The sequence below is a fragment of the Oncorhynchus gorbuscha genome, linkage group LG24 (assembly GCF_021184085.1).
Source record: "Oncorhynchus gorbuscha isolate QuinsamMale2020 ecotype Even-year linkage group LG24, OgorEven_v1.0, whole genome shotgun sequence".
Classification (NCBI taxonomy): domain Eukaryota; kingdom Metazoa; phylum Chordata; class Actinopteri; order Salmoniformes; family Salmonidae; genus Oncorhynchus; species Oncorhynchus gorbuscha.
In genome coordinates, this window is record NC_060196.1 from 20,850,093 (window position 1) to 20,988,031 (window position 137,939).

At 43.5% G+C, this 137,939-nt stretch overlaps 4 protein-coding genes and 1 pseudogene across 8 annotated transcripts; 1 reads left to right on the plus strand and 4 right to left on the minus strand.

The window, feature by feature from the left end:
* Positions 1-2,128: 2,128 nt before the first annotated feature.
* cgnb (cingulin b) lies at positions 2,129-55,561 on the minus strand. 4 transcript variants are annotated; one of them, XM_046326407.1, is made up of 21 exons: positions 55,376-55,561; positions 52,493-52,534; positions 26,449-27,586; positions 26,273-26,367; positions 25,678-25,747; positions 16,251-16,375; positions 15,768-15,906; positions 15,159-15,371; positions 12,824-12,972; positions 9,739-9,859; positions 7,709-7,921; positions 7,521-7,607; positions 7,032-7,280; positions 6,700-6,870; positions 6,090-6,251; positions 5,751-5,840; positions 5,557-5,640; positions 5,325-5,443; positions 5,038-5,146; positions 3,174-3,334; positions 2,129-2,577 (listed from the first exon to the last, which is right to left on the minus strand). In XM_046326407.1, exons 3-21 carry the CDS (start codon positions 27,556-27,558, stop codon positions 2,445-2,447), a joined length of 3,600 nt encoding a protein of 1,199 aa, XP_046182363.1. In that variant the 5' UTR covers positions 27,559-27,586; positions 52,493-52,534; positions 55,376-55,561; the 3' UTR covers positions 2,129-2,444. The 4 variants fall into 4 exon arrangements, with proteins under 4 accessions (XP_046182363.1, XP_046182364.1, XP_046182362.1 ...); XM_046326408.1 differs by lacking the exon at positions 52,493-52,534 and having other exon boundaries at positions 26,449-27,576; XM_046326406.1 differs by lacking the exon at positions 52,493-52,534.
* Positions 55,562-58,447: 2,886 nt separating this feature from the next.
* On the minus strand, positions 58,448-63,901 carry LOC124013079 (annotated as a pseudogene). Its single transcript, XR_006834809.1, has 4 exons — positions 63,693-63,901; positions 63,010-63,084; positions 62,101-62,150; positions 58,448-61,764 (listed from the first exon to the last, which is right to left on the minus strand). The product of XR_006834809.1 is annotated as a pygopus homolog 2-like (transcript).
* A 2,256-nt stretch (positions 63,902-66,157) lies between these two features.
* On the plus strand, positions 66,158-78,002 carry LOC124013296 (SH2 domain-containing adapter protein E-like). The gene is made up of 6 exons (XM_046327564.1): positions 66,158-67,313; positions 72,421-72,544; positions 73,974-74,222; positions 74,505-74,745; positions 76,703-76,822; positions 77,048-78,002. Exons 1-6 carry the CDS (start codon positions 66,825-66,827, stop codon positions 77,229-77,231), a joined length of 1,407 nt encoding a protein of 468 aa, XP_046183520.1. The 5' UTR covers positions 66,158-66,824; the 3' UTR covers positions 77,232-78,002.
* A 25,342-nt stretch (positions 78,003-103,344) lies between these two features.
* LOC124013033 (protein S100-A1-like) lies at positions 103,345-106,385 on the minus strand. The gene is made up of 4 exons (XM_046327150.1): positions 106,321-106,385; positions 105,171-105,219; positions 104,677-104,830; positions 103,345-104,584 (listed from the first exon to the last, which is right to left on the minus strand). Exons 2-4 carry the CDS (start codon positions 105,182-105,184, stop codon positions 104,381-104,383), a joined length of 372 nt encoding a protein of 123 aa, XP_046183106.1. The 5' UTR covers positions 105,185-105,219; positions 106,321-106,385; the 3' UTR covers positions 103,345-104,380.
* Positions 106,386-120,426: 14,041 nt separating this feature from the next.
* Positions 120,427-136,790, minus strand: LOC124011961 (protein S100-A16-like). Its single transcript, XM_046325248.1, has 3 exons — positions 136,643-136,790; positions 124,956-125,086; positions 120,427-122,586 (listed from the first exon to the last, which is right to left on the minus strand). The coding sequence occupies exons 2-3, from the start codon at positions 125,073-125,075 to the stop codon at positions 122,236-122,238; spliced, it is 471 nt and encodes a 156-aa protein (XP_046181204.1). The 5' UTR covers positions 125,076-125,086; positions 136,643-136,790; the 3' UTR covers positions 120,427-122,235.
* Between the last annotated feature and the right edge of the window lie 1,149 nt (positions 136,791-137,939).

Here is a 137,939-nt window from a genome sequence, read left to right on the forward strand (position 1 = left end):
GGAGGCTTCTGATGTTGACATGCATGAAACCAAGGCTTTTTTGATCACAGAAGTCAACAAATGATGGTGCCTGGGGACTAAACTAAAACAATGATAACTATCCTAAACGAGAATATACAAGACATATTGACATTAGAGACAAAGCGAGGCATAAAGCAATCACAGGTGTTGATTGGGAGAGCTAGCTAAGACAACAGCTAAGACAACAGATAATGACGATGAATGGGCAGAGAGGGTCAGTTAACTACACACAGGGACCCGAGTTCGAGGCTGGGGCCAACAGATAAACAAAGAATTAACAAAATAGAGTACTGTGATCAATGAACAGTCCAGCAGGCATCAGCTATGTAGCAAAGTGATCATAGGGTCCAGAGAACAGCAATAGATGAAACAGGGAAGCCGCTGGGTATTCGTTACTACTTAGCAAGCTGGAGACGCAGCGTTTAAAAGTTAGCAGGCTGAGGCTAGTAGAAGCGCCTGCTCCGATGTCCGGCAATGACCGGTTGGAGGCACAGCGGATGTCGTTACGTCTGCAGACCAGTCATGGTGGAACAGCGGAGCCTCGTGTTGAAAAAAAGGGTCCAGGCCATTTGACGAAAGAGGTATTGCGGTTGTAGTAATTTTCGTTTGCTAGCCGGGAGATGTGCCTGGCTCGCGGCTATATCTTGGTGTAGCAGTGCAGCCATCTCTATTAAATTAATTACACTTTATGGACAAATAACTTATGGTCACATCCACACAAAGTCCAACATTTATTTGAAATACCAAAGTGTCAAAATACTGGTAAAACTCAAGCAGATTTCTACCACATCAAATGTTACAATAAACAGTAAAAACTTCATAACCTGGGCAAAGTTGCCCCAGAAAGACAACTGAGAACTACCACATTCAAAGTAAAAATCTCAGCAAATGTACTTAAGGGAGAAAAGTTCATTGTACATTCATTAAAAGAAGAAATGTACTATTGCACTTCCAATCATATGATTACTTTGTTGGTAGGAAAGCAGATTCAAGCACTGACAAGTTACTCTTGAAATAACTTGTAGCTGTATCTGAAGGAAACATACAAACGGTACAAACGACAATAGTAGCAACTACAGCATCAGTATTAATAAATAACCACTACAATTACAGAAATAATTTTAAGGCATTCGAGTGAAAACATTTGCACAGACCAACGAGATAAATACTTGAAACATAAAATAAGGAACAGGATAGAGAAAGGCTATTAAGAAGGGTGAGAGGTAATGGAAAGAATAGAGATGGAGTGGGATTCACCCACGATTCAAACCATTGTGTATGTAGCGGATTGTCATAAATATCTGATGTATACAGCAGGAAGAGTAGGAAAGTGTAAGCCCCAGAAAAGTACACAGCCCTCACAGTACAGTCAAAAGTCAAAATAACCACAAAGAATACCAAAACCAAAGGAAGGTGAATGTGAGCACCTGCATCGACCACTTGAAGCCAGCTGTACAATAAAGTACAGCTTAACATGCCCATGTAAATACAACAACATTGTACCGAAAATAACTCAACTGTCATAAGTGACCAATATGTTTGCCACCTTTTGGTTTGAGAGTAGCATGTATCTCTTTGGTCGCTCTGTGTTGTCTCTATTCATGCGCGTTTTGTCCTAGATTTTTTATTTTCAATCCCAACCCCCCGACTCCACAGGAGGCCTTTTGCCATTTGGTAGGCCGTCATTGTAAGTAAGACTTTGTTCTTAACGCACTTTCCTAGTTAAATAAAATAAAAAAGTATCAGAAGAGAGATTGCGTGTGAACACGCATGTGCATGTGAAAAGGCTTGCCAAGAATTTAAACTACGTACTGCATTGAAACACTTTTTCTGCTGTGTTAATATCCCACCACAAGTCAGTGTAAAGGTGCTGTAAAACACTCAAGCAAGTATTCTTATAAAACATCAAAGTCAAGTTGAGGCACAGCAAAACCCTGTGATTCCAAGTTCATGTGTGTCCCAAATGGCACCCTATTCCCTATACAGTGCACTACTTTTGACCAGAGTTCTTTGGGCCCTTGGCTTAGTCAATCTACAAAATATCTCATATTTTAACTGACAAAATAAAAGGAAATTATGGTGCCAGGATGACAGTTGATTGTGTGTGTCCCAAATGGCACCCTATTCCCTATACAGTGCACTACTTTTGACCAGAGTTCTTTGGGCCCTTGGCTTAGTCAATCTACAAAATATCTCATATTTTAACTGACAAAATAAAAGGAAATTATGGTGCCAGGATGACAGTTGATTGTACTGGCAACCAACCTCTGACACAGCAATCTAGTTCTCATAAAACCAGAAAAATAACTGCAAGTCAATTTCGTAGTGCTTGGCATGTTAGCTACTTCATGTAGAGTCCTGAGTACCTCCCTCTAACCAGTTATATTTTAATCTATTAATTTAATATATGAAAAAATCTCTCCCTAGCAGTTGGTGGTATGTAATTGTCCCTCAGTGAGGATGGAGGCGATGCTGTTGTCGTAAAAACCCTCCTCGTCCTCAGAACTGAGGTTGGAGGCTCCCAGGACAGGTCGACGCGTCTGATACACCTTCCGCCTGAAAGAATGAACAAGACACGGTTGTCATTGACTGTAGTTGTTACTAAAAAGGGACACAGTTCCTACTGAATGTACTGGGATTTGAGTATTTTTCGTTGTTCCCTGAACCATTCCAATGTCTAATGCATTTCAAAAGAGGACTAAAACCAGAAATAGGTATTTCTCAATTTGAGCAGCGGGCTGAGTGATATTGAAGCACCACCTGCTGGCCCCCGAGGGGTTTGACAACACTGGTGAAGGTGTCTGTACAGGAGTGTGGATTATAAAACAATCATATCTGGCATAACTGGTATAATAACTGGTATGACAAGATGCAACGCTGTACAGAACAGTCATATAGAGGGTATGGGATACTAGAGAATACATTTGGTGTATACTGCTAGTATGTACTGTAGATAGATATGTCAGAGAGGGAACTCACTTTAGCTCACTCTCCAGTGCTGTGGCTTTTGCCTGCAGATACTAAGGAATTTGTTTGTGTATATATATATATATATATATACATACACACACACACACAAATTCCTTAGTATCTGCAGCACACACACACACACACACACACACACATGTATATATCTCTATCAGGGAACTCACTTCTCAGACTCCAGTGCTGTGACTTTGGCCTGCAGTGCTTCCTGCAGCTCCTGCTGCTCCTCCAGGTCCCTAAGAGCCTTCCTGCGGACCCCCTCTAGTCGTTCCACCTCGCCTTCGCTCTCGTCCAGCTGACGCTTCAGGGCCTTCACACGCAGGGACAGCTGGGGACAGAGGTGGACAGGTGGTTAGGATACTGTAGCACCTAGAGTTTAGGATACGGTCACACAGCACAAGGGACCAAGGATAGGTGCACGGTCAGCAGGACACAGCAAGTCCGCTATTAAATGCATAGAAAAGACAACGTCCTGAAGAAAATGTGTGCTTGCTTGACTTGAAGTATTTATGGTATGTAGTTGTAGAGTGAGGAGACAATAGGAATCTCCACCAAAAACCACCTAGTTCTCTGTCATTACATTCATTTTCATGTTATAGTATACATACTGTATGTACATAGACGTGAATGTACTAAGTGATAATCAATGAGGGGCTATGCGTTCCCTGGAAATCAATGAACATGGAAGGTGTGCTCCATGACGCGCTAGCTTTCAAAAGCAACTCAAACATACAGTAGAACATGTAAGAACTATAGCCATTGAATTCTACCGTGTGTTATAGGGAAATAATGAACGTTCAAGAATGCCCTTCAAGCCAAGCAAAAACTAGTATTCAACAATGTATGAAATAATAATACAAATAAATGCCATTTAGCAGACACTTTTATCCAAAGCGACTTAGTCATGGGTGTATACATGTTACATAATGGTGGTCCTGGGAATCGAACCCAATATCCCGGCATTGCAACCGCCATACTCTGCCAACTGAGCTACAGAGGACCAACAGTATCCATTAACATGTACCTGTTCTAGTTGCTCAGCATGCTGGTTCCCCTCAAACCGGTGTGAATGAAGCAGATTGTCACAAATATCTGATGTATACAGCAGGAAGAGTAGGAAAGTGTAAGCCCCAGAAAAGTATAACCCTTTGTTTACTTTTTTCAGTTAAAAGTAAAAATAACCACAAAGAATACCAAAACCAAAGGAAGGTGAATGTGAGCACCTGCATCTACCACCTGAAGCCACTGTACGATAAAGTACAGCTTAACATGCCCAAGTAGATACAACATTGCACAGAAAATTACTAAACCGTTAAACATAAGTGACCAATACGTTTGTCACTTTTTGGTTTGAGAGTAGCATGTATCAGAAGGAAGAGTGCATGTGTGTGAACACATACAGTACCAGTCAAAAGTTTTGAATGTGTAGGTGTGTCTAGAGTTTTTATTTGTACTATTTTCTACATTGTAAAATAATAATGAAGACATCAAAACTATGAAATTACACATGGAATCATGTAGTGACCAAAAAAAAGCCCTGTTAAATCAGAATATATTTTTATATTTGAGATTCTTCAAAGTAGCCACCCGCCTTGATGACAGCTTTGCACATTCTTGGCATTCTCTGAATCAGCTTCATGAGGTAGTCTCCTGGAATGCATTTCAATTAACAGGTGTGCCTTGTTAAAAGTTCATTTGTGGAATTTCTTTCCTTCTTAGTGTGTTTGAGCCAATCAGTTGTGTTGTGACAAGGTAGGGGTGGTATACAGAAGATATCCCTATTTGATAAAATACCAAGAACAGCTCAAATAAGTAACGAGAAACAGTCCATCATTACTTTAAGACATGAAGGTCAATCAATATGATAATATGCCATTTATCAGACTATTTTCTCCAAAGCAACTTACAGTTATGCGTGTAAACACTTCACATACTGGTGGTCCCGGGAATTGAACCCACAATTCTGCCGTTGCAAGTGCCATGCTCTCCCAACTGAGCTACAGAGGACCACCAGTATCCATTAACATGTACCTGGTCTCGTTGCTCAGCGTGCTGGTTCCTCTCCTGGTCCAGAGTGACGATTATTTCCTTCAGCTTTCTCTCTACTCTCCTCTGGGAGGCCTGGATACTCAGCTTCTCTCTGAACACAGAAACATATCATTACACACAATATTCATTCTATTCAGATCAACTATAGTATCCACAAAGCCAAGAAGACTGCTGGTTACAATGATGGTACGTGTCATGTTAGTACTTCAATGTAGTATCCATAGTACTTGAGCAGTTACACATCATGGCTAAGTATAGCATGTACACACCTCTCTTCACTGTGTAGCCTCTCCTCCAGCTCCTGCACTTTACCCTCTAACAAAGTCATTCCAGTGGAGGGACGGAACTGTGTCTCCATGTCTGCCACACGGGACCTCAACTCCTTCACCTGAGGATGGCATATCAAGATGTGTTTGAGCAAAAATGTTTGAGGGTGATGAAACTTAGAATTAGGCATGTTCTGTTACATAAAATGTTGGATATGAAAAGTGAAATCTATACCTGTCTCTCTAGGACACTCTTGTCCATCTCCAGGTCGTGTACGGTTGAGCGCTCCTTCATCAGGTCTCCACGCAGCTGGTCAATCTGAGAGAATGGAAGAAAGAGAATAAGCAAACATTCTGAGTGACTTAGTCTGTATGGAAATCAGTACCTGCTTGTGTGTATTCAAGTGTGTGTGTATTGAAGTACAGTACCTGTTCTCGACTGCGTGCAATACGATCATTGAGAAGCTCCACGCTGCTCTTCTCCTCATCCAATTCAATTTCCATCGTCTTCACTTTGTCCTGACACACATCCATCCACGTTGTAAACAAATTAGTTTGACCATGTCTTTTCAAGCTCTCCTCCCCTTCCCAACATCATATACTACATGCTGATAGTCCAAGGCTAGAAGTCTTTCACATACAATTCCCAAAGCTCTCAGAAGAACCCTTGACCTCTAACCTCCATTTCTCAGACATACAGTATTTCCACACCTATAATACACCCCAAAATCTGACATTTAAAGGTAATAACCACCTTTGACCCCTCACCTCCAGGCCTCTGAGTTCCCTGTTGCGGTCCGTCTGAGAGCTCCTCTCAGAGTCCAGTTCGCTTTCCAGATGTTTGAGGCGGCTGCTGAGCAGGTCTCTCTCCAGCTGGGCGCTGTCCCTCTCCTCCCCACACACCAGCAGCTCTTTCTTCAAACGAGAAACCTGGACCACGGAACGGGGATGGAGTCAGTGGTTCAACATTTGGAAAGGGGACATAATATTCCCAATAGATTGATAAGCCACGTAAGGATCACCTCAGGTTTGTCTCATCAACTAACTCCCTTTATACCGTATCTTTATATTTTCTTTCTTCTCTCCCCTCAAATCCTTTTATTCTCCTTTCTGCTTTCTCTATAAAATATACCTGCAAACTCTCCACTGTTTACTCCTTTCTCTGTACCTGAACACCATCTTCCTGTCCTTTCCTTTGCTCTCCCTCATCCTGAAGTGTCTTTAGGTTGGCCTGGGGCCTCTGTAGCTCAGCCAGTCTGTCTTTGCCCTCCTCCCATTCACCTCCTATTGCAGTGTCTTCAGGTTGGCCTGGGCCCTCTGCAGTTCAGCCAATCTGTCCTTTCCCTCTCCCTACTCTCCCCCTCTCTCTCTCTCTCACCTCTTCCTGCAGTGTTTTCAAGTTGGCCTGGGCCCTCTGCAGTTCAGCCAGTCGGTCTTTGCCCTGCCGCTGGGCATCCTGTAGGTCTCTCCTGGAGCGCTCCCTGTATTCATCCATCTGGCTCTGCAGGGCCTGCACCGACTGACGGGAGTCCCCCAGCATCACCTCCATCTGACGGGTAGAGAAAGGGTGGGTGGAAAGGGCATGGATGGGGAAGAAGGATAGGGTGATCTTTGTCAATTCAGTTTTAAAGCAACCCAAAATCCATACCAGGGCAATAGAAAATAAATGCATAAAAAAGCAGATGCGCGCACACACATGCAATGCCGCACCTCCTTGCTAATCTTCTCCAGGGCCCGGTCTAACAGTCTCTTCTGCTCCTCCAGGTCACTCTTGCCCTTGCGCAGCGCATCTCTCTCCAGATCTCTCTCCTCCAGCCGTTGGCCCAGCTCATCCCTGTCCTTGCCCAGACGGGAGGCTCCTCGCCTGGCTTCCTCCAGTTGGGACCTCAGGGAGCGGTTCTCATCTTCCAGTGCCTGCTCAGCCTCCGAGCTCTGGGGCACGCTGGAGTGAAGCCTCGTCTGTGGAACAGAAAAATACTCCTAAATAAATGGGTATGTGTATTTAGGTATACCTTAACGTAATAACAGATCAGAGAGTTTATGAATCCATGCCTTACTGTGTAGTAATTATGTGTCCTTTTCTAAGATATAAAAGTCTCACACTTGCATTTGTGCCTAGCTTATGTTTGCCGAGTGTTACTCCTGTGTGTTTTTCCATAGCTATATACGCATGCTGCGGTTTTGGTAAGTGTATTTTACCATGAGAGTCAGTCTCTCTCTCAGTCTTGTGTTGGCTTCCTGAAGCTCCAGACTCCCCTGATCCAATGGTGAGGACCCACCTGATGACTAGAGACCGTGAGAGAGAGGTAAAAAGAGTTCAACCTCACATCCATGATCCATCCCACACTCAGTCAAAGTTTAGTTGTATCAAGTTGACGTCACCTCACCTGCTTTGCCTTCTCAAGTGCCATCTCGAGCTCATCTTTCCCCTGCCGTAATTGGTCCTTCAGTCGGTCATTCTCTGACCTCAATTCAGACTCCCGTACTTGGCTAGCCCTCCTCAGGGCTTGAAGCTCCGCCTCCTTCTCATTTAGCTCAACCTTTTGTCTGTCAACCTCCGTGCGAGCCTGCTTGATATCATCATTACAACGCTGAAGATCCTTGGAAAAAGCATATCATGACCAAGATGAATAAAGAGGATGAGGAACAGGATGTGTGAAACTGCCTTGTGTGTGAGTGTGTGGGAGAGAATGAGTTAGAATGTGGGTGTATTAATTGTGTAAAGTGCCTTCAGAAAGTATTCATACCCCTAGACTTAATCCACATTTTGTTGTGTTAAAGCCTGAATTCAAATTGGATTAAATATATATATAATCCATTTAATCCATGTTTCTCACCCATCTACACACAATACCACATAATGACAAAATTAAAACATGTTAAACATTTCAGCAAATGTATGGAAACTGAAATACAGAAATGTATTTTACATATGTATTCACACCCGAGAGTAAATACTTTTTATTAGCACCTTTGGTAGCAATTTCTGGGTAAGTCTCGAAGAGCTTTACACACCTGGATTGTGCAACATTTGCCTATTATTCCTTTCAAAAGTCTTCAAGCTCTGTCAAATTCGATGTTGATCATTGCTAGACAACCATTAAGTCACATTTTTTAACTTGCCCACTCAGGAACATTCACTGTGTTCTTGGTAAGCAACTCCAGTGTAGATTTGTCCTTGTGTTTCAGGTTATTGTCCTGCTGAAAGGTGAATTAATCTCCCAATGTCTTATGGGAAGCAGACTGAACCAGGTTTTCCTCTAGGATTTTGCCTGTGCTTAGCTCCATTCAGTAAATGTTTAATCCTGAAACTCCAGTCCATTACGATTACAAGCATATCCATAACATAATACAGCCACCACTATGCTTGAAAATATGGAGAGTGGTACTCAGTAATGGGTTGTAATTTGCACCAAACATAACACTTTGTATTTAGGACAAAAATGTATTTGCATTGCAACTGTAGTGCCTTGTTGCAAACCGGATGCATGTTTTGTCATTTAAAAAAATTAAAAATGAAAAAATATTTTCACTGTCAATTAGGTTATTATAGTGGAGTAACTACAATGTTCTTGATCCATCCTCAAATTTCCTCCTATCACAGCCATTAAACTCTGTAACTTTTAATATCACCATTGGCCTCATGGTGAAATCCCTGAGTGGTTTCCTTCCTCTACGGCAACGGAGTTAGGAAGGACACCTGTATCTTTGTAGTGCCTGGGTGTATTCATACACCATTCAAAGTGTAATTAATAACTTCCCCATGGTCAAAGTTGTATTCAATGCCTGCTGTTTTTAGTTTTACTCATCTACCAATAGGTCTCTGACTTCCCTTCTTTGTGAGGCATTGGAAAACCTCCCGTCTTTAGGCAGCGTAGCCTAGTGGTTAGAGTGTTGGACTAGTAACCGGAAGGTTGCGAGTTCAAACCCCCGAGCTGACAAGGTACAAATCTGTCGTTCTGCCCCTGAACAGGCAGTTAACCCACTGTTCCCAGGCCGTCATTGAAAATAAGAATATGTTCTTAACTGACTTGCCTGGTTAAATAAAGGTAAAAAAATAAATAAATAAAAACTGAGGGACCTTACAGATAATTGCATGTGTTGGGTACAGAGATGAGGTAGTCATTCAAAAATCATGTTAAATACTATTATTGCACACAGATTGCATGCAAGTCATTATGTGCCTTAAGCCATTTTTTACTCCTGAACTTATTTAGGCATTCTACTTTGACATTATGGGGTAGGGTGTGTCGGCCAATAACAAACAAAAAAATGTAAATTGAATCCATTTTAAATTCCAGTAGCAACACAACAAAACGTGGAAAAAGTAAAGCGGTGTGAATACTTTCGGGAAGGCACTGTGTGTAAGAATGTGTGTATGCTTGATCTGTGACATTGTGATCATGAAGAAGCTTACCTCTGCATAAGAGTCTGCCTCGTCAAAGCCAGGCATCTGCTTCTTCATGGACATCAGTGAATCCTGAAGCTCCTTCAGCTCCCCCTCAAACTCTTCCTTCTCCAAACGTGCTCTCATGAGCCTACACAAACACAGAGCATGTACGATAACCATGTGAACACAACAGCAAATGCACAACAAACAATGAACACTGAATCTTCACACCGTCACAAACCTGTTGCCTTCTAGGAATCTGAACAAATCTCAATACATTGAAAATTGTATCATCGTTCACTTCAATAGTTTAGATCATATGTCTGTTTCTAACATAGTTGATATGATTTGTCAAGATGGCTTGATTAATAAAAATAGCTTGAGATTCATTTGAGTCTATTACAGGTGTTTTGGAGCAGGTACAGCAGACTAGCGCTAGCTGAAAAGATACTTTCAAATCAAATTTTATTTGTCACATGCACCGAATACAAAAAGGTATTCACCTTACAGTGAAATGTTTACAAGGCCTTAACCAGCAATGCAATTAAGAAAAACAAATCATTAAAGAGCAGCAGTAAAATAACAATAGCGAGGCTATATACAGGGGGTACTGGTACAGAGTCAATGTGCGGGGGCACCGGTTAGTCGAGGTAATATATACGTGGGTAGAGTTACTAAGGGGGGGAGGGGGCAATATGCAAGTAGTCTGGGTAGCCATTTACATTTACATTTACATTTAAGTAATTTAGCAGACGCTCTTATCCAGAGCGACTTACAAATTGGTGCATTCACCTTATGACATCCAGTGGAACAACCACTTTACAATAGTGCATCTAAATATTTTAAGGGGGGAGGGGGTGAGAAGGATTACTTTATCCTATCCTAGGTATTCCTTAAAGAGGTGGGGTTTCAGGTGTCTCCGGAAGGTGGTGATTGACTCCGCTGTCCTGGCGTCGTGAGGGAGTTTGTTCCACCATTGGGGAGCCAGAGCAGCGAACAGTTTTGACTGAGCTGAGCGGGAACTGTACTTCCTCAGTGGTAGGGAGGCGAGCAGGCCAGCGGTGGATGAACGCAGTGCCCTTATTTGGGTGTAGGGCCTGATCAGAGCCTGGAGGTACTGAGGTGCCGTTCCCCTCACAGCTCCGTAGGCAAGCACCATGGTCTTGTAGCGGATGCGAGCTTCAACTGGAAGCCAGTGGAGAGAGCGGAGGAGCGGGGTGACGTGAGAGAACTTGGGAAGGTTGAACACTAGACGGGCTGCGGCGTTCTGGATGAGTTGTAGGGGTTTAATGGCACAGGCAGGGAGCCCAGCCAACAGCGAGTTGCAGTAATCCAGACGGGAGATGACAAGTGCCTGGATTAGGACCTGCGCCGCTTCCTGTGTGAGGCAGGGTCGTACTCTGCGGATGTTGTAGAGCATGAACCTACAGGAACGGGCCACCGCCTTGATGTTAGTTGAGAACGACAGTTTGATTAGCCATTTGATTAGATGTTCAGTAGTCTTATGGCTTGGGGGTAGAAGCTGTTTAGAAGCGTCTTGGACCTGGACTTGCCCTCTGGTACCACTTGCAGTGCGGTAGCGGAGAGAAAAGTCTATGACTAGGGTGGCTGGAGTCTGACAATTTTTAGGGCCTTCCTCTGACACCGCCTGGCATAGAGGTCCTGGATGGCAGGAAGCTTGGCCCCAGTGATGTACTGGGCTGTATGCACTACCCTCTGTTGTGCCTTGCGGTCGGAGGCAGAGCATTTGCCATACCAGGCAGTGATGCAATCCGTCAGGATGCTCTCGATGGTGCAGCTGTAGAACCTTTTGAGGATCTGAGGACCCATGCCAAATCTTTTTAGTCTCCTGAGGGGGAACAGGTGTTGTCGTGCCCTCTTCACCTTGGTGCCTTGGTGTGCTCGGTTTCAGTTCTGCCCACAACTAACCATGTTAGTTTGTTGGGGATGTGGACACCAAGGAACTTGAAGCTCTTAACCTGCTCCAACTGCAGCCCCGTCGATGAGAATGGGGCGTGCTCGCTCCCTTTTTTCCCTGTAGTCCACAATCCTCTCCTTTGTATTAATCACGTTGAGGGAGAGGTTGTTGTCCTGGCACTACACGGCCAGGTCTCTGACTTCCTCCTTATATGCGGTCTCATCGTTGTAGGTGATCAAACCTACCACTGTTGTGTCATCGGCAAACTTAATGATGGTGTTAGAGTCGTGCCTGGCCGTGCAGTCATGAGTGAACAGGGAGTAGAGGAGGGGGCTGAGCACGCACCCGAGGAGCCCCCGTGATAAGGATCTGTGTGGCGGATGTGTTGTTACGTACACTTACCACCTGGGGGCAGCCTGTCTGGAAGTCCAGGATCCAGTAGCAGGTGTTTAGTCCCAGGGTCCTTAGCTTAGTGATGAGCTTTGAGGGCACAATGGTGTTGACCGCTGAGCTGTAGTCAATGAATTGCATTCTCACATAGGTGTTCCTTTTGTCCAGGTGTGAAAGTGCAGTGTGGAGTGCAATAGAGATTGTATCATCTGTGGCTCTTTTGGGACGGTATGCAAATTGGAGTGGGTCTAGGGTTTCTGGAATAATGGTGTTGATGTGAGCCATGACCAGCCTTTCTAAGCACTTCCTGGCTACAGACATGGTAGTCATTTAGGGAGGGCAGGGCAGGCACCACCAAAAGCAGTACTCTTTAGCAATCATATGTGTAAGTTTGCCTTAGAACAGTGTTTCCCAACCCTAGTCCTCAAGTACCCCCAACATTACACATTTGTATTGTAACTCTGGACAAGCACATGTGATTCAACTTCTCAACTAATCATGAAGTTCTCAATGAGTTCAATGAGGTGTATTTGTCAAGGGCTACAATGAAACTATGTAATGTTGGGGGTATTTGAGGACCAGGGTTGGTAAACACTGCCTTAGAATACCAGGTAAGGGGCTGCCACTGATAAGGTGCCACAATCTATCTGGTATTTTGGATCATAGGTCAAGACAATAGAAAACTGACCTGACAAAGACTACTAGTTTAAAGCTAATATGAAGACTACTTCGTAGGTGTAGAGACGTGTATGACGCACCATTGATATACTACAGCCAATGAAATAAATATATTGAGGCACTCACTCCTGCTTGTTGCTGTGAAGCTCCTCTGTGGTGGTTTCCAGCTGCTTCCTCCACTGGCCACCCTGGTCCCTGCAGCTCTCTAGCTCCTCCTCCAGGCAGAGCATGGCATCATTCACCCTCTGCCTCTCCTCCTCAATCTGCTGCTGGGACTAACGCATAGCAGGGAGAGATCAGACATATGGTACACATACATGCAGCTGAAGTCAGAAGTTTACATACACCTTATCCAAATACATTTAAACTCAGTTTCCCACAATCTCTGACATTTAATCCTAGTCAAAATTCCCGTTCTTTGGTCAGTTACAATCACCACTTTATTTTAAGAATGTGAAATGTCAGAATAATAGTAGAGAGAATTACTTATTTCAGCTTTTATTTATTTCATCACATTCCCAGTGGGTCAGAATTTTACATACACTCAATTAGTATTTGGTAGCATTGCCTATAAATTGTTTAACTTGGGTCAAATGTTTTGGGTAGACTTCCACAAGCTTCCCACAATAAGTTGGATGAATTTTGGCCCATTCCTCCTGACAGAGCTGGTGTAACTGAATTAGGTTTGTAGGCCTTGTTCGCACACGCTTTCCTGTTCTGCCCACATATTTTCTATTGGATTGAAGTCAGGGCTTTGTGATGGCCACTCCAATACCTTTAATTTGTTGTCTTTAAGCCATTTTGCCACAACTTTGGAAGTATGCTTGGGGTCATTGTACATTTGGAAAGACCCATTTGATGTCTTGAGATGTTGCTTCAATATATCCACAATTTTCCTCCCTCAAGATGCTATCCATTTTGTGAAGTGCACCAGTCCCTCCTGCAGCAAAGCAACCCCTCAACATGATGCTGCCACCCCCATGCTTCACGGTTGGGATGGTGTTCTTCGGCTTGCAAGCCTCATCCTTCTGACTTCCACTGTACATACAGTGCATTCGGAAAGCATACAGACCCCTTGACCTTTTCCACATGTTTTTACGTTACAGCCTAAAATGGATTAAACTGTTTTAAATACTCTCCACGAACAATTTCTTCGACCTCATGGCTTGGTTTTTGCTCTGACAGTCACTTTCCAAATCATGTCCAAGCAATTGAATTAACCACAGGTGAACTCCAAGTTGAATAAACACCTCAAGGATTGTCAATGGAATCAGGATGCGCCTGAGCTCAATTTAAGTTTCATAGCAAAAGGTCTGAATACTTATGCAAGTAAGGTTTCGTTTTTTTATTTGTAATACATTTGAAAAATGTCATTATGGGTCATTCTGTGTAGATTTATGAGGATTTAAAAAAAATTAAATTCAGTTTCAGTTTGTTTGGGAAAAAGGTCAAGGGGTCCGACTACTTTCCGAATGCACTGCACATACCACAAGATGTTGGTGGCACCTTCATCGGGGAGGACGGGCTCGTGGGAATGTCTGGAGCAGCCAATGGAATAGTATAAAATAGATCAAACATGGTTTCATGTGTTTGATGCCATTCCATTTGCTCCGTTCCAGCAATTATTATGAGCCTTCCTACCCTGATACATACAGACGGACATAAATAAACCAGTCCCCATTTCTCAGGGACCTCCAACCAGTGCATATACTGTGTTGTTCCATTTCAGCACTACCATACCGGATTTAACTAATGAAGGGGTAAATTAGGATTGGATGGCGAAACACTGAACATTTGACATATGAAGAGTTAATTTCCAAAACGCTATATCCACCAATTTCTCATGTGTTTTTTCATCAGAAATGATTTCTTATGGGTACCTTCATGTGTGTGTAAATTATTACTGTTCAGTTTTTTTTAATCCATAAGTTTTTTTGGGCAAAACGTTATATATCCGTTGTTTAGCTGGAATGTGATGTTTGTATCCTGTATATTCACAGTGATATGTGGTTGTCTCAACTAGCCATCTTAAGATGAATGCACTTCATGTTTATTGCTCTGGATAAGAACATCTGCTAATGACTAACATTTCAAATGTAAATGTTTTACATACAGATCTCATATTACTGTATTGAATATTTATTATTTTTATTATTTTTTATAAATAGTGATGTCACAAATATACTTTGTACAGTTCATTAATTTCCTTGTTATATTTGACCGTGTAAAAACGAGCGTACTACTTATTTCTCTGAGAGCGAGGCGGATATGTCAAGTGATAGATTTTAAACAAATACATGTCTGTCATTGAACAACCCCATGCTATGCTTAGATAGTTTTTTTCACTCACTAATCTCTCAACAGCTTTAAACAATAAAAGCTAATTTACCAAGATTTCTGAAAATGGATATATAGCATTTTGGAATGAAATTTCCACACAAACACAAACCAACGTATCCACCTGTGACACCTGTTCCATGGTGCTTCTCAGGGTTTCCATGTCCTGGCTGTACTGCTCCCTGAGGGCTTCCATCTCCTGGTCGTGGCTCCCCACCTCTTCCTTCAGCGCCCCCTTCAGGGCCGTCAGCGCTCTCTCCCTCTGACGCAGTACCTCCTCCTGACGCTGCCGCAACATTGCCGCCTCCGCCAGGTCCGCCTGCAACGATATCACATCCTGCAAGGGAGAGAGAGAGAGTGTGTAAATAGTACTGAATGGCTGCAGTTAATCAACTTGGAGTTCATAAAATGCCCCCAAACAATGTAAAGCACTTTGAAGAGTGCAACATAAATGCAAGACATCATCATCATTGGGGCGGCAGGTAGCCTAATGGTTAGTAACCGAAAGGGCCAGTAACCGAAAGGTTGCTAGATCGAATCCCCGAGCTGACAAGGTACAAATCTGTCGTTCTGCCCCTGAACAAGGCAGTTAACCCACTGTTTCTAGGCCATCATTGTAAATAAGAATGTTGTTAACTGGCTAGTTAAATAAAGGTAATATATATATATATAGATATATAGATATATAGATAGATATATATTTTTTAAATGTTTTTAATCATCCTTGCCGTACCGTCTGCAGTGACATGGAGTCGGTTTGTGGTGTGTTCTCTGGCATTCCCCTCAGCTCCTCCTGAAGCTCAGCCAGCTGGTCTTCCTGTTGACGCACCCGAGACTCTGCCCCCTCCCTGGCCATCCGCAGCTGGGTCAACCTGATAGGGAAGACAGAAATCGATACAGAAATCGATACCCCAATCAATATACTCATTAACATGTCAGTCAATTAGGCAATCAATCCATCAACCGAACAATTAAAGAAGCAGGAGATTAATGGGCTGCTTAAAGGTGCAATCCATAAGTTGTCTATATTCTGACAACAAAATGTAGAATAAATACGTACGGTGACTTTTGGGGGTCTTAACACACGTGCACTGCAAATGCACACAGATTCCAGACACAGATTAAACCTAGTCTATTTAAAAGTGCATTTTAGTCCAGGGCTAGGCCTAATCTGTGACAAGCAAAACCGGCCATAGGTGTGTGAAGCCTAGCTTACTCTTCTTGGGCCATCTGTAGTTCGGTTTTGTTGCGGTCCAGTTGTTCCTGAAGCTGGTGGTTCTCATTCAGACGCTGCTCCAACTCCTTCTTCAGATTCTCATGAGACCCTTGTTTAGGAGGAACCTGTGAGGAGACAAGTCAATGTACATACAACTGCACCTACTATATATGTACAGCATTCAGCGGTGTACTCGGGTAGCCTAGTGGTTAGCGCATTAGGCCAGTATCCGTTGTTGGATCAAATCCCCTGAGCTGACAAGGTAAAAATCTGTCGTTCTGTCTCTGAGCAAGGCAGTTAACCCACTGTTCCCGCCGAAGAAGTGGATGTCGATTAAGGCAGCCCTCTGTACCTCTGATTCAGAGACTGACTAGGTATCCCCCTTTCAATCTACAATTCACTACCCCATCAGAAATGCATAGAAACCTGCATTCAACACTACATTGTTGGCAACAAATAAATTATTACAGATTGGCATCAATGTTACCGCCAAAGTGCAGTATCTACACCATCAAATAGTGCTAGGGGGTGTCATTCACAGGTTGGTGGCACCTTAATTGGTGAGCCCGTGCTTGTGGTAATGGCTGGAGCGGAATAAGTGGAATGGTATCAAACATGGTTTCTATGCATTTCATGCATGGCACAGTCACGTGAAACTGTATAATGGCTCTGCGTCCCAAATAGCACCCTATATGCACTACTCTTGACCAGGGCCCACAGTAGGGTACCATGTAGGGAATAGGTTGGCATTTGGAACACAGACTGGATGTTGCTCAGTGACAATATGGATGAGGGTAAAGTTTTGCCCTGCGGAACTAACATTCCTCTGACAATTTCCTCTCACATATTATCAGTGATCGATTATGGTCTGTGCTGCAGAGATTATGCTCTCCTCAAGGCAACTGGCAAATCACTTTGTTTTGGTTTTATCTGTTTGTAAAGAGGGGTAATGTAGAGTTGCATTGACTATGAACTGAACAGTAGAAATAATATAATTTAGCCAATGGACAGGCCAGTTAGCTGCTAGCTATATCCTTGAAGGAAATCTATAAATAAATAGTACATTCAATACTGCATATCATACAAATTAGATAACAGGTGTTCCTTCTGGCCGTGGGAGGCACGCACGCACACCACCTGCTTCAAGTAACCCAACACACCAGCTTGTGTTCCACCACACAGGTAGCAGAGAAACTCTATACATGTCTGCTATTTCACTGATACCAGTATACCATTTAACACTGCCCTAGAGCCAGCCAAAACAATCTACTGATGTTCAGAGAGCACTTAAACACAGTGTTGAACCAACAATCATATCTAGTAGAGTGAAGAGAACACGTTATACTATATTTGTACTAGGATTGTCAAATCTCTGGCTGCCTATACTGTATGCTTAAGCAGAATTAAACTATTACTAATGGTATCCAAGCTATTAAGAAATGTTGATACACTACTTGATCAAAAGTATGTGGAGACCTGCTCCATCGAACATCTCATTCCAAAATTATGGGCATTACTATGGAGTTGGTCCCCCCCTTTGCTGCTAGAAAGCCTCCACTCTTCTGGGAAGACTTCCACTAGTTGTTGGAACAATCCTGTGGGGGTAAGGGGGGGGGGGGGGGGAGACTTGCTTCCATTCAGCCACAAGAGCATTAGTGAGGTTGTGCACCAATGTTGGGCAATTAGCCCTGGCTCGCAGTCGGCGTTCCAAATCATCCCAAAGGTGTTCAATGGAGTTGAGGTCAGGAATCTGTGCAGGCCAGTCAAGTTCTTCTACACCGATCTCAACAAACATTTTTGTATGGACCTTGCTTTGTGCACGGGGCATTGTCATGCTGAAACAGGAAAGGGCCTTCCACAAACTATTGCCAAGGTTGGAAGCACAGAATCGTCTAGAATGTTATTGTATGCTGTAGGATTAAGATTTCCCCTCACTGGAATTTAGGGGCCTAGCCCAAACCATGAAGAAACAACCCCAGACTATTATTCATCCTCCAAACTTTGCAGTGGGGCAGGTAGCATTCTCCTGTCATCCGCCAAACCCAGGTTAGTCCGTCGGACTGCCAGATGGTGAAACTTGATTCACCACTCCACAGAACGCGTTTCCACTGCTCCAGAGTCCAATGCCAGCAAGCTTTACACCACTCCAGCCGACACTTGGCATTCAGATGTTGATCTTAGACTTGTGTGTGTGCGGCTGCTCGGCCATGGATACCCATTTAACGAGGCTCCTAACAAACAGTTCTTCTGCTGACTTTGCTTCCGGAGGCAGTTTGGAACTCGATAGTGAGTGATTGTTCTATTTGAGGACAGACGATTTTACGCGCTTCAACACCCTGCGGTCCCGTTCTATGAGCTTGGCTGAGCCTAGACATTTCCCCTTCACAATAACAACACTTGCAGTTGACCGGGGCAGCTCTAACAGGGCAGAAATTTGACAAACTGATTTGTTGGAAAGGTGGCATCCTATGAAGGTACCAAGCCACTGAGCTCTTCAGTAAGGCCATTCTACTGACAATGTTTGTCAAATGAGATTGTGCGATGGTGTGCTTGATTTTATACACCTGTCAACAAGGGGTATGGCTTAAATAGCAAAGTCCACTAATTTGAAGTGGTGTCCATATACTTTGTATATACATTTACATTTACATTTAAGTCATTTAGCAGATAGTATTTAGCCCTAAACTGTGTTCGAAAACTCATACTAACCGCATTATTTAAGACATAAATTGTGTAGTATGCTTATTGGTCATAGTATGGATATAAAAGGGAAAGGGGGATACCTAGTCAGGTACACTCAGTTGAATGCATTGTGCGTCTTCCGCATTTAACCCAACCCTTCTGAATCAGAGAGGTGCAGGAGGCTGCCTTAAATCTAAATCATCGGCATTTGGGTAACAGTGGGTTAACTGCCTTGCTTAAGGGCAGAACAAAAGATTTTTACCTTGTCAGTCCGGGGATTCGATCCAGCAACCTTTCGGTTACTTGCCCAACACTCCTACCAGGCTACCTGCCACCCCAATATAGTTAGTATGCCAAAAGTTCACGGATGTCGTACTACATTCACCAAAATACAATGTATACAAGCAGTAGACAGCATGGAAATACTATCTATCAAGGGAATTCTCTTCGATTATAATCACAGCCGTATATATTCCCCCCCAAGCAGACACATCAATGGCTGTGAACAATCTTTATTTGACTCTTTGCAAACTGGAATCCATACATCCTGAGGCTGCATTCATTGTAGCTGGGGATTTTAACAAGGCTAATCTGAAAACAAGACTCCCTAAATTGTATCAGCATATCGATTGCGCAACCAGGGCTGGCAAAACCTTGGATCACTGCTATTCTAACTTCCGCGACGCATATAAGGCCCTGCCCCGCCCTCCTTTCGGAAAAGCTGACCACGACGCCATTTTGTTGATCCCTGCCTACAGACGGAAACTAAAACAAGAAGCTCCCACGCTGAGGTCTGTTCAACGCTGGTCCGACCAATCTGATTCCACACTCCAAGACTGCTTCCATCACGTGGACTGGGATATGTTTCGTATTGCGTCAGACAACAACATTGACGAATACGCTGATTCGGTGTGCGAGTTCATTAGAACATGCTTTGAAGATGTCGTTCCCATAGCAACGATCAAAACATTCCCAAATCAGAAACTGTGGATTGATGGCAGCATTTGCGTGAAACTGAAAGCTCAAACCACTGCTTTTAAATCAGGGGAAGGTGACCGGAAACATGACCGAATACAAACAGTGTAGCTATTCCCTCCGCAAGGCAATCAAACAAGCTAAGCGTCAGTATAGAGACAAAGTATAATCTCAATTCAACGGCTCACAGTCAGTCTACAGTCAATCACGGATTACAAAAAGAAAACCAGCCCCGTCACGGACCAGGATGTCTTGCAACCAAAACATGCGGCCTCTCCTTCACTGCAGCAGAGGTGAGTAAAACATTTAAACGTGTGAACCCTCGCAAGGCTGCAGGCCGCGCCCTCAGAGCATGCGCAGACCAGCTGGCTGGTGTGTTTACGGACATATTCAATCAATCCCTATCCCAGTCTGCTGTTCCCACATGCTTCAAGAGGGCCACCATTGTTCCTGTTCCCAAGGAAGCTAAGGTAACTGAGCTAAACGACTACTGCCGCCCTGTAGCACTCACTTCCGTCATCATGAAGTGCTTTGAGAGAGACTAGTCAAGGACCATATCACCTCCACCCTACCTGACACCCTAGACCCACTCCAATTTGCTTACCGCCCAAATAGGTCCACAGACGATGCAATCTCAACCACTCTGCACACTGCCCTAACCCATCTGGACAAGAGGAATACTTATGTGAGAATGCTGTTCATTGACTACAGCTCGGCATTTAACACCATAGTACCCTCCAAGCTCATCATCAAGCTCGAGACCCTGGGTCTCGACCCCGCCCTGTGCAACTGGGTACTGGACTTCCTGACGGGCCACCCCCAGGTGGTGAGGGTAGGCAACAACATCTCCACCCCGCTGATCATCAACACTGGGGCCCCACAAGGGTGTGTTCTGAGCCCTCTCCTGTACTCCCTGTTCACCCACGACTCCGTGGCCACGCACGCCTCCAACACAATCATCAAGTTTGCGGACGACACAACAGTGGTAGGCTTGATTACCAACAACGACGAGACGGCCTACAGGGAGGAGGTGAGGGCCCTCGGAGTGTGGTGTCAGGAAAATAACCTCACACTCAACGTTAACAAAACTAAGGAGATGATTGTGAACTTCAGGAAACAGCAGAGGGAACACCCCCCTATCCACATCGATGGAACAGTAGTGGAGAGGGTAGCAAGTTTTAAGTTCCTCGGCATACACATCACAGACAAACTGAATTGGTCCACCCACACAGACAGCATCGTGAAGAAGGCGCAGCAGCGCCTCTTCAACCTCAGGAGGCTGAAGAAATTCAGCTTGTCACCAAAAGCACACAAACTTCTACAGATGCACAATCGAGAGCATCCTGGCGGGCTGTACGGCAACTGCTCCGCCCTCAACCGTAAGGCTCTCCAGAGGGTAGTGAGGTCTGCACAACGCATCACCGGGGGCAAACTACCTGCCCTCCAGGACACCTACACCACCCGATGTCACAGGAAGGCCATAAAGATCATCAAGGACAACAACCACCCGAGCCACTGCCTGTTCACCCCGCTATCATCCAGAAGGAGAGGTCAGTACAGGTGCATCAAAGCTGGGACCGAGAGACTGATAAACAGCTTCTACCTCAAGGCCATCAGACTATTAAACAGCCACCACTAACATTTAGTGGCTGCTGCCAACACACTGACTCAACTCCAGCCACTTTAATAATGGGAATTGATGGGAAATGTAAAATATATCACTAGCCACTTTAAACAATGCTACCTAATGTAATGTTTACATACCCTACATTATTCATCTCATATGTATACGTATATACTGTACTCTATATCATCTACTGCATCTATGTAATACATGTATCACTAGCCACTTTAACTATGCCACTTTGTTTACATACTCATCTCATATGTATATACTGTACTCGATACCATCTACTGTATCTTCTATCTGTACCATCACTCATTCATATATCTTTATGTACATATTCTTTATCCCCTTACACTTGTGTGTATAAATAAGACCGTAGTTTTGGAATTGTTAGTTTGATTACTTGTTGGTTATTACTGCATTGTCGGAACTAGAAGCACAAGCATTTCGCTACACTCGCATTAACATCTGCTAACCATGTGTATGTGACAAATAAAATTTGATTGCTTGATTGGTGGTTTAGGGCCCATATTGAAATTCTTCAGAAAATGGGCAGGCTTAATAAGATTTTCAGATTTGAAGAACATTTTGGAAAATATGCAGCCTAAATCTGACAAGAGCGGCTACAAATTCTTACTTTAACTAATTATGACAAATGTTTAGCTATGTAATAAAGTAATGACTTTTCAATAAGTTGTTGGCTAACAATTTGTAGGCTAAGCTAGCCTTACGAACCGCATATCATAACAGTACAACTGCTGTAATGTTAACGATCTACCTAACTACCAAACGTTTATTAACTTGATTATTCATGTCATTCTTAGCTAAGCTAAGTGGTATAGTTGTGCTTTCTCAATGGACATTGTTAATGAAGTCGTAAGATGTCTAGCTAGTATTTGTTATGGTAACAAGCTTGGAAGAAGTTGCATAGCAACAGCATCAACTTCCGGTAGACAGGCGAAGCGCTAGTACACTCAACTGAAAGGATACCGTTCGTTTACATTATACTAAAATGAACTAATGAGAGATATATATATATATAAAGTGTTATACCGTATGTTAGTATAGGTATTCAAACAAAGCGCAAGTCTTGAACCAGAACTAGCCTTAGGGAAAAGTGGTGTTAGAAAATGGCATCTCATTATTAGAGCAGTCCTATAACAGTGCCAGTCCATTTACCACCCCCCTCAGGCCAAAATGTCTCAAGAGCCACCACTTGTGGTGATGAGTTAAGACTGCCACCCTTCACAGCATCACCATGGATACCACCATAACACTGGGCCCCACACAATTATTGATAGATCCCAATGACAGACCTCTTAAAACACTGACTGGGCCCATCCTAATCAGCTTTTCTCTTCAGATGCTCTTGTCAAGATACCCCACAGATTATTTACATGGTTAGTAGCTACAATCACACAAAAGGCTATATAATGAGATAAAATGACAGCTCATATACATACACAAGTGGTCATACCTGGAGGTTGCCATGTGTACACATAAAATGAATGTCTGCATAGAATTAATACTAGGCCTAGGCTGTGGATCTGTAGGTAACCGCCCTGTCCTGCACGCCTGTATCCCTTTCCCCTACAGCTAAATTCCAAATCAAGTTCTGTGCATGTTTCTTTACCTCTAATTTAACACAAAACATGTTGGTCACCCTCCCTTCACATTTCTCACTGTCAATCATGAACGATAAGTTTTACAGGTGAAATATCCATGCAGCATCTGCATACCAACCACTTGATCTCAATCAGTTTCATGGGGATATGATTTTAGACCTTGAGTTATGCAGTGTTGTTTCAAAGTAGTGTTGTTTTGAATTATGTACAGTGTGCAAAGTTTAGAGCAGATGGTGTTAAAGGCCCAGTGCAGCCAAAAACGTGATTTGTCTGTGTTTTATATACATTTCCACCCTACGTGGTTGGAATAATACTATGAAATTGTGAAAAGTATGGTAATATTATTTTCATATGAGAGCATATGAAATTTCAGCCTGTGGGATGGAGTTTGGTCTGCCTGGTGACATCACTAGAAGGTGCATTTGTTAATAGACCAATAAGAGAGTTCCAAACCTCTCTGCCAATAACAGCTATTTTTCAGTTTTCCCCTCGGACCACTTCCACAATTCTAACTCTTCACTAAGAAGCCATTTATTTATTTATTATATATATATATATATAAACAGTTTTAATTGAAAACAATCACAGTAAGCTACTTAATTGTTCCCTGAAAATTTCATATTGAGATCAAAATGGCTGCATTGGACCTTAAACTGTAGAAATACCTGTGTTGAGTTTCAAATCAAAGAACAGACTAAACAAAACTATAAACACAACATGTAAAGTCCCATGTTTCATGAGCTGAACTAAAAGATCCCAGCAATGCTCCATATGCACAAAAAGCTTATTGCACCCAAATTTGTTTACATCACTGTTAGTGAGCATTTGTTCTTTTCAGTTGTCACACAACATATTGCCACATATCTCTCAAGTTGAGTTGAGCGTGCAATTGGCATGCTGACTGCAGGAATGTCCATCAGAGATGTTACCAGATAATTGAATGTTAATTTCTCTACCATATTCTGCCTTAAACTTTGTTTGGCAGTACGTCCAACCGGCCTCTCAACCACAGACCACGTGTATGGCGTTGTTTTTTGCTAGCGTTTGCTGATGTCAACATTGTGAACAAGAGTGCCCCATGGTGGCGGTGGGGTTATGGTATGGGCAGGTATAAGCCACAGACAACGAACACAACTGCATTTTATCGACGTGCAATTTGAATGCACAGAGATACCGTGGACGAGATCCTGAGGCCTACTAAGGTATCTGACCAACAGACGCATATCTGTATTCCCAGTCTTGTGAAATCCATTGATTAGGGCCTAATGCATTTATTTCAATTGACTGATTTCCTTATCTGAACCATAACTCAGTAAAATTGTTGAAATTGTTGCTTTCTTTTCAGCATCTTTTTTTTCTAGTGGTGCGCGCTGCAAAGTTTTGGCAACATGTGAGAAATTTTACCATTTGCACAATCATCCTAAAAATGTCATCACAAATGAAGTGATGTTCTGTCTTACAGTAACGTTATACTATTATATTCAGATATGTAGAATACCAGCTTCGTGATCTTGCAGACATTGATTCAGCTTTGATCTAACTTTATTAAAACGAGCACCATTTGCCAGACTAGCCTGTTCTCTACGAGTAGAACAGAAACTGTGCATGAAGTAGAAAATAGACTTTTAGCTGTCAGGAAGAGGGGTTCAGAAAAACTTGGATCCACAGCCACTCTGTAAATATCATATGCATAAAGAAAATAAGACTGCTGTACACAAATATAGGCTACTGACAAAAGGAACAAACTGTACAGAGGAGAATACAATTTTGACAGTGCAAAAATGCTGACTGTTGCCAAAACTGACCGTATCATTTTAAATACCCTGCGAGCCGCTTGATCTAATCTCCACATTTTTGGGGTGTCAAAACAGAGCTCTTGGAGACACAGAATATTACTATAAAGGTTATACAAACTCCCTCTTATATGTACAGAGAACACACACATCCTCAAGCTGTTACTCTTACATACAAAGCTCAAACATTTATTAACAAAAACACCTTTTCTTTGACCCATTTTAGGGTGCTCATATCAATCTCGGCTGAATAAGCACACAGCAGTACAAACACTTTCCCCCCTTTTTCGTGATTATCTAATTGGTAGGTAAAGTCCCATCTCTGCAACTCCCTTATGGTCTTGGGAGAGGCGAAGGTCGAGAGCCAATGCGTCCCCCGAAACACGACCCTGCCAAGCTGCACTGCTTCTTGACACACTGCTCGCTTAACCTGGAAGCCAGCTGTACCAATGTGTCGGAGGAAAAAACGACCAACTGGCGACCGAAGTCAGCTTGTAGGCGCCAAGCCCGCCACAAGGAGTCGCTAGAGCGTAATGGGACAAGGAAATCCCCGGCCAGCCAAACCCTCATGACATTGGGCCCAATTGTGCAGCGCCTTATGGTCTCCCAGTCACAGCCAGCTGTGACACAACCTGGGATCGAACCCAGGTCTGTAGTAATGCCTTAAGACTGTTGCACAACTCGGGAGGCCATAATTTCCTTTAAAAAAACACTTTCATTCTTACCTTAGCACCACTGGTCGTCTCGTAGACTAGGTTGCCTTTACGTTTGATGGATAAATCACTCTCACTGGTCCTAATGCAGAGGGCAGAAAATTACATGAAGTTGAGCTTTAGTAAGATAAGGATACCTATGAATGCAAGTGGTAAACATTATAATTAAGCAATAAGGCCCGAGGGGGTATGGCCAACATACCACGGCTAAGGGCTGTTCTTAGGCATGACGCAAAGGTATATTAGCCTTATTGCTACTATAAACTGTTTACCAACATAATTGGAGCAGGAAAAACAAATGGTTTTGTCATACCGTGGTATACGGTCTGATGTACCACGGCTGTCAGCCAATCAGCTTTCAAACCACCCACACACACACACATTACATTATACATTACTGATATGAGCAATTGTTTTGAGAGTACAGGACATTTTTGGTACAGGAATAACAAAATAAATTATAATTTACAGTGAAACATTGCCCAATTCAAGCTTGAGTGTAGGATCTCTTGGTTTTTACCACTACCACGATAATGTCTATCACAATGTAACAGCAGAGACTCGGAAGCAACAGCGTTCCAGGTCACATGTTTGTAAATTTCTTTACCCCTCTTTCAGGATGGTGTAGACAGCTTGTTTGGTTTGTGGTTCCTCTCCACTGATGACCTCTACACTCTGATTCCTCCGAGGGGCCGGCATCCCCTTCAATGGTAAAAGACATTGAGGGTCAGAACAGATACATTATACTGCTCAAACACAAAAAAAACTAAACTTGTTACTTACAGTCTTCTTTGGTGGGATGGCAGGAGGTGTATCCTTGACTAACTTCCCAGGTGACTTTCTGAAGCTCATTTTGGGGCCAGGGAGGGCTGTCGCCTTGGCAACTGAGACAGGGCTCATTCCTAGGCTACTGTACGGAGGTGTGGATGACGTGGATGAGGAGGTGGAGAAGAGCAAGGAGGTAGTGTTGGGAGTTGGTGAAGGAGGGGAGACCTCACGATGAACATCTTTGCAAGCATCCAGACTTCTGGAGCGTCTGCGTTCATCGAACTTGAGCCGCAGCCTTGTTCCGGAGCGCCCCCTACTCTGTCCAGTAGGAGTGCCAATGTTGAACTTGCTGATCAGCTTGTTGATAGGCGCCAGGGAGGTCTTGTCGATGGCAGGAACAATCGCCTCATTGAACGACGCTGGAGGAGGGGGTTCTGGGATGGACGAATCAAGTCCATTTCTGCCCAGCAAACCACCGAGCCCCACCCCATTCTGTCTGGCCCCTCTGGGACTAACCGGTTTGAGCCCTGCCTCATTAAATTCCTCCCCATTGACCCAACCTCTCTCCTTCATATCCACTCTGTAGGGTTCTGCTGCTGTGGGACTGGGTTCTTCCTTGACCTTTACCTTCATCTGTCCTTCCCTCCGGGGCCCACCCTCACCCTCTCTCTGGCTCCCAGCCTGGCCATCCCCAGGAGGTCTCTTGAAAGGACTCCCAAAGTCCTCCCTGCCCTCGCCCTCTGGTGTGGACTTTGGAGAGACCGGAAAGCTGAGTGTTTGTCCAGTAGGGGCGTAAGGGTTCTGGATCTCCCCCCCTTCCTTCCTCTGGGGCAGACTGTTGTAGGGCGAGGAGAGGCCTAAGTTGGGGTTCTGTGACTGGGCCTGCTGAGTCTTCAGCTGCACCCCATACGAGTCGCCCTTCTCCCCATCCTTCAGCACCACGTAGGGCTGGCCGGAGATGCCCTGTACCCGGACGGCCACCCCATACTTGTTGGAGAGGGGCATGGCGCCGCTGCCCCCTCTGGTCTTCTCGGGGTAGCCCCCGCCAGTATCATGGAGGTCCTTGATGAAGCGGATCTGGACGCCGTAGTCAAGTGGAGGCTTCCTGTCTGTGGAGAGGGCCATTTTGACTTCCTGGTTGGGCTAGAGGATACTTGGGCAGAGGGTGAAATTCTAATCAGTGCACACACACACTGCAGTTGACAGCCAGCTTCACAAGTAATTTTTTAAAGAACAGTTGTACAGAAGTCAAAATAATATTTGTTCTCTTCATCCTAACAAGTCTCTCCATTTCTATCAAAGCTATTGTGTTTCAGGTTCTACACCTGACAATGAGCAGGTTACTGGCACAATGCATTCACTGAAACTGACTCGCATCACACAGTTAATCATCCACTTAGTGCACCGCTTTCATTCTCACAAAGACATACTGTCCACAAGAAATACACATCTCAGTCTGGTGTCTCACTGTTTCTCTACTAGTCTTGAATTTGCCTGGGGCTGTTTAGTTTCCTCTTAGTCACTGCTGCCTGCCACCACAGTATGGCCATTGATGGGGTTTGCATATGACCTCCATGATACGGATTAACATCCGCTTGGATCTTCTTCATATTTCTCCTACTTCAATTCCCAGACCTTTCTTTATACTTGCATAGTGTATGACCCACTGTTGCATAAGGACAAAAAGTACGATGCAACTGGTATAGTATGAGATATGGCATAGCTTCATGATACTCTATTCTTTACAATAGCTTTTCTAACAGGATGTAAAGTATTCATTGAGACAATTATGCCAGGGGGCCAATGAGCATTTCTTTGTGCTGGTGTGGTCCTTTCTGTGTGGGTGTAATGCGTGAGAGAGGAGGAGAAAGAGAATGACTGAAGAGAGTGGGTTTTGAGGGCCTGCGGGTCTGATAGCGATCATTGTGACGTGGTCGGAATTTTTCATGCTGTCCGCTCCTAAAAAGATAAGCTATATCCTATATGCAAAACGTAGCTCAAGAGAATGTGCAAGTGTCCACGCTCATCATTCTTGGTGCTTCAAGTTAAATAGCCATAGCCTACCTCTGCGTCCGAGATCAGGTGTGCATGTAGTCTCCATTAAATAGAATAATAGGCTATAGCCTATGCATTGGCGGAGAAGCACACAGTTATCTTTCTAAATAGGTTAACTACATTGCCTAGAAATAAATGTTGATCACCCATATTTGTCTCCATCTGAAAATCCCTCTCCTAAAAAGGTAGGCTATATGCAAAACGTAGTTCAAGAGAAAGTGTCCGCTTTCTCTCCAACTTTGTTTTGTCCATGATCCCATTTTGATATCTGAAATTTCACAACAATGTGAAGAAAAAAAACGACCTAATTTAACAGCCAACGTTAACTTTTTTTATTTGAGTCTATGGCAGTCACTGTTAGAATGTTTTTCTAAAATTTCTGATAGTCTCCTCCACTCACCATCAAATACTTTTCAAATGTGGGGCTATGACAGTCAATTGCAAATTAGTCTGACATAAGGTCTCATCTCACCATCACGTCGCTTGAGATTCTCAAAGTCAAGGGGCGTGGTCGACACAGAGCACTGAATCCACATAAGCTACCATGTGGTGCTTTGAAATCAACTGGGAAATTGGGAAAAATACACAGCGTCAAATCATGAAGTCAGTGAACTTTTGGTCGGAAAGTCAGAGCTCTATATAGAAGCCAGAGTTCTGAGTTGCATCACATATGTCTGAAATAACATTGCAGGACTGAGGTTGGTTTCGGGACCAGTTCCTGCATACAGAAAAATAAAGGCAGTCAGATAGCTATGAAAAGCTGCAGGTGTGAGTGAGATGAAGAAATCAGTGCCGCGCAGACCTCTAAGTGGGTACTTGATTGTGCGTAGCATAAATTACTGCTAGATATACGACTTCAGGTGTGTTAATATACTGGCAAATCCGATGTATTTGTAGCCAACTAACGTTAGGTAGCTAGCTAACATACCGGTACATACTGCTGTAATAATATGCTATGCGTTTTGTAAATAGCTAACAAATTGTCAGCCAACATCATGTGAAACGTAACCTATTTGAAAAGTCATCACATTGCTTTAATTAATTATGACAAATGTTGAGCAATACATTTTCATCCAACCTCAATCGGACTTCGGCTGCATATTTTCTGCCATTTACTTAAAATCTGAAAATGTTGTGATGCCATGCCCATTCTCTGAAGAATTGCATTATGGGCCTTAAAAGAACGGAAATAGTGTTCACTACTTGTATACTTCATATTTTTGCGAATTTAGTACGACATCTGGGAACCTTTGGCATACTAACTATTAGAGGTCGACCGATTATGATTTTTCAACACCGATACCTAGAGGACCAAAAAAGTCCGATACCGATTAAAAAAAAAATTATAATAAAAAAATAAATAATAATAAGTCCATTTTTATATATTTGTAATAATGACAATTACAATACTGAATGAACTTTTATTTTAACTTAATATAATAATACATAATAAAAAAATCAATTTAGTCTCAAATAAAATGAATGTTCAATATGTTCAATTTATGCAAAATCAAAAAGTGTTAAAGAAAGTAAAAGTGGCATGTAAAAAAGCTAACATTTAAGTTCCTTGCTCAGAACATATGAAAGCTGGTGGTTCCTTTTAACATGAGTCTTCAATATTCCCAGTTAAGAAGTTTTAGGTTGCAGTTATTATAGGACCATTTCTCTCTATACCAGTTGTATTTCATATACCTTCGACTATTGGATGTTCTTATAGGCACTATAGTATTTCCAGCCTAATCTCGGGAGTTGATAGGCTTGAAGTCATAAACAGCGCAATGTTTGAAGCACAGTGAAGAGCTGCTGGTGTAACCGATGTGAAATGGCTAGCTAGTTAGCGGTGGTGCGCGCTAATAGCGTTTCAATCGGCGACGTCACTCGCTGAGACCTTGAAGTAGTTGTTCCCCTTGCTCTGCAAGGGCCGCGGCTTTTGTGGTGCGATGGGTAACGATGCTTCGAGGGTGGCTGTTGTCGATGTGTGCAGAGGGTTTCTGGTTCGAGCCCAGGTAGGGGCGAGGAGACGGACGGAAGCTATACTGTTACACTGGCAAATGCATGAAAGTGCTGTTTGAATGAATGGTTACAAGCCTGCTGCTGCCTACCACCACTCAGTCAAACTGCTCTATCAAATCAGACTTAGTTATAATTTAATGATACAGAAATACAAGCATTAGGCTATTAATATGCTCAAATCCAGAAACGATCATTTCGAAAACAAATGTTTATTCTTTCAGTGAAATATGGAATCGTTACACTTTTTATCTAATGGGTGGCATCCATAAGTCTAAATATTACTGTTACATTGCACAACCTTCAATGTTGGGTCATAATGATGTAAAATTCAGGCAAATTAATTACGGTCTGTTAGGAAGAAATGGTTCACACAGCTTGCAAAGAGCCAGGCGGACTAAACTGCTGCATATACCCTGACTCTGCTTGCACAGAACGCAAGAAAAGTGACAATTTCCCTACTTAAAAGAAATTCATGTTAGCAGGCAATATTAACTAAATATGCAGGTTTAAAAATATATACTTGTGTATTGATTTTAAGAAAAACATTGATGTTTATGGTTAGGTACACTTTGGTGCAACGACAGTGCTTTTTTCGTGAATGCGCTTGTTAAATCACCCGTTTGGCGAAGTAGGTTGTGATTCAATGACAAATTAACAGGCACCGCATCGATTATATGCAACGCAGGACAGGCTAGATAAACTAATAATATCGTCAACTATGTGTAGTTAACTAATGATCATGTTAAGATTGGTTGTTTTAGGCCTCCTGGGTGCCACCAGAGACTCTGGGTTCGAGCCCAGGAGGTCCACTCTGCGACCGGGTGGTCCATGGGGCTGACACACAATTGTCCGGGTTAGGGAGGGTTTGGCCAGTCGGGATATCCGTGTCTCATCGTGCACTAGCGACTCCTGTGGCGGGCCGGGCGCAGTGCACGCTGACTAGGTCGCTAGGTGTACGGTGTTTCCTAATATAATAATAAATGCCATTTAGCAGACGCTTTTATCCAAAGCGACTTACAGTCATGTGTGCATACATTCTACGTATGGGTGGTCCTGGGGATCGAACCCACTACCCTGGCGTTACAAGCGCCATGCTCTACCAACTGAGCTACAGAAGGACCATCTGACCCATTGGTGCGGCTGGCTTCCAGGTTGAATGCGCTCTGTGTTAAGAAGCAGTGCAAGCTTGGTTGGGTTTTGGAGGACGCATGGCCCTCGACCTTAGTCTCTCCCGAGCCCGTACGGGAGTTGTAGCGATGAGACAAGATTGTTAGTAGTTACTATTGGATACCACGAAATTGGGGAGAAAAAGGGGGTAAAAGAAAAAGATTGATTGTTTTTTATTCAATAAGTTTAATGCTAGCTAGCACCTTACCTCCTTGCTGCACTCATAACAGGCAGTCAGCCTGCCACGCAGTCTCGTGGAGTGCAATGTCATCGGCCATAATCGGTGTCCAAAAATGCAGATTACCGATTGTTTTAAAACTTGAAATCGGCCCCCAAAAAAAAAAAAATATATATATATATATATATATATATATATATATATATATATATATATATATATATATATATATATATATATATATATATATATATATATATAAAAAAAAATAAAATAAAAATCGGCCATTCCGATTAATCGGTCGACCTCTAACTAAAAGCATACTACATACTCAATTTACATCAGATAGTACAGTTAGTATTACTATTCAAACACAGCTACATTGTTCCTTCTCAGTATCTATACACCATCTTGTTATTATTGACCATAACCTGCCGAGTGGCACAGTGGTTTAAGGCACTGCATCTCGGTGCTAGAGGCGTCACTACAGGCCCTGGTTTGATTCCAAGCTGTACCTCACGGCATAACGCCTCTCCCCTATTTGACCTCGATAGTTTGTGTGTTTGTGTTGGTATAGATATATAGGCTACATGTGCCTTGAGTTGTTGTCTATTAATGTTCTGTATTATGTAATGTTTCAAGTTGTGTGGATCCCAGGAAGAGTAGCTGCTGCTTTTGCTACAGCTAATGGGGAACCTAATAAACATACCATTATTCCACCTCACCTGGAAAGTGAAAATCAGTATGAACATGACTTATACTGAACAAAAATATAAAAACACAACATGTAGTGTTCGTCCCATGTTTTATGAGCTGAAATAAAAGATCCCAGAAATGTTCCATATCCACAAAAAGCCAATCTCTCAAATATCCAGCAACTTCGCATAGCCAATGAATAGGAGTGAGACAACAGTCCACAGGCCACAATCAACAGCTTGATTAACTCTATTCGAAGGAGATGTGTTGCGCTGCATGAGGCAAATGGTGGTTACACCAGATACCGACTGGTTTTTCTGATCCATGCCCCTAACTTTTTTTAAAGCCATCTCTATTCCCAGTCATGTGAAATCCATAGATTAGGGCCTAATGAATTTATGTAAATGGATTTTTCTTGGATTTTCTAACTCAGTAAAAATCATAGAAATTGTTGCTTTTATATTTTTTTTCAGTGTATATAATACATACACAATGCACACTTACAATAACCCCTAATGACAATTAATTGATGTCAATGTATCAATCATGTAATGATTTGGATTAGTAGTAGATTGTTTCAGATAGCACATTGGACTGGAGTATGCATTGGCTGTTATAAACTGTTGTGAATGCTTATTGCCTACGACAGGTATCATGCAATGGTTAAATTGCCGTTGTACAAGCTTTATGACACAGATTCAGTTACATGTGGCCCATCAACCATGTAGCCTTCAGTATAACCTACCAATACAGGGGTTAAATGTCAACCTCTCACCCAAAAACGCTGGGAGCGGGCAGGATACTCCCATTGTCCCAACTCCTTGGAGCATGAGCCACCAGTGGCTATGCTAGGAATGGGCCTTTCTCCTCTCAGCTACCACAGAGCCATCTCCCACAGACTTCATAGACCCATCAGTCTGTGTGTTTGCAATGGGCACACCTGCAGTGTGCACACCCCCCACCCATCGGTCAACACAGAAGCTGCCTCACTCCTCTTTCCTTAAATTTTCTTGCTAGTTTCGGGTTACAGATGCTGCCAAACTGCTCGAGTTTATCCCACAGCAGTTGAGTGAGGGCCGATTAATTGGTAACCTGAGGGTAATGAATCAATAACCAGAGATTGGTTTACACGGTAACAGCCCATGCCTTGACCATTAGGCATTAGGTGAGAGTAACAAGTCAAAGTCAGCCTTTTTCAAAACATTCTCAGGATTCCAGACATTCTCTCTATAATAAATGTTCTGCGTAAGTTTCCATTGGTTTAAGAAGTGGATTATGAGGAAGCTGTACAATTGGAGAATTGGGGCATCTAATGTATGAGTAGGGAGGTTTTAGTTTGAGGGTTTAAATAGAGTTGATCGAAGGGGTTAGTAAGGCTAACTGCCATCTCATTCCAAAATCATGAGTAGCAATATGGAGTTGGTCCCCCTTTGCTTCTATAAAACAGCCTCAGTAGTGAGTGTTGCAAACGAGGACAGATGATTTTTGCACGCTAAGCGCTTCAGCACTCCCATTCCGTGAGCTTGTGTGGCCTACCACTTTGCGGCTGAGCCGTTGTTGCTCCTAGACGTTTCCACTTAACAATAACAGTACTTACAGTTGACTGGGGTAGCTCTTGCAGGGCAGAAATTTGATGAACTGACTTGTTGGAAAGGTGGCATCCTATGACAGTGCCATGTTGAAAGTTACAGATCTCTTCAGTAAGGCTATTTTACTGACAATGTTATACTATGGAGATTGCATGGCTTTGTGCTCAATTTTATACACCTGTCAGCAACAGGTGTGTCTGAAATAGCCAAATCCACTAATTTGAAGGGGTGTCCACATACTTTTGTACATGGTGTACAATAGGACAGAAAGTAAACATATCTATATTAAGTTAACTGGCAAATATTATTACAAGGGAGACTCCTTGTCAAAACATGGATGAATCAACTGTGTTGTGGTACTTTGCCATTAGAGAAACTACAGGATTTTCAATGGGAGACATAAGCCCTGATGGTAATGTTTGGTGAACGTATTGGGAGGCTACGCAGTTACAACCCAGTGGCAGGCCAGGGTTTTGCGCCATTGGTTTCACTCTATCCCACACTCTCAGACAAGGCCACGTCACAATGCATTACTATGTCAACAGAGAGTGGAATGTCACCGAACAGGACTATTTGCCAGCCAGCCAGCCATCGTCCTTCCCTCTCCCCACACCCCTCCCACTTGCCCTCTCTGCCCCACTTTCTCACCCATGCCGTTTGCCATATATGTGACACACACACACACACACAAAGGGTGAGAAAGCACCACCACTGGAGTCAAAATACAGTATGAATGGATTTTTTTTTAAGTATGGGGGTTTGAATGACTAAATTACATTTTTTTATATCACAACTAAAGCCACCCTTGCAACACAAGGGAGTACTGTAAACTAATTCAAATCTACACAACCCTAAAGCCACCCTTGCAACACAAGGGAGTACTGTAAACTAATTCAAATCTACACAACCCTAAAGCCACCCTTGCAACACAAGGGAGTACTGTAAACTAATTCAAATCTACACAACCCTAAAGCCTAAAAAAGGTGACAAATTGATTTTTTTTATTCAAAGAACACCAGGATTGGACAATATTTGCACAAGCTCTCAAGTTCGTTGCTATTCATTACTAGACAGCCATTTTTAAGTGTTGACAGATTTTCAAGACGATTTAGGTCCAAACTGTAACTAGGCCACTCAGGAACATTCAATGTCATCTTTGTAATCAACTCGAGTACATTTGGCCTTGTGTTTTAGGTCATCGTCCTGCTGAAAAGGTGAATTTGTTACCCAGTATCTATTGAAAAACAGAACCAGGCTTTTCTTTAGGATTTTGCCTGTGTTTCGCTGTATTGTTACTTTTTATCATTTAAAAAAAAAAAATTTAACTCCCGGAGTCCTTGCCGATGACAAGCATTCCCATAGCCATGATGCAGTCACCACCATGCTTGAAAATATGAAAGCGGTACTCAGTAATGTGTTGGATTTGCCTCAAACATAACACTTTGTATTCAGAACATAAAGTTCATTTCTTTGCCACATTTCTTGCAGTTTTACTTTAGTGCAACAGGACACGTTTTGGAATAAAACATTCTGTAGAGGCCTCCTTATTTTCACTCCATTGTTAACGACAATGTTGATCCATCCTCAGTTTAATTGCTATAATAAAGAAAAAAAACTGTTTACATTTAACATTTACATTTAAGTCATTTAGCAGACGCTCTTATCCAGAGCGACTTACAAATTGTTTAAAAGTCAGTATTAGCCTCATGGTGAAATTCTTGAGCACTTTCTTTCCTCTCTGGCAACAGTTTGAAAGGACCCCTGTATATTTGTAGTGACATCTACCGATAGGTGCCCTTCTTTGCGAGGCATTGGAAAACCTCCCTGGTTTTGTGGTTGATTCTGTGTTACTCGAACAGTGTATTTCAGAGGGACCTTGCAGCTTGATGTGCACCCACACTGCCCGTTCATTTCACAATCAATAGGAAATGGCATAGCACTGGGAGTCATTACTTGAATGTGTCACCCCTGTATGGGATTGTCACTTGTTGCCCGTTTCCACCTAAGTGGAAAGCCTGAGTCTCATTGCTCAACTTGCACACATAATTATCTGAGAAGTTAATGTGGAGGACCATCTAATTGTGCTTAATATTCTCTTTGATTTATCTGAAATGACCTGGTGAATCCAGTTGTTGTGTTGACTGCCATTCTCCTCCAGCTCTCTGTTGAACTCTTTAAATCAACTCCCCTATGATTCCTATTTGTTCTTTACACAGTTTTTATAGTTATCACCAACTGCGACATATTCTCTCTGCCAGTGCTCCCATGTGGCCTTTCCATTAGGGTTGTGATCAGCAAACTGTACTTCATCGAAGCAACATTCAGTGCATTCACGGCGCATGCATCTTTTGTCCTCCTTTACTACATGTTATACTTGACAGGAGTGGGGACAGACTTTTAGTAGGAACCATGTCTCCATTTGCCAAACTGTCAATGAGAAGATTCTGGTACTTATGTGAATGGCATGCACATGTATTGCGGTCACTATGCTTAGTCTCGAACATAGAATGTCCTGTATCTTCTGAACTGTTTGTAGGACAAGCAGTGCTGCTTGTCCTTGTGCAGTATTCTTCTATCTTCTTTCCTTTCAACAGTGTCTCTTCCCTGGGAGCAGAATGTTTTTTTGCTTTTCACTGGTAGATTTATTTTTCTGTTGCATGATGGGCAATGGTATTCCTCACTGACCGTTGACATTAGGACAACAGAACAAAAACTTCTGTACTTCAGCCTTTCATCTCTCATCTTTAATTAATCTAATCAGCATCTTAATTTTGCTCTAAGGTTTTTCCATCTCCCCTTTGAGTTTCACTCACTCTGCCAGGGCCTAGTGTTGATCTTTGTCTGTTCCTTGGTAGGATAGGTGAATGCTCTGGTGTGCTGCATTGTACAAGGGCTGGGTCTCCCTGGATTTCCTGCTCTTAGATTAATTAGTTCATGAAGGTTCTCTTTTCACTACACCTCTTCTTTGAGTTTCTCCATTCATCCCGAAGCTTCCCTTTACATTTTTCAACTCGATTTCTGCTCTGTATTAAAAACCTTTTGGGGGGGGGGGGTTATCCAATTTCAAAAGTAAGCCTAATATTAAATTAGGACAACAATTTAGATTTGCATAATCACTTCCTCTCTCCTCTCAGGATCAGCATTTTGTCTCTCCCTGTATCTCAGTGTTCTCACATCCTCAAGCTGACATGAATAAAAATTAAATTAGTCTATAGCCAACCCTTTCCCCCCCCCCAGTACAACAGCGCCCCTTCAACCTCAGGAGGCTGAAGATATGTAGCTTCCTGCCGGGCTGTATCACCGCCTGGTACTGCAACTGCACCAACCGCAGGGCTCTCCCAGAGGGTGGTGCGGTCTGCCCAACAACAAACTACCTGCCCTCCAGGACACCTACAGCATCCAATGTCACAGGAAGGTCAAAAAGATCATCAAGGACAACAACCACCTGAGCCACTGCCTCTTCACCCCGCTATTATCCAGAAAATGAGGTCAGTACAGGTGCATCAAAGCTGGGACCGAGAGACTGAAAAACAGCTTCTATCAAGGCCATTAGAACGTTAAACAGCCATTACTAGGCAGCTTCCACCCGGTTACATAACCCTGCAGCTTAGAGGCTGCTGCACTACATACATAGACTTGAAATCACTGGCCACTCTAATTTTTACATTACATTTAAGTCATTTAGCAGACGCTCTTATCCAGAGCGACTTACAAATTGGTGCATTCACCTTATGACATCCAGTGGAACAGTCACTTTACAATAGTGCATCTAAATCTTAAAAAGGGGGGGGGGGGGGGGGATACTTATCCTATCCTAGGTATTCCTTAAAGAGGTGGGTTTCAGGTGTCTCCGGAAGGTGGTGATTGACTCCGCTGTCCTGGCGTCGTGAGGGAGTTTGTTCCACCATTGGGGGGGCCAGCGCAGCGAACAGTTTTGACTGGGCTGAGCGGGAGCTGTACTTCCTCAGTGGTAGGGAGGCGAGCAGGCCAGAGGTGGATGAACGCAGTGCCCTTGTTTGGGTGTAGGGCCTGATCAGAGCCTGGAGGTACTGAGGTGCCGTTCCCCTCACAGCTCCGTAGGCAAGCACCATGGTCTTGTAGCGGATGCGAGCTTCAACTGGAAGCCAGTGGAGAGAACGGAGGAGCGGGGTGACGTGAGAGAACTTGGGAAGGTTGAACACCAGACGGGCTGCGGCGTTCTGGATGAGTTGAAGGGGTTTAATGGCACAGGCAGGGAGCCCAGCCAACAGCGAGTTGCAGTAATCCAGACGGGAGATGACAAGTGCCTGGATTAGGACCTGCGCCGCTTCCTGTGTGAGGCAGGGTCGTACTCTGCGGATGTTGTAGAGCATGAACCTACAGGAACGGGCCACCGCCTTGATGTTGGTTGAGAACGACAGGGTGTTGTCCAGGATCACGCCAAGGTTCTTGGCGCTCTGGGAGGAGGACACAATGGAGTTGTCAACCGTGATGGCGAGATCATGGAACGGGCAGTCCTTCCCCGGGAGGAAGAGCAGCTCCGTCTTGCCGAGGTTCAGCAATAAATAATAAAGGAATAATAATAAAGGATAATAATAATAAAGGAACACTAGTCACTTTAATAATGCTGACATATTTTTGCCTTACTCATATGTATATATACATACACTATTCTACTGTACTTTAGTCTATGCCACTGACATTGCTAATCCTAATATTTATATATTGTTTAATTCCATTATTTTACTTAGGTTTGTGTGCATTGTTAGATATTACTGCACTGTTGGAGCTAGAAACACAAGCGTTTTACTACACCCGCAATAACATATGCTAAACACGTGTATGTGACCAATAAAATGTTATTTGATTTATAACTATACTGAGCAAAAATATATAAATGCAACGTGCAACGATTTCAAATATTTTACTGAGTTACAGTTCATAAGGAAATCAGTCAAATTTAATAAATGCATGTGGCAGTAATCTATGGATTTCACATGACTGGGAATACAGACATGCATAATTTGGTCAAAGATACCTTAAAAAAGGAAGGGGCGTGGATAATTTTTTATTTATTTTATAAAGTCAATACCTGGTGTGACCACCATTTGCCTCATGCAGCATGACACATCTCCTTTGCATTGAGATGATCAAGCTGTTGATTGTGGCCTGTGGGAGAGATGTCCCACTCCTTTTCAATGGCTGTGTGAAGTTGCTGGATATTGGCGGAAACTGGAACATGCCGTTGTACACCTTGATCCAGAGCATCCCAAACAGGCTCAACGGGTGACATGTCTGGTGAGTATACAGGCCATGGAAGAACTGGGACATTTTCAGTTTCCAGGAATTGTGTACAGATCTTTGCGACATTGGTTTGTGCATTATCGTGCTGAAACACGAGGTCAAATCAAATTTATTTATATAGCCCTTCGTACATCAGCTGATATCTCAAAGTGCTGTATAGAAACCTAGCCTAAAACCCCAAACAGCAAGCAATGCAGGTGTAGAAGCACGGTGGCTAGGAAAAACTCCCTAGAAAGGCCAAAACCTAGGAAGAAACCTAGAGAGGAACCAGGCTATGTGGGGTGGCCAGTCCTCTTCTGGCTGTGCCGGGTGGAGATTATAACAGAACATGGCCAAGATGTTCATAAATGACCAGCATGGTCGAATAGGTGACAGCGGCAGACGAATGGCACGACAATGGGCCTCAGGATCTCATCACGGTATCCCTGTGCATTCAAATTGCCATCGATAAAATGCAATTGTGTTTGTTGTCTGTAGCTTATGTCTGTCCATACCATAACCCCACCATGGGGCACTGCTGATGTCAACTTTGTGAACAAACTGCTCGCCCACACGACGCCATACACGTACGTGGTCTGCGGTTGATCATGATTGGACATGATTTGGAAAGGCACACACCCGTCTATATAAGGTCCCACAGTTGACAGTGCAAAAACCATGCAATGAGGTCGAAGGAATTGTCCATAGAGCTTGTCCAATTTTCCACAAAGGATTGTATCGAGGCACAGATCTGGGAAAGGGCACCAAAAATGTCTGCAACATTGGTCCAAGAACACAGTGGCTTCGATCATTCATAAATGGAAGAAGTTTGGACTACTCAATTTTAAAATAAGGCTGTAATGTTAGGAAAAAGTCAAGGGGTCTGAATATTTTTTTAATGCACCATATGGCCACTATATCTAATAAAACCAAAGTCCCAAAGGCTGGGCCTAGTGTATAACAGGTCATACAAGACATTTTGTAGTGATTCCTATGCTGTTGATGTAAAGAATAGTTGTTAGTCCATGGTGTGTAATCAAGAGCAAACAGACGTCACAGTTGACATGAAATTACTTTCCCCAGTTACTAATAAGCATGCACACATTAAGGAAATGGATAAACTTGAATCTCAGTGGATTGATGAGGAATTAAAAAACAATGGTTGAAAGGAATGAGGCAAAAGGAATGGCAAATAGGTCTGGCTAAACAATCAATTGGCAAACGTACTGCAAATTGAGAAATCATTTGACTAAACTGAATAAGTAACTACACTATGAAACAAAGATAAAGGACATCTAGAACGATATTAAAAAGCGTTGGAGCACCTTCAATATAATTTTGGGAAAAAAAGCAGACTCCGCTCTATCATTCATTGAATCAGAAGGCTCATTCGTCACAAAACCGACTGATATTGCTACTTTAATTACATTTTCATTGGCAAGATCAGCATAATGAAGCATGACATGGCAGCAACAACTGCTGACACTACACATCCAAGTATATCTGACATAATTTTGAATTCCGTAAAGTGAGTGTGGAAGAGGTGAAACAATTGTGTATCAACTGACAACTTGGATGGAAAATAACAGACGATATTGCCAGTCTTATTTGCCATATCTACAATTTAAGCCCCCTCTCAGGCCTGGAGGAAAGCAAAAGTAATTCAATTATCCAAGAATAGTAAAGCCCCCTTTACTGGCGCAAATAGCTGACCAATCAGCCTGTTACCAACCCTTTGCAAACTTTTGAAAAAAATTGTGTTTGACCAGATGCAATGCTATTTTACAGCAAAGAAAAATTGACAAACGTTCAGCATGCTTATAGGTGAAGGACATTCAACAAGCACAGCACACAAATAACTGATGTTTGCCTGAGAGAAAATAATTATAAAAAGATTGCGGGGGCTGTTTTGTTAGACTTCAGTGCGGCTTTCGACGATATTGATCAGTCTGCTGCTGGAAAAATGTACAGTTGAAGTCAACATACACTTAGGTTGGAGTCATTAAAACTAGTTTTTCAACCACTCCACAAATTTCTTCTTAAATTAACAAACTGTAGTTTTGGCAAGTCAGTTTGGACTTCTACTTTGTGCATGACAAGTAATTTTTCCAACAATTGTTGACAGATTTTTCACTTATAATTCACCCTATCACAATTCCAGTGGGTCAGAAATTCACATACACTAAATTGACTGTGTCTTTAAACAGCTTGGAAAATTCCAACAAATGAAGTCATGGCTTTAGAAGCTTCTGATAGGCTAAATGACATAATTTGAGTCAATTGGAGGTGTACCTGTAGATGTATTTCAAGGCCTGCCTTCAAACTCAGTGCCCCTTTCCTTGACATCATGGGAAAATCAAAAGAAATCAGCCAATAACTCAGAAAATAACTCAGAAAATAATTGTAGACCTCCACAAGTCTGGTTCATCCTCGGGAGGAATTTCCAAACACCTGAAGGTACCATGGTCATCTGTACAAACAATAGTAAGCAAGTATAAACACCATTGGACCACGCAGCCATCATACCACTCAGGCAGGAGACGCGTTCTGTCTCCTATAGATTAACGCATTTTGGTGCAAAAAGTGCAAATCAATCCCAGAACACCAGCAAAGGACCTTGTGAAGATGCTGGAGGAAACCGTTACAAAAGTATTTATATCCACAGTAAAAAGAATGAAAGGAAGAAGCCACTGCTCCAAAACCGCCATAAAGCCAGACTACGGTTTGCAACTGCACATGGGGACAAAGATGGTACGTTTCGGTGCTCTGGTATGATGAAACAAAAATAGAACTGTTTGGCTGTAATGACCATCGTTATGTTTGGAGGAAAAAGGGTGAAGCTTGCAAGCCAAAGAACACCATCCCAACCACAGGGGTGGCAGCATCCTGTTGTAGAGGTGCTTTGCTGCAGGGCGGACTGGTGCACTTCACAAAGTGAAGTATGTGGATATATTGAAGCAGCATCTCAAGACATCAGTCGGGAAGTTTAAGCTTGATCGCACATGAGTCTTCCAAATGGACAATGACCCCAAGCATACTTCCAAAGTTGTGGCAAAATGGCTTAAGGACAACAAAGTCAAGGTATTGGAGTGGCCATCACAAAGCCCTGACCTCAATCCTGTAGAATATTTGTGGGCAGAACAGAAAAAGCATGTGCGAGCAAGGAGGCCTACAAAGCTGACTCAGTTACACCAGCTCTGTCAGGAGGATTGGGCCAAAATTCAACCACCTTATTGTGGGAAGCTTGTGGAAGGCTACCCAAAATGTTTGACCCAAGTTAAACAATTTAAAGGCAATGCTGCCAAATACTAATTGAGTGTATTAAACTTCTGGCCCACTGGGAATGTGATGAAAGAAATAAACGCAGAAATAAATCACTATTATTCTGACATTTCACATTCTTAAAATAAAAGTGGTGATCAGTTATTTAGGCTTTTATTTCTTAACATCCCAACAGGGAATTTTTAGTAGGATTAAATTACAGGCATTGTGAAAAACTGAGTTTAAATGTATTCGGCTAAATTCCACCTTCAACTGTATGTATTATGGCTTTACATCCCCTGCTATATTGTGGATAAAGAGTTACCCATCTAACAGAACACAGTGTTCTTTAATGGAAGCCTCGCCAACATAATCCAGGTAGAATCAGGAATTCCCCATGGCAGCAGTTTAGGCCCCTTACTTTTTACTAACTACATGCCACTGCCTTTGAGTAAAGCCAGTGTGTATGTATACGGCTGACTCAACACTATACACGTCAGCTACTACAGTGAGTGTAATGACTGCAACGGTTAACAAAGAGCTGTAGTTAGCTTCAGAATGAGTGGCAAGGAATAATTTATTCTTCAATATTTCAAAACTCAACGCATTGTATTTTGGACAAATCATTCACTAAACCTCAACTAAATCTAAATGTGGAAATTGAGCAAGTTGAGGTAACTAAACTGCTTGGAGTAACCCTGGATTGTAAACGATCATGGTCAAAACATTGATACAGTAGCTAAAATGGGGAGAAGTCTGTCCATAAAGCGCTACTCTGTCTTCTTAACAGCACTATAAACGAGGCAGTTCCACCAGGCTTTTGTCGCACCTGGACTGCTGTTCAGTCGTGTGGTCAGCTGCCACAAAAAGGGACATAGGAAAATTGCTATTGGCTCAGAACAGGGCAGTACAGCCGGCCCTTGGATGTACACACAGCGCAAATAATAATATGCATGTCAATCTCAAAGTGGAGGAGAAATTGACTTCATCACTAATTGTATTTGTGAGAGGTATTGACATGAAAGCACTGGAGCTGTCTGTTTAAACAGCTCTACATAGAGCCATGACTACATGGAACTCTATTCCACATCAGGTAACTGATGCAAGCAGTAGAAAACAGACAAAAAAACAGATAAATACACACCTTATGGAACAGCGGGGACTGTGAAGCAACACAAAACACATGCACACACGATAACATACAAACTATACAGATGTCAACATGAATTTTGTGTTGTAGATATGTGGTAGTGGAGTAGGGCCTGAGGGAACACAGTGTGCTGTGAAATGTTATGAATGTAATGTTTTTTTAAATTGTATAACTGCCTTAATTTTTCTGTACCCTGTCTCGGTAGCAGCTAATGGGGATCCATTATAAATACAACCGGAGTGACTGGACATCACTGGCTACAACACAATGGTTCCAGTCTGGCTAGCTACATTGTCAGATTACATTTCTAATTTTGTCAGATATTTTCATTGCAAATTCAAGTGCACTGACTGTTAGCTAGCAAAAGTCAGCTTGCTGACTAGCTACTTGTATGATCTGTGTAGTAATAATTATTCAAATCAGAAACCATTTGCATGGCTAGTTACAGCCTAATGTTAGCTGGCTAACATTGAACCTAGTTGGTTAGCCCTTTAGCTACCTGCACATGCATACAACAGCTATGACAATGTTTGCATTGGTAGTAGTACGAGTTGGGATATGCCGGTTCATTATAGCTATCTAGAAGAACCGACACACAAGTTTCTACTTTAATCAAAGGTTAAAAAAAAGACAAATTAAAATGTAAGACCAGATTGAGATGGTCGTTCACATGAGATGGGGAGACAGGCAAATGGGAGAAACAGTGGTTGGAAGTAGGGATTGTTCCCGGTCCTCAGGTGGAAAGTTGTATGTGACATGTGCCGGAGATTGTTAGCACTACACCAAGGCTCTGCACAGGAAACTATAATATTAAATGGTTGATGGCAGTGGGTAACCAAATCACAGATTGCATTCGTCTTGGTCAAACATTTTGGGAACGCTGATCTACGTTTCCCAAGTGCTGGGTGTTTGAAAGCATTCTTGTTACCACAATTTCTCCCAACAAAAAAACAATAAAATCTCCCATCCTTCAAGAAAAATCTAATGAATTTCAATATTCATACAGTTTGTGCCTACTAGTTGAAAATCGTTGCCATTTTCTTACTCTACATAAATAAAATATGCGTTTGAGTTGTGCACAATGGAGGCCTGGTGCATTTAATATCCAATTATTATTTGTATGATTTATTTAACTGTCCATGATGAATGGCTGGAAAAATACAGCCGCAATTAATTTACAAAGTATGCAAATCAGATTTCAAATATGATTACACTTGCAGGTTGAAAAATGTACGCATTGACAATGGACTAATTTGACAACTAAAAGCAGTACTTTCAATGTGTGAGATAGAAGAGGTGTGGAGTGGGAGCATGAAGAGTCAAATGCGTGTCTCATGGCCAATGTGTGAGAGTTGGTAGCTCTGAATCACAACACATATTTTACTTCCTTCTTTGCTCCAATGGGTACACTCACAATGGCCGCCAGTCCACCCATTAAGCCATCGGCCTGAATGAGGATGCCCGTTCTCGTCATATGGCAGCATATGCAGTCAGGAGCAGAGGAGAGGATAAAGTGTGTGCCTTTTTGCTATTCAAAATGGTTATTACGGTCCATGGTCATTTGGCAGGCCAAAATTCCATGACCGTCAGAGCGCCCTTTTCCACCTCTCTGGAAACTGTAGTTCTTATTGACAGATTTATCAGGTGGGTGAGGCCTGACCAATGTCACAAATTACTTTAAAAATCCTGTGCCTAATTAAATTTCTCAAGAACTCTGCATGACCTACTTCTAATCTTGAAGCATCATTTTCTACACTACCTACACTGATCTCGGAGTGAAGCAATTTAAGGATCCTATGGTTCTAACAATGAAATTAGCTTTAAGATGCATTTGGGAAACCGGGCCCAGGGCAGTTGTGCTTTCCCATGAGTACCTTTCCACCTTCTTGATACTTATTGACAATTTGTCCTATAGGAGGTAATCATTTCATTACAACATTAATTGATATGTGACCTGTTTCAGGAAACTAGGCATATGTCTCAAGTCACAACTTCACAGGAGCCATTTGAACGTAAAATAATAGTTATAAAAATGCGTTTTTTGGAAGAAATGCCTTCTTGAACATGTGAACTTTCATGTGCCTTATTACATTTTTATGCCATCGGTACAAGACTGTAACTACTACCAATTGGATACCACGAAATTGGGGAGAGAAAAAAAAATGGGTGAAAAAAATAAGAATTCAGAGCCTAGTTGGTTTAGCCAAAGAAAAAGGGACCTTCCATGATTGGCTGAGATCAAGAGTGGGCTGGACATGCCGAGAGATGAGTTTCAGATTGGTCTGCGGTGTAGCATCGGGTCTATAAAATGAGCTGCCCGTTATGCATACATAATCCTTTCTACTGCAGTTTTTCGAAAAATATAACGTTAGCCATGGAGAATGTGCAAATATGTTGCTTACTGCTCTCAATAACATTGCTGCCCTGAATTTATCAGGCGCTAATCGACAAAGCTCAGTGGGAAAAGGATGTGATTGACTACCATCTGGAGGATGATTGTGCCATGCACAATCCCTGATTTAGGTCAAAACAATTTTAATTGAAGACATTGTAGTCTTCTGATGAGTGAAAAAACACATCCCCATTAACAGTACATCCTCCATATAATTCATAACATAGGCCTAACAGTACTGTATAGTTATTTTTACTTGCACACACACTATAGCTGGGTCACCCAGTCCTGCCCCAACCCAACACACCCCAATCAGCTTTAGGATCTTAGTGAAACATTCATTGGTTTCAGGTGTGTTAGGCCAAGGCCAGAGAGTGACAACAGTACAGCAGACTCCCAGGGCCAGGACTGAGCAGCCCAGTAGCTAGTGACTGCGTAAATAGGTATCACCACTGACGTGGGCATGTCTTCAATACAGACTCCTTTTGTTGCACAGTATTCCATATAAGGAATCCAGCCAGACCTTATGAAAGTTGCACAGTATACCCTTAATTGTAAAAACAAAATCTAGTGATACTGTACATAACTTTCTATTTCTTCCATGCATTGTGGGAGGATAACCAACCTTCCAATCAATGGCAATTCATTTAATAGCGAACATAAATGCTAGGTTGTACAGTTTATTCTGATAATTGCATAAATAAATCACTATTATTCTGACATTTCACATTCTTAAAATAAAGTGGTGATCCTAACTGACCGAAGACAGTTCGGATCTCCAGTATCAACATTTCCCAGCAAACAAAAACAGGGATAAGTGAGAACCGGTGGACATGCTGAGCAAAGAACATACTCTTTGCCAGAATTCAGCCAGCCTTCACAAGACCACAACATACAGTTGAAGTCAGAAGTTTACATATACCTTAGCCAAATACATTTAAACTCAGTTTCACAATTCCTTACATTTAATCCTAGAAAAATTCCATGTCTTAGGTCAGTTAGGATCACCACTTTATTTTAAGAATGTGAAATGTCAGAATAATAGGAGAGAATTATTTATTTCAGCTTTTATTTATTTCATCACATTCCCAGTGGGTCAGAAGTTCACATACACTCAATTAGTATTTGGTAGCATTGCCTATAAATTGTTTAACTTGGGTCAAACGTTTTGGGTAGCCTTCCACAAGCTTCCCACAATAAGTTGGGTGAATGTTGGCCCATTCCTCATGACAGAGCTGGTGTAACTGAGTCAAGTTTGAAGGCCTTCTTGCTCGCACATGCTTTTTCCTGTTCTGCCCACAGATTTTCTATTGGATTGAGGTCAGGGCTTTGTGATGGCCACTCCAATACCTTGACTTAGTTGTCCTTAAGCCATTTTGCCACAACTTTGGAAGTATGCTTGGGGCTATTGTCCATTTGGAGGACCCATTTGCAACCAAGCTTTAACTTCCTGACTGATGTCTTGAGATGTTGCATCAATATCGCCACATAATTTTCCTTCCTCATGAAGCCATCTATTTTGTAAAGTGCACCAGTCCCTCCTGCAGCAAAGCACCCCCACAACATGATGAACATGAACCACGTGTTCTCGCACACCCCGAGAGCTTCTGGTCAGCGGGGTGGTGGCATCGGGATCCTTATCTCTCCCAAGTGGTCATTCTCTCTTTCTCCCCTTACCCATCTGTCTATCGCCTCCTTTGAATTTCATGCTGTCACAGTTACCAGCCCTTTCAAGCTTAACATCCTTATCATTTATCGCCCTCCAGGTCCCCTCGGAGAGTTCATCAATGAGCTTGATGCCTTGATAAGCTCCTTTCCTGAGGACGGCTCACCTCTCACAGTTCTGGGCGACTTTAACCTCCCCACGTCTACCTTTGACTCATTCCTCTCTGCCTCCTTCTTTCCACTCCTCTCCTCTTTTGACCTCACCCTCTCACCTTCCCCCCCTACTCACAAGGCAGGCAATACGCTCGACCTCATCTTTACTAGATGCTGTTTTTCCACTAACCTCATTGCAACTCCCCTCCAAGTCTCCGAACACTACCTTGTATCCTTTTCCCTCTCGCTCTCATCCAACACTTCCCACACTGCCCCTACTCGGATGGTATCGCGCCGTCCCAACCTTCGCTCTCTCTCCCCCGCTACTCTCTCCTCTTCCATCCTATCATCTCTTTCCTCTGCTCAAACCTTCTCCAACCTATCTCCTGATTCTGCCTCCTCAACCCTCCTCTCCTCCCTTTCTGCATCCTTTGACTCTCTATGTCCCCTATCTTCCAGGCCGGCTCGGTCCTCCCCTCCCGCTCCGTGGCTTGACGACTCATTGCGAGCTCACAGAACAGGGCTCCGGGCAGCCGAGCGGAAATGGAGGAAAACTCGCCTCGCTGCGGACCTGGCATCCTTTCACTCCCTCCTCTCTACATTTTCCTCCTCTGTCTCTGCTGCTAAAGCCACTTTCTACCACTCTAAATTCCAAGCATCTGCCTCTAACCCTAGGAAGCTCTTTGCCACCTTCTCCTCCCTCCTGAATCCTCCCCCTCCCCCCCCCCTCCTCCCTCTCTGCAGATGACTTCGTCAACCATTTTGAAAAGAAGGTCGACGACATCCGATCCTCGTTTGCTAAGTCAAACGACACCGCTGGTTCTGCTCACAGTGCCCTACCCTGTGCTCTGACCTCTTTCTCCCCTCTCTCTCCAGATGAAATCTCGCGTCTTGTGACGGCCGGCCGCCCAACAACCTGCCCGCTTGACCCTATCCCCTCTCTTCTCCAGACCATTTCCGGAGACCTTCTCACTTACCTCACCTCGCTCATCAACTTATCCCTGACCGCTGGCTACGTCCCTTCCGTCTTCAAGAGAGCGAGAGTTGCACCCCTTCTGAAAAAACCTACACTCGATCCCTCCGATGTCAACAACTACAGACCAGTATCCCTTCTTTCTTTTCTCTCCAAAACTCTTGAACGTGCCGTCCTTGGTCAGCTCTCCCGCTATCTCTCTCAGAATGACCTTCTGATCCAAATCAGTCAGGTTTCAAGACTAGTCATTCAACTGAGACTGCTCTTCTCTGTATCACGGAGGCGCTCCGCACCGCTAAAGCTAACTCTCTCTCCTCTGCTCTCATCCTTCTAGATCTATCGGCTGCCTTCGATACTGTGAACCATCAGATCCTCCTCTCCACCCTCTCCGAGTTGGGCATCTCCGGCGTGGCCCACGCTTGATTGCGTCCTACCTGACAGGTCGCTCCTACCAGGTGGCGTGGCGAGAATCTGTCTCCTCACCATGCGCTCTCACCACTGGTGTCCCCCAGGGCTCTGTTCTAGGCCCTCTCCTATTCTCGCTATACACCAAGTCACTTGGCTCTGTCATAACCTCACATGGTCTCTCCTATCAGTGCTATGCAGACGACACACAATTAATCTTCTCCTTTCCCCCCTTCTGATGACCAGGTGGCGAATCGCATCTCTGCATGTCTGGCAGACATATCAGTGTGGATGACGGATCACCACCTCAAGCTGAACTTCGGCAAGACGGAGCTGCTCTTCCTCCCGGGGGAAGGACTGCCCGTTCCATGATCTCGCCATCACGGTTGACAACTCCATTGTGTCCTCCTCCCAGAGCGCTAAGAACCTTGGTGTGATCCTGGACAACACCCTGTCGTTCTCAACTAACATCAAGGCGGTGGCCCGTTCCTGTAGGTTCATGCTCTACAACATCCGCAGAGTACAATCCTGCCTCACACAGGAAGCGGCGCAGGTCCTAATCCAGGCACTTGTCATCTCCCGTCTGGATTACTGCAACTCGCTGTTGGCTGGGCTCCCTGCCTGTGCCATTAAACCCCTACAACTCATCCAGAACGCCGCAGCCCGTCTAGTGTTCAACCTTCCCAAGTTCTCTCACGTCACCCCGCTCCTCCGCTCTCGCCACTGGCTTCCAGTTGAAGCTCGCATCCGCTACAAGACCATGGTGCTTGCCTACGGAGCTGTGAGGGGAACGGCACCTCAGTACCTCCAGGCTCTGATCAGGCCCTACACCCAAATAAGGGCAATGCGTTCATCCACCTCTGGCCTGCTCGCCTCCCTACCACTGAGGAAGTACAGTTCCCGCTCAGCCCAGTCAAAACTGTTCGCTGCTCTGGCTCCCCAATGGTGGAACAAACTCCCTCACGACGCCAGGACAGCGGAGTCAAACACCACCTTCCGGAGACACCTGAAACCCCACCTCTTTAAGGAATACCTAGGATAGGATAAAGTAATCCTTCTCACCCCCCCCCCCCCTTAAAATATGTAGATGCACTATTGTAAAGTGGCTGTTCCACTGGATGTCATAAGGTGAATGCACCAATTTGTAAGTCGCTCTGGATAAGAGCGTCTGCTAAATGACTTAAATGTAATGTAAATGTAAATGATGCTGCCACCCCAATGCTTCACGGTTTGGATGGTGTTCTTCAGCTTGCAAGCCTCCCCTTTCTCCTCCAAACATGGTCATTACAGCCAAACAGTTCTATTTTTGTTTCATTAAACCAGAGGACATTTCTCCAAAAGTACCATCTTTGTCCCCATGTGCAGCTGCAAACAGTAGCTTTTTTTTAAACAGTGGTTTTGGAGCAGTAGCTCCTTCCTTGCTGAGCGGCCTTTCAGGTTATGTCGATATAGGGCTCGTTTTACTGTGGATATAGATACTGGAAGAAAAAAACATGTACAAATGTATCTCCACAAGGTCCTTTGCTGTTCTGGGATTGAGTTGCACTTTTCGCACTGAGCGGTATGACAGCTGCGTGGTCCCATGGGGTTTACACTTGCGTACTATTGTTTGTACAGATGAACATGGGAGCAATTTCCACACGCCTGAAGGTACCAAGGATGAACCAGACTTGTGGAGGTCTACAATTATTTTCTGAGTTATTGGCCGATATCTTTTGATTTTCCCATGATGTCAAGCAAAGAGGCACGGAGTTTGAAGTCAGGCCTTGAAATACATCCACAGCTACCCCTCCAATTGACTCAACTGATATCAGAAGCTTCTGAAGCTATTACATCACTTTGACATGTTTAAAGACAACCGCTCGGAGGCATCCACATGGTCCTAAAGCACACAGTTGCCACGTTATGGATCATATTCCAATGATAAAAAGTGTGTGTGTGTGTGTGTGGGGGGGGGGTGCACCAATTTGTTTTTGTTTTTGTTATTCGATGCGCTCAGTTTGTGAATATGAGATATTTGCCTGGCTATTTCTGGTGGGCCCATGAACCATTTGACAGGAATTTAGTTGTTATGATGACTGCTTTAAGCCTATTTTTGCCAGGGTTATCCATCCAGTTGATATTGAAGTCACCAAAAACCAGCCATGCAGACTGGGATTTAAGATATTTAAGTAGTTCTTCTAATTTGGCATAATATTGTACATCACATTCAGGGGGATTAAACACAACTAGAATATAAAAATGCATTTGTGATGACAGGAACACATTTACACCAAGACATTCCATAGGCAGCTCACTTCTTCACACTTAATGGAGTCCTTTATGTACATCAAACCCCCCCCCCCCCCCTCCTCTCCCAGTGGTTCGCTCTCTTTAAAACATTTGTATCCAGGAACAATCAATCATATTAATTAAAATGTTACTATGAAGCCAGGTAAGACAAAACAAATCTAGATTCGACCCAGGAAGCAATGATCTAATCTCATCACTACTTATATTCAGAGGTCCTCGAAATATGCCTTTTGGTTTCACTCTGGAACCACTTTAGCACAATTGAACATATTGATCTAGCAGTGTTCTTCAACCATGACAACCATATTGTCAATCAATACTGTTCACACTACTTCAGTACTGGGAGAGAATGATTTTGGACAAAGTGGGATGGGCAGGCTGGGTTGCGTAAAACAACATTGCAGTGAAATTTCACATTGTAGCTCTACGTATCGGTTTAACCAGTTTCTCATTGTAGCTCTACATATCTGTTAAACCATACACTTTCTATTGAGCTATGAATGTCAGCCCTTAAGCACAGGTTTTAGGCCAAGTTCTGCTCTATTAACACAATTTGCTTAGAATTTGTGTTAAAATATAGCCTACTGGTAGCAACCCTTCACCCTAGCCACCTATTCTCCAATCAGATTGGAAGATATACGAAAGGAAGATTAGAAGAGGACACAGGTATCATCATATCCAAGTGATAGTGAAGTCTTGTGGTGAATGTTCACAGGGAAACTATGTTATAATACAGGCTACACCAACAAATCAAATCTTTGTCACATGCGCCGAATACAATAGACCCTACAGTGAAATTATTACTTACTTAAAATTCTTAGGGCTAGGTCCCTTTTTCTCCACTTCCTGCCTGATGATGCTCAGGATATGCATACAATTGGTACCATTGGAAAGAAAACACTTTGAATAAGTTTGTAGAAGTGTTAAAATAATGTAACACATAACACTCCCTGGATGCAATTCATATGGCACAGGGTGTCAGCAGTCTATGTTCAAGGTTTCAGGCTTGTAACTTCATAAACGAATAAGGAATAAACGTTTTGGTAGAGGGACACAGCTACTGTAAAATCGGATTTAGCAGTTAGATTAACGAGAATTTAAGCTTTCAGCCGATATAAGACATAAATGTTTAAAATCCATCAAATGTATGATTATTTATTTGAATTGCGCACCCTCCAGTTTCACAAGAAGTTGTAGCGGGACCCCTAACCTTACCCAACAATGCCGTTTAAAAATATATATACATGAGTAAGAATAAGAAATAAAGGTAACAAGTAATTAAAGAGCAGCAGTAAAATAACAATAGTTAGACTATACACAGGGGGGTACCGGTAGAGTCAATGTGCGGGGGCACCGGTTAGTTGAGGTAATATGTACATGTAGGTAGAGTTATGTGACATCGCATAGATAATCACAACAGAGTAGCAGCCATGTAAAGGGGGGGGGGGTAATGCAAATAGTCTGGGTAGCCATTTGATTAGATGTTCAGGAGTCTTATGGCTTGGGGTTTGAAACTGTTTAGAAGCATCTTGGACCTAGACTTGGCGCTCAGGTACCGCCGTGGGGTAGCAGAGAGAACAGTCTGTGTCTAGGATGGCTGGAGTCTGACAATTTTTAGGGCCTTCCTTTGACATCTCCTGGATGTCAAAGGAAGGTCCTGGATGGCAGAAAGCTTAGCCCCAGTGATGTACTGGGCCGTATGCACTACCTTCTGTAGTGCCTTGCGGTCGGAGGCCAAAAAGTTGCCATACCAGGCAGGATACTCTCGATGGTGCAGCTGTAAGAACCTTTTGAGGATCTGAGGACTCGTGACAAATCTTTTCAATCTCCTGAGGGAGAATATATTTTTTGTGCCCTCTTCACGACTGTCTTGGTGTGCTCGGACCATTCTAGTTTGTTGGTGATGTGGAGACCAAGGAACTTGAAGCTCTCAACCTGCTCCTCTTGATCAAGTTGAGGGAGATGTCCTGGCACCACACAGAATACAGCTCATTCAGTGCGGTCTTAGTGCCAGCATCAGTCTGTGGTGGTATGTAGACAGCTACAAATAAATACAGATGACCACACCATCTACCTACAGTTTTACAGCTTATAATGAGATACTCTACCTCAGACGAGCAAAACCTTGAGACTTCCTTAGATGTCATCCATCAGCTGTTATTTACAAAAATATAGTCAGCCGCCCCTCGTCTTACCAGACGCCACTGTTCTGTCCTGCCAATACAGAGTATAACCAGCCAGCCATGTTGATAATTTCCTTGTTCAGCCACGACTCCATGAAGCATCAGATATTACAGTTTTGAATGTTCCAGTCGTTGTTTAATTTTCTGCGTAGGTCATCAATTTTATTTTCCAAAGATTGCACATTAGCTAGCAGAATGGAAGGAAGTGGGGGTTTATTCGATCTCCTACGAATTCTCAGAAGGCAGCTCGCCCCCTGGCCCCATTTTCTCTGCTTTCTCTTCATGCAAATGACAGGATCTGGTCTGGGCCTGTTCCCGGGGAAGCAGTATATCATTCACGTCGGGCTTGTCGACTCAATAAAGGAAAATAAGGATTCTGCCAGTCCTGGGGAGTAATCACAGTTCTGATGCCCAGAAGTTATTTTCGGTCATAAGAGATGGTAGCAGCGACGTTATGTATCAAATACGTTTTTAAAACGTTCAACGCAAAGAAACAAACTAAAAACACTATTGGTTGGGAATACGTAAAATGTCAGCCTTGTTCTCTGCTGCCATATTAAAAAGGTAAACTTCAGAGGAGTAATTGTTAACATACAGAGTAGGCCTAACTTAATTTGACCTGAATTATTTTCATGTTCAAAATCTTTATAAGGTGACAGGAATAAATACACGCAAACTCTGGTAATTAGGAAAACTGAAATATTTTCTCAAATTTCCTCAGAACATCAACACGTAGCTTATTATTTAGCAGAGTTGCTTTTAGATATATATAAAAATGATGTTTATATTATAGGCCTATGACAAATAATATAAGCATTATTGAGGGCCTAAAGACTGTCACCTGACCTCATCGAATTAATTGCGTCACACCCACCCAGTATCTGTGTGAACGAAACTAGGGATGCGTGCCACGATGACCACAAGAGAAGCGGAAAGATACTCGAATATGACCAGATATCACGTAACACTTGCGACCTACTCTATCTAACCTAACCTACACGGAGATGTGTTCACTATTCTATCTACAAAATGCTCAGGGTAGGCTGCTATTGCCTATCGACCCCGATATGCAGTTTATAGGCTACGTGTCAATATGCATACAATTACAGCGCGATAATACGATTTCTATAACACTCTGTAGTTGTGGCCAGGAAAAGCGGAGTATAAGTAAGACTGCTGCCAACGCACCACAAAGCCACAGGTGTCCCCCTCTCTGTGCTTATCCCAAATGAACGCTCGCTCTCCAAAACGCTGATCAGCGAAATGCAGAGAGGCTATTTAATACGAACGATTCAACAATTCCCTTTGACGTTCCTTTACTGGCCCCGACCGACGCCAATAACAAATAGACAATAATCTAAGCAAATAATAAGTAGGCTACCCCAGTATATGCGCGTTATAAATGTCGGCGATGGGTAGGCTATCGTTGACGTCTCTAACGCAGATACTGGAGAAAATAAGTAGCGTCGCTGAATGCAGGCGCGTTGTTATACTCTACTGTCGCCTACCTGCTAGAATGGAGGAAGGTCCAGGCGAGATATCAGAAGCGACGTCTAAAGTACCCTTCGATTATCAAGAGATGCGTGTGCTCACTTGCCGTGTTGCATCCCAGAATATGTTTCACAATACACTGCAGACATGAACAAACTCCTCCTGCTCCGGCTGCTGCTGCCGCCGCTAAAGCAACCTGTTTGCCAGTAGGCTACGTCAGATAATATCACCCCGCCCTCGAAACAAGCCGATTGGCGCGGCGCATATTAAATGTAAGGTCTTTTCTATATCGGCGGGACAGTGCTGCCAATCAAGGGTCTATCTATTACGGATATTTCACGCCTATTTGCGCTCCATGGCTCAAGTTGCTATAGGCTACATGAGTACATTAATGCGGTTCATTTGCATTAGACTAAAGAATGTTGTAGGGCTATTCTCAGATAGTCTAGAGATATATAATAATTTATTGATCACCAATGACCATTGATTGATCACAATTCATATTGTAATTAAATATCACAGTTGAATACTACAGGAGAAATCTGGCAGGAGCTTAACATGCGTGTTTACGCTACAAAATGATATAAAGTGTCCTGTACTCCGAGCATGCGCTGACCATCTGGTAAATTGGGGCGGCAGGTGGTTAGCGCATTGGGCCAGTAACAGAAAAGTTAATAGATCGAATCACTGAGCTAACAAGGTAAAAATCTGTTGTTCTGCCCCTGAACAAGGCAGTTAACCCACTGTTCCTAGGCCGTCATTGTAAATAAGAATTTGTTCTTAACTGACTTGCCTAGTTAAACATAAAAGTGTCTTCACTAACATTTTCTACTTGTCCATGACTGAGTCGGTTATAACAACATGTTTCAAGCAGACCGCCATCGTCCCTGTGCCCAAGAACACTAAGGTAACCTGCCTGTAGCCATGAAGTGCTTTGAAAGGCTGGTCAAGGCTCACATCAACACCATTATCCCCGAAACCCTAGACCCACTCCAATTTGCATACCAACCCCACAGATGATGCAATCTCTATTGCACTCAACACTGCCCTTTCCCACCTGGACAAAAGGATGAGAATATATGAGAATGCTATTCATTGACTACAGCACAGCGTTCAACACCATAGTGCCCTCAAAACTCATCACAAAGCTAAGGACCCTGGGACTAAACACCTACCACTGCTACTGGATCCTGGACTTCCTGAAAGGCTGCCCCCAGGTGGTAAGGGTAGGTAACAACACATCTGCCACACTGATGCTCAACACAGGGGCCCTGTCCCTATTCACTCGTGACTGATTGGCCAGGCATGACTTCCAACACCATTGTCAAGTTTGCTGATGACACAACAGTGGTAGGCCTGATCACCAACAACGATGAGACAGCCTATGGGGAGGTCAGAGACCTGGCCATGTGGTGCCAGGACAACAACCTCTCCCTCAACGTGATCAAGACAAAGGAGATGGTTGTGGACTACAGGAAAAGGAAGACCTTTCTCATCGACGGGACTGCAGTGGAGCAGTTTGAGAGCTTCAAGTTCATTGGTGTCCACATCACCAAAAAACTATCATGGTCCAAACACACCAAGACAGTCGTGAAGATGGCACGACAAAACCTATTCCCCCTCAGGAGACTGAAAAGATTTGGCATGGGTCCTCAGATCCTCAAAAGGTTCTACAGCTGCACCATCGAGAGCACTGGTTGCATAACTGCCTGGTATGGCAACTGCTCGGCCTCCGACCGAAAGGCACTACAGAGGGTAGTGCGTATGGCCCAGTACCTCACTGGGGTCAAGCTTCCTGCCATCCAGGACCTCCATACCAGGCGGTGTCAGAGGAAGGCCCTAAAAATTGTTAAAGACTCCAGCCACCCTAATCATACTGTTCTATCTGCTACCGCACAGCAAACAGTACCGGAGCACCAAGTCCAGGTCCAAATGGCTTCATAACAGCTTCTACACCCAAGCCATAAGACTCCTGAACAGCTAATCAAAGGGCTACCCAGACACCTGTTTTACACTGCTGCTACTCTGTTTATCTATGCATGGTCACTTTAACTCTATGTGTACATATTACCTCAACTACCTTGACTAACCCGTGCCCCCACAAATCGACTCTGTACTGGTACCTCCTGTATATAGCCTCACTATTGTTATTTTACTGCTGCTGTTTATTATTTATATTCTTTGTCTATTTTTTCCTTCTCGAAGCATTGTTGGTTAAGGGCTTGTCAGCAAGGTATATACCGTTGTATTCGGCGCATGTGACAAATGCAATCTGATTTGATACGGTTGCAGTTCCCCTGTGACCATATCAGGTATGGATTTGAGGTGATATTTGCGTGAATGCAACTAAGGGTTCATTTAGTTTTTGGTCATGACTGGTAATATAGTTGTTGGAGTGCAGTTTCTCCTGGCCCATAGACAAGACTACTTAATAAACAAATCTCTTTAACATGATGACATTTCTTCATAGCTCACCTATCACCAAAAATAAGTTCCGTTGGATTGTTAATAAGAGAGTGCATTTAGATGGATATAATCCCCATGATAGACACTGAAGGATGGAAATGGCATAATGGTTATCAATGCTCATGCGAGGGTTGGTCAGTAACGTTCAGGGTTTGGGTAAAAATATATATTCACTCAAATCACTCACAGAAATCCCAGACCTAGGGCAACAGCACTTAATGTCGTAACATTGCGGGAGGCAACCCATCTGCCTAGGGCTGGGTTCTCGTACTGGCGGCCTGCAGGTGGTTTTATTTGGCCCCACAAGTTCTCTGAGCAAAACAACTTTACAAACAATTGTTGGACATAAGACTAAGGAAAACATTTTAATTTTGGGAATCTGTTCCAAAGTATTCCCACGGATAGATGTCATCGTATAGGGAAAAAAAATTGAGAAAAATGTATATTTCAGTTTACTACCTGAATTGACTGATTTGAAAGGGAAATGACTCAACCCTGGTACTGCCATTAGACAATTTGAAGTAACTAGACTAGAGTAGCAGCATATCGGTTTTAGCAGGTTTAGTGTATCCCCATGTTTAATACAACAAAAGCCACAAATAAAAAGATTTGACAAGGGCGAGTACAAAAACAATTCTCTTTACTTCTTCAGAGTTCAGTATCTTTCCCACACTGTGTGGGCTGCTGGTCAGTCCCTCAGGTTCCCACCAGAGGGCGCCTGAGTAGAGCACATTATTATACAGCAGATAGCAGTACAAAAAAATGAATGGGGTGACAAAAAGGCAACTTGGACAGAATGTTTTTTTTTTTTTTTAAGAAGGAAAATTACAAACACCTGACATGACAATAATATGAACATTGATATTATTTGCTCTGTTATTTGGTCTACTTCGAGGCCTCTAGCAGAGACCAAATTACAAATAAAAACAGATTGGACAAAGTTACTGCATTTGTTCACATGCATTCCCAAAAGACTAGTACACACATTGGATATGACCATGATGTCACTACTTGTAGCTATGCCAACACCATCCAACAGCACTGATATCACAACTTCTGTGTCCAGTGAAGGAGATATAAAAATGGTTGATTCAATGTATAAAAACAAAAAGTCCATTGACATAACCAAGACATTATATAATTACATTTTTTTGTTCATTGGTTGATTCTCCTGCATTCCAAGATGGACAGAGGCGTGTTTTGGGCAAACGTTCAGGCTGCATATCTACAAATTTTTCTGTGGTGCCATTCTTTTCTCTCTGGAGGTGTGGGTGGGAGGACAGTCTAGTACATTGAGGAGTGGCCTGGGTCTCCTTTGGATTCATCTGCTCTGGGTCAAAACCAGGTATGTATGTGTGTGTAAGATGACCATGCTCCCACCAGGGGTCAGTCAGTCTGTCAGTGAGGGGTCTGTGTTGGTCAGTCACAAAGTATGAGGTAGTGTGTTGGTGTCAGTGCTTTGCTTTGCTTGTCGCCAGGCCAAATGTCTGGGGGGGGGTAATGTGGACAGGGCATTGTCATGTACGGGGAAATCAGTTGTTCAGTCCAAAAGAGTCACTAAAAGTGCTTCATGTACTCACTAGCCAGTTTATTAGGTACACACATCTAGTACCGGGTCAGACACAGCTTTGCTTCCAGAACAGCCTGAATGTTCCATGCAATGTTTTTCCACTCAATTTTCCAATGTTGGTGTTCACTTGCCCACTGAAGCCGCTTCTTTTTGTTTTTAGCTGATAGGAGTGGAACCCGGTGTGGTCATCTGCTGCAACAGCCCATCCTCGACAAGGTTTGATGAGTTGTGGGTTCCGAGATGCCATTCTGCACTTCACTGTTGTACTGCACCGTTATTTGTGGCCCACCTGATAGCTTGCACAATTCTGGATGTTTTGTTTGTCACATCATTCTTGGTAAAACCCTAGACACTGTTGTGCGTGAAAAGCCCAGGAGGGAGTCTGTGATCCTGGATCCGGTGCGCCTGGCACCGACAATCATACTACGCTCAAAGTCACTTGCTTAGGTCACTTGTGTTGCCCATTCTAACATTCAATCGAACAGTAACTGAATGACTCGATGCTGGTCTGCCTGCTTTACAAAACAAGCCACATGACTCATTGTCTATAGGAGCGATCAGTTTTCGTGAAAGAGGCGCTGTACCCAATAAACTGTCCAGTGGGTGTAAGTGTTTTTATGTATGTAAAAGAGAGATTTAGGCATTGTAAACGGCTTATCAGATAAGGTTGGGCGAGAGAGATCAGAGCAGTCATTGTCTCTTCCCCTGCAGCCCTCCCAGTCTCTCCTCCTCCGCCTCCTGTTCCTCAGCCTTCATTGGCAGCCACCAGCTGGCCCAGGCCCTGGCGGACGTACACAGCCTGGATCTCCTTGGTTTTGAGGCAGAAGTCGCAGGCCCAGACGGCAGAGCTCTCCCGGGTCAGCAGCCCGTAGGCCGGCTCAGTCAGGCCCGTGCAGTCACGGTGGAACCAGCGCTGGCACGAAGCCTCGCACAAGATGGCATCCTGGTCGTCGTGCACCTCTGACAGACAGAAGCCACAGGGGAACACCATTCCCGGGCCCCCCAGCTTTCCTGGACCAGCGCCTGGGCCCGTGGAAGTGTTGGCGGGGCCGGGGGGGCAGTGGAGACTGGGTGTTGGGAGTGGAGTTGGAAGGGGGGTTAGGGTTGCTGGCGGGGGTGTTGCCCCCGCTGTTGGTCAAGTTGTTCTGGGCAGAGTTGGGGGGAGCATTGGGCATGGGGCATCCACCAGGAGTGTTGTTCTGCTGGTTGTAAGGGGTGGAGCCAGGGGCAGAATTGGGCAGAGTCGACTGCTGCTGGGGCAGGTTATTGGAAGAGGGGGTGTTGGTAGAGTTGGGCCCCTGCAGCTGATTTGGCGGCACCTGCTGAGGCTGGGATCCGTTGAGGGGGCCGGTGGGGGAGGAGTTAGGGTTGGGCTGGGGCGGTGCTGAGGGGGGCTGACCGGTTGTGTTGGGGTTGGGATGCTGGTCAGGGTGTCCAGGGAAGCCTCCTCCAGGCTGGGGAGGGCCAGAGTTGGGAGGCCCGGGGGGAGTGTTGTTGGGACCTGGGGGACCAGAGGAGTTTAAGTTAGGCTGCTGAGGAGGCCCAGACTGGGGCCCACCTCCACCAAAGTTCTTTCCCTCTTCATTTCCTGGACCCGGGGGGGCTGGGGCCTGGGTAGGGCCCATCTTGTGAAGGAGGGAACTGTCCTTGAGGGGGTAGACTTGGCATCCCTCCCATGTTTCCTCCTGGGCCACCTCCCATGGCCCCCATCATGTTCATCCCTCCAGGCATGCCCCCCATGGGGTTCATGGGGCCATGGGGGGGTCCCCTGGGGCCTCCGCCACCTGTTAAAGGGGGGCTGTTGAAGGGGTGCCCACCCTGTCCGTGCTGTTGCTGCGGGGGCATCCCAAACCGAGGGTGCGGTGGCCCCCCTCCTCCAGGACCCCCCATACCACCAGGGGACAGCATGGGGTTGAACGCCGGTCCAGGGTGCATTGGGGGACTGAAATTGGGGGGCATGTTAAATTGCGACGGACCCCCAGGCCCTGGGAAACCTCCCCCACCACCCCCGAAGCCAGGCATCCCTCCAAAGCCCAGCTGGTGGTGCGGTCCTGCGTTGGGTGGTCCTGGGCCGAAAGGCGGTCTCCGACCTGGACCTCCAGGGCCTCCTACAGGTCCTCCGGGGCCCCCCATGAAGCCCATGCCCCCAGGGCCCATCCTGCCTCCACCCCCATAAGGCCCTCCTCCTCCACCTGCCCCGGGGCTGGGGAGGAAGGGACCCCCTCCTGGACCTCCAGCGCCACCGGGTCGGGACGGCAGTGACGGGGGGCCAAAGTCATCGTCAAAAGGGTTGGAGGCAACCAGGTGGTCCACCATGGGGGTGGGAGGGGGTGCAAACTCAGAGAGGTGGGAGAACGCGCCACCAGGCCCCTGAAACACACAATGAGTGGAGACAAGAGAGAACGGATTATTGAGATTGAATGAGGTCAGTTTGGTAATAGCAGAGAAGCTACATATAGTGTAGAATGGTTGAATAGTAAACTAGTGAAACCACTGATCGATGTAACAATAACTATGTTACCACAAAAATTAACTTGAAGAGTTTAGATCATGATTAAATGTGTAACAAATCACAAGACCAGCACAAGAAAAAGTGAACACAACAAGTAAAACCTTCTCCCAGACAAGGCCACCAGTCAAACACGGCGAACATGTTTACATTAAGGAAGAATGTCTTCAGATCAGAATTGCCAAGGCAGTCGTTACCTGAGCATTGGATTTCCTCTTCTTCTTCTCTGGGCTCTTCATTTGTCCACCTAAAGAGGGGAAGAGGAGAACAGGAGAGATAAGAGGGGCATTCTAAGCAGTATCTTTCCGGTTTACAGATTAACATACACATGGTCTATTATTCCCTCATTCCCTAAGAAATGCTTTTTGTGAGGGTGGGTTTGGAGTAAGTAGTGGGAAGATTAACCATGTTGACATTGCAATAAATACAACGCAAGACTTTACATTTGTAACACAGAACCCAGATGTAAAGATCAAAGTCCAGAACCAGGAGTGGACAGAGACAACATTCCTGACTGACTGGCATGAGGACAGTGTGTGGAGGTGAGGACCACAGTCACCCAAGCCACGGACTGTTCACTCAGCTACCTTCAGACAGGTGCATCAGAGCAAAGACAATAAAAACTGCTTCTATTACCAGGCCATCAGACTGTTGAACAGCCATTACTAGCCATCTACCATGTGATGCACACCCACAAAAATATATATATAGATAAAAACAACTCATATTGCTGAACATACCCTTCTTAGTGTCTTGTGTAAATTTATCCTGGGTAAATATGTATAGATTGCTCGAAACAGAAGTATATCGCATCACTCGCAACCAATACACTCATTTGATTTCAGTGTTGAACAGCCAAGCAGAGAGATGCCAGGTTTGGCTGAGTATGAGACACAGAGGAAAATAATGGACATCATGAGAATGTAGAAATTAAGTTAATACCAGGCCATTTACCAGCATGCAAGACATGCGAGTAGCAGGACAGAAACGATGAGACAGAACAACTGACTGCAGTCCTGTAGACACGTGGATTTGCAGCAGTGGTAACTAATGGTTAGTTCTGATCTGAGACAGACGGGATGGATGGATAATGATCAAAATCCTACCTTTGCCTCGCTTTCCTTGGCCTTGTCCCGCCAGGAGTCTCCCCGATTCGGCAGCCATTAATATGACTGTTGGTGCTGTGCAATGTCACCGTTCATATCATGTAAGAAAAATGTAAAATGACGAATAGTCTTGAGAATTTGGACCCGAGCAATATTAGCATGTGGAGTCAAACAGTCTTTGGATTTGAGGACAGTTTCTATAGATAGATAAGTAATGTGCGTCTTCCCTTGCAATTTACAACTCGATATCTTGTTCCCCACACTAACTGTCACGGGGTTTGCTGGCCAACACACATGCTCAAAAACTGTGGCTAGCCAGGGTTACTTTCAGCAGCCAGCTTGTACAAAATGAAGAGCCGGGCTGAATGAAACTTAACACCCCCAACCCCCCTCTAAAAATGATCACTTACAGATGTGTAACGTTAGCAATTAAGCTAGCTAGCTGTATAGCAACGTTGGCTATCACATTTGGGTAACATTAGTCGTTAGTTAGCGATGTTTTTTTTTATAGATTACATGTAGATTATGGTTTATAACAATGAATAACCTACATTCAATTTGGTTAATTTACACATTTCCCCTCTATGATAGCCAGCGGCGCAAAATAACCGGTCTCTAGTTAATAAAATGTTGATTAACGTTAGCTAGCTAGCCTGTTAGCATTATTGGGAAGCAAACTATACCCTTTCTCCGTTGCTTGCTCTGTAGTCGTTAATATGAACCTCTCCAGTGTGTCATTGCCGATATACCAGTCCTCACACGGTATATGCTTTCTTTTGTGGTACAGCTTAAAATAATAATTGAAACAAACATGCACATTTTGCCATATTAATCACGGCCTACTATCGCCGCCGGACAAAGAGGGCCTGGCAAGAGAGACGCGCATCCGGGAACATTACAAGTCAGAGGGAAAGTAGGGTTGTCCTAAAACGAGTTTTCTTAATTAAAGTCACTTTCTGCATCTAGATTAACAATATACGTAATCACACTTATCAATCATTTTAAGTGTAGTTTAACTGATTTATTTTGTGTAGTAAATAGCACACATGATATAATTAATTTGTTCATTTCTGAATTTAGCACCTCTTTAATTTCAGGTTATAGAGCAGTCTAGAACGGACCACTTTCAACGCTGAGGTAGGGATGGACACACATAGGCGTTCCGTTTTGCAATGCAATATGGGGTCCTTAGGACGTCCCTAAACTAAACCCCAACGCAAACCTTAAAAGTAGCTATTACCTATTACCTTACCATTAACATTTGAAATTTAATGGGGCAGGGACGTCCCAAGGGTCCCGGATAGCAAGGACAACGGGGGTGGCTATCAATCATAGGGCGAGGTATCAAGTGGCTCCAGCGACTTGTACTTAGTCTACTCTATTGTCCATACATTGAATGAAACGTATAATATATATATATATATATATATATATATATATATATATAAGAAAAAAGTAAAGTAAAGAGAATCTATCAAAACAGAGAAATAATTATGAACACTTAAAATGGTGTCAACAATATATATATATATACAATATATACATACAATATATATATATTGTTGACACCATTTTAAGTGTCATTCAATGTATGGACAATAGAGTAGACTAAGTATAAGTTGCTGGAGCCTCTTGATACCTTGCCCAATGATTGATAAAATTCAAATCCAAATTTTAACCCAAAAAAAGATAATCTATTTGGGTTAAAAATTGGGTTTGAATTTTGCAGAAAAGCTGTGCCACCTGGTACCTATGTCACACAATGTTGCTATGTAGCTTTTCTCATAGGCTGCTGTGTATAAATCATAAAACTGCATAAGAATGTCATATTCATGACTGAGTCTGTTTTTTGATGACGATTATAGACCCAGGTCAGCCTGGTCTCATAGACTAGATGTAACATAGTAAAGCTCAATGCTCAGATATACAGTATAGCACTGATATAATCACCCCAACATTAAAGAAAAGGTTGTGTTCTGTAGACTGAAATCCCAGTTTTAGGAAAAATACAAAAAAGTAGAAAATAACATATAATTAAAGTGACAAATAATTAAAGAGCAGCAGTAAAATAACAAAAGCGAGGCCATATACAGGAGGTACTGGTACAGAGTCAATGTGCGGGGGCGAGGTAATTGAGGTAATAATGTACATGTAGGTAGAGTTATTAAAGTGACTTATGCATAGATAATAACAGAGAGTTGCAGCAGCGTAAAAGGGGGGGTCTGGGTAGCCCCCTTTTACGCTGTTGGGGGGGGGGGGGGGGTGGTAATGCAAATAGTCTGGGTAGCCATTTGATTAGATTTTCAGGAGTATTATGGCTTGGGTGTAGAAGCTGTTTAGAAGCCTCTTGGACTTGACGCTCCGGTACCGCTTGCCGTGCGGTTGCAGAGAGAACAGTCTATGTCTAGGATGGTTGGAGTCTTTGACAATTTTTAGGGCCTTCCTCTGACACCGCCTGGTATAGAGATTCTGGATGGCAGGAAGCTTGGCCCCAGTGAGGCACCCTCTGTAGTGCCTTGCGGTCGGAGGCCGAGCAATTGCCATACTAGGCAGTGATGCAACCATTCAGGATGCTCTCAATGGTGCAGCTGTAGATCCCTTTGAGGAATGCTAAATCTCCTGAGGGGGAATAGGTTTTGTCAAGCCCTCTTCACGACTGTCTTGGTGTGCTTGATGTTTGGTATGGTTACATAAGTCAGAAGGTTACATTAGGGTTGATGGGTGGTAACATATTGTACAAATTGCAATTTGTAACATATCATACAAATTGTAAATAATAATATATCATACAAAATGGATGATGGACATCCACAAATTAAAACATACCATATTATGTAATTGTACTGTCCTGGACTTACATTTACTATGTTTTGTCTACCCCTGAGTCCAGGTTGCCCTAGTGAAGAGAACACTGCAAAACAAGGTTGTTGGGAAGGATGAAGTAGTCTAGCCAATCCTTTGGTCCAAGCTATTAACATCATGGACAAAACCATATAAAAATACTTTCCTCATCTTGCATCTATGACACAGGCAGCCAGGATAGGAGACCACTCTAGAAATAATCACCTCCCACTGTAGGCTAGTCTGTGTTCCTGCTATGTTACCCCACCCCTCTTTCCCACCCCTCTCAACTTCTGGCCACAGTCAGTGGGCTACGTTGTAAGAATAGACAGCCACAAGATTTGACACTCTGGGAATGGGATCACTAATAAGAACCAAGAAAAACTTTCGATTCTTTCGAGTTTTCCCACTCCAAAGACTTCTCTTCATCCAAAGGGAATAACTCTACATGCAGCTAAATGGAAGAGGGATACGACCTGATTTTAAAGAAAATCACAAATGAGATAAAAGTAGGAAGAAATCTTCCAATATAGGCTACAGCAGGTTTTTATTTTGTTATAAGCTATCACATGTAGGCTGTTTATTATTTAATTAATTTTGGTTTAATCTTGTGGCCTTTATTAGAAAACGAAATGTAACATGCCTGTTAAGTTAGCCTAATCAATGTTTCATCGGATTATCAAATGAAAAGAATCATATTCTATTTCATTTGGAATTTCTTATAGCCCAGAATTAGACAATTTGACAAATTACAACAATATCCGCTTTTTTCTTAATCAAAGTAAAAGATAAGCCAGTGAGGACTTTAGACTAGATGCAGAACATCTCAAAAAACAGCCTAGTGTTGAAGCGACGCAAGTCTTTTGTGTCAGAATAGCCTACTCTGATTTCTAAAGGTGCGTCTTTGGGGCTGGCACAGTGCATGGCGCATAAAGGTGTTGGACCAAAGAGAGTATTAGCTTTATACAGAGACCATGGCAAAGTGGTTCAAAGAATTCCCCATCAACTTGAAGAATGGTACTGATAGGATCCGCTCAGCTTCAGAATCAGGTTCCCAATCCAGGGGTAAACTTGGACTGGTAGCTGGCATTGGCACCAAAGTAACCAGCTCCAAAGTAAGTTCGAGCAAAAACTCGGGAACGGATAGTAGTGTTGGTGGTGGAGGCGTTGGTGCTCTACTGTCTGGAAGAAATAGAAAAAATTCTGCCGAACTGGGAAGGAATGGCACACGTTTGATAAAGGATGGAAAAGTTTGGGATAGCCTTATAGGTAAAAGTCGCAAAAATTCCAAAGCAGAGATGCCAGTGTTTGATGAGCACCAGCCACTGAAAAGTTCCAGATCTGCGAATGCCTACATCAGTCGTCTGATTAAAGTCGATAAGAAGGACAAGAGCCCAAACTTCAACAGCAGCCCAGTGGTACTCGATACAGAGAAATCACAACCACTGTGCAAAACAGAGACGGTAAGAAATGTTGAAGCACTTTAGAAATTGTAGACTATTTCTATTTTCAACTGTGATGCTGGACTCGGGGGGTAGACCTAACATTGTAAATGTAAATCTGTCTCCCCATGTTACGTTTCGTATGGTATGACAATGCCTTCAGAAAGTATTCATCCATTACCTTTTCCACATTTTGTTGTGTTATAGCCTGAATTGAAAATGGACTAAATTGAGCTTTTGTGTCACTGAGCAACACACAATACGACATAGTGTTGAAGTGGAATTTAGTTTGTAGAACATTTAAGAAATTAATACAAAATGAAAAACTGAAATGTCTTGAGTCTATAAGTATTCAACCCCTTTGTTATGGCAAGCCTAACTAAGTTCAAGAGTAAAAATGTGCTTAACATGATTTTTGAATAACTGCCCCATTTCTGTACTCCACACATACAATAATCTGTAAGGTCTGTCAAATCATCAAATCAAATCAAAGTTTATTTGTCACATGCATCGAATACAACAGGTGTAGTAGACTTTACAGTGAAATGCTTACTTACTGTAAAAGCCCTTAGCCCTTAATCAACAATGCAGGTTTAAGAAAAATAAGTCTTAAGAAAGTATTTACTAAAATAAACTGAAATTAAAAATAAATAATAATAATAATAGTAAAGAGCAACAATAAAATAACAGTAGTGAGGCTATATACAGGGGGTACCGGTCAATGTGCTGGGGCACAGTTTAGTTGAGGTAATTGAGGTAATATATAGATTTAGGTAGAGGTAAAGTGACTATGCGTTGATAATAAACAGAGTAGCAGCAGGGTAAAAATGGGGGTGGGGGATGTCAATGCAAATAGTTTGTGTAGCTATTTGATTAGCTGTTCAGGAGTCTTATGGCTTGGGGGTTGAAGTTGTTAAGAAGCCTTTTGGACCTAGACTTGGTAGCAGAAAGAACAGTCTATGACCAGGGTGGCTGGAGCCTTTGGCAATTTTTAGGGCCTTCCTCTGACACTGCCTGGTACAAATATCCTGGATGGCAGGAAGCTTGGCCCAAGTGATGTACTGGGCCGTACGCACTACCTGTATGTACTACCCACTAGTGTCTTGTGGTCGGAGGCCGAGCAGTTGCCATACCAGGTGGTAATGCAGCCAGTCAGAACGTTTTCAGGATCTGAGGACCCATGCCAAATCTTTCCAGTCTCCTGAGGGCGAATAGGCATTGTCGTGCTCTTTTCACGACTGTCTTGGTGTGACAGTTTTTCACAATTCCTGACATTTAATCATAGTAAAATTTCCCTGTCTTAGGTCAGTTACGATCACCACTTTATTTTAAGAATGTGAAATGTCAGAATAATAGTAGAGAGAATTATTTATTTCAGCTTTTATTTCTTTCATCACATTCCCAGTGGGCCAGATGTTTACATACACTCAATTACCATTGCCTTTAAATTGTTTCTCTTGGCTCAAACGTTTCAGGTAGCCTTCCACAAGCTTCCCACAATAAGTTGGGTGAATTTTGGCCTATTCCTCCTGACAGAGCTGGTGTAACTGAGTCAGGTTTGTAAGCCTCCTTGCGCGCACACGCTTTTTCAGTTCTGCCCACAAATTTTCTATATGATTGAGGTCAGGGCTTTGTGATGGCCACTCCAAGACCTTGACTTTGTCGTCCTTAAGCCATTTTGCCACAACTTTGGAAGTATTGTCCATTTGGAAGACCCATTTGCGACCAAACTTTAACTTCCTGACAGATGTCTAGAGATGTTGCTTCAATATATCCACATAATTGTCCTCCTCGTGATGCCATCTATTTTGTGAAGTGCACCAGTCCCTCTTGCAGCAAAGAGACTTATATATCTCCCTCACTAACTTGAAGCATCAGCTGTCAGAGCAGCTTACCGATCACTGAACCTGTACACCTGTAAATAGCCCAACCGTCTACCTCATTCCCCAAATTGTTATTTATTTTTGCTCTTTTGCACCCCAGTATCTCTACTTGCATATCATCATCTTCACATCTATCACTCCAGGGTTAATGCTAAATTGTAATTATTTCACCACTATGGCCTATTTATTGCATTTACCTCCCTAATCTTACTACATTTGCACACACTGGACATAGATTTTTCTATTGTGTTAGTGACTGTACGTTTGTTTATTCCATGTGTAACTCTGGGCTGTTGTTTTTGTCACACTGCTTTGCTTTATCTTGGCCAGGTCACAGTTGTACATGAGAACTTGTTCTCAACTGGCCTACCTGGTTAAATAAAGGTGAAATAAAATGTAAAAAAGTGACTAGGCAACAGGATATATAATAAACAGTAACAGCAGCATATGCGATGAGTCAAGAGGGTTAGTGCAAAAAGGGTCAACTATTTAGTAGTCTTATTGCTTGGGGGTAGAAGCTGTTCAAGGTCCTGTTATTTCTAAACTTGGTGCGGTAGCAAAGAGAACAGTCTATGACTTGGGTGGCTGGAGTCTTTGACCATTTTTAGGGCCTTCTTCTGACATCGCCTGGTATAGAGGTCCTGGATGCCAGGGAGCTCGGCCCCAGTGTGATGCTAATGATAAATTTGAATAATACATTTGATAATTAGTCTTTATTTGTTTGTTTGTTCAGCTTGTTATACGTTTTATTATGGGGGTATAGGCCTATATAGCAGTAATTGTATGAGGGGTGTATAATGACTACAAATTCAAAGTATAAACTTGAACTTGGATGACTATCAATCAATCAATGAAGCATAACTATTATATTATATTAACAGCCATGATTATTATAAGCTATAGTAGGCTGCAACAGGAATCCTACTCAAACACAACATGTGGTGTCATTAATACTGTTGACACTGAAAAGCAAAGGAACAGTCGAAGCTGTGAAAGTTGATATCATTGTTTCAGTTTTCCTCCCTCCCCTTTGTCTCTGAATCTCATTGTATCCACTCCTCCTTGTCTGCCTATCTTTCCCTTCCTTTCCATCTCCCTCTAAATTTAATTACATTCAATTGAATTCAAAGGTCTTTATTGGCATGGGAAACATATGTTTACAAGTGAAATAGATAATAAACAAAAGTGAAATAAACAATACAAAATGAACAGTAAACATTACACTCACAAAAGTTCCAATGGAATAAAGACATTTCATATTTTCACCCCTATTGAAAGTTATCCCTCCAATCCCCTCTGTTCCTGGCACAGTGTTCCCCCTCTCTCACCCCTCCACCCTATCCTTCTCTTTTCTCTCGTTCAAGCCCCAGGTGAAGGCTATCATGTTGTAAAAAGCATTGTGTGCTAATCCAGGTCCCCTCTGGCTTGGCTTTGAAAATAAAAAAGCGAGTGAAAACGATGTAGAGAGATGGTGTGAAGAAAAAAAACATAAAAGAGGGAGGAGAAATAGAGAGTTTTATGTTTTGAGGGGTAAATCCCTTCCCTGACTCCTGAGTGCCCCAGTCGCTGGGGTTGTCAATCTGCCTGTCTTTGTTTGGCTTTGAAAGGGGAATATCTCTCAGGGGCCTCAGAGGAAGCTACAGTTTTTCAGCATTTCCATTATAAGACTTTATCCCAGTGTTTGGCTTAAAGACACAGACTTTTGTGTTTCCACCTATGAGGCCTGGCCCAAAAAAAAGTATACCTGGCCCTAAAAAGACCAAACCTGACATGGGGCTGAGTAACTCAGGGTGTGATAAGTTGTAGCCTATATATAATTTAGCTTATCCTACACACCATATTGTGGTCAGGTCACAGGAAGTGCTAAAGCATGTGTGTGTGTGAGCAATAGAGAGACAGAGATTGTGTCTGTGTGTGTTGTTGGAGTTGTCCCTAAAAGTGCTAAAGCCATCACCAGTTGAATCAGATTTGGCATACTCTGTGCTATTAGATCCTGGTAGAAGGATGGATAGACGCATTGGGGCCTACAAATGTAGGATCCTAATTTTATCAGTCTTTTGTTGATGAGAATTTTCCTTGCACAGCAGGAAATGCAAACTTATAGTCTATTCAAGTTTTTTAAAGTTTGTAATTTCCACTTTAACATTTCAGACTTGATTTGCCCTATCGTAAAATGTTTAATTCCCTACAAAAAATGTCCATGAATTATGATCCACCTAATTATTCACATTTCCTGTTGCTATAGGAATGTTTTCCTGCTGTAGAAAACTGTCTCAATTTAATATCCTACATCTGTATCAGTCATTGTCATTTACCATCATCATGCTTGTAAGGCAACATGACTAGAGATGACTTTATCTTGTTCACCAGCCGGCTCGCTATATATATATATATATATATATATATATATATATATATATTAAATAACCTTTATTTAACTAGGCAAGTCAGTTAAGAACAAATTCTGATTTACAATGACAGCCTACACTGGCCAAACCCAGACGATGCTGGGCCAATTGTGCGCCGCCCTATGGGACTCCCAATCACAGCCGGATATGAAACAGCCTGGATTCAAACCAGGGACTGTAGTGACGCCTCTTGCACTGAGATGCAGTCCCTTAGACCGCTGCGCCACATGGGAGCCCAGGTTAGGGATGACAGAACAAGAACATGTATTGCAGCAAAACGACCCCCTGTACAAACACTGACCTGGTATCTAATATCAGGCAGTGAGAAACTTGAAAGGCCTTGGCACTGATAAAAAGACAGAGCAGAGCAGTCAAGTGTGAATGAATTCCTTTTGCAATGGTGGAATTTACCAGATACTGTAGGTGGTGTTGTTAGGATAATGGTTCTCGGACAAAGAAGATGAAACAATGATACCGCGGTACTCTCTTTGAACATTGACAATAGATGGGCCTGATTGGGTACTACTTTGTATGACTGATGATATATGTATGTTTGATCTCTTTGGGAAGCAGGACAATTGAGATAATATATAAGATAATGTCACTGAAAACCCCTTGACGTCTCTTTGTTGTTATCTCTTCCTTTCCCTCTAATGAATCATACTTCTACTCTGTGGGCACAGATTAAGACTAGTCTTGGACTAAAAACCATGCTCAATGGATAATCTCAATTGGAATAGTTTTGAAATCCAGGACTAGCCTTAATTTGTGTCTGGGAAACCAGAGTCTTTGAGTAGTTTTCATGCGTATTCATTTTGCTGTGCTCCTTTGCTTCAGGTGATCATTCAGGACTATGCAGATCCCTTTGATGCCCACAAGACTCGGGAGCAGAGGGATGCGGAGAGAGAGGGCGAGAATGATGGATACATGGAGCCTTACGATGCGCAGCAGATGATCACAGGTGACACATACTATTCAGTATTTTGGCCTACTAAAATTTGGATAACAAGCATTGATTTTGGATCAGGTCCCAGCTTTGAAGATGAGGGATTGGCCGTTGGTAATCTGATCTGATATCAGTGGCCAGGAAAGAGCAGAGTTTTGGCTGTTTTTTCTATTGTTGTTCGTATGCATATTTTTTGTTTTAGGCCTATGTGTGTTGGTTTGTGCAGGCATGTGTGCGCCAGGCCTCATTGGCTGAATTCTATGTATGTGTGTCTTTCATGGGTGAATGATTGGACTGCCATTTTCAGTCTAGCCAGAAAAGAGCGATTAGAAATGTTGAAGAACGTGAACTCGATCGCCTAGCACTGGAGGTTGCTATAGCAACTGTGTTGTGCTAGGACAATGGGTGAAGTTTCCTGTCTCTGCTTCCTTTTTCCTGTCTCTGTTTCCTTGTACTTTTCTCCTGAAAGGAAGTTGGCCCTCAGTGACTACCCCCCCCCCCCCCCCCCCATCCGCTATCCTCAGACAGAGCCCCTGCATGGCCCCCTATATGGGCAGGCTCTGACCATTTCTCAAAACATCCAGGAAGACAACTGATCAGTCGACCAATCACTTACTCTCTTGAACTCCTTTGATTCTGTCGCTTCATTGTTTTACCCAAAATGGTACAATACACTGCTGTGACACTGAAAATGGCCTGTTACACACTAATCATCAAGGCTTTACCAATGCATATCTTACTACCTGGCTAATTTGGGAAAGCCCGTTTATATTGCCCTGGGGAATATGGCCGACCGCAGATAACAACATTTTAGTCGCGTGTCATACTTAAGTACATTCTCATATTGAAGTGGTGCAGGAACACATGTGACCAGTGCATTGTGACATACAGTATTAAACAGTGGTTAAGTATTTTGTGACAGTCCAAGCTCAGCACATAATGTTTTGGCATTGACATCATACAACAGCTGACATCACTCATCAGCTGCATGCTATGTCAAGTGAATAACTCAATGGCTCAACTGTTCAAAGCCCATTTACGCTTATTATATTATTATTTATTCCATTTTATAAACACATAATGTTTTCTCTAAACACATCATGTTTTCTCTATTCCTCATTGTTGCACTGACCATAATTGGTAGTTCTGTTCTAGGATCAGCTAACCGACATTTATCAGATACTGATATGGACATGTGAGGCAAAATACTAGCCTAGGATCAGTTGTCTGGGAATGGTAACTCTAGCTGTTTCCTGTAATGTTGGGTCGGACACACCGTGACCATGAACAGCTAAAAGCTGGGTGCCGGCGAACGGTGACTCCTTGTTACTGATTCAACGTGTAGAATAATCTGAAAATGAACAGAAAATGGCGGCCAATACTCTGGTCAGAGGCACTCTGGTGTGTTTCCTCTCTAACAAGAGTCTCTGCTTTTTTTAAACAGAGATCAGACGGAGGGGTTCCAAGGACATGCTGAAGATGTGTGTCCTGCTGGAAGGGGTTGAGGGGGAGGTGGAGGAGGGGCGACCCGTGCCTCCCCAGATCTACGACATGACCTATGAGGGTGGTGTGGAGGGTGACAGAGGGAGCGTGAAGACCCCGGTCACCAGGCCAGAGTTAGATCCCCGGCTCCCTGCTGAGTACCAGCTGCCCTGGGAGTGGAAGAAGGAACAGATTGTCAAGGCTCTGCCTGGTACTATAGTCTAGACAAAAGACAAGACCTACTGCACAATCATACACAATTCTAGAACACTACCACTGGCTATGCAGCTATGCAACCCCTATCACAACTATCTGCTGATGCAATGATGCATCTATTAAGTGGCTGACCCCTCAAGCTCTAAGGTCTATAATGGAATTAGACCGTCTAAACCAGTACACCAGATCAATATCAATATACCGTATTTGCTACACAGAAGTTGACCACCCCTTTTACATATTTTCTCCCTCTGCTCTGACCCCTCCTCGTCCCCAGCCCAGTTTGACAGCCCTGAGCACCCCACCCCAACCAAAGAGGACCCCCCCGCACTCACCCTCACACGGAAGCCCCAGCAGCAGCCCCAACAGCAGCAGCAGCATCTGCGACAAAAGAGTTGGAGCCAGAAGATCCTGAAGTCCTCTCCTACTTTCTTGCCCTCCCTCTCGTCCCCGCCCAGCATCAGCCCTGAGGCTGAGGTGTGCCGGGTGGACCCCACCCTGCCCCTGGAGAAACAGAGGTGAGGAGGGGAGACAAGGGAGACACGGTTTATAGGTCAACGGCAGGGGCAGATGCAATAGATTGTTGCTTTAAAAAAAAATGTATCTTCAGTTTTCTTCTGCAGTACATAACAATACATTAGATATGTATATATGTACCTGTCACTCTCTCCATGTACAGGTATGGGAGAGTGGGGTAAGTTGAGTCATTTTTACATTCAGCATCACTATGTCAAGGGAAATGTAGTGTTTTTTCTAACAAAGGTATCTACATATATTTCAGAATGTTGTGTATCTCTAGAAATAATCAGAATTCATGTGAACATAACAGTTTTGAAAACATATCTTGTCCAAAAAAAGTGTTCTCTTGGCACAACTTACCACGGGTATTGAGTAAGTTGAGCACAGGGAAAGGGTAGGTTGAGCTGACTTGGGTTAGTTGTCCTTGTGCCTCTGCTACTCTATCATAGTCTCTCTTTCGACAGACAGATGTTTTTTTTTCTTCCCTGTCAATGTAACTCTTCAGTGTCATTCAGTCAATTTCTTTCATCCCTTTCCTTGGCTGCTCTCTCAAGAAACTCAAGGGACCCCTGCTTGTTTTATGTTTGTATACACAGGGCATGATGAAGTCTGCTCTGTAACAATAAATATTTTGAGTTCATACGCCTGACACATTGCAAAAATACTATACATATTATGCATACACTGGACAAAATGTAATCCCCCATTGACTCAACATTTTGACTATATTAGCCCACACAGCTACAAGGATGCACTTTAATGCTATTTTCAGGACCTCATATTGTAACTTGTAGAGACCCCAAGTAACAATCTTAAAACAATCTACTTTGGTTTAAATACAAGCATCATGAAATCTATAACACAAATTCATTTGACTTTCTTTTTGTTTCATTTGACTCTGTTTTTTTTTGGACCTAACTTATTTACCAATTTTTTTAATTGTGTTTTTTCTGTCACAAATTACATGGAATTATGATCTCTTCCTAAATCTTTGGTCACATGATTAATTTAGTGTTGGTTTCCTACGAACAAGTGGTGGCACATCCAGGGGAGAACGACGGCCCCCTCTGATTGAAGCCACGGAAGTTCAAGGCCAACTGCAGTACTGCAGGCATTGTTGGCAGAAAACAGGACTCCCCAAATATAGTGAATAGAAAAATAGCAATCTTTGAGTAAATTGTTTTTTTTTATAAAGACAATCATGGTACCAATAATTTATTCTAATACAGCAGAGTTATGTAATTGAACAGACTATTTAAAATTGCACACATATAGGGATAATTTAGTTGGTAATGTCAGCCTGCAGTTCCCCGGTCGGCCTTCAACTTGAGGTACTCAATTAGAAGACGCAGTACTGAGATAGCCTGCAATGGCACTTCCTGGAGTAGGTCAAACTGTGCACGTTATCTTTCCATGAGACGCCATCTTAACCGACTTCATTTGGCTTCAATACACTATTGAGTCTTCACATAGGAATGAATGGTGTCACGTGACCGATGGTTTTGTCCATTCATATCAACGTCAATGACGTCAATGTCAACGAACCCTTTAGCTCAACCTACCCCACTCTCCCCTATACCTTACCTTATGTTGTTCAGATATTCTATTGTTGATATTAGTGAACCACTTCAAAAGAGGACTCATCTACTATTTTGTAAGCCCTTTGTACTTTGTTAGCTTCATGTGCTCAGGAGGGGTGCAGCAGTCTAAGGCACTGCATCTCAGTGCTAGAGGTGTCACTACAGGCACCCTGGTTTGAATCCAGGCTGTATCCCAACTGGCCGTGATCGGGAGTCCCATAGGGCGGCATCCGGGTTTAGCCGGGGTAGGCTGCCATTGTGAATAATAATTTGTTCTTAACTGACTTGCCTAGTTCAATAAAGGTTCAATATAAAAATCCTCCTCTCATTTCTGACCCCTGTGCCTTCCGTTCCCTCTGTCCTTCGGTTGCTCTAGCTGGTACCATGGCTGTGTAACACGCCAGGAGGCAGAGTCTAAGCTCCAGTCCTGCAAAGAGGCCAGTTTCCTGGTGAGGAACAGTGAATCAGGAACCAGCAAATACTCCATTGCGTTAAAGTGAGTATACTAGTCACTAGTACATCTGTTTATTCTCTTCAGAGCTGATACCATACACAATATGTCCAAAAATAATTGCAGTTGATGCATTGGATCCCTTAATACTAATTTAAGGCTACATATTATGAATTGTGTGGAATAGCGAGCCCGTGTTTGAATTTGAGATTTCAATTAAGTAATCAATCCTTTTTACCTCTATACCCTTTTTTACTCCCTCTCTCTCAGGACAAGCCAGGGCTGTGTTCACATCATTGTTGCCCAGACAAAGGAGAATGGCTACACGCTGGACCAGAGTAGCTGTGTGTTTCCCAGCATTCCAGAGGTGGTGCACCACTACGGCACTCAGCGGCTGCCTTTCAATGGGGCCGAGCACATGACCCTGCTGTACCCCGTGCCACGCCCTTACTGACTCCACCCCCACCACACTCAGGTGCACCCCAACAACCCCATGCCTCTGCATCTGCATGAAATCATACTCAACGAACATATCCAATCTAATGCTGGCCCCCAACAGCCTCAATACATATATATCTTTATCTATTATCATTCACTTTTCAGTCCCTCTCTCTTTAATGTGATTTAATCCATATCAAAACGTTTTTTTTCAGTCTTATTTTCTCCTGGATAAACAGAAGACAGCAAGCTCAGAGACCTGGGTATTGCTCTTGCTGTACAATAATTCTCTCACCTTTCATATGCAGCTAATGCAAAACACAGAGGCTTCTGTTTTGCATGTGAATTTGGGAGAAACTCAACCCACGCCTTGAGTGTACAAACGGGGCAGAAATGAATGATCAAATGAGTCAGAGCCCTGCCAGTTAGAATTTAGTCAGAATTTCTACTCTCAATTCAAAGATGTGTAGAGAATACAGTATCATTAATCATCATTTTGGTTTAAGATGGTTTAAGCTGCAAAGGGATTTGTTCGAAGAAAAACAGTAAAGTGACTCTCTCACCCTCTGGTGGATGTGCTGGCTCACTGCACCAACTGTACACAACCCTGTGGAGAACAACAACTACTGTACCTGACAGACTACTATAGGGAAAGGGTGATACCTAATCAGTTGTACAACTGAATGCATTCAACTGAAATGTGTCTTCTGTATTTAACCCAACCCCTCTGAATCAAAGAGGTGCTGGGGGCTGCCTTAATCAAAATCCACATCATCGGCACCCGGGGAACAGTGTCATGTTTGTCATTTATTATCATGTCTTGTCCCTGTGCTCCCCATGCTATTCGTTTCCCTCTGCTGGTCTTATTTGGTTCTTTCCCTCCTATCCCTCTCTCTCCCCCTCCCTCTCTCACTCTCTCGCTCTCTCTTCTCTCTATCGTTCCGTTCCTGCTCCCAGCTGTTCCTATTCCCCTAATCATCATTTAGTCTTCCCACACCTGTTCCCGATCCTTTCCCCTGATTAGAGTCCCTATTTATTCCTTTGTGATCCGTTCCTGTGCCGTCGGTTCCTTGTATTGTATTCACCATGCTGTGATTGCGTTTCGCCCTGTCCTGTCGTGTTTTTGCCGTGATTGTGTATCACCCTGTCCTGTCGTGTTTTGTGCCTTCATCAGATGCTGCGTGTGAGCAGGTGTCTCAGTCGACTACGGCCTGCGCCTACCCGAAGCGACCTGCAGTCTGTGGTCGCTTCTCCAGTTGTTTCCCCTCTACAAGTCTAGAGGATTTCTGTTATTCCGTTTTGGACTTTAATAAACTCTGTTTCTGTTAAGTCGCTTTTGGGTCCTCTTTCACCTGCATGACAGAAGGAACCGACCAAGGAATGGACCCAGCGACTTCAGACGCTCGTTACACTGCCGTCGAGATCCAAGGAGCCATGCTCGGCAGACACGAGCAGGAATTGTCCGCTGCTCGCCATGCCGTGGAGAACCTGGCCGCTCAGGTTTCCGACCTCTCTGGACAGTTCCAGAGTCTACGTCTCGTGCCACCTGTTACTTCCTGGCCTGCCGAGCCTCCAGAACCTAGGGTTAATAACCCACCTTGCTACTCCGGGCAGCCCACTGAGTGCCGCTCCTTTCTCACGCAGTGTGAGATTGTGTTCTCTCTCCAACCCAACACATACTCTAGAGAGAGAGCTCGGGTTGCTTACGTCATTTCACTCCTTACTGGCCGGGCTCGAGAATGGGGCACAGCTATCTGGGAGGCAAGGGCTGATTGCTCTATCAAATTCCAGAACTTTAAAGAGGAGATGATTCGGGTTTTTGACCGTTCAGTTTTTGGTGGGGAGGCTTCTAGGGCCCTGGCTTCCTTATGCCAAGGTGAACGGTCCATAACGGATTATTCCATTGAGTTTCGCACTCTTGCTGCCTCTAGTGAGTGGAACGAGCCGGCGCTGCTCGCTCGTTTTCTGGAGGGACTCCACGCAGTGGTTAAGGATGAGATTCTCTCCCGGGAGGTTCCTTCAGATGTGGACTCTTTGATTGCTCTCGCCATCCGCATAGAACGACGGGTAGATCTTCGTCACCGGGCTCGTGGAAGAGAGCTCGCATCAACGGTGTTTCCCTGCTCCGCATCGCAACCATCTCCCTCCTCTGGCTTTGAGACTGAGCCCATGCAGCTGGGAGGGATTCGCATCTCGAATAAGGAGAGGGAACGGAGGATCACCAACCGCCTGTGCCTCTATTGCGGAGTTGCTGGACATTTTGTTAATTCATGTCCAGTAAGAGGCCAGAGCCCATCAGTAAGCGGAGGGCTACTGGTGAGCGCTACTACTCAGTCCTCTTCATCTAGATCTTGTACTACTATGTCGGTCCATCTACGCTGGACCGGTTCGGGTGCTACATGCAGTGCCTTGATTGACTCTGGGGCTGAGGGTTGTTTCATGGACGAAGCATGGGTTCGGAAACATAACATTCCTTTCAGACCGTTAGACAAGCCTACGCCCATGTTTGCCTTAGATGGTAGTCATCTTCCCAGTATCAAATTTGAGACACTACCTTTAACTCTCACAGTATCTGGTAACCACAGTGAGACTATTTCTTTTTGATTTTCCGTTCACCGTTTACACCTGTTGTTTTGGGTCATCCCTGGCTAGTATGTCATAATCCTTCTATTAATTGGTCTAGTAATTCTATCCTATCCTGGAACGTTTCTTGTCATGTGAAGTGTTTAATGTCTGCCATCCCTCCCGTTTCTTCTCTCCCTACTTCTCAGGAGGAACCTGGCGATTTGACAGGAGTGCCGGAGGAATATCATGATCTGCGCACGGTCTTCAGTCGGTCCCGAGCCAACTCCCTTCCTCCTCACCGGTCGTATGATTGTAGTATTGATCTCCTTCCAGGGACCACGCCTCCTCGAGGTAGACTATACTCTCTGTCGGCTCCCGAACGTAAGGCTCTCGAGGATTATTTGTCTGTGTCTCTTGACGCCGGTACCATAGTGCCTTCTTCTTCTCCGGCCGGGGCGGGGTTCTTTTTGTTAAGAAGAAGGACGGTACTCTGCGCCCCTGCGTGGATTATCGAGGGCTGAATGACATAACGGTTAAGAATCGTTATCCGCTTCCCCTTATGTCATCAGCCTTCGAGATTCTGCAGGGAGCCAGGTGCTTTACTAAGTTGGACCTTCGTAACGCTTACCATCTCGTGCGCATCAGAGAGGGGGACGAGTGGAAAACGGCGTTTAACACTCCGTTAGGGCATTTTGAGTACCGGGTTCTGCCGTTCGGTCTCGCCAATGCGCCAGCTGTTTTTCAGGCATTAGTTAATGATGTTCTGAGAGACATGCTGAACATTTTTGTTTTTGTCTATCTTGACGATATCCTGATTTTTTCTCCGTCACTCGAGATTCATGTTCAGCACGTTCGACGTGTTCTACAGCGCCTTTTAGAGAATTGTCTCTACGTAAAGGCTGAGAAGTGCTCTTTTCATGTCTCCTCCGTTACTTTTCTCGGTTCCGTTATTTCCGCTGAAGGCATTCAGATGGATTCCGCTAAGGTCCAAGCTGTCAGTGATTGGCCCGTTCCAAGGTCACGTGTCGAGTTGCAGCGCTTTTTAGGTTTCGCTAATTTCTATCGGCGTTTCATTCGTAATTTCGGTCAAGTTGCTGCCCCTCTCACAGCTCTTACTTCTGTCAAGACGTGTTTTAAGTGGTCCGGTTCCGCCCAGGGAGCTTTTGATCTTCTAAAAGAACGTTTTACGTCCGCTCCTATCCTCGTTACTCCTGACGTCACTAGACAATTTATTGTCGAGGTTGACGCTTCAGAGGTAGGCGTGGGAGCCATTCTATCCCAGCGCTTCCAGTCTGACGATAAGGTTCATCCTTGCGCTTATTTTTCTCATCGCCTGTCGCCATCTGAGCGCAACTATGATGTGGGTAACCGTGAACTGCTCGCCATCCGCTTAGCCCTAGGCGAATGGCGACAGTGGTTGGAGGGGCGACCGTTCCTTTTGTCGTTTGGACAGACCATAAGAACCTTGAGTACATCCGTTCTGCCAAACGACTTAATGCCCGTCAAGCTCGTTGGGCGTTGTTTTTCGCTCGTTTCGAGTTTGTGATTTCTTACCGTCCGGGTAGCAAGAACACCAAGCCTGATGCCTTATCCCGTCTGTTTAGTTCTTCTGTGGCTTCTACTGATCTCGAGGGGATTCTTCCTTATGGGCGTGTTGTCGGGTTGACAGTCTGGGGAATTGAAAGACAGGTTAAGCAAGCACTCACGCACACTGCGTCGCCGCGCGCTTGTCCTAGTAACCTCCTTTTCGTTCCTGTTTCCACTCGTCTGGCTGTTCTTCAGTGGGCTCACTCTGCCAAGTTAGCTGGTCATCCCGGTGTTCGAGGCACTCTTGCGTCTATTCGCCAGCGCTTTTGGTGGCCGACTCAGGAGCGTGACACGCGCCGTTTCGTGGCTGCGTGTTCAGACTGCGCGCAGAAGAAGTCTGGTAATTTTTTTCTGCTTCTGCTCCTGGTCTTGCTGGGTCTCAGTCTGTTCCCTGCCATCGCATCTCTCCTGTTCTTGTCCCTGCCCTTGCTGTGTCTCAGTCTGTCCCTAGTTCTCATTTTTTTTTTTTAGAGTAGTACCCTAGTTTCCCTTTTTATCGTTTTTCGTTACGGTCCTGAGGAGAGGAGTTGGGTTCTTTCTCGGGACGTGCTGGACCGTTTGATCTATGATTTCCTCCGTTGCTGCCAGTGTTCCTCCTCGAGAGCGCCAGGAGGCGCTCGGTGAGTGGGGGGTACTGTCATGTTTGTCATTTATTATCATGTCTTGTCCCTGTGCTCCCCATGCTATTCGTTTCCCTCTGCTGGTCTTATTTGGTTCTTTCCCTCCTATCCCTCTCTCTCCCCCTCCCTCTCTCACTCTCTCGCTCTCTCTTCTCTCTATCGTTCCGTTCCTGCTCCCAGCTGTTCCTATTCCCCTAATCATCATTTAGTCTTCCCACACCTGTTCCCGATCCTTTCCCCTGATTAGAGTCCCTATTTATTCCTTTGTGATCCGTTCCTGTGCCGTCGGTTCCTTGTATTGTATTCACCATGCTGTGATTGCGTTTCGCCCTGTCCTGTCGTGTTTTTGCCGTGATTGTGTATCACCCTGTCCTGTCGTGTTTTGTGCCTTCATCAGATGCTGCGTGTGAGCAGGTGTCTCAGTCGACTACGGCCTGCGCCTACCCGAAGCGACCTGCAGTCTGTGGTCGCTTCTCCAGTTGTTTCCCCCTCTACAAGTCTAGAGGATTTCTGTTATTCCGTTTTGGACTTTAATAAACTCTGTTTCTGTTAAGTCGCTTTTGGGTCCTCTTTCACCTGCATGACAAACAGTGGGTTAACTGCCTTGCTCGGGGGCAAAACGACAGATTTTTACCTTGTCTGCTCTGGGATTCGATCCAGCAACATTTCTGTTACTGGCCCAACGCTATACAACACTGTACAAAGACTACTTCACATCTACGCTCACAGCAAACATTTAAGTTATGTTCTTAGCCTTCTTTTTTTATATAAAGGAGAGATATCCTCCCATCACCCAATTTTCGTCATCAGTGAACAGTGACAGTTGTGTGACTATCTGTACCACCTGCACTGTGAACCATTAAGTGAATCACCCTAATGTAATGTGCCATGTGTTAGGCTAGCGTCACCCTATGGGATTAAATATCCCTTGATAATTACATTAAACCACAGGATCCTAATCCTGGTCTTCAAGTACCCACATGTATGCTGGTTTTCACCTCATATGATCTCTGCATCATTAATAGAATTGTTAATTGAGCACTCATATGACTGGTTCGATTGTTGTGGTCTGTCACTGTAAATCCAAGACCATGGCCAATTTGCCTGAAGTATGTGACTGTAAAACTGAGCATCAACAACTAGTTAAGATGTTGTTGGAAAGCTGATGGAGTTGTTCTATGTGTTAACTACTGACTGAAACAAACCAAGAAACAAAATACTTGATTTAGATGCACAGCGCTATGGAATATGACTGAAAATGTGTCAACAGACTCCATGTTAATTTCCAATGTAAATTGGTGAGATATTTGGTGGGGAAAAAAATCGGACATTTGATCTGTTTCTTACCTTCCCTGTCACATTGCACCACCTGGTGCTAACAAATAAAAAGTGGCAATGAGTGCTTTGATTTGATACTACGTTATCTCGCTCACCTGCTGGCTCTCTCTTCAATTCGAGCCTGGGGACAAGGTTAGATACCATGTAACCCTAGATAATGACTCGTTATGAAAAGATATGCTGATACCATTGTCAAACCTACTTTGTCTTTTGGTGTGTATGTAGATACCTGCTATTGAAACAAGAATGAGTTACTGATGTTACTGATTGAAATAAAATGTCCTTAGATAGTCCATGGTTGTTTACCTATATCCTGTGGACATTTGTGGTCTCTCTTTTATTATTATTCAAGTGGAGCATACACGTAGGAATCTCCAATGATTATTATACACTTGTCTAGTTGCTATAATTGACAGCTCTGATCGACATGTTCAATTGACATGGCTGATGTGACGTTCCCCCGTGGGGTGAAATTAGGTTCCTCCCAACTCAAGGCTCTGATGAAGGCAAACTCCACCAAAACTTACGCCTGTTTGTTTGTCCAGTTAATAAACCAATCAGATCAATGCAGAAAAAGAGTGCTCCTTTTTCTTTACTTCCCTACTTTACTTCTGTCGAAGTGTCCTGGGGGGTAAGGAACGTTTTTGGATGGAGTGGTCTGTGTTTGGATTGTACTGCCTTAAAAGCAGATAATATGTGAAGAAAGTCAGTGTATGGGATCAAGATGTTGTGATAGTAGTGTATGCCGCCATATGGAGGCGTGCTATGGGATGATCAAGGTCAGTACAGGCACCTCTATACACATCTGTGAATCCAAATGCACGCAGTTCGTTAGTGACTACAGTTTTGTCTGTAAACATTTCAAAGATCATAGGCATATTGTAATATAATCTATTTAATTTAAAGAATACAGCTATTTAGACGTCGCCCACTTACTATATTTCCCACACCAATTCTCTGTAGGTTTTTGTAAACCCATTTTTCAACGTCTATGTTGTTGAAAAATGTAGAACTTTGTCAGTATCGGGTGTGCTGCAGAGTGCATTAAATTGGTCAGCTTTCAAGCAGCTTCGATTGCCGTATTGAAATGTGTAGTTCAGAGTGTAAAGGGAAAGAGTCTGGGGATAGATTGGATGTAGCGTGGACGCAGCAGAGTGAGAATCGGGTGTAGGGTTGGGCCTGGGACAAACGGTTAAGGTAGACATTAAGAGCAGGGGCACCCAGGCCACTTTGCACCCAGGTACAATTGAGGTAAATGCATCACAAAAAAATGCATAAGTGTAACATCATTACACCCAGTGGTATCAGGGATACTTAACGAGAAGGAAGGATAAACACCATCCCTCTCTCCGTCCTTGACTGTCTGTTGCTCACCCACTCCTTTGTCACTATATCACTGTGATATCTGAGTCTGATGATCTATCAACAGAATCACCTTGTCTTATTGAGAGGACATTCCATATGTGTTGGTCCTGAGTCAGGTTAACGTGAACATTGAGATGGTTAGAGTTTCAAGTCCACTTGTGAATGCAAGTCCTGGGACCTACGTTTGGGTGTACTATTCCTGAAAGAAACACAAACTAAGCAGAATGTTTTTGTACCTCAGTTGTCTGGTACCTCAATTGTCTGCATTCTTATAATTACATGCCATTTAGCAGATGCTTTGATCCAAAGCAACACACAGTTATGCGTGCATCCATTTTTTTTTTTACATATGGGTGGTCCCAGGAATCAAACCCACTATCCTGTCGTTGCAAGAGTCATGCTCTACCAACTGAACTACAGAGGAACACTTCTTAGAAAATCCTACATCTAGCTAGTTAGTTCAGGTTAACTTAAAAAAAGAAGGCAAGGCAACCAAAGCACCATTTAAAAAAAAGAAAATACAGCAGTTATGGTCCTGAATTGTTCTGGTCATTGAGTCCACACCATTATAGTGCACAACTCAAGTGGCCATAAGAGACATCAACATGTTCTATCAAGATGGACTACTTATACATGATCAAGGTGTGCCTTTTAAAATTCTTCTTGAGTGATACAGTAAGATAAGTGCTAGATATACATTAGGATGGCGTCCTAGTCTAGAGTAGTAGTTGGGCTACAGTTGGATGAATATACAGGATACAGAATATCTATTTTCTTTGTGTTTGATACCATCTTTCCCTCATGCTATCTCAGCCCCTCCGGCTCCTTAGGCTTGCGTGACAGACAGGACCGTCTGACTGTGACTGATGGACGGGGCAGTTTGTCATCTTGTTGTCGCTTGACCTGGCCCGCCGGTAACCGAAGTGTCCCTATCATCCTTATCTGGTTGTGCTGTCTGCTTCCCCAGTGACAGGATCAGGCTCTGTGTCCCACATCTCCTTACCTTACCCAGGCTGGCCCAGCCATGTGTGTCTCATACAGGCTGAGTGAAAGGTCCAGGCCAAGGTCAAATGTGTATTTGATACAAGTATTTTGTATGAGGTGCTGGTTCAGTTGTTCTGTATGTCCAAGAGATGTACTCTAAAACTTAAATTAATAGCCCATTTGCTTCAATCACTGAACAACAGGTGTTCATTAGAGACAGGCTGAGAGACAGGATTCTATTTCCTTAATGCACACAGCTTTTGCAGAATAAAATTGTGAAAGACTACCACACTGTTAATTGTTACCAGTATGACCAGTATAAACATTATAATAACAAATTCATCACAGACTTGCAATGACTAGGATACCCATCATACACCCCGATTTTAGCTTCAGCACCATTCTCTCACTCATTGTGCTTCTTGTATACACCGAAGTTGCGGTGACCATGTCAAGCCACACTGCTGTCTCATCCATGGCAATGACATTGCTCTCCTCTCACTGGGCACACACTGTTTGAATCAACATTGTTTTACACGTCATCGCAATGAAATCATGCTGAACCAACGTGAAATTGACATTGAATTGACGTCTGTGCCCAGTGATCTGTATCTTCTTTTGCACAATCTTTACCATACTCACTGAAGTTCACTGATAAACAATTCATTTAGACCCAGTGTTTATTAGAAACAAAGTATTTATTTGCAAAACTGTCTGCCGATGCCCGGCTATTAAAAGGGACAGGCGGCTATTTAGACTCGGCATTTAATTGAAGTTTTACAATATTACTCAATTTATCACTTGTAGATTAAGACATATTTGTCCTACACCCAATTACAGTATCTCCTTATATCAAAGTGGTTGGCTAAGGTATACTATGATCAAAGTAAATCTGTCAATTCTGTGTCATCCTCACCGAACAGACAATAACTTGAAGCTACATTCTCCAGAGCCTGCATTTGAGTGTAATGCTATGCTTCACCTATAGTGATGTCATACCTTTGAGGCTAAATATTTGCTTTTGACGGAATGAATGTCCCCTATCGTTTTCACTCAGCAAATGTATTTGAATCATCCAATGACTAAAGACCTCTGAACACTCCTGTGACCAAGTGGAATGATATTGAGATACTCAAGCAGGAAGGGGAGGGTCTGTGTCTCTGTGGTCAAAACATGTTTTCACTTCACACCATTCCTTTCACATACACACCTGGACAAAAGGAACACCTATGTGAGAATGCTATTCATTGACTACAGCTCAGCGTTCAACACCATAGTGCCCTCAAAGCTCATCACTATCAATCAATCAAAATGTATTTATAAAGCCCATCTTAAATCAGCTGATGTCACAAAGTACAGAAACCCAGCCTAAAACCCCAAACAGCAAGAAATGCAGGTGTAGAAGCATGGTGACTGGGGAAAAACTCCCTAGAAAGGCCAGAACCTAGGAAGAAACCTAGAGAGGAACCAGGCTATGAGGGGTGGCCAATCCTCTTCTGGCTGTGCCGGGTGGAGAATTATAACAGGACATGGCCAAGATGTTCAAATGTTCATAGATGACCAGCAGGGTCAAATAATAATAATCACAGTGGTTGTAGAGGGTGCAACAGGTCAGCACCTCAGGAGTAAATGTCAGTTGGCTTTTCATAGCCGATCATTCAGAGTATCTCTACCACTCCTGGTAGAGACTCTACCACTCCAGAGAGTAGAAAACATCAGGTCTGGGACAGGTAGCACGTCCGGTGAACAGGTCAAGGTTCCATAACCGCAGGCAGAACAGTTGAAACTGGAGCAGAGGAACGACCAGGTGGACTGGGGACAGCAAGGAGTCATCAGGCCAGGTAGTCCTGAGGCATGGTCCTAGAGCTCAGGTCCTCCGAGAGAGAGGAAGCAAGAAAGAGAGAAAGAGAGAGGTGAGAGAGAGAGAGAGAGAGAGAGAGAGAGAGAGAGAGAGAGAGAGAGAGAGAGAGAGAGAGAGAGAGAGAGAGAAAGAAAGAAAGAAAGAAAGAAAGAAAGAAAGAAAGAAAGAAAGAAAGAAAGAAAGAAAGAAAGAAAGAAAGAAAGAAAGAAAGAAAGAAAGAAAGAAAGAGAGAATTAGAGAGAGCATACTTAGATTCACACAGGACACTAGATAAGACAGGAGAAATACTCCAGATATGATAGACTGACCCTAGCCCCCCGACACATGAACTACTGCAGCATAAATACTGGAGGCTGAGACAGAAGGGGTCGGGAGACACTGTGGCCCCGTCCGATGATACCCCCGGACAGGGCCAAACAGGCAGAATATAACCCTACCCACTGTGCCAAAGCACAGCCCCCACACCACTAGAGGGATATCTCCAACCACCAATTTACCATCCTGAGACAAGGCCAAGTATAGCCCACAAAGATCTCCCCCATTGCACAACCCAAGGGGGGCGCCAACCCGGACAGGAAGATCACATCAGTGACTCAACCCACTCAAGTGACGCACCCCTCCTAGGGATGGAAGAGCACCAGTAAACCAGTGACTCAGCCCCTGTAATAGGATTAGAGGCAGAAAATCCCAGTGGAGAGAGGGGAACCGGCCAGGCAGAGACAGTAAGGGCGGTCTGTTGCTCCAGTGCCTTTTTGTTCACCTTCACACTCCTGGGCCAGACTACACTCAATCATATGTAAAGACTTAAAGGTTGAGACCAAGTCTGCGTCTCTCACATAGGCAGACCATCCCATAAAAATGGAGCTCTATAGGAGAAAGCCCTGCCTCCAGCTGATTGCTTAGAAATTCTAGGGGCAAAAAGGAGGCCTGCATCTTGTGACCGTTGCATACGTGTAGGTATGTATGTCAGGACCAATCCAGGAACGATAGGTAGGAGGAAGCCCATGTAATGCTTTGTAGGTTAGCAGTAAAACCTTGAAATCAGCCCTTTCTTTAACAGGAAGTCAGTGTAGAGAGGCTAGCCCTGGAGTAATATGATCAAATTTTGGGGTTCTAGTCAAGATTCTAGCAGCCGTGTTTAGTACTAACTGAAGTTTATTTATTGTTTTTTCCGGGTAGCTGGAAAGTAGAGCATTGCAGTGGTCTAAAGCATGGATACATTTTTCTGCATCATTTTTTGGACAGAAAGTTTCTGAATTTTTGCAATGTTTCACAGATGGAAAAAGTAAGTAGGCATTTCACTGTAAGGTATTCGGCGAGTGTGACAAATAAAATTTGATTTGATCAGATTTACGGACAGCTATGAAAGCCAATGAGGGATATGCTGATTGTAATTTAGATGTAGACTATAGTATGAAAGCATCCATTAGGCAATTATACAATAGATTTCCAGACAATATAGTTCACTGATCGGCTGAAGTTTTCACGCCTACATTTATATCTTTTTGTTATTACCCAACACACACACACGATCTTCTGAGGCAGTTTATCCGCCGCAGGTCCAAGTCAAACATCTGGGTTAACTTACAGTATATCTGGTCGAGCAGGACTTGCAGGATACAGTTGGCAGGATGTGTGCGCTGGAGCAGTTTACTCTGCGTGAATCCCCACTCCGCGTGCACACACACATGGCAGGTAGCCTAGTGGTTAGAGCATTGGGCCAGTAATTGAACGGTTGCTAGATCAAATCTCCAAGCTGATTCTGTTGCTGAACAAGGGTAACACAGTTAACACACTGTTCCTAGGCTCTCATTGTAATTAAGAATTTGTTGACTTGCCTAGTTATATAAACATGTTTCGGGTCATGAGAAGTTGTGTGAAAGAAGGGCAGATAGGTGGTGGACGGGTTGAATAAAGAGAAAACAATATATTAACAATCCAGGAATGTATCATTCTGTTGCAATTCATATCTATAGGCTACATTGAGGTTTTTCTTTTATTATTTTTGTATGCCTTTAGTGTGTGAGCCTAAGCTTGCCTCAGTCATTGCATTTTGGTACACCAGAAGTAAGCCCTACATTAATTTCCAATGGAACACTGCATTTGCATTGCGTTGCAGAGGCAGTGGCAGTGCGTTCTGTGTAGTGCATTCGTTGGATTTATTCATACCCCTTGACTTAATCCACATTTAGTTGTGTTACAGGCTGTATTAAAAATGTATAAAATAAAAAAATCTCACCCATCTACATACCATAATGACAAAGTGAAAACATATTTTAGACATTTGAGGCCAGTTGAGGACATGTGAGACGTCTGTTTCTCAAACTAGACACTCTAATGTACTTGTCCTCTTGCTCAGTTGTGCACCGGGGCCTCCCACTCCTCTTTCTATTCTGGTTAGAGCCAGTTCTGTGAAGGGAGTAGTACACAGCATTGTATGAGATCTTCAGTTTCTTGGCAATTTCTTGCATGGAATAGCCTTAGCCTTTCTCTGAACAAGAATAGACTGACGAGTTTCAGAAGAAAGGTCTTAGTGTTTGGCCATTTTGAGCCTGTAATCGAACCCACAAAATGTTGACGCTCCAGATACTCATCTAGTCTAAAGAAGGCCAGTTTTATTGCTTCTTTAATCAGAACAACAGTTTTCAACTGTGCTAACATAATTGCAAGAGTTTTCTAATGATCAATTAGCCTTTTCAAAATGATAAACTTGGATAAGCTCGCACAATGTGCCATTGGAACACAGGAGTGATGGTAATGGGCCTCTGTACTCCTATGTAGATATTTAATTCAAAATCTGCAGTTTCCAGCTACAATATTGTTATGAGAATTTTGTTATCAATGTCCATAAACTTCAATTTATCTACTCAGTCTGCAACCCAGAGTTTGTAAGGTTTTGGTTTAAATGGAACAGACAGATTTCCCAGCGTACAATAGTCAAAATTCATGAGAGCACTCCGAAGTCCATTATACAAAGGCATCCATTTTATACCTTGCTCCTTACACATACTTCCACACAAACAGTAGATATCCTACGCACATACACACTAACAGTAGGTGAGTTGTATCCTTCTCCAGAGTTCTCACCACTGTGTATCACTACCCAGCCAACAGCTCCATTCCCCCGAGATTAGAGGAACCTTGAGAAGGACTCCCTGTCCTATCATAAGTTTCTCCGAGTTCTAGCCAGGTCGAGTCAAACACAGTTGAATTGTTCTCTGTATTTTCCTAGGCACACACATACAAGTTCAAATCTTAAACTATGCCTTGCTCAGACAGTCGGTGTTTTTCCACTATACAGATACATTGCCTAATAGTTTCTCCCCTCCAGAATGTCAGAATGTCCTGTAAGGAACACAGTAGTCCAGCTCGTCTGTCGATAGCTCCTCTTATCATTTGTTTCCCACTTGCACCCTGCTTACATACTAAAAAGGAACAAAAGGTCCTTGTTCAAATTCTGGCTAAAACTACACACATCATCAGATTATAGTTTATGATTCTAATATATTTCATACAATTATATGGTTTCAGGGTGGAATATTTGAATCATTACCATTAAGCATGTAAATGCTTTTTACATTTATTTTAATCAAATTATAAAATGACTAACTGTAAGATTTCACCTTCCTTATAACTGTAAAAATTAAACGTCTTCCCCCTTCGCTGTGAATGGCTTCCTGAAGTCCTTAGGAACTCGCCTTTCATCTCATATGAATCTTGTCTGTCTATGACAAACAGACCGCTTTTTTAATGGCTGGCTATCTCTGAATGTGCCACAGTGATAAAACCACTCTCTCCTTCTGGGCTATGGTGTAAGGATTACAGGCACGTGTCAGTGGCTGTGAATTAGGGTTCAGCCAGGAGTTGATGGAAAGTCGGAAGAGCGAATGAAATGGTAGGAGGGGCATCCCAGCTTAAAGTGGTTTGAGATTTCACTATCCTACCTCACACAGGCTCAGAAAATATATAATTGTGTATGTGGGAACCAGGGCTATTGCTCAATGCAAGCCATTTCGGTGTCCACAGATCAAATTTATAAGCTAAAATGTAAATTGGAACCGGTACCAGAACCACGCAGGTCCCCTTAACAGAGGACTTTACATCTAAGAGGTTTTAAATAGGCTATGTCTAAATACAGTTACAGGCATCATAATTGCTCCCAGTGGGCATATAATACAGACAAGGCAACTATGGAGGGTTTTACACACATCCAATCTTTTCACAGGAGCTGGATAAAGATCCATTATAAAGAGAAAGGGTGAATGTCCACTCACCATTATACTGCTCACAAATGTAATGTTTATAAACATCATGGAACCATCTTAGAGATCATATTTGCACTTCTAGCTGCAGAAATTGCATTGCATGTAGCCTACGTTCTGACCATAAACGCATGGGCAGTGAATTTATTTAAGAAATATGTTTTTTAATTAAACAGAAAACATTCAACCTGTTTTTGAAACAAGCAACTATATTTATAAATAGGATCGGGTCAGAAGCATGATATCATAAATTGTTTCTCTCAATCCATGGCACTATGTGCACACTTATGCCAACTGGTTTTGCTCATAACATCATACTCCAAAACAAACTACTAGGCACCTGTCAATTGTATCGTTGCCTGAGTGTGAGGCAGATTCTCAAACTGCCATTAAGTAGCGGTGTGTGGGTAAAATGGCTTGGGAAGCCTTGCCAGTGAAAAAGCCTTATTACCACCTATGTGTTTGCTCCATAACCTGTTAGTACATATGCCTTGCCACCGTGCTATATAGGCCTAAGGCCAAGACAATTAGACACAGTAGCAGAATAAATTCAACCACACCTTTGTTTCATCATAAAACGGGAGAGCAACCTCTGTCAGGTGAAGTCCACAAAGCATTTTGCCGGTAACAAACAGTTACATGACCTACAGCATGGTCAAGCAAGTTAATGTTTCTGACATTTTCGGACGACAAAACAACTATTGATTTAGAACCGAGGAAAGTTACCGCAAGTCACAAAGAAAACAGGAGCTGCCTCCACTAATTCCAGCACCATTTCAACATCATCAAATCACCTATGTTTAGTCTAATACAGTGACAACTGAAAGATACCCAAAACAATTTAGTCCAATCAATGTAAGCTAAATATGATGTGGCTGTCCATGGTTCTGATTTCTCTGTGTGTGTTTGTGTGTGTGTGTGTGTTCATGCAAGTAGAAAAAACATGCTGGCTCACCCCAATGCCAACGGTTTGTGACTGTAATAGAGTACACGCTTTTAGTTTTAGGTTAAGGATACCCCCCCACTTTGTGCAATTTCCGCCTGAAGACATACCCTATTCTAACAGCCTGTAGCTCAGGCCCAGAAGCAAGGATATGCATATTCTTGTTACCATTTGATTGAAAACACTCTGAAGTTTGTGTAAATGTGAATTGAATGTAGGAGAATATAACACAATAGATCTGGTAGAAGAAAATACAAGGAAATAAACAGGCGTTTTCAGTTATTTTATTGTTGTAGCATCTTTAAAATCAACTAGAACATCAACATATTCAGTTATGATACTCTGGATACTTTTACATGAGAGAATAACCAGGCAACAGTATTTCCCCAAAGTTTCAGACAGATGCCTCTAGGAATGAGTGAGGTACATGCCATTGGGTATGTAGTCACCCAGGTGTCCCTCACAAGTTTCCCAAATGTACCCAAGTGGCCGAATTGGTACATGGGTACATTGCTGAAAATAACTATATACAAAATTTAAAAAAAATATTCACACATACCCGGAAACATATATTTTGGAAAATTGAAGAAAAAAATGAACATTTCCAAAATGTTTCGGTTAGGCTATAGAAATGGATTATATGAACAAAACAACCCTTTATTGTTTCGTGGTGACCTTTACTGTTGCCAAAAGAAGAAGATATTCAAAGGTAATTGATGAATTTTAGTGCAATTTTTGACTTTTGTGAAAAATGTACTTTGCTGTAACTTACCCAATGTGTTGTCTACTGATCAATAAGCGGATTGGCTGGATTTTTAAAAAAATCTGACATGGTGACTGGATTAGCAAGAGGTTTAGCTTTCATTTGGTGTGCTGCATTTCTGATTTAATTGAAGTTAAATATTTTTGATAATTACATATTAGGCAATTTATGTAGAAACGTTCCCAACTGGGAACGGGTTTCCCCAACAGGTTAGTTTTATCAGGCTACCTGGCTAAAATACTTGCTCGCTAGTCTAACTTCCTTACATGGCCAACGATGATTCAGCTAGTTAACATTAGCCTACTACATCTAGCTTCATATTGAATTTCCATCCTCTCAGGCGCCAGGGGCACAACATATGCATTTCTGGTTGGATCAGAATCGCTTTTATAATCATTAGCCTGTACAGAGAATTAAGTAAAACCAGTCCAAATCCCTATCTCCATCCATAGCTAATTTAGGAAATGGCCAATGTTAGCTAGTTTACTAGCAACCAGAGGACAACAACACAATGAGATGAAAAAAATCATGTTTTTTCTGTCAATTTTGATGTGATGTGATTGGGTGTGAATTGACGGAAAATTATGAATCATAGACAGACGAAAGATACATACTATAAATACATGCCACTGCAACTACTGCTAAGACCAGATTTTTGTGGGTCTTAAAACATAGCGCTGCATGAAATTATCGCTTTTGTGCATGTTTTTCAGGACACACCTCAAATGAGCTGATGTTAGACAGGTAAATTGCCGTACCTGGCGTTAGGGCTGGAAAATACCAGTGCACCAGTTTTTACATAACAAGATAGGTGCGTTTGACACCTGCGCCTTCAAAAATAGAGCCTGGAGTGTTTAAAATAAAGAGAAGGGAGAGCAAGAACAGTACCCTAATGTTTGCAAAAGATGTTACGTGTGATAAATGTGAGGCGCTATACCAGGGCTCTCCAACGATGTTCCTGGAGAGCTACCCTCCTCTAGGTTTTTGCTTCAATCCCAGTTGTAACTAACCTGATTCAGATTATCAACAAACTAATTATTAGAATCAGGTGCGCTAGATTACAGTTGGAGCAAAAACGTACTGGATGGTAGCTCTCCAAGAACATGGTTGAGGAACCCTGCACTATACAAATTTGACACAGGGTGTTCAAATATGGCCCGTCAAGGGAAATGTACTGTTCAGATGGGTTAAATGAAATAGTAACTGGAATCTGGACACTGACTGTAGGCCTATAACCTCTAACATAGCCTAATATTATATTAACTCCTGAAGAATGAACCTCTCTGTGATATGTGTCCCACCTGGCCAAAAGCCAGTGAAAATGCAGAGGGCCAAATTCAAATAAATTACTATAAAAATCTAACTTTCATGAAATCACACGTAAGATACCAAATTAAAGCTAAACTTGTTGTGAATCGAGCCAACATGTCAGATTTCAAAAATGCTTTTTGGCGAAAGAAAACAATGCTATTATCTGAGGATAGCACCTCCGTAAACAAAGACATATTTTAACCCTGCAGGCGCGACACAAAACGCAGAAATAAAAATATAATTCATGCCTTACCTTTGACAAGCTTCTTTTGTTGGCACTCCAATATGTCCCATAAACATCACAAATGGTACTTTTGTTCGAATTAATTCTGTCGATATATCCAAAATGTCCATTTATTTGGCGCGTTTGATTCAGAAACCCATCGGTTCCAACTTGCGCAACGTGACTACGAAATATCTCAAAAGTTACCTGTAATCTTGCCAAAACATTTCAGACTACTTTTGTAATACAACTTTAGATATTTTTTATGTAAATAATCGATAAAATTGAAGACGGGATGATCTGTGTTCAATACAGGAAGAAAACAAATTGTAGCTAGCTTTCTGGTCATGAGCCTCTATCTAACAGTACACTTGAAGTGACCCTCGTTCTGAACAGGGCTACTTCTTCATTACACAAAGGAAAAACCTCAACCAATTTCTAAAGACTGGTGACATCCAGTGGAAGCAGTAGGAACTGCAAGAAGGTCCCTTAGAAATCTGGATTCCCAATGAAATCCCATTGAAAAGAGAGTGACCTAAAAAAAACCATCTGAATGGTTTGTCCTCAGGGTTTCACCTGCTAAATAAGTCCTATTATACTCACAGACATGATTCAAACAGTTTTAGAAACTTCAGAGTGTTTTCTATCCAAATCTACTAATACTATGCATATCTTATCTTCTGGGGAGGAGTAGCAGGCAGTTAAATTTGGGCATGCATTTCATCCGGATGTGAAAATACTGCCCCCTGTCACCAAGAAGTTTTAAGCAGTTTTTGCAGTAAAAGTATACATGTACATTTTGACTCTGGAACAGGAATGGAGAAATATGATTTCATCTTGAGAGAATGTGAATGGGCGCTTAGAGAACATCTGTAAAGGTGCATTCTTTATCAGCATCATAATATATGATATTAGACCTATTTCATGGTGTTAAGAATTTTTAAAATTCAGGTGAGAGGACCAGACTTGAATGCAATACTTAACTAGATGCCTTGAACACAGCTCCCTAAAATCTCAACAAGCACCAGCTGCTAACCATTGCCAATCAGCTTCTGCTATTGTTTGCAACACTTAACTAGTTGCCATGAATGTAGCTCCTCAAACAATCTACAGGTGCTATTAACTGTTAATCAGCCTCCACATTGGTTCTCACTCTCCTTAATCACCACTACCACCCTATTTAATCCCAACCAAATACTCATTCCTCCTCTTGGTTTTGCTTCGCATGCGAGACAAGCCTTGATTTACCAAAGGTCAACTCAAACTTTAGTTAGTTACTTAATAAGATAACTTGCTTATTTTACAATGGCAATTGATTTCATCGCCTCGGAATAAGAGATGTTTTCAGAACATCTCCCTCTTTACCCGCTTCCACCTCTGAGGCACCCAAATCCAGGCATCCAGTGCTGTCAGACTGGACTGTTTCCAGGCTACAGAAGAAACTCTGGGAAAGTGGAATCCGTTTCCATCACAATGACAACGTTGAGCTATTCTGCCTGTATGTGGGCTCCCTGGGGGGTAAAACATCCCGGACGCTATGTCTCTGCCCCCTGCCAAGGGCCTTTCACCTCTCTGTGTGTCCTCCCGTCCCCCCCAGCCTCTTGTCTACTTTATCTTCAGCTTTTCCCACACTCCATCCTGCCCTCCCTGCCCTTGTCTCCTCCTCTGCCAGCAGTGGCCTCCCCACATTGTACACCTCTACTTTCCTCTTGCTCCTACTTTTCTCTCTGGCCTTGCTGGCTCCATGACCCACTCTCTCTGCCCTCTTGCTCTCAGAATAATGCTTCCTTTATTCCCCACCTCTCACTGTCTCCGCTTGCATCGCAACTGGTCTTCCAGTTGCCCGCTCTGGCCTCCTGGCTATTTTGCCTGCTATTTGCTCCTTCCCTTCCCCACCATTCTCCACTTTCAGCCACCTTAGTGTACCTATCTCCGAGGAGTTTACTTTAGCGCATTTCCCTCCTGTCCAATTACTTGGACTGCACTAAACTTCACTAAACATCAGCTGCTTTCACTGCTGGCCACCCAAATGATTCCATCAGGATCATCACTCAAGGCTGCTCCCTCCTGTCCCGCCTTCTCTCCCAGGCCGTCTCCATGCTGTCGCTGCTTCACACTGTGGTCTTCAACCTTGTGTCGCTCAGGTTTTGGTACCTCAGTCATTGGAACTGTATCACCTTTTTTCTATGATGACTGTCTCTTCTCCTGAATACGTACAGCTGTTCCATCGGGTACGAGGGGGGGGGGGGGGGGGGTTCTGCAACGGTTGTTGGTTTGCTGCCGCATGGCCCCCAACTTGCCTCTTTGTGGCCTCCTATGCCCTGTTTGAGTTGTACCCCATCGTCGTAGCTGCCTTTTCCTGGGGGCACGACATGTCCAGTTGGGACATTCTCATCTACAACCTTTCTGTGGTACACATCATTAACAAGGGCTATTCTGACTCCATATTATTGATTTACCTAAAATGTTCTCTGGCTATCCGGCACCCATCAGTTCCTTCTCAGAGCTGCACATGTACAGTACCTGGCCAATGTAACTCAATTGCTGATTTTTTGTCCCGTCTCCAATTTCAGAGAATCAGGTGTTTGGCCCCAGATGCAGAACCCCTACCAACCGCGGCCCCTCCTTATTCCATGGTAACCTTCCAGGCAACCATCCACTCCTTCGCCTCATCTCCCAGTCATGAAACTGCATCCTATTAGTTGTTGCACCAAGTACCTAGTACTCTTACTGGACGACCTGGAGATGCTTCCAGATGCATACCTTCTATCACCTGCCTTTTCCCTCTGATGACTTGGTCATCACGTCTGCCTTCATCACCCATATCAGGTCATCTCTCTCCAAGCAGACATCCTCCATTCAGACTTACCTGGCCGAGATCGCTCCTTATCTAAAGTTACTTACTGGGTCTCCATGTTACTCCTCTCACCTGCAACTCTCCCTTTTCCTCAAGTGTCTCCAACGCACAAGTCCGCCAGCCAATCACACTTGACATCCTGTCTGCCTGCATCCAAACGGTTTATGATTGGGCCCTACCAATCTGGTCTGGTTACATATCCATTGCATTCTCTTCCTCACTACAATCAATGTTATTTTTGGGGGATTCCTGAGATGTTCAGAGTTTACATCCTCATCTACAACATTCTTGTCATCCCAATGTGTCAGATGTCACCATCTTCTACAAATATATCCTCATCTTTACCATCAAATACAGCAAAACCGATCAGTTTAGCAGAACCACACCAGTCTACCTGTTCCGGCTACCTTCTACCCTCAGCCCTTACGAACCACTTACCTACTTCCTGCAGCTCAGAATCTCAACAAGCCTCACCATCCGATCCACTATTCTTCTATGATTCTGGTTCCATCGCCTCTTGCCAATGGTTCCGTTTCCCTCCATGGAATCCAGACCACACTATGCAACTCCTTGGCCCCTGGTCCTCTCAAGCCTATCATTCCTACATCCGCTCTGACAACATCACGACAGCCCACAACATGCTTGTCTCTCAGAACCTGCATTAACACAAGCACAGACCAGTCTCTGCCTCATTTACGGACACATTTACATTTACATTTAAGTCATTTAGCACCATCTACCTCTCACATTGTATCCTACCCAACCAGCCATAAGAGGATTGGCTCCCCAGCTGAGCCTGGTTCCTCAAGGTTTTCTTCCTTCAAGGGAGTTTTTTTTCTTTCCATCGCTTCTGCTTGCTCTCCTGGGGTTTAAGGTTGGTTCACTCTGTGGGCATCTCGTCCGTATGCCTGTACTACCTCCACTATATCGTATATCAACTATTCAGTACCTGCAGTCCAGGACAGCTCACTTCCTCTCCAGGGTCCAACTAACTTGGAGTTCTCTTTTTGGGGATTGCCTTCATCACAGCAGCCTAACTACCACACCATGACAGGGATACCTACCTGAGACGCCAAACCCTACAGTCAACCCTTCCGGATCCTTCATCTGCAGCCCTTGGCTTCATCTGGTCCATTTATATTCTTCTCCTGGATCCTCATTCTCACATCCATTTTCCTTAAATATTCCAAATTTCATGTCTGGTCCCTAAACTCGTGAAATGGTGTTAAGAATGGTCAAACATTCAGCAGCGAGGACCAGACTTGAATGCAACACGTAACTAGTTGCCTTGAACACAGCTCTCTAAACTCAACAAGCACTAGCTGCTAACCATTGCCAATCAGTCTCCGGTACGGTTTGCAACACTTAATTAGTTGCCTTGACCGCTTCTCCTCAAACAAGCTCCAGTTGCTACTAACTGTTAATCAGCCTCCACACCTGTTCTCACTCTCCTTAATCACCACTTCCAACCTATTTAAACCTGACCAAACAGTCATTCCTCTGTCACATCCCTTCTCCACCTAGCTACCATGACCTGACGGTGATGTCTACCTGAGATGCCAAGCCAAACCCTACAGAGTCAACCCCTCTGGCTCCATCTGCAACCCTTGGCTTCATCCGGTCCGTTCTCCTCCTGGAAACTCATTCTCACATCCATTTCCTCAAATATTTTAAATTTGTTTCGTGTCTGGTCCTTTAACTTTTTTTTTCTTTTTTTCTTTTCTCTCCAAAACTCTTGAACGTGCCGTCCTTGGTCAGCTCTCCCGCTAATCTCTCTCAGAATGACCTTCTTGATCCAAATCAGTCAGGTTTCAAGACTAGTCATTCAACTGAGACTGCTCTTCTCTGTATCACGGAGGCGCTCCGCACCGCTAAAGCTAACTCTCTCTCCTCTGCTCTCATCCTTCTAGACCTATCGGCTGCCTTCGATACTGTGAACCATCAGATCCTCCTCTCCACCCTCTCCGAGTTGGGCATCTCCAGCGCGGCCCACGCTTGGATTGCATCCTACCTGACAGGTCGCTCCTACCAGGTGGCGTGGCGAGAATCTGTCTCCTCACCACGCGCTCTCACCACTGGTGTCCCCCAGGGCTCTGTTCTAGGCCCTCTCCTATTCTCGCTATACACCAAGTCACTTGGCTCTGTCATAACCTCACATGGTCTCTCCTTTCAGCACTCCTTCCGTGGCCTCCAACTGCTCTTAAATGCGAGTAAAACCAAATGCATGCTTTTCAACCGATCGCTGCCTGCACCCGCATGCCCGACTAGCATCACCACCCTGGATGGTTCCGACCTTGAATATGTGGACATCTATAAGTACCTAGGTGTCTGGCTAGACTGCAAACTCTCCTTCCAGACCCACATCAAACATCTCCAATCGAAAATCAAATCAAGAGTCGGCTTTCTATTCCGCAACAAAGCCTCCTTCACTCACGCTGCCAAGCTTACCCTAGTAAAACTGACTATCCTACCGATCCTCGACTTTGGCGATGTCATCTACAAAATGGCTTCCAACACTCTACTCAGCAAACTGGATGCAGTCTATCACAGTGCCATCCGTTTTGTCACAAAAGCACCTTATACCACCCACCACTGCGACTTGTATGCTCTAGTCGGCTGGCCCTCACTACATATTCGTCGCCAGACCCACTGGCTCCAGGTCATCTACAAGTCCATGCTAGGTAAAGCTCCGCCTTATCTCAGTTCACTGGTCACGATGGCAACACCCATCCGTAGCACGCGCTCCAGCAGGTGTATCTCACTGATCATCCCTAAAGCCAACACATCATTTGGCCGCCTTTCGTTCCAGTACTCTGCTGCCTGTGACTGGAACGAATTGCAAAAATCGCTGAAGTTGGAGACTTTTATCTCCCTCACCAACTTCAAACATCAGCTATCCGAGCAGCTAACCGATCGCTGCAGCTGTACATAGTCTATAGGAAAATAGCCCACCCCTTTTCACCTACCTCATTCCCATACTGTTTTTATACTGTTTTTATTTATTTATTTTTCTGCTCTTTTGCACACCAATATCTCTACCTGTACATGACCATCTGATCATTTATCACTCCAGTGTTAATCTGCAAAATTGTATTATTCGCCTACCTCCTCATGCCTTTTGCACACATTGTATATAGACTGCCCATTTTTTTCTACTGTGTTATTGACTTGTTAATTGTTTATTCCATGTGTAACTCTGTGTTGTCTGTTCACACTGCTATGCTTTATCTTGGCCAGGTCGCAGTTGCAAATGAGAACTTGTTCTCAACTAGCCTACCTGGTTAAATAAAGGTGAAATAAAAAAAAATAAAAAAAAATATCATTGCTATGCAGACGACACACAATTAATCTTCTCCTTTCCCCCTTCTGATGACCAGGTGGCGAATCGCATCTCTGCATGTCTGGCAGACATATCAGTGTGGATGACGGATCACCACCTCAAGCTGAACTTCGGCAAGACGGAGTTGCTCTTCCTCCCGGGGAAGGACTGCCCGTTCCATGATCTCGTCATCACGGTTGACAACTCCATTGTGTCCTCCTCCCAGAGCGCTAAGAACCTTGGCGTGATCCTGGACAACACCCTGTCGTTCTCAACTAACATCAAGGCGGTGGCCCGTTCCTGTAGGTTCATGCTCTACAACATCCGCAGAGTACGACCCTGCCTCACACAGGAAGCGGCGCAGGTCCTAATCCAGGCACTTGTCATCTCCCGTCTGGATTACTGCAACTCGCTGTTGGCTGGGCTCCCTGCCTGTGCCATTAAACCTCTAAAACTCATCCAGAACGCCGCAGCCCGTCTAGTGTTCAACCTTCCCAAGTTCTCTCACGTCACCCCGCTCCTCCGCTCTCTCCACTGGCTTCCAGTTGAAGCTCGCATCCGCTACAAGACCATGGTGCTTGCCTACGGAGCTGTGAGGGGAACGGCACCTCAGTACCTCCAGGCTCTGATCAGGCCCTACATAAGGGCACTGCGTTCATCCACCTCTGGCCTGCTCGCCTCCCTACCACTGAGGAAGTACAGTTCCCGCTCAGCCCAGTCAAAACTGTTCGCTGCTCTGGCTCCCCAAAGGTGGAACAAACTCCCTCACGACGCCAGGACAGCGGAGTCAATCACCACCTTCCGGAGACACCTGAAACCCCACCTCTTTAAGGAATACCTAGGATAGGATAAAGTAATCCTTCTCACCCCCCCCCTTAAAATATTTAGATGCACTATTGTAAAGTGGCTGTTCCACTGGATGTCATAAGGTGAATGCACCAATTTGTAAGTCGCTCTGGATAAGAGCGTCTGCTAAATGACTTAAATGTAAATGTTAACTTGTGAAAACCACAAAAAATGCATCCAAGCTGAAACAAAATTCTTATCAGAAACATGTTGGGTCGTTTTCACAGAATGTGGGGTTGGTTTTCACAATCAACTCAATTATAAAAATGTTGGGGGCTGGTTGTGTGACGTTTCATGGTAACAGAACTACATCATTGGTCCCTGATCTGTAAATATACAGAAGTGCATAATTATGAATGTGATTATTTTTATAGTGATGTATCCTGAATAGGTATGCAAAACAGAAATGTAGAATTATCCTTTGCATGTTTGTATCATTCTACACATTGGCTATTATTCTAATGAGCTCTGTCCCATTCAAGACCAATTTTGGTTGGACCGGACCAAATCTGTACCAATCATAGACGTCTGTTTCACAGGTTTGGACAGGACAATAGAGCACAGTAGAATAGAGTTCAGTAGATTTCAGTACAATACAGTAAATTGTACTGTCATGTTTGAGCTGACTGTTCCATGGGAGGAGATGATTGAGGAAGCCAACTAGGAAGCTGTTAAAGAACCATGCACTTGTGGACGAAGAATGTACTGACAAGGGATGGAAGGCCAAGTGTCTATACCAGTGGAGGTTGGGGCAAGAGGCATCCCAGGCGCACTAAGTATCCTTGGAGTAAAGGGAGCTCAAAGAAAGATCTGTCACACAGCTGGGCAGAAGACAGAGAGGGCATCACAATGGCTGTGGAGGGAGGAGCAGTGGTTAAGCCAACCTGGTTGAGATCGGGCCTGATCAACACGTTCGTCGCACCCTTCAGAAGGAGTAGTGAGCAGTGCCGAAACACCTACTGAACAGTGGACCTCACCTGAGGATGACCCAGGTGCAGCACAACCACTGTTTGCAGGGAAAAGTGTGACAACAAACCCCGGTCTACCCTGCTGTGTATAAAGCAGTGCTGACCCACTCCATCCTGTGGATCATCTTACACATCACTCCTTGCTTCCTTGTATGCTTTCTGTTTGCACTCTGCAGCTCTGGGATGGTGAAGGCTTACATCTGATTTGTAGTTAACCCAAATCCATCAAACATTTCACACTTAATTGGTGTGTATCACTATCGTGCTAGGAAGGATCACAGTTTTTGACACAGAAAAGACCAAGCAATATTCATAGCTGATTAAATGTCATGTTTAATGTTTGGAAGAACACATTGGTAATTCAAAAACAGATTACAAAATATGTGCAAAGAAATGTAAATTATATTAAAATGTTCAACTCTGAGTACATAACCTATTCTAAATATTTAAGATATTTATTATCTACGATATCATCTTTATATTCATGACAGTATCACCCTGTTGTGCTTTAGGCCCCGATCTGACTCTATTGTGTGTTACAATAACATCCACTGAAATAATTCATATTTTCAATTAAATCCATCCTAAATATGCATCCAAATCATTTAAACAGTTGATTTGGAATTTGAGACTGAATAGAGAACACAACTGATCTCACACATACTACCCTGTATACCAGGGGTAGGCAACTAGATTCAGCCGGGGGGTTGATTTTTGTTGGAGAGGATGGTCAGAGGGCTGGGAACATAATTAGAATAATCTGTACACTGCAAATGTACCACAACTAAGCCCAAAAAGAGATTGTATTTGAATAATTTCATACATTGATTACATTGAGACACAATCACATATTTAAAAAAAAAACTTTGTGTGAATACTTGAACAGATTTCCTAAATGAAACACATTTTTGCTGAATTCCTGGTGATTTTACAGTAAAAAAGTAAAATCACCAGAAAATATTTTTTACCAAAAAGTTTAGGGGGGTGGCAAAGAAAATCACTCGCATGCCACAGGACGCCTGTTGCTGACCCCTACAGTATACAGTGCCACTCATGCATTTGAGGACACAGAGTTAACTGACTCCGGATCTGTGACTTAACTATGGTATGAAAAGTATTTGGATAGTTGCAGATGGAACACATTGTTCTTCCATCAGCGAAACCTTACTTAGTGAAGTGAAGTTCCCTCAGCCTCTTTTCACACAGTTCATTTGCACGGTTTAGAAATTTGCATAACATGACCATACAACCATCAATTATACCCTTTTACTGTTGCTCCACAGTTCATTGCCCCTTTCCATCCTTCTCCCCCTTCCCTCCTCCCAGTTCCTCCCCACACCTCCCTTTTTTCCTTCACTCTTTCTTCTCTGATGTTGCCTCCTTTTTCTCAAAGGGTGTGTGGACAAGTTTCTCGGGCTTGTATTCCATGAAGAAGTCGTTGCAAGCCACTGTCAGGGCCCCCATCAGGATGATGAACTCTGTGAAGTCCACCTCACCGTCGCTGTTGGCGTCCAGGTCGTTCATCACCTTCTCAACCCCTTCTCCATCCCGGGCGTTCTGGATTAGAAGAGGGAGGAGGGGTGGAGGGGACGGGAGGTTAAAGATTGTGTGTGTGTGCGCCAGTCTCTCGTGGTGTCCAGTCCTCTTACCCCTAGGTAACTGCCCAGCTCCTCTGTCAACAGCTCTCTCAGCTCTCCCCGGCTCAGAGTATACTTGTCACCCTCCTTCCCTGAGTACTTGTGGAAGGTTTTGATCAGCATCTGCATGGCATTCTCCAGGTTGGAAGAGGGTTCCTTGGACATACTGGAGGGAAGGGCAGAGGGCATAGGTCAGACACTATGACAGTTTGCACGCTCCATCCCAGCCGCATGTGCGGTCACATGACGAACATGGGTGTGAAGCCTCCACTGAGACAGAGTGAAACACACACACCGGGCAGAAGAATATCAGCAAACTAGAGGTGTCCCATTTATATGCCTAGGTTACTATATGCAAAGTTTAAATTGCAGGCCACACGAGCTATTCCTTCTCAACATACAGTGGCTATTGGACAGTGTTTTGTAACCTTAATTGGTTGACATGTGAAAGATGTGAGGGATATGAGACGAAGAGACGGCTTTTGAAAAGCAACAGTCTTACACACATTGTGTCCGGCATCTTGGAATCTTCTTGAGTTGATTTCGTTGGAAAGACTGTGCACACACAGACACAGATTTGTCAATGACACTGACTCACATAATAGTTAGGGTGAAAAGCCTTCAACATGGTTAGCGTGAACACACCAAGAATTCTGTCACTTTTTACAACATTATACTGTACATCATTTTCAAATTCGAACATTGTGAGAGGGTCCATTTAAAAAAACAATATTCTCAGTTGACAGACTTGTTAGCTGCTTGCTAAGTAAATGTAACGTCATTGAGGTAACTTGAGATAGAGGTCTCATGGTTTCACAATCATATCGATCATGTAACAATGACAGAACGGAACCGCAAGTATAATGCAAATAAACCACCTGACAATCACAATCAGGAGCTCAGGACAGGCTCTATCCATTCTGAAAAATGAAAAATATTCCTTTGCAGATGTTCACTGGGTGATCAATAATACAGAAGTGCTCAATATAATTTGAATCGGAGATCCTCTACTGAGGAATTCTAATTTTAATCAAATAACTGCAGCATAGAAGAGTTTGGCTATAAAATCACTCATTTGCGTAGTAAAGAAAGAGAGGTAAGGTCAGTGAAGAGGACAGAAGAGAAGAAAATAGGTCAGTAGAGAAGAGATACCACAGCTGACTGGAAAGTCTATAGGGGTCAGCTGCCCCATTGACGGACAGAAGACAATGGGAAACCATGGCGACCCAACTGTAGACAGTAAAATATTACTGAGCTCTGGAATTATTGCAGAAAATGCTTCTCCAACAGATTCCTCTTAAAGTACATTTATTTTCACCCTTTTAACAATTTCCCGTATAGACAGTTGACTATTTTATCTTAAAATTAAGATATTTCAGATATAAAAAGTTAGAACCAACTAAACTTTTTAAACCTCCTTTACAACAGGCAAACCAATTGTAGTTTGAGGTGATGAGCTCAACTTATTGCCCCATAAGTCTTATTGCTCTGGATACCAAGGTGCCCCTCAGCCCTGGGTATCTTACCGTGAAAAATACCAGTGTTCCACTATTCACAAAGCACATATAAAAACATTGTTAAACTGATCCCAGAAAACATTTATCAGTTACGGAGAATGGAGAAGGGCACAACAGTCCTCTAATCTATCCATCTTACCTGATGGAGTGCTGATGGAGGGCCTCCTTTGTCTTTGGTGAAGAGGGAGAGAGAGAGAGAGACAAGGAAAGAAGGATGAGGAGAGAGTCGGACAGCGGCTTAAATATCACCTGTCCCCTCCTCCTCCCCTCTCCCACGTACGCACCACCATCCCTGCGTCTATTTCCTCTCCCCACTCCCTTCCCTCCCTCTCTTCTCAGGTGCTCACATATGCAGATAGAGTGCTTAACCTCAGCACACAACATTATCATCAGGACAGATTAGACAACAGGCTTGTGTGTTAGCATCAATGTATTTTATTTTATTATGGGTCTTTACACAGTGGTTACATAAATACTATTAGCGTAGCTTAGTGAAAATGATACAGCATTGCGGGTGAAGGTGTAACATTTGTTCATTACTATGGCTTTTGGTGAGCATGGCAGTGGCTCTGTGGAGAACTTGTGTGCAAAAGCTAATTGTGTTGTGGTGGGATGATCGACCTGTAAACACTCTACTTCTATCTATGTAATATAGTATACGACTGGAAAAGAGACCATCTCCTGGAAACAGAAAAGATCATGTGTATCTGTGTATCCTGTACATATCAGATTTGTGGTCAATTTGATTTTTAATTTAGCCAATTGACAAAATTGCTGTTTGGTTATCATTTTGTTGGAATAGACCCCAACCCAACACAGCTAGCTCATGAATACAGTACAAAGTGCTAGTAGATGAAACCAATGCATATAGCCGTGGGAAGTAGTTTGGGGGTGGGAGGGGGGGGCAGCAAATTATTACAAGAAAAAAAAATTGGTCCACTAGTACAGGGCTAGTAAAGGCCCAGTTACTTTTGTGAAAAAAATGAAAGTAAATGTATTTGATTGTACCAGCATTTGTAACTTGCTTAATATATGTTTTCCAGTTTCTTGAAATAGAAATGCAACTTATTTCTATGTGAAAACTGAAATGGTCTATTTATTCCTCTTCCCTTTTAGTAGACGCTCTTATCCAGAGCAAATTACAATAGTGAGTGCATACATTTTCTAACTTTATCGTACCTGTCCCCCATGGAAAACAAACCCACAACCCTAGCATTGCAAGGGCCATGCTCTACTAACTGAGCCACATGATCAAATTACATCCTCACAATCCACTTGATGACTCAATGTACTCAATTATTGTACATTGTTTATCTTCATGGTGATGGAAAGTCTACAGTTACAAACCTAGATGACCAGCCTATGTACAATGCAGTAATCTACATTTACATTAAGTGGTTTGTAAGGATGGTAAATTAACACGGATTAAAAAGTGTTATTTCAAGAAAAATATTTAATTTGATGAGGATGCGTTGTGTCTTTACCCATAACTTTGCACCTTTTGATGTAAATGTTTGAGGACAGGGTGTTGTTCTTTCTAGATTCCATTAAATGATAATCGCAGAAGAAGGGACAGGGCAACAACTCTTACAATTCCAACTATTGAATCCTGCAAGATACTGTTCTTAATGAAACCTTTTTTGCCAAAGCAGAGATGCTGATTTTTTTGTTGTTGCCTGCACTACACAGGTATATATTGGTCCACTAATACCATTAAAGGCCCAGTGCACTATTTAAAAAAAAAAAAAAAATACAATTATTATATTATATATTTTTCAATTCAGATTTTTCTGGGGATGTTGCAGCACCCTCAGCACCCCTAATTCCTGCGGCTATATCTATGCACACACTGCAGCACTACCAGGAGATGTTAGCATGATGCTAATTGCAAAGGGTGCAAGTGAGTGGCATGGTTTTTCACCACAGGTTGATGGCACCTTAATTGTGGAGAACTGTCATGTTTTGTCATATATTGTCATGTCTTGTCCTTGTGCTTCCCCTTCTGTTCGTTTCCCCCTGCTGGTCTTATTAGGTTCTTTCCCTCTCTCTCTCCCCCTCTCTCTCTCTCTCTCTATCGTTCCGTTCCTGCTCCCAGCTGTTCCTCATTCTCCTAACTACCTCATTTACTCTTTCACACCTGTCCCCTATTTTGCCCTCTGATTAGAGTCCCTATTTCTCCCTCTGTTTTCCGCTTCTGTCCTTGTCGGATCCTTGTATGATGTTCGCTGTTCTGTGTCCTTGTTTCGCCCTGTCGTGTTTTACCTTCTTCAGATGCTGCGTGTGAGCAGCTGTCAATGTCAGCTACGGCCGGTGCCTTCCCGAAACGACCTGCAGTCTGTGGTCGAGTCTCCAGTCATTCCTCTCTACTGACGAGTGGATTTCAGTTTTTCTGTTTTTGCATTAGGATTATCGCTTTTGTTTAAGACGTGAATAAAGACTCTGTTTCCGTTAAGTCGCTTTTGGGTCCTCATTCACCTGCATAACAGAAGGATCCGACCAAGTATGGACCCAGCGACTATGGATTCTCTCTACTCTACTCTCGAGTTCCAGGGAGCGATGCTCGGCAGACACGAGCAGGAATTGTCTGCTGCTCGGCATGCCGTTGAGACCCTGGCCGCTCAGGTCTCCGACCTCTCAGGACAGTATCAGAGTCTTCGTCTCGTGCCACCAGCTACTTCCTGGTCTTCCGAGTCTCCGGAACCTAGGGTTAATAACCCACCATGTTACTCTGGGCAGCCCACTGAGTGCCGCTCCTTTCTCACCCAGTGTGATATTGTGTTCTCTCTCCAGCCCAACACATACTCAAGAGAGAGAGAGCTCGGATCGCCTACGTCATATCACTCCTTACTGGTCGGGCTCGGCAGTGGGGCACAGCTATCTGGGAGGCAAGGGCTGAGTGTACTAACGATTATCTGAACTTTAAAGAGGAGATGATACGGGTTTTTGATCGTTCTGTTTTTGGGAAAGAAGCTTCCTGGTCCCTGTCTTCCCTATGTCAAGGTAATCGATCCATAACGGATTACTCTATAGAGTTTCGCACTCTTGCTGCCTCCAGTAACTGGAACGAGCAGGCGTTGCTCGCTCGTTTTCTGGAGGGACTCCACGCTAAGGTTAAGGATGAGATTCTCTCCCGGGAGGTTCCATCCAGCGTGGATTCTTTGATTGAACTCGCTATTCGCATTGAACGACGGGTAGATCTTCGTCACCGAGCTCATAGAAGAGAGCTCGCGTTAACTGTGTCCCCCCTCTCCCCGACACTACCATCTTTCCCCACTGACTCAGGTGTTGAGCCCATGCAGCTGGGGGGTATTCGCATCTCGACTAAGGAGAGGGAACGGAGAATCACCAACCGCCTCTGTCTCTATTGCGGTTCCGCTGGTCATTTTGTCATCTCATGTCCAGTTAAAGGCCAGAGCTCATCAGTAAGCGGAGGGCGACTGATGAGCGCTACTACACTGTCCTCTCCGTCAAGTACCTGTACTACCTTGCCGGTCCATCTACGCTGGACCGGATCGGCAGCTTCCTGCAGTGCATTAATAGACTCTGGGGCGGAGGGCTGTTTTATGGACGAAGCCTGGGCTCGGGAACATGACATTCCAAGACCATGGTGCTTGCCTACGGAGCTGTGAGGGGAACGGCACCTCAGTACCTCCAGGCTCTGATCAGGCCCTACACCCAAATAAGGGCACTGCGTTCATCCACCTCTGGCCTGCTCGCCTCCCTACCACTGAGGAAGTACAGTTCCCGCTCAGCTCAGTCAAAACTGTTCGCTGCTCTGGCTCCCCAATGGTGGAACAAACTCCCTCACGACGCCAGGACAGCGGAGTCAATCACCACCTTCCGGAGACACCTGAAACCCCACCTCTTTAAGGAATACCTAGGATAGGATAAAGTAATCCTTCTCACCCCCCCTCCCCCCCTTAAAATATTTAGATGCACTATTGTAAAGTGGTTGTTCCACTGGATGTCATAAGGTGAATGCACCAATTTGTAAGTCGCTCTGGATAAGAGCGTCTGCTAAATGACTTAAATGTAAATGTAATTCCTCTCAGACAGTTAGGGGGAGCCCACGGTCATGTTCGCCTTGGATGGTAGTCCTCTCCCCAGGATATTATGTGAAACACTACCTTTAACCCTCACAGTATCTGGTAACCATAGTGAGACCATTTCCTTTTTGATTTTTTGTTCACCTTTTACACCTGTTGTTTTGGGTCATCCCTGGCTAGTGTGTCATAATCCTTCTTTTGATTGGTCTAGTAATTCTATCCTTTCCTGGAACGTTTCTTGTCATGTGAAATGTTTAATGTCTGCTATTCCTCCTGTTTCTTCTGCTCCCTCTTCACAGGAGGAACCTGGTGATTTGACAGGAGTGCCGGAGGAATATCATGATCTGCGCACGGTCTTCAGTCGGTCCAGAGCCAACTCCCTTCCTCCTCACCAGTCGTATGATTGTTGTACTGATCTCCTCAAGAAGCGTTTTGCATCCGCTCCTATCCTTGTTGCACCTGACGTCACTAAACAGTTCATTGTCGAGGTAGACGCGTCGGGGGTGGGCGTGGGAGCCATTCTGTCCCAGCGCTCCGATACTGACGATGGGGTCCACCCTTGCGCGTATTTTTCTCATCGCCTGTCGCCGTCGGAACGTAACTATGATGTGGCTAACCGCGAACTGCTCGCCATCCGTTTAGCCCTAGGCGAATGGCGACAGTGGTTGGAGGGGGCGACCGTTCCTTTTGTCGTTTGGACTGACCAAAAGAACCTTGAGTACATCCGTTCTGCCAAACGACTCAATGCGCGTCATGCTCGTTGGGCGTTGTTTTTCGCTCGTTTCGAGTTCGTGATTTCTTATCGCCCGGATAATAAGAACACCAAGCCTGATGCCTTATCCCGTCTGTTTAGTTCTTCTGTGGCTTCTACCAACCCCGAGGGGATTCTCCCTGAAGGGCGTGTTGTTGGGTTGACTGTCTGGGGAATTGAGAGACAGGTAAAGCAAGCACTCACTCACACTGCGTCACCGCGCGCTTGTCCTAGTAACCTTCTTTTCGTTCCTGTCTCTACTCGTCTGGCTGTTCTTCAGTGGGCTCACTCTGCCAAGTTAGCTGGCCACCCCGGCGTTCGGGGTACGCTTGCTTCTATTCGCCAGCGGTTTTGGTGGCCTACTCAGGAGCGTGACACGCGCCGTTTCGTGGCTGCTTGTTCGGACTGCGCGCAGAATAAGTCCGGTAACTTTTTTTCTGCTTCTGCTCCTGGTCTTGCTGGGTCTCAGTCTGTCCCCTGCCACCGCATCTCTCCTGTTCCTGGTCTTAGCCTTGCTGTGTCTCAGTCTGTTCCTAGTTGTTACACTCCTGGCCTGTTTGGTCCTGATTGCTCTAACGCTTACAGTTCTCTACCCGTGTCTCATTTTTTAAAGAGTATTAGCCCTAGATTCCCTCTTCATCGTCTCCCGTTACGGTCCTGAGGAGAGGAGTTGGGTTCTTTCTCGGGACGTGCTGGACCGTTTGTTGATCTATGATTTCCTCCGTTGCCGCCAGGGTTCCTCCTCGAGTGCGCCAGGAGGCGCTCGGTGAGTGGGGGGGGTACTGTCATGTTTTGTCATATATTGTCATGTCTTGTCCTTGTGCTTCCCCTTCTGTTCGTTTCCCCCTGCTGGTCTTATTAGGTTCTTTCCCTCTCTCTCTCCCTCTCTCTCTCTCTCTCTCTCTCTATCGTTCCGTTCCTGCTCCCAGCTGTTCCTCATTCTCCTAACTACCTCATTTACTCTTTCACACCTGTCCCCTATTTTGCCCTCTGATTAGAGTCCCTATTTCTCCCTCTGTTTTCCGCTTCTGTCCTTGTCGGATCCTTGTATGATGTTCGTTGTTCTGTGTCCTTGTTTCGCCCTGTAGTGTTTTACCTTCTTCAGATGCTGCGTGTGAGCAGCTGTCAATGTCAGCTACGGCCGGTGCCTTCCCGAAACGACCTGCAGTCTGTGGTCGAGTCTCCAGTCATTCCTCTCTACTGACGAGTGGATTTCAGTTTTCTTGTTTTGCTTTCACCTAGATAATATCCAGGATTATTACTTTTGTCTAATACTGGAATAAAGACTCTGTTTTCGTTAAGTCGCTTTTGGGTCCTCATTCACCTGCATAACAAGAACAGGCTCATGGTAATGGCTGGAGCCGAATAAGTGGAATGGTATCATATACATCAAATACATGGTTTCCAATCGCTCTATTCCAGACATTATTATGAGCCTTCCTCCCCTCAGCAGCCTCCATTGTTTTTTACATAGTCGAGACGGACAAACGTAAATAAATAATGTCGTTGTGTGTCACTGTAAAATACATTGGTTTAGAATATTACAGTACAGAATATGCTCTTTAACATTTACATTACATTTAAGTCATTTAGCAGACGCTCTTATCCAGAGCGACTTACAAATTGGTGCATTCACCTTATGACATCCAGTGGAACAGTCACTTTACAATAGTGCATCTAAATCTTAAAGGGGGGGGGGGGGGAGAGGGAATACTTATCCTATCCTAGGTATTCCTTAAAGAGGTGGGGTTTCAGGTGTCTCCGGAAGGTGGTGATTGACTCCGCTGTCCTGGCGTCGTGAGGGAGTTTGTTCCACCATTGGGGGGGCCAGAGCAGCGAACAGTTTTGACTGGGCTGAGCGGGAGCTGTACTTCCTCAGTGGTAGGGAGGCGAGCAGGCCAGAGGTGGATGACCGCAGTGCCCTTGTTTGGGTGTAGGGCCTGATCAGAGCCTGGAGGTACTGAGGTGCCGTTCCCCTCACAGCTCCGTAGGCAAGCACCATGGTCTTGTAGCGGATGCGAGCTTCAACTGGAAGCCAATGGAGAGAACGGAGGAGCGGGGTGACGTGAGAGAACTTGGGAAGGTTGAACACCAGACGGGCTGCGGCGTTCTGGATGAGTTTTAGGGGTTTAATGGCACAGGCAGGGAGCCCAGCCAACAGCGAGTTGCAGTAATCCAGACGGGAGATGACAAGTGCCTGGATTAGGACCTGCGCCGCTTCCTGTGTGAGGCAGGGTCGTACTCTGCGGATGCTGTAGAGCATGAACCTACAGGAACGGGCCACCGCCTTGATGTTGGTTGAGAACGACAGGGTGTTGTCCAGGATCACACCAAGGTTCTTAGCGCTCTGGGAGGAGGACACAATGGAGTTGTCAACCGTGATGACGAGATCATGGAACGGGCAGTCCTTCCCCGGGAGGAAGAGCAGCTCCGTCTTGCCGAGGTTCAGCTTGAGGTGGTGATCCGTCATCCACACTGATATGTCTGCCAGACATGCAGAGATGCGATTCGCCACCTGGTCATCAGAAGGGGGAAAGGAGAAGATTAGTTGTGTGTCGTCTGCATAGCAATGATAGGAGAGACCATGTGAGGTTATGACAGAGCCAAGTGACTTGGTGTATAGCGAGAATAGGAGAGGGCCTAGAACAGAGCCCTGGGAGACACCAGTGGTGAGAGCGCGTGGTGAGGAGACAGATTCTCGCCACGCCACCTGGTAGGAGCGACCTGTCAGGTAGGACGCAATCCAAGCGTGGGCCGCGCCGGAGATGCCCAAGGATCTGATGGTTCACAGTATCGAAGGCAGGAGGATCTGATGGTTCACAGTATCGAAGGCAGCCGATAGATCTAGAAGGATGAGAGCAGAGGAGAGAGAGTTAGCTTTAGCAGTGCGGAGCGCCTCCGTGATACAGAGGAGAGCAGTCTCAGTTGAATGACTAGTCTTGAAACCTGACTGATTTGGATCAAGAAGGTCATTCAGAGAGAGATAGCGGGAGAGCTGGCCAAGGACGGCACGTTCAAGAGTTTTGGAGAGAAAAGAAAGAAGGGATACTGGTCTGTAATTGTTGACATCGGAGGGATCGAGTGTAGGTTTTTTCAGAAGGGGTGCAACTCTCGCTCTCTTGAAGACGGAAGGGACGTAGCCAGCGGTCAGTGATGAGTTGATGAGCGAGGTGAGGTAAGGGAGAAGGTCTCCGGAAATGGTCTGGAGAAGAGGGGAGGGGATAGGGTCAAGCGGGCAGGTTGTTGGGCGGCCGGCCGTCACAAGACGCGAGATTTCATCTGGAGAGAGAGGGGAGAAAGAGGTCAGAGCACAGGGTAGGGCAGTGTGAGCAGAACCAGCGGTGTCGTTTGACTTAGCAAACGAGGATCGGATGTCGTCGACCTTCTTTTCAAAATGGTTGACGAAGTCGTCTGCAGAGAGGGAGGAGGGGGAGGAGGATTCAGGAGGGAGGAGAAGGTGGCAAAGAGCTTCCTAGGGTTAGAGGCAGATGCTTGGAATTTAGCGTGGTAGAAAGTGGCTTTAGCAGCAGAGACAGAGGAGGAAAATGTAGAGAGGAGGGAGTGAAAGGATGCCAGGTCCGCAGGGAGGCGAGTTTTCCTCCATTTCCGCTCGGCTGCCCGGAGCCCTGTTCTGTGAGCTCGCAATGAGTCATCGAGCCAAGGAGCGGGAGGGGAGGACCGAGCCGGCCTGGAGGATAGGGGACATAGAGAGTCAAAGGATGCAGAGAGGGAGGAGAGGAGGGTTGAGGAGGCAGAATCAGGAGATAGGTTGGAGAAGGTTTGAGCGGAGGGAAGAGATGATAGGATGGAAGAGGAGAGAGTAGCGGGGGAGAGAGAGCGAAGGTTGGGACGGCGCGATACCATCCGAGTAGGGGCAGTGTGGGAGGTGTTGGATGAGAGCGAGAGGGAAAAGGATACAAGGTAGTGGTCGGAGACTTGGAGGGGAGTTGCAATGAGGTTAGTGGAAGAACAGCATCTAGTAAAAAAGGGGTTGAGCGTATTGCCTGCCTTGTGAGTAGGGGGGGAAGGTGAGAGGGTGAGGTCAAAAGAGGAGAGGAGTGGAAAGAAGGAGGCAGAGAGGAATGAGTCAAAGGTAGACGTGGGGAGGTTAAAGTCGCCCAGAACTGTGAGAGGTGAGCCGTCCTCAGGAAAGGAGCTTATCAAGGCATCAAGCTCATTGATGAACTCTCCGAGGGAACCTGGAGGGCGATAAATGATAAGGATGTTAAGCTTGAAAGGGCTGGTAACTGTGACAGCATGGAATTCAAAGGAGGCGATAGACAGATGGGTAAGGGGAGAAAGAGAGAATGACCACTTGGGAGAGATGAGGATCCCGGTGCCACCACCCCGCTGACCAGAAGCTCTCGGGGTGTGCGAGAACACGTGGGCGGACGAAGGGAGATCAGTAGGAGTAGCAGTGTTGTCTGTGGTGATCCATGTTTCCGTTAGTGCCAAGAAGTCGAGGGACTGGAGGGAGGCATAGGCTGAGATGAACTCTGCCTTGTTGACCGCAGATCGGCAATTCCAGAGGCTACCGGAGACCTGGAACTCCACGTGGGTCGTGCGCGCTGGGACCACCAGATTAGGGTGGCCGCGGCCACGCGGTGTGGAGCGTTTGTATGGTCTGTGCAGAGAGGAGAGAACAGGGATAAACAGACACATAGTTAACAGGCTACAGAAGAGGCTACGCTAATGCAAAGGAGATTGGAATGACAAGTGGACTACACGTCTCGGATGTTCAGAAAGTTAAGCTACGTAGCAAGAATCTTATTGACTAAAATGATTAAAATGATACAGTACTGCTGAAGTAGGCTAGCTGGCAGTGGGTGCGTTGTTGACACTACACTAATCAAGTCGTTCCGTTGAGTGTAATAGTTTCTACAGTGCTGCTATTCGGGGGCTAGCTGGCTAGCTAGTAGTGTTGTTTACGTTACGTTGCGTTAAAAGAACGACAATAGCTGGCTAGCTAACCTAGAAAATCGCTCTAGACTACACAATTATCTTTGATACAAAGACGGCTATGTAGCTAGCTATGTAGCTAGCTACGATCAAACAAATCAAAAAGCATGTTCTGATGAGTAAAGAATGACAGATGAGCCTTTGCTTTTCTAAGTCTAAATGAATCATGGAAGCAATGCAGCATAGTACGAGCAGAGCGCAAGAGTGTAGTAAAATGCATGGATAAGTAAAGGGAAGACAATTTACGTGTCAAAGTGTGACATTTTGACCTCATTACAGGTCATTATCACTCGTAGATTTTTACATAATCTCTATTTCACTGAAGGTTTGAAGCTCAACTTGTCATAATAAACAAACTATGTATTTATACAGTTACTTCAGAAAGTAGTCACACCACTTGACGTTTTCCACATTTTGTTGTGCTACAGCCTGAATTTAAAATGGATTAAATGTATATTTTGCTCACTGGCAAACACACAATACCACATAATGTTAAAATGGAATTATGTTTTGACACATTTTTACTAATGAATTAATCCGGGTGGGCAAAGGAGACTTACCCAGAAAGACTCACAGCTGTAATCGCTGCCAAAGGTGATTCTAACATGTATTGACTAAGGGGTGTGAATACTTATATAAATAAGATTTCTGTATTTCATTTTTAATACGTTTGCAAACATTTCTAAAAACATGTTTTCCCTTTGTCATTATGGGGCATTGTGTGTAGACGGGTGTTTTTGAATTCAGACTGTAACACAACAAAATGTGAAACAAGTTTCTGAAGGCACTGTATAGCTCCATGTCCTGGTCGGTGGTGCTATGTGGTTGCACGTAATGATGCAACATGAGCTTTTTCTGATGGTTGTATTATTAATGATGCGACAATTTACAAATCATTAAACTACAATTAAGAAATTGTCTGTGTACATCTGACAAATAATTGCTAGTGTGTAAATAACCTGTGTGTTGGGCTGTACAGTACAACCCCCGAGTTCCCTTAAAGTAAGTGTTCAGGGTTTCCAGATTTCTCTGAAATATGACCTATAATTAATTACAATATCAGTGTAATAGTATTCTTTCCCAGAAATGGCTTCTCTGTGTTTGAGTGGTGTGGGCATATTACTGATTGTTAAAAATATCATAAAAAGTCATGCAAAAACAGCTTTCTTACCACTCCCTTCTGGTTAGTTTAGTCAGTCAGCTGAAGCTAATTGACCAGCTCAGCCATTGAGCCAATATGACTCATGTTAAATGAGGAAATATATGCTTTGGCTACAAATACTAATTCATGCTTTGGCCACAAAACAAGAATAGGATGAGTCAACAACATTTTTTATACATGTTTTTACATTTATTTAACTAGGCAAGTCTGTTAAGAACAAAATCTTATTTTCAATGACGGCCTAGGAAGGGTGGGTTAATCTGTCGTTCTGCCTGTTCAGGGGTAAAATGACAGATTTGTAACGTGTCAGCTCAGCGATTTGAACTTGCAACCTTCCGGTTGCTAGTCCGCCGCTCTAACCACTAGGCTACCCTGCCGACACAGAGTTTTTAAAAGGGATATTTTCACTGGACAGTTATTTTAAGGCTTCCAAAATTTGTTAGTGGTCCAAATCCAAACATACATAATACAATTGTACCATATTACATGCAAGGTATACAATTCAAGCCATTAGAATGGCTGGAGTAATAATAGTTATATTATCAAATAATAGTAGCTGTTTAATCAATAAAAGGTAGTAATATTAACAAAATAATATATAGCAAACAATAGTCACATGCTGTGTAACACTACTGGGCTAAGGGGTAATGCAGTTTACAGACCTGGGTTCAAATACTATTTGAAATCATTTGGCCAAGATTTCCTTGCTTAATGGACCAATAGAATAGTCAAAAAAACGGCAAAACCTGCCCATCTGGCACCCCAGGCAGGCTAGAGCAAACACTGAAAGTATTTAAAAGATTTCAAATAGTATTTGAACCCAGGTCTGACAGTTTCATTGGAACTCAGGATCTTCAGATGAGTCACAGATAGCTATCAGTAATCAAGTAACTCTTGTGTTGGTTTTTGTCCAAGGATGTGGCCACTATGGTTAAGGCAACGGTATTAAGCCATGGCGAAGTCAATGGTTTTAAGCACTGGGAAAATAGTTGCAGGTCAAACAGGGTTTCTCAACACAGAGAACAGGGGTGTGACCAGGTAACGCAGCAAACCTGATGGTAGCAGAACCAGGAAGAAAACAAAAACAACAAAAATATACAACAACAAAAAAAGATTCCAAAAGGGTACTTCAGCTGCCCCCATAGTAGTATCCTTATTGGTTCCAGGTCGAACCCTTTTGGCCCTCTGTGGAAAGGGTTCTACATGGACAACCGTCAATAGGGACAACTGAAGAACCCTTTTAGGTTATACATAGCAAAATAAATTATAAGAGTGTAGAAAAAAATACCTGCACAATACCTAAACAAGGGTCAAGTTTCTTTTGTCAGGTGTGATGTCTCCAATAGGCTATAAGAGCCTCTTTTCTTAACGTTTGGGCGAGTTTTTTCCTTCCTTTCTTCCTGGTTCTGGTGGATTGGGTTGCATGGAGAAACGGCTTGGGCCCAATCTCAAGGGCCCCTAGGGGCCTACCAGGGTCAGTGGCTTGCTGCTTGAGGGCTATTTCGGGCTCCCTTGGGGCCACAAGGGTCCCCTGGTGTTAATTCCATCCTGGGCCCCTTAATTATTTACTAGAAGGCCATTATTAGGACACACCACACCTGATCTTCCAGCTCCAAATCCATAGCTATTGGCTAGCTAGTAGCGGAGAGGAGTCCATAAACTGTGGATGCTGCCCTGCTTGGATCTTCCAGAAAATGAGATAGACAAAGCAAAGACTAGTCTGAACTAAGTAAGAACCCCAGCAACACAATTTGTTTATTGTCATGACATGCCAGAGCTTCATTTCAATGACAGAGTTGCAATGGAAGAGAACACACACACACACACAGAGAGAGAGAGAGAGAGAGAGAGAGAGAGAGAGAGAGAGAGAGAGAGAGAGAGATAAACTTACAAATTCACTCTGTAAGTGTTACAGCAACACTCATTGGTGTACAAGAATCCCAGTGTTGGTTTTAATAACCAATGTTAAACTGAAACCAAGCACATCATTATCATATTTCCCAGGATGCTCTATTGCAGGTAGAGTTTTAGAATTGTTTCAATAAACAGTACCAGTAAAAAGTTTCGAAACACCCACTCATTCAAGGGTTTTTCTAGATTTTTACCATTTTAAATTTGAAATAACACATATGGAATCACGTAGTAAGCAAAAAAGTTTTAAACAAATCAAAATATATTTTATATGTGAGATTTTTCAAAGTAGCAACCCTTTACCTTGATGACAGCTTTGCACAGTCTTGGTATTCTCTCAGCCAGCTTCATGAGGTAGTCACCTGGAATGCATTTCAATGAACAGGTGTGCCTTGTTAAAAGTCAATATGTGGAATTTCTTTCTTTCTTAATACGTTTCAGCCAATAATTTGTGGTAGGGGTGGTATACAGAAGATAGCCCTATTTGGTAAAAGACCAATCTATATAATGGCAAAAACAGCAGAAATAAGCAAAGAGAAATCAGTCCATCATTACTTTAAGACATGAAGGTCAATCAATCCAGAAAATGTCAAGAACTTTGAGTTTATTCAAGTGCAATCGCAAAACCATCAAGCGCTATGATGAAACTGGCTCTCATGAGAACTACCACAGGAAAGGAAGACCCAGAGTTACCTCTGCTGCAGAGGATACGTGCATTAGAGTTAACTGCACCTCAGATTGCAGCTCAAATAAATGCTTCACAGAGTTCAAGTAACAGACACGTCTCAAAATCAACTGTTCAGAGGAGACTGTGAATCAGGCCTTCATGGCCAAATTGCTGCAAAGAAACCACTACTAAAGGACACCAATAATAAGAAGAGACTTGCTTGGGCCAAGAAACATGAGCAATGGACATTAGATCTGTGGAAATCTGTCCTTTGGTCGGATTAGTCAAAATTTGAGACTTTTGGTTCCAACCACCGTGTCTTTGTAAGACGCCGAGTAGGTGAATTGATGTGATCTTGATCTCTGTATGTGTAGTTCCCACCGTGAAGCATGGAGGAGGAGGTGTGATGGTGCTTTTCTGGTGACACTGACAGTGATTTATTTAGAATTCAAGGCATACTGAACCAGCATGGCTACAATAGCATTCTGCAACGATACGCCAACCCATCTAGTATGTGCTTAGTGGGACTATCATTTGTTTTTCAACAGGCAACAAGTGTTTAGCATATGTTGGGACTCCTTCAAGACCGTTGAGAAAGCATTGCAGGTGACTACCTCATGAAGCTGGTTGAGAGAATGTCAAGAGTGTCTAAAACTGTCATCAAGGCCAAGGGTGGCTACTTTGAAGAATCTAAAATATAACATACATTTAGATTTGTTTAACACTTTTTTTGGTTACTACATGATTCCATATTTGTTATTTCATAGTTTTGATGTATTCACTATTATTCAACAATGTAGAAAATAGTACAAATCAAGAAAAACCCTTGAATGAGTAGGTGTGTTCAAACTTTTGACTGGTACTGTATATGTTTTTTGCATGTAATCCAATCTGTTACTTGGGACTCTCGCATCTGTTACTGAAATGGTTGTTCCAGTTAAGATGGTTTAGGTCGGGCCTCCCGAGTGGCACAGTGGTCTAAGGCACTGCCACTAGAGATCCTGGTTCGAGACCAGGCTCTGGCTGTGACCGGGAGACCCATGGGGTGGTGCACAATTGGCCGTTTGTCCCATTTGTCCCATTGTGCACGAGCGACTCCTGTGGTGGGCTGGGCGCAGTGTACACTGACACAGTTGCCAGGTGTACGGCATTTCCTCTTACACATTGGTGTGGCTGGCTTCTGGGTTGAGCGGGCATTGTGTCAAGAAGCAGTGCGGCTTGGCTGGGTTGTGCTTTGGAGGACACACGGCTCTCGACCTTCGCCTCTCCCGAGTCCGTACGGGAGTTGCAGCAATGGGACAAGATTGTAACTACCAATTGGATACCACGAAATTGGGGAGAAAAGGGAATAAAAAAAGATGGTAATCTTCTCAACCCGGCAGTCAATCTGAATAAAAGTTGTGGTTGATGTTTGATATCCCCAAGCAAGTATAATGTTGCTTGCAGGCCTGATGTGGCCTGTAAACCATGAGTTTCAGGTTACTGTATTAGGGTAAAACTAAGGCCTTGTGAAATACATGTTGTATTGTGTTAAATAATTAAATTTTAATGAGAACATATTCACTTAGGACTTCACTTTGGTGAAGGCCACAGGACTTAAAACTGATGAATGCAACAACCATGTTTCTGTCAGGAACAAATACTGTCATGGGTGGTAACTCTGCACTTCACTTGAAAGGCAAGGCAATCTGGGAAATATGCAAATAAGGCTTTACACTAAGCAGTGTGTTAATTGAACACTGACAGTGTGGACCGTATAGACACTGGACCCGTGTTAAATGTAACACTGTCAGTGTTGATTTAACACTAGAGAATTTGCTGTGTAGAATATGGCATGCATCCATGCATCTGTGCTTACTTGCATCATGCAAAGCCATTAAGCCAAGCATCCTTCTCAGAAGAACGTGTTGAGATGGCCTGACTTGACTGTACATTGTGGAATGTACTGTAGTATAGTTTTGCATTACGTCATTGTAGATATGCAAAGGGAGAGCGAAGGAATGCAAATATAACTCAATTTAGTATTGCATCATACAATGACACACATAGTAGCATGTGTGTCAGTGTAGGTCAAGGTCATTGAGTTCTCCATGTGTGGAAATGTGCCAACATTTCAGAGGGTGTGTCAAAATGTCACATGTCAATCAATGGCAGAATGTATTAAATATCCATATAATGAGCTAGTGTGCTATATAGTGGGAAGTATATCAACATATAATGGCATGTACTGCTGTAATGTAAGTAATTATAGTGTAATGTATGTTAGTAATACTAAGTATACTGTATATCAAGAAAGTATGGATTGAGGTTTATAGTATGTTGAAGTGTGTACTAGTGTATTTTAGGACCAAATACTGGGTGTATGTATGTGTGTATGAAAATAAATGTGTTATTGTGGGGTTCCAACATATACTGTAATGTCGTGGTATTATTGCAGCACACCTGTTTCAAGGGTGGGTTGTAATAGTGTACTGTAGTGTGTATTAGGGTAGTGTGGTGTATATCAGTTTGGTGTTGGTGTGTAATTGTAATGTCCGGACAGGACCGGTAGTAAACTCCTATGACGCCTCCTCCTCTATCTTCTCCCCGGCTGCTGCTGGCTCCTCCACATTTTCCGCCTCTTCCACCTTTTCTACCACTTCAACCTTCTCTTCCTCTACAGCTGTGGCTGCCTCTGGCTGTGCCTCCGCTTCTGTCTTCTCTTCCTCTACGTCTGCTGGCGTACTCCCGATCTCCGGTGCGGTGGCAGCGCTCTCGGCTGGCGTCTCCACGGCGGCAGTACATTGCACACTCAGGGAGGTTGCCAGGTAGCCCACCAGGTCCATGTACTCCTCGAAGTTGACTTTACCGTCCTGGTTGGAGTCCAGGCCCTGTCGCATTTTCTTCACCGCCTCGGAGCTGTCCGTGTCCTGGGTGCAGGGTAGATACAGAGACGGGCAGACATGACTCAGAGGCGACGACAGCAGAGGTGACCTCATTAGTAACTGACCCCTTACATCACAAGGTGCAGTATTGTTTTGTGCAGCATGATTAATAGACATACCTTGATTCAACCCAGTTTAAGAATTTATTCATTTTAGGTGCAACCCACCCTATTTTATATGTTAGTCTCAAGGTCATCAGACTGCTAAACAGCCATCTCCAGCGCATCAAAGGCAGCTGCCTATAGACATAGATTAGGAATCACTGGCCACTTTTAGAAATGGATCACTAGCCACTTTAAAAAGGTTTCAGTCTCATATGTATAAAATGCACACTATTCTACGGTATCTTAGTCACTTTTAAATTGTGTTTACATATTCCATCACCCATTTCAAATGTATATACTGCATTGTATTCTATACTACACCTCTGACTGTTAAACATCCATCTCCAGCACATCAGTGGCTGCTGCCTATAGACATAGATTAGGAATCACTGGCCACGTTAAGGAAATGAAACACTAGCCACTTTAATAATGTCTCTGTATCTTGCATTTACTGATCTCATATGTATAAATTGAACCGTGCTAAATACTATTCTACGGTATCTTAGTCACTTTAATTGTGTGTAAAAATGGCATCACCCATTTCATATGTATATACTGTACTCTATACTATGCCACTGTATCTTAGTCCAATGCTGCTCTGACATATATGTATATATATTCTTAATCCATTCCTTACTTATATGTACAGTTGAAGTCGGAAGTTTACATACACTTAGGTTGGAGTCATTAACACTCGTTGTTCAACCACTCCACAAATTTCTTGTTAACAAACTATAGTTTTGGCAAGTCGGTTAGGATATCTACCTTGTGCATGACACAAGTCATTTTTCCAACAATTGTTTACATGCAGATTATTTCACTGTATCACAATTCCAGTGCGGGTACATCATGTTGTGGGGGTGCTTCGCTGCAGGAGGGACTGGTGCACTTCACAAAATAGATGGCATCATGAGGCAGGAAAATGATGTGCATATATTGAAGCAACATCTCAAGGCAACAGTCAGGAGGTTAAAGCTTGGTCGCAAATCGGTCTTCCAAATGGACAATGACCCCAAGCATACTTCCAGAACAAAATGGCTTAAGGACAACAAAGTCAAGGTATTGGAGTGGCCATAACAAAGCCCTGACCTCAATTCTATAGAAAATTTGTGGGCAGAACTGAAAAAGCGTGTGCAAGCAAGGAGGCCTACAAACCTGACTCAATTACACCAGCTGTCAGGAGGAATGGGCCAAAATTCACCAAACTTATTGTGGGAAGCTTGTGGAAGTCTACCCAAAATGTTTGACCCAAGTTAAACGATTTAAAGGCAATGCTACCAAATACTAATTGAGTAAACTTTGCATGTTAACTTCTGACCCACTGGCAATGTGATGAAAGAAATAAAAGCTGAAATGAATCATTCTCTCTACTATTATTCTGACATTTCACATTCTTAAAATAAAGTGGTGATCCTAACTCACAATTCCTGACATTTAACCTAGTAAAAATTCGGTACCTTCCGGCATTTAGAAATTGTTCCCAAGGATGAACCAGACTTGTGGAGGTCTTGGCTGATTTCTTTTGATTTTCCCATGATGTCAAGCAAAGAGGCACTGAGTTTGAAGATTGACCTTGAAATACATCCACAGGTACACCTCCAATTGACTCAAATGATGTCAATTAGTCTATCAGAAGCTTCTAAAGCCATGACATCATTTTCTGGAATTCTCCAAGCTGTTTAAAGACACAGTCACCTTAGTGTATGTAAACTTCTGACCCAGTGAAAATGTGATACAGTGAATTGTAAGTGAGATAATCTGTCTGTAAACAATTGTTGGAAAAATGATGTGCTAACAAGAAATTTGTGGAGTGGTTGAAAAACTAGGTTTAATGACAGCAACCTAAGTGTATGTAAACTTACGACTTCAACTATATATATATATATGCATATACACACACACTACTGTTCAAAAGTTTGATGTCACTTGAGAAAACATTTTATTACTTGCTAAACAAAATCTCCTTCTCTGAGCAATTTAATTAGTATAAATAATATAGCTCAGCAAAAAACAATATAGCTCAGCATTTGAATTACTTATTTTATACAGTCAATTATTGATCCTCTTTATCAAGGGTGACAATAATTTTGGATCACCACTGTATGTGTGTATTTCGGAGGGGTTAGGATAAAGCAGACATACAATTGACGAATAAAGTGATATTAAGCTTAACAAATATAGCTCAGTCAAAGAGTTCAGAAAGGTGTAGTATTTATAGCTGGTGAGTGTGGAGGCTGCTGTCTAACTGACCATCATGATGTTGTGGAGTTGGCTCTTCACCAGCTTCTGGAAGTCATTCCCTCCCAAACTCTCCTTTCCCTTGGCTGACTTCAGGAAGACACCAACTATAGTCTGAATGGCCGACTCCATGACTGCTCTCTCTGCCCAGAGAAAGAAGGGTAGGGTGTGGTAAGTTTTTTTTGACAAGGTGGTTGAGAGAGAGAGAGAGAGAGAGAGAGAGAGAGAGAGAGAGAGAGAGAGAGAGAGAGAGAGAGAATTGTATTTGTCACGTGCCAAATGCCTTAGTGAAATGCTTATTTACAAGCCCTTAACCAACAAAAACAGTTGTAAGAAATAAATGTAAGAAATAATTCAAGAGCAGCAGTAAAATAACAATAGCGAGGCTATATACAGGGGGTACTGGTACAGAGTCAATGTGCGGGGGCACCGGTTAGTCGTGGTAATCGAGGTAATATGTACATGTAGGTAGAGTTATTAAAGTGACTATGCATAGATAATAACAGAGAGTAGCAACAGCGTAAAAGAAGGGGGGGGGGCAATGCATATAGTCTGGGTAGCTTTTTGATTAGATGTTCAGGAGTCTTATGGCTTGGGGGTAGAAGCTGTTTTAGAAGCCTCTTGGACCTAGACTTGGCGCTCTGGTACCACTTGCCGTGCGGTAGCAGAGAGAGCAGCCTACGACTAGGGTGGCTGGAGTCTATGACAATTTTTATGGCCTTCCTCTGACACAGCCTGGTATAGAGGTCCTGGATGGCAGGAAGCTTGGCCCCAGGCAGTGATGCAGGCAGTGATGCAACCCGTCAGGATGCTCTCGATGGTGCAGCTGTATAAAGGATTTGATGACCCTTTGAGGATCTGATGACCCATGACAAATCTTTTCAGTCTCCTGAGGGGGAATAGGTTTTGTTGTGCCCTCTTCACAACTGTCTTGGTGTGTTTGGAACATGTTTTTTTGCTAGTGATGTGGACACTAAGGAACTTGAAGCTCTCAACCTGGCCCACTACAGAGCCTCTTCGATGAGAATGGGGGCATGCACGGTCCTCATTTTCCTGTAGTCCACAATCATCTCCTTTATCTTGATCACGTTGAGGGAGGATTTATTGTTCTGGCACCACATGGCCGTGTCTCAGATCTCCTCCCTATAGGCTGTCTAGTCGTTGTCGGTGATCAGGCCTACCACTGTTGTTTCATCTGCAAACTTAACGATGGTGTTGGAGTCGTGCCTGGCAGTGCAGTCATGAGTGAACAGGGAGTACAGGAGGGGACTGAGCATGCACCCCTAATGGGCCCCTGTGTTGAAGATCAGTGTGGCGGATGTGTTATTACCTACCCTTACCACCTGGGGGTGGCCCTTCAGGAAGTTCAGGATCCAGTTGCAGAGGGAGGTGTTTAGTCCCAGGGTCCTTAGGTTAGTAATGAGTTTTGAGGGCACTATGGTGTTGGACGCTGAGCTGTAGTCAATGATTAGCATTCTCACATAGGTGATTCCTTTGTCCAGGTGTGAAGGAGCAGTGTGGAGTGCAATAGAGATTGCATCATCTGTGGACCTGTTGGGGCGGTATGCAAATTGGAGAGGGTCTAGGGTTTCTGGGATAATGGTGTTGATGTGAGCCATGACCAGCCTTTCAAAGCATTTCATGGCTACAGACGTGAGTGCTACGGGTCGGTAGTCATTTAGGCAGGTTACCTTAGTGTTCTTGTGCACAGGGACTATGTTGGTCTGCTTGAAACATGTTGGTATTACAGATTCAGACAGGGAGAGGTTGAAAATGTCAGTGAAGACACTTACCAGTTGGTCAGAGCATGCTCAGAGTACACGTCCTGGTAATCCATCTGGCCCTGCGGCCTTGTGAATGTTGACCTGTTTAAAGGTCTTACTCACATTGGCTGCGGAGAGCGTGATCACACAGTCATCCGGAACAGCTGATGCTCTCATGCATGTTTCAGTGTTACTCGCCATGAAGCAAGCATAGAAGTAATTTAGCTCGTCTGGTAGGCTCATGTCACTGGGCAGCTCTCGGCTGTGCATCTCTTTGTAGTCTGTAATAGTTTGCAAGCCCTTCCACATCCGATGAGCGTCGGAGCCGGTGTAGCACGATTCAATCTTAGTTGACGCTTTGACTGTTTGATGGTTCATCGGAGGGCATAGTGGGATTTCTTAAAAGCGTCCGGGTTAGAGTCTCGCTCTTTGAAAGCGGCAGCTCCACCCTTTAGCTCAGTGCGGATGTTGCCTGTAATCCATGGCTTCCTGTTAGGGTATGTCACTGTAGGGTCGACGTCATCGATGCAATTATTGATGAAGCCAGTGACTGATGTGGTGTACTCCTCAATGCCATCGGAAGAACATATTCCAGTCTGAAAGTCACTAGTGCTTCCTGTTGTCTGTTTTGCTTGTTGAGCAGGAATCAGGAGGATGGAATTATGGTCAAATTTGCCAAATGGGGGGCGAGGGAGAGCTTTGTACAAGTCTCTCCAGATCCTCTCAAGTTCTGTCAGGTTGGATGGGAGCGTTGCGGCACAGCTATTTTCTGGTGTCTCCAGAAATGTTTGATGGGGTTCAATTCTGGGCTCTGGCGGGGCCACTCAAGGACATTCAGAGACTTCTCCCGAAGCCACTCCTGCATTGTCTTGGCTGTGTGCTTAAGGTCGTTGTCCTGATGGAAGGTAAATCTTCGCCCCAGTCTGAGGTCCTGAGCAATATGGAGCAGGTTTTTATCAAGGATCTCTCTGTACATTACTCCGTTCATCTTTCCTTCGATCCTGACTAGTCTCCCAGTCTCTGCCACTGAAAAACAACCCTACAGCATGATGCTGCCACCACCATGCTTCACCATAGGGATGCCAGGTTTCCTCCAGATTTGACGCTTGACATTCAGGCCAAAGAGTTCAATCTTGTTTTTTTCAGACCAGAGAATCTTGTTTCTCATGGTCTGAGAGTCCTATAGGTGCTTTTTGACAAACTCCAAGCGGGCTGTAATATGCCTTTTACTGAGGATTGGCTTCCGTCTGGCCACTCTACCATAAAGGCCTGATTGGTGGAGTGCTGCAGAGATGGTTGTCCTTCTGGAAGGTTCTCCCATATCCACAGAGGAACTCTGGAGTTCTGTCAGAGTGACCATCGGGTTCTTGTTCACCTCCCTGACCAAGGCCCTTCTCCCGCAATTGCTCAGTTTGGCCGGGCGGTCAGCACTAGGAAGAAGCTTGGAGGTTCCAAACTTCTTCCATTTAAGAATGATGGAGGCCACTGTGATCTTGCGGACCTTCAACGCTGCAGACATTTTTTGGTACCCTTCCCAAGATCTGTGCCTCGACACAATCATGTCTCGGAGCTCTACGGACAATTCCTTCGACATCATGGTTTGGTTTTTGCTCTGACATGTACTGTCAATTGTGGGACCTTATATAGACCAAATCATGTCCAATCAATTGAATTTACCACAGGTGGACTCAATTGAATTTACCACAGGTGAGATCAAGTTTTAAAATCAACAACTTGTAGAATTTCTCCAATCAAGTTGTAGGAACTAGAGGTCGAACAATTATGATTTCTCAATTCCGATACCGATACCTTTTTCTTGGAGGACCAAGAAAAAGCCGATACCAATTAATTGGACGATTTTTTACATTTATTGTAATAATGACAATTACAACAATACTGAATGAACACTTATTTTAACTTAATATCAATAAATCAATTTGGCCTCAAATAAATAATGAAACATGTTCAATTTGGTTAAATAATGCAAAAACAAAGTGTTGGAGAAGAAAGTCAAAGCGCAACATGTGCCATGTAAGAAAGCTAACGTTTAAGTTCCTTGCTCAGAACATGAGAACATATGAAAGCTGGTGGTTCCTTTTAACATGAATCTTCAATATTCCCAGGTAAGAAGTTTTAGGTTGTAGTTATTATAGGAATTATAGGACTATTTCTCTCTAAACGATTTGTACTTAATATACCTTTGACTATTGGATGTTCTTATAGGCACTTTAGTATTGCCAGTGTAACAGTATAGCTTCCGTCCCTACCCTCGCTCCTCCCTGAGCTCGAACCAAGAACACAACGACAACAGCCACCCTCGAAGCAGCGTTACCCATGCAGAGCAAGGGGAACAACAACTCCAAGTCTGAGAGCAAGTGACGTTTGAAAGGCTATTAGCTAGCCATTTCACATCGGTTACACAAACCTAATCTCGGGAGTTGATAGGCTTGAAGTCATAAATAGCGCAATGTTTGACGCACAACGAAGAGCTGCTGGAAAAATGCATGAAAGTGCTGTTTGAATGAATGCTTACGAGCCTGCTGCTGCCTACCACCGCTCAGTCAGACTGCTCTATCAAATAAAATACTTAATTATTTTTATTTTACCTTTATTTATATTTATAACATAATAACACACAGAAATACAAGCCTTAGATCATTAATATGGTCGAATCCGGAAACTATCATCTCGAAAACAATTTATTATTTCAGTGAAATACGGAACCGTTTGTATTTTATCGAAGGGGTGGTATCCATTAGTCTAAATATTCCTGTTACATTCCACAACCTTCAATGTTATGTCATAATTACGTAACATCCAGGAAAATTAGGCGGCCCAAACTGTTGCATATACACTGACTCTGCGTGCAATAAACGCAAGAGAAGTGACACAATTTCACCTGGTTAATATAGCCTGCTAACCTGGATTTGTTTTAGATAAATATGCAGGTTTAAAAATATATACTTCTGTGTATTGATTTTAAGAAAGGCATTGATGTTCATGGTTAGGTACACAATGGAGCAACGATACGCACCGCATCAATTATATGTAACGCAGGACACGCTAGATAAACTAGTAATATCATCAACCATGTGTAGTTAACTAGTGATTATGATTGATTGATTTTTATAAATAAGGTTAATGCTAGCTAGCAACTTAGCTTGGCTTACTGCATTCGCGTAACAGGCAGTCTCCTCGTGGAGTGCAATGAGAGGCAGGTGGTTAGAGCGTTGGGACTAGTTAACAGGTTGCAAGTTTGAATCCCCCGAGCTGACAAGGTGAAAATCTGTTGTTCTGCCGCAAAACGAGGCAGTTAACCCACCGTTCCTAGGCCGTCATTGAAAATAAGAATGTGTTCTTAACTGGCTTGCCTAGTTAAATAAAAGATTAAATAAAGGTGAGTACATTTTTTTGGTCTAAAAACTTGAAATCGGCCCTAATTAATCGGCCATTCTGATTAATCGGTCGACCTCTAGTTGAAACATCTCAAGGATGATCAATGGAAACGAGATGCACCTGATCTCAATTTCGAATTTTTATTTTTAATACATGGCAAACATTTCTAAAAACCTGTTTTCGCTTTGCCATTATGGGGCATTGTGTGCAGATTGATGAGGAACATTTTTATTTCTATTTTAGAATAAGGCTGTAACGTATCTAAATGTGGAAAAAGGGTAGAGGGGTCTGAATACTTACTGAATGCACTGTAATTATTTTCGTGACAATCTAATTTAAGGAGACAAAGATAGGCACCACAGTGGAAAAATAAACAGTGAATCTCCCTGAGATATATAAAGGCTTGTCGTTTCAGGTGTTGTGTCTGGAACTTGGTAGGATAGGGTAGGTAGGCGACAGACAGGCGATGCGCGATAAACTAAGAAGGTGATAGAGAGTCTGACTGAGAGACAAGCGGCGATGCACAATGGAAGTTCTGATCTTTGATAGGTCATCTGATCTACTGAAGCCACCACACAGCCAGGGCTTCAGATTACCTCAGGGATTACCTGCCTGCTCTCAACCTTTTTCTAGCTCTCTCTTGCGATCTCTCTCTCTTTCTTTATGTCACTCTCTCGCTTCCTCTATCTCTCTTTTTCATTCTTTATCTGTCTAGCTCTGTCTCTTTTATCTCTCTATCTCTGTTGCCTTACTCACACCCTTATGCACAGCACACACTCATGTGATTTCAAAAGGCATTTCTAGATTTTGTGAGGGACAGACATTTTACATAGTGAATATGTTAGTGTGTGTGTGTATGTGTGTGTGTGCGTGGATCCGTGTTTGTGTGTGCTTTATGCCCCTGAGTTTATATATGAGTAATACGGTTGTATGTACAGTATCAGTCAAAAGTTTGGACACACCTACTCATTCAAGGATTTTTCTTTATCTTTACTATTTTCTACATTGTAGAATAATAGCTAAGGCATCAAAACTATTAAATAACACATATGGAATCATGTAGTAACCAAAAAAGTGTTAAACTAATCTAAATGTATTTTATATTTAATATTCTTCAACATTCTTGACAACAGCTTTGCACACGCTTGGCATTCTCTCAACCAGCTTCACCTGGAATGCTTTTCCAACAGTCTTGAAGGACTTCCTACATATGCTGAGCACTTTTTGGGTGCTTTTCCTTCACTCTACAGTCCAACTCATCCCGAACTATCTCAATTGAGTTGAGGTCGGGTGATTGTGGAGGCCTGGTCACCTGATGCAGCACTACATCACTCACCTTCTTTGTCAAGTAGCCCTTACACAGCCTGGAGGTGTGTTGTGTCATTGTCCAAACAAATGATAGTCCACTAAGCACAAACCAGATGGGATGGCGTATTGCTGAAGAATGCTGTGGTAGCCATGCTGGCTAAGTGTACCTTGAATTCAAAATAAATTACAGACAGTGTCACCAGCAAAGAACCCCCGTACCATCACACCTCCTCCTCCATGCTTCACGGTGGGAACCACACATGCAGCGATCATCAGTTCACCTACTCGGAGTCTCACAAAGACACAGCGGTTAGAAGAAAATATTTCAAATTTGGACTCATCAGACCAAAGGGCAGATTTCCACCGGTCTAATGTAAATTGCTCGTGTTTCTTGGTCCAAGCAAATCACTTCTTATTGGTGTCCTTTAGTAGTGGTTTCTTTGCAGCAATTCGACCATGAAGACCTGAACAGTTGTTGAGATGTGTCTGTTACTTGAACTTTGTGAAGCATTTATTTGGGCTGCAATCGGGGGATGCAGTTAACTCTAATGAACTTATCCTCTGCAGCAGAGGTAACTATGGGGCTTCCTTTCCTGTGGCGGTCCTCATGAGAGCCAGTTTCATCATATAGCTTGATGGTTTTTGCGACTGCACTTGAATAAACGTTCAAAGTTCTTGAAATTTTCCGGATTGACTGACCGTCATGTCTTAAAGCAATGATGGACTGTCGTTGCTCTTAGCTTTTTTGAACTGTTCTTGCCATAATATGGAATTGGTCTTTTACCAAATAGGGTTATCTTCTGTATACCACCCCTACCTTGCCACAATACAACTGATTGGCTCAAACGCATTAAGAAGGAAAGAAATTCCACAAATTAACTTTTAATTAAGCACACATGTTAATTGAAATACATTCCAGGTGACTACCTAATGAAGCTGGTTGAGAGAACGCCAAGAGTGTGCAAAGCTGTCATCAAGGTAAAGGGTGGCTATTTTGAAGAATCTAAAATCTAAAATATATTTAGATTTGTTTAACACATTTTTTGTTACTACATGATTCCATATGTTTAATTTAATAGTTTTGATGTATTCACTATTATTCTACAATGTAGAAAATAGTCCAAATAAAGAAAACCCCTGGAATGAGTAGATGTTTCCAAACTTTTGCCTGGTACTGCATGTAATATAGGCCATGAGTGTAGGACTGATTGCACGAGATATGCGTAATATGTGTCCTATTACTCACAATAGACAGCTGTATGTGTAAGATTGCCCTCACACTGAGCAAAAAATACAATGCATGCCAGTGAGTGACACATCCATGCAGGAATTTCATAAATTTTTGTCAGTGGAGATCAGTTAAACATGATAGGAATTTACAGGCCAACTCTGCACCAAACTAGTGAACGGAGATGTTAAGTTGGCCAACCTCACTCGTTTGTCAACTTATTTAAATGTAGCACACAAAGTACACACACACATCTGCCAAGAAAAAGCATACACTGTAAAGGGGTTACTGTGAATTTGACAGTAGTTTACAGGCAGCTCAGTGGCACGTGAAAATCTGTATTTCATATTACAGTACACCTACTGTAATATAGATACGGTATCAAAGAAAGTCCTGTGTAATTATACACAGTACAATAAAGTAATATTCACTGTATTATACTGTAAAAAAGTAAATGCTACCATAATCGGAATGAATGAATGGATGAATTAAATGTTTTTTACTGTAAATACTAGGGATTGGTGCAAGTAGATTAGATCCTAAGTGTTTACACATTACAGTACAGTATATTACTGAATATTTGGTGTTTAATTTCACTTGCACTTCTAGAGGTCTTAAAGAAAGGTCTAAGGAGCTCCTTTAGCACCTCGGACTCAGTGACCGCCTGCAGGGAGAAACTTTGTAGCGGGGCTGGGGAATAAGATGGAGAAGCGTCGGGGCTAGTCGCATTAGAAGGGGTGAGAGATGAGGAAATGTTGGGCCAGGAGGCATGGCTGAGTAAAATAGGAATCCTGACTTTAATGAAGTGGTGATTAAAGTGCTCAGCCATGTGCTTCTTATTACAGTGTACCTTATAGCTTTTTACAATAGACTTTCACTTGTTAAATCTGTTTTTGGAAATCCGAGGGGGCTTTTGAGAAGGTAAATAAATCTGCCATTGTAAAGAAACATGTCACACTTCAGCACCCCTCTCATCACCTTCTTCTCCCCTCTCTTCCAAACCCTCATTCTCCTAGTGCAATCACCACATCCAAAGGCAATTAGGAAACATGGATATTAGCCTAATTATGCTGAGAAAGAGTGAGGGCAGCATATTAAAAGCTACACTTTCATTGTCCACTCTGACAAGCTCCAAGAAATACTGTCAACCACAACCGGTACTAAGTCTGACCCTGTGGTTCTAACACTCTTTTCTGTTGCTACATCTACATTAACACCATACATTGATTGATAACAATTACCGAAGAGACATGTGTTATTATGTGGTTATATATAGACCTACCATATATGTGATTGAAAAGAGGCAACTGATAAGGGTAAAGTCCAATGAGAGTGTAGTAGCTACTCTCTGGATTTTTATAGACTTGAGACATTAGAGTAGGCTGTTTGGATAAACATATATTCTTTCTGATTATTGAAATGTAAAAAGTTGTACAGTTAGATTGTTTTTAATTGCACTATGAATTGACATGCAAAATCTAAATATGGCCCCAACGAAGAGGTGAACATCAACTAACATCAAGGCGGTGGCCCGTTCCTGTAGGTTCATGCTCTACAACATCCGCAGAGTACGACCCTGCCTCACACAGGAAGCGGCGCAGGTCCTAATCCAGGCACTTGTCATCTCCCGTCTGGATTACTGCAACTCGCTGTTGGCTGGGCTCCCTGCCTGTGCCATTAAACCCCTACAACTCATCCAGAACGCCGCAGCCCGTCTAGTGTTCAACCTTCCCAAGTTCTCTCACGTCACCCCGCTCCTCCGCTCTCTCCACTGGCTTCCAGTTGAAGCTCGCATCCGCTACAAGACCATGGTGCTTGCCTACGGAGCTGTGAGGGGAATGGCACCTCAGTACCTCCAGGCTCTGATCAGGCCCTACACCCAAATAAGGGCACTGCGTTCATCCACCTCTGGCCTGCTCGCCTCCCTACCACTGAGGAAGTACAGTTCCCGCTCAGCTCAGTCAAAACTGTTCGCTGCTCTGGCTCCCCAATGGTGGAACAAACTCCCTCACGACGCCAGGACAGCGGAGTCAATCACCACCTTCCGGAGACACCTGAAACCCCACCTCTTTAAGGAATACCTAGGATAGGATAAAGTAATCCTTCTCACCCCCTTCCCCCCCTTAAAATATTTAGATGCACTATTGTAAAGTGGTTGTTCCACTGGATGTCATAAGGTGAATGCACCAATTTGTAAGTCGCTCTGGATAAGAGCGTCTGCTAAATGACTTAAATGTAATGTAAATGTGAAGCCCAAGGAGAAACATTGATAAGTAGGCCTAACGGATCCATGCGCACCAGAGTTCACACCTTCGCGGATGTTGGCCTACATGAACCACAATGACCCGTCATTCCCTGGTAATCCTCAAACTCTTTACAACAAAACCCACAGTCACTATTCTTGCACTGCCATTTCTGTCCTATTCTTACATGTATTATTTACTTGGTGGACTGGCTGCAACCTGGCTATGCCTTCTCACAGTCAAGGTCAGTGACAGTCAACCTCATCTCCAAACTAATGAACACAGGGCTTCTATTACTTAGCCGACGTCACAAGGACAGCTCTGACCCCACCTCAGTTCCGACACACACCAACTATTATGTCGAGCAAAGGCCAAAAAACAACTCAGCAAATAATTAAATATAGACACCCAGAGGTTTTCCGTTTCACTCCAGAGCCCAAAGTAGATTGAGTGTTGCCTTTCCAAATGGGCGAATGTGATACAGTACGTGCTCTGAGTAATGACAATACTACCGCTTGTGTGGCATGAAATATTAAGAGAGGAACAAGTTAGGTTGTGGCTATATACTTTAGCTAAAATGCAAAAAGTTGTCTGTGATGAGATTCGAACTCGCAAGGGTGGGTTGAGTGGGCGTATAACGCAAACGTCTAGCAACCCAAAGGTCACAGGCAACTTTAGCATTTTAGCAACTTTCAATTACTTACTACTTTTTAGATACTTTGCAACTACTTAGCATGTTAGATAACCCTTCCCCTAACTCTAATCTTAACCCTTTTAACTAACCCTTCCCCTATCCTTAACCCTTCCCCTAAACCTTACCTTAATAACCCTTTAACCTAACTCCTAAACTTAACCCTAACCCATAGTCTAGCTAACATTAGAAAGCTAATTAACGTTGGCCACCTAGCAACATTCGTAACATTTGATAGGTTTTGCAAATTCGCAACATATAATACAAATCCATACAAAATGGGTGATGTACATCCACAATTAATAGATACCACCGTAACATGTCATACTAAATGAAGTGTCTCGCATTTATGTACAGAACAATACGAAATGCTCTGAGGCCAGGTTGATTGGAGTGGCAGCAAGTCTTAAACCTTTAATTACAGTAAAATACTGTGAAATACAAATCCTTCCCCTCAACTAATTTAATGAATCCATTAATTCATTCCGATTATGGTAGCATTTACTTTTACAGTTGAATACAGTCATGTACTGTGCGTCATTAAAGTGCTTGCTTTGATACCATATTACAGTAGGTGTACTGTACTGTAATATGAAATACAGGTAACATCTTTACAGTGTAGGTTTAATATGTTATTTAAATAGTCAATACATTTTAGGCTAGTTGTAGAAACCAAACAGGCTCATATTGCTCATGGTAGGCTAGATGATCGATCCGTTTTACAAAAGAGCCACACTTATAGGCTATTTTGGGGTTGAGAGTGCACTCGCTATGACTGATCAATAATGATCAAGAAGGGCTATGCGTTTATGATAAATAATGCACTACTGACATATAGTTAAATCGTGTTTTGCCCTTTAAAATCGAACGTTATTTGCTACTTTTAAAAAAAAACAGTCTTTCTTGAAGTCTCTAACAGCTTCGTCATTGGCACTGTCTCTTAGAGCGTATACGTTTCACGAGACAGTTCCTGCAAGGGTGTATCTAAAACGTGGCATAAGCGTTATGATTTAAGCACGTTTACAGTGCAAAACTTTTTCAATAAAGCATCAACAAAATATGTAACTCACCATATACTTCCTACAGGGCAAGCAAAACAGTTAAAATGTGCCCAATTTTGTGTTTATTTTCCCGTCTATGTCCTCGGTTTGAGAACCCCCCCAAAACGTGCCAAACTAGAGCTGCAGAATCTCTTCCTTGATTTAGTTTTTTCTTAAACTTTTGTTACCCTGACAAGTCAAAGGGCGTGTACCTGGGAGAGTGCGAAAGTGGGGAATGTGTAAGAGACGTAAAATAACTTTTATGTGAGTGGGTAAAATGTATATCAACCTTGGAACATATTTTCTCTCTATTCTATTATCTTTGGCATGTGGTGCTTCTTTATGTCGTCTGATTTGCTTTGTTCCAGGCCAATAATTTGAGTAGAAGGGATATTCAGATTAATAGATGATACGGGAGAGATTTGAGTGTTGAGTGGCTTTAAAAAAAATGTATTTTACCTTTATTTAACCAGGCAAGTCAGTTAAGAACAAATTCTTATTTTCAATGACGGCCTAGGAACAGTGGGTTAACTGCCTGTTCAGGGGCAGAACGACAGATTTGTACCTTGTCAGCTCAGGGGTTTGAACTTGCAACCTTCCGGTTACTAGTCCAACGCTCTAACCACTAGGCTACCAATTTAATTGCACAACCCTTTATATCCAAAATTAACTGGCAGTTTCATTTTATGAAATTAACACAAGTTTAGACTTACACCTAGATCACACCAACACTGTCATTCCATAAAATGGTACGCAACATCTGAATATGTGTGCAGCAAAAGTTTAACATTCATCCTCTACTACCATTTCTGTTACACCTTCGATGCATACAGTTTGATGCATACTTTCGATAAATCCTACATATGCACCACACAGAACGCACTGAAATTCTCTGCAACGAAATGCTGCAAGGCAAATGCAGCGTTCCATTGGAAATTAATGTACTTTGGGTATGATTGAGGCATTAGGCTAATTTGTGGACAGTAGTGATCTTTACCCCTCTCATACACCCAGACTCAAGTCAATCAAGTGGTAACTGCCTTAGGATGTCCAGACCACTCCAGGACTACTGCAGTGAAATGCACGTGCTCTCTCTCACACACACAACTTTTGATCCCACTTAGAAGTCTAGTCCTGCCCAATCTCCCGCCCTGGGGGGGTGTCACGCTGTTTCTCATTGCTGACAATGATTTGTCAGCCATCACGTCCACACTGGCACCTTGTGTTTAATTAGGATATAAAGTCCAAAGTCTGATGCCCAGTATCAAAATTGCAATGGAAACATCTACTTCCCCATATAGTGCACTATTTTTGACCATTCACTAAA

Coding starts and splice junctions, on each gene's coding strand:
- cgnb (XM_046326408.1), bottom strand. CDS start 27,558: ATGGCCCTCTCCACAGACAGGAAGCCTCCACTTGACTACGGCGTCCAG. Junction 7,922..9,738: donor AGGCAGACTCTTATGCAGAG/GTAAGCTTCTTC, acceptor GCTTTTTCCAAG/GATCTTCAGCGTTGTAATGA. Junction 6,871..7,031: donor TGGAGAAGATTAGCAAGGAG/GTGCGGCATTGC, acceptor TCTACCCGTCAG/ATGGAGGTGATGCTGGGGGA.
- LOC124013296 (XM_046327564.1), top strand. CDS start 66,825: ATGGCAAAGTGGTTCAAAGAATTCCCCATCAACTTGAAGAATGGTACT. Junction 72,545..73,973: donor TGCGCAGCAGATGATCACAG/GTGACACATACT, acceptor TTTTTTAAACAG/AGATCAGACGGAGGGGTTCC. Junction 74,746..76,702: donor CTGCCCCTGGAGAAACAGAG/GTGAGGAGGGGA, acceptor CGGTTGCTCTAG/CTGGTACCATGGCTGTGTAA.
- LOC124013033 (XM_046327150.1), bottom strand. Junction 104,585..104,676: donor AGCTGGGCAGTTACCTAGGG/GTAAGAGGACTG, acceptor CTTCTAATCCAG/AACGCCCGGGATGGAGAAGG.
- LOC124011961 (XM_046325248.1), bottom strand. CDS start 125,075: ATGGAGTCGGCCATTCAGACTATAGTTGGTGTCTTCCTGAAGTCAGCC. Junction 122,587..124,955: donor AACTCCACAACATCATGATG/GTCAGTTAGACA, acceptor CCCTGCACCCAG/GACACGGACAGCTCCGAGGC.